General features: G+C 47.5%; 5 protein-coding genes and 2 pseudogenes across 11 annotated transcripts; 4 read left to right on the top strand and 3 right to left on the bottom strand.

Moving 5' to 3' along the window:
* Nucleotides 1-2,935: 2,935 nt before the first annotated feature.
* Nucleotides 2,936-21,149, bottom strand: TMEM231 (transmembrane protein 231; the record flags this gene model as incomplete). The annotated part of the gene is given in 7 exon segments (XM_080703164.1): nt 2,936-3,103; nt 3,456-3,571; nt 5,786-5,867; nt 10,573-10,716; nt 11,569-11,697; nt 20,768-20,937; nt 21,011-21,149. Coding segments are annotated over 7 exon segments (948 nt in total).
* Nucleotides 21,150-31,534: 10,385 nt separating this feature from the next.
* Nucleotides 31,535-44,132, top strand: GABARAPL2 (GABA type A receptor associated protein like 2; the record flags this gene model as incomplete). The annotated part of the gene is made up of 4 exons (XM_080702047.1): nt 31,535-31,568; nt 31,863-31,918; nt 33,012-33,184; nt 44,019-44,132. The coding sequence occupies 4 exons, from the start codon at nt 31,535-31,537 to the stop codon at nt 44,107-44,109; spliced, it is 354 nt and encodes a 117-aa protein (XP_080558173.1). The 3' UTR covers nt 44,110-44,132.
* Nucleotides 44,133-58,537: 14,405 nt separating this feature from the next.
* ADAT1 (adenosine deaminase tRNA specific 1) lies at nt 58,538-75,127 on the bottom strand (the record flags this gene model as incomplete). 4 transcript variants are annotated; one of them, XM_080704364.1, is made up of 9 exons in its annotated part: nt 58,538-58,670; nt 60,064-60,150; nt 61,619-61,718; nt 63,092-63,237; nt 64,476-65,067; nt 70,193-70,323; nt 71,552-71,606; nt 72,740-72,808; nt 74,959-75,127. In XM_080704364.1, the coding sequence occupies 9 exons, from the start codon at nt 75,125-75,127 to the stop codon at nt 58,538-58,540; spliced, it is 1,482 nt and encodes a 493-aa protein (XP_080560490.1). The 4 variants fall into 4 exon arrangements, with proteins under 4 accessions (XP_080560490.1, XP_080560492.1, XP_080560491.1 ...); XM_080704366.1 differs by lacking the exons at nt 61,619-61,718; nt 63,092-63,237; XM_080704365.1 differs by lacking the exons at nt 71,552-71,606; nt 74,959-75,127 and having other exon boundaries at nt 72,740-72,771.
* Nucleotides 75,128-81,617: 6,490 nt separating this feature from the next.
* KARS1 (lysyl-tRNA synthetase 1) lies at nt 81,618-96,824 on the bottom strand (the record flags this gene model as incomplete). 2 transcript variants are annotated; one of them, XM_080702919.1, is made up of 14 exons in its annotated part: nt 81,618-81,716; nt 82,861-83,004; nt 83,874-84,000; nt 84,666-84,751; nt 85,582-85,667; nt 85,820-85,993; nt 86,097-86,259; nt 87,025-87,144; nt 88,368-88,493; nt 88,576-88,762; nt 89,106-89,199; nt 90,408-90,573; nt 91,298-91,454; nt 96,766-96,824. In XM_080702919.1, 14 exons carry the CDS (start codon nt 96,822-96,824, stop codon nt 81,618-81,620), a joined length of 1,788 nt encoding a protein of 595 aa, XP_080559045.1. The 2 variants fall into 2 exon arrangements, with proteins under 2 accessions (XP_080559045.1, XP_080559044.1); XM_080702918.1 differs by lacking the exon at nt 96,766-96,824 and adding an exon at nt 93,938-94,083.
* A 208-nt stretch (nt 96,825-97,032) lies between these two features.
* TERF2IP (TERF2 interacting protein) lies at nt 97,033-109,963 on the top strand (the record flags this gene model as incomplete). The annotated part of the gene is made up of 3 exons (XM_080702711.1): nt 97,033-97,687; nt 105,526-105,647; nt 109,571-109,963. 3 exons carry the CDS (start codon nt 97,033-97,035, stop codon nt 109,961-109,963), a joined length of 1,170 nt encoding a protein of 389 aa, XP_080558837.1.
* Nucleotides 109,964-111,441: 1,478 nt separating this feature from the next.
* LOC308268324 (transmembrane emp24 domain-containing protein 5-like) lies at nt 111,442-112,381 on the top strand (annotated as a pseudogene). Its single transcript has 2 exons — nt 111,442-112,045; nt 112,163-112,381. The product of its transcript is annotated as a transmembrane emp24 domain-containing protein 5-like (transcript).
* A 1,984-nt stretch (nt 112,382-114,365) lies between these two features.
* LOC308268323 (protein S100-Z-like) lies at nt 114,366-116,294 on the top strand (annotated as a pseudogene). Its single transcript has 4 exons — nt 114,366-114,482; nt 114,777-114,967; nt 115,187-115,276; nt 116,199-116,294. The product of its transcript is annotated as a protein S100-Z-like (transcript).
* The last annotated feature ends 25,909 nt before the right edge of the window (nt 116,295-142,203 follow it).

Raw genomic sequence — 142,203 nt, 5'->3', positions numbered from 1 at the left:
GTCTGCTCCTCCACTCCAAACCTTTCCCTGGAAGAGCCACACACAGGCTTCGGCTTTGAATATTTTAATTAGAAAATTATAAAACAGGTTCTCCATACAAATTTTGTTAGAATAATTTAATAAAATGCAAAGGCATGTTTATCATTTTTTTTCCTTTTTCTTTTTTTGTACTGGAAATTGAACCCAGAGGCATTCCACCTCTGAGATACACCCCTACCCCTTTTTATTGATTTTTTTTTTTTTTTGTGGTACTGAGAATGGAACCCAGGGGCATTCTACCTCCAAGCTAACCCCCTGCCCTATTTTCTCTTTTTTTTTTTTTTTTGGTGGTACTGGGGCTGGAATCCAGAGGCTTTCTACTTGCAAACTATACTCCCAGACCTATTTTATACTTTATTTGGAAACAGGGTCTCACTAAGTTGCTGAGAGCCTCACTAAGTAGCTGAGGCCGGCTTCAAACCTGTGCGATCCTCCTGTCTCTGCCTCCCAAGTGCGGGGATTACAAGCGTGCGCCACCACGCTCGGCTCCCCTTTTTATTTATTTATTTAGTGGTACTGGGGGTGGAACCCAGGGGCATTCTACACCCGGGCTATACTCCCAGACCTATTTTATACTTTTATTTGGAAACAGAGTCTCACTAAGTTGCCTCACTCAGTAGCTGAGGCTGGCTTTGAACCTGTGCGATCCTCCTGTCTCAGCCTCCCAAGCGCGAGGATTACAAGCCTACGCCACCACCAAATAAAAAAGGCCCCCTTTTTATTTTTAAACGGAGTCCTACTAAGTTGCTGAGGGTCTCACTAAATTGCTGAAACTGGCCTCAAACCCTAGATCCTCCTGTCTCTGCCTCCCAAGTACTGAAATTACAGGTGTGCACCACCCTGCCCCAGGCAATGTTCATCATCAGCTATCTTTTCATATCTTGTCTTGAAATTTAAACCGGAAGTTATTTTTCATGTAAGCCTAGAAAAAGAACTTAGGTCTATAAACAGCCCTAAGTACTAAAAATCGTCAGAGGAACTAGTGTTATGGAACTTTTCTACTTGCATACTTTGAAATAGCTTTGCTTCCAAAACTCGTATTTGGCTCGGCCTGAAAGAAAAGGTGTTCTGGAAGTAAGAAATGAACCTTCAAGGTAAACCGAGGCACAGGCTGTGGGGGGTGTTTGTGGGTCACGGGGCGGGGGTGGGGGCTGTCCTTCCAGTGCTCATCACGTGCTGCGACCAAGACAGCCCCGTGGTCCTCGGCGTAGACCGCGCACTCGCTCAGGGGAGCCAAGGGCTGAACAATCGAGCCCTCTTCCCTGGACAAGAGGCCATTCTCTGGGCTCTCAGCAGCCTGTGCTTAGCCAGGGGCCAGGCCGGGTGGACCGCTTGGCCTTTTGCTAATGGCTCGCCGGGTTGATGCCTGGGATGGCACCTCTTCCTTCCCTTCCTGCTCCTTGGCTCCTCCCCTTGTCTTGCTGAGGCTGGGCACCCTCCACCGGGGAAACGCAGGCAGCTGGGCTCCCCGCTCGCCCTCCGAGCACGCACACCCCGCGGTTGTCGGGTGTGAAGCCAGGACCAACAACAACCCCTCTGTCGCTGGGGCTCTGAGGAAGGGGGCGGGCTGTCAAGGGTGAGTGGCTTGTGTCCAAGCTAGTTGGGTGAGGGCCAGAGAGAAAGAACCTGTTATTAAAACCTCGCAGAGGGGACTGAACAAAAGGATGCTCCTGACTCCGCCTGGCATCCCAGCCAGAGGGCAAGAGGCGGGCACAGCAGAGGCAGCGGGCAGGTGGGTGGCCCCAGCGTCCTTAGGTCTCTGGCCACACCCTCGGGCCCTGCCCCTTCCAGTTCTCCTGTGGGAAATCAAAGCTCTGAACACGAGTTGTAGATACCCAGGGGCAGAAAGTGCTAGACAGTATCACATTCATCTTGGGTCCAGAAAGAGCCAGTGTGGTGGCGCGTGTCTGTAATCTCAGCGCTTGGAAATCTGAGACTGGGGGATCAGAGGTTCAGGTAGTCTTACTATTTGGTGAGTAGTGAGGTTCTCAGCAACCTAGTGAGATCCTGTTTCAAATAAAAATAAAATAGGGCTGGGGGCATAGCTTGGAGGTAGAATGCCCTTGGGTCCAATCCTTAAAAACACAAAACAAAATTTAAAAAGTGTTTTACAGCCGGGCATGGTGGTGCACACTTGTAATTCCAGCATCTGGGAGGCTGAGACAGGAGGACCGTGGTTTGCTGGTTTGCGGACAGCCTCAGCTACTTACTGAGGACCTTTACAACTCGGTGAGACTCTGTTTCAAAATAAAAAGAATAAAAATCGGGCTGGGGTAGAATGCCCCTGGTTTCCATCCCCAATACTGCAAAAAAAAAAAAAAAAAAAAAAAAAAGTGGTTTACAATAGGGGGAAGAAATGTATAATACTTTTCAGTTCAAAAGAGGAAAAGTTTCTGCTTGACCAGAGCTGGGACTCTTTCTAAAGTGTCCAAAGTGGCTGTAATTTTCTCCTGGAATTCAAGGGTCAGGCAAAAAACAAATGATAACCTTCCGGACCCTCTGACCTCCCACAAGCTAGTCCCTAATGATTTCGTCAGTGCTTAAAAGATACAGTTTGTATAGAGAAAAATGGAAGAGAACTGGGTTTTGTCTCAGAGGAGAAATGCACACAAGTGTCCACTGTGGTGTTTTACAAAATGTGTAAGATGGTCAGGAGCGATGGTGCACACCTGTAATCCCAGTACTTGGGAGGCGGAGACCGGAGGATGGCAAGTTCAAAGCCAGCCTCAGCAACTTAGTGAGGTCCTCAGCAACTTAGACTCCATTTCTAAAAATAAAATAAAATGGGGTTGGAGGTGTAGCTTGTAGGCAGAATGTCCCTGAGTTCATACAAAAAAAAAAAAAAATAGCCAACACTGAGGTAGCGCAGGTGTGCGGGGTCTCAGAAGGCGTCACCTCAGGAGAAGTGCTCCTTATACCCCTCTCTCGGCGACATCCCTGTTGCAGGGATGGTGGTCACCACTTGGTTCTGAAACACGAATATCTTGATTCTTTCGAACACCCAGAGGAAGATGAGCAGGATGCTGACATACTGGACCCAGGCAAACTTGATCACCTCCCAGAATCCTGGCCGATAGGTGGGGACGGTTAAGGAGCTACAGACGGCACGGAGGAGAGAGAGGCGGCTTGGAGGAGAGAGAGGCAGGAAGCCTGGGGCAGACAGGAAATGGCCAGAATGCTCCAGATGCTTTCAAGATAAAAAGGAATAGTCAAAGTTATGAAGGCATAAATATGGATGGCCCTGACCTAGGAGAACGGCTTGGGAAGAAATATGAACAGGAAATGAACTGTCTTCCCACACAGCAGATGGGCTCAGCCTTTTCTGCGGAGCCCGGAGCTGTGGCGCTCCCCACCCTAGGGCGCCCGCAGCTGCTCCCCGGCGGGCAAGCCCAGGAGCCCCTCTTTGGGGGCGAACAGGAAGGATATGAAATGACTTCCACCGGGTACCGGATGACAGCGTTGATCACGAAGGGTGCTTCGGCGGCCCTGCCCACCAGCCAGATGGGGTTGGGGTCGCTCAGGACTGTGGTAACTGCAACACAATCGGTCATCATTCGCTTAGCACGACCCTCCGGCGAGAACCGATGGGGGCCACATGTGGGCTTGAGTTTCTACGGGGCATTCTGCACCACAGAGCTCAGAGGTGGAAGGAAAGCAAAACTGCATATACAAAGTTGCTCAGCAATCACTGGTTAAAATGTTTGTCAAAAACATGGTAACTAAACCAGGCATGGTGGCGCACCCTTGTAATCCCAGCATTCGGGAGACTGAGACGGGAGGATCGTAGTTGTAGTTCCCGGACAGCCTCAGCTACTTAGTGAAGCCCTTTGCAACTCAGTGAGACTCTGTTTCAAATAAAATAATAAAAAAATAAAATAAGGCTGGGTGTTTGACTCAGAGGTAGAATGCCCCTGAGTTCAGTCCCCAGTACTGCAAAAATAAATAAATATGAATAATTTATTATTATTATTATTATTATTATTATTATTAGTGGTACTGGGGGTGGAACCCAGGGGCTTTCTACCTCCGGGCTATACTCCCAGACCTTTTTTTTATATTTTATTTGGAAACAGGGTCTCACTAAGTTGCTGCGCGTGCTGGCTTAGGAGACTCTGTTTCCAAATAAAAATGTAAAAATAGGTCTGGGAGTATAGCCCGGAGGTAGAAGGGCTTCCAGGAACCCCATTACCACCAAAAAAATAAATAAATAAAAAATAAAAAAAAATAAATAAATAAAATAAATAAATAAATAAATAAAAGTAAAAAGGACTGGGGGTGCAGCTCAGCGGTAGAATGTCCCTAGGTTTAATCATCAGTACCCGACAACAACAAAGATCAATTACTAGAATAACGCTGCGGCTGTAGGATATCAAATTAGGAGGAGCGGGTCTTGGTGGCGCAGCTTGTAACCCCAGTACTTAGGAGGCTGAGACAGGAGGATCACAGGTTCACAGCCAGCCTCAGCTACTCAGTGAGACCCTGTTTCAAAAGAAAGAATAAAAAATAGGGCCGGGGAGGGGGTATAGCTCAGAGGTAGAATGCTCCTGAGTTCAATCCCTAATACTGCAAAAAAAAAAAAAAAAAAATTAGGAAGAAATATTTGAAATGTCTGTGTGTAGTGTCTATGAGTCTGGCTGCCAAGTACAACTTTCTTTTTTCTTTCTTTTTGCAGGTCTGGGGATGGAACCCAGGGGCATTATATCTCCGAGCTACACCCCCAGCCCTATTTTTATTCTTTATTTTGAAACAGGGTCTCACTGAGTTGCGGAGGGCCTCACTAAGTAGCTGAGGCTGTCCGCGAACCGCCAGTCTAGCCTCCCGAATGCTGGGATTACAAGCATGCGCCACCTCGCCCGGCGCCCAGCACCACTTTCAATGCCAAGCATCCGGCCCCAGAACTGAGCGCCTCTCCTCTGTCCTCTGTAGCACTGAACCCACTCTGCCTGGGGCTGCTGACAGGGCTCGTTCCCTCACACACTCCATTTCTATCTCAAAAGTATGGATATAAAATGGTCTCTGGCTTCTTTTCTAGGTGAAGTTGGGGAACAAATCAGTTAAGCTTATATACAAACTAAAGAGAGGAGGTCCACGCCGGGCGTGGGGGCACGCTTGTCATCCCAGCATTTGGGAGGCTGAGACAGGAGGAGCGCGGTTCATGAACAGCCTCAGCTACTCAGTGAGGCCTTCTGCAACTTAGAGAGACCCTGCTTCAAATAAAAGATGAAATAGGGCTAGGGATGTAATTCAGAGGTCAAATGCCCATGGGTCCAATCCCTAGCACCGTTAAAAAAAAAAAGTCAGCTATTGTGGCACACGCTTTTAATCCCAGCATTTGGGAGGCTGAGACAGGAGGATCTAGGTTCCAGGACAACCTCAGCTACTACTTAGTGAGGCTATATGCAACTCAATGAGACCCTGTTTAAAAATAACGAATAAAAAATAGGGCTGGGGGTGTAGCTCGCAGGTAGAATGCCCCTGGATTCCATCCCCAGTACCGCAAAAAAAAAAAAAAAAGAAGCCCATGAAGCCAGTGCAGGGTGACGGGCCAGCGTCAGCCTTGCTGGTCCACAGAGGGGGCGCGAGGTGGGCGCGGGCTGGGTCTGAAGACATGACCAGAAGGGTGGGTCCTGGCGAGCCCGTCCCCCATCGCGGAGCCTTCCTGGTTTGGAGATTTCAGGTTCCACCGCCCGCACCCCATCTGGGCCGTCCTGCGACTCAGACTCACCATCCTGGGACTCTGACTCACCGTTCCTTTCCTGGTAGGCAGCCATGATGCGGGTGAGGTCGTAGTCACAGGCGAAAGGGCTGGTCCCGTTGATCACAGACACCTGGACCAGCGGAGGCAGGGAGGCCGGTGAGGCCGCGGTGGCCCTCTTCTCTGCCTCCGGCCTGGCCCCAGCCACTGCCCTCCCCCAGGTGGTGATACTTCCTTTAAGGGTGAATAAACTCCCTGGGAGCAACTTAGGTCCAGGGATGCTCAGTCCTTCACAGGTTTTATGTCCTTGTTCAATCTTTTTGCGGTGCTGGGGACTGAACGCAGAACCGCTGTCCCTCCGCGCTACACCCCCAGCCTTATTCCATTTTTATTTTGAAACAGGATCGCCCTGGGGTGATAAGAATATCACTACTTGCTGAGGCTGTCCTCAAACCTGCAATCCTCCTGTTTCAGCCTCCTGTGTACTGGGATTACAGGGGTGTGCCACCCTGCCCAGCTCCATTCGCTTTCTATTTTTTGTGGTACTGAGGGTTGAACCCAGGGGCTCTCTATCTCTGAGCTACACCCCCAGGCTTATTTTATTTTGAACCAGGGTCTCACTAAATGGCAGAGGGCTTTGCTAAATTGCTGTGGCTGGCCTCACACTTGCAATCCTCCAGTGCGCTACCACGCCCAGCTCCACAGGCTTTGAAGCTATTTAGGAGAGGCCCCTCTGTTCCAAGGGGGGAATGGATTCGGGGTGTGGTGACCTACACCTGTAATCCCAGTACTTGGGAGGAGGCTGAGATAGGAGATCACTAATAGTAAGACTTTCATCAACCTAGTGGAAGCCTCTTTCAAAATAAAAGTAGAAAGTTGGGAGTGGTGGCGCTGTTTGTAATCCCAGCATTAGGGAGGCTGAGACTGGAGGATTGCAGTTCACAGAGAGCCTCAGCTACTTAGTGAGGCCCTGTTTCCAAATAAAATATAAAATAGGTCTGGGAGTGTAGCCCGGAGGTAGAAGGCCCCTGGATTTCATCCCCAACACCACAAAAATTAAAAAAAAAAAAAATATATATATATGTATAATAAAAATAGAGCTAGGGATGTTTATTTAAAAAAAAAAAAAACCCAGAGGTAGAATGCCCTTGGTTTCAATCCACAGTATCGCACACACAAAAAAACTCCTCTAATTTTGTAAATAAGCTGAGCGCAGTGGCACATGCCTATAATCCCAGTACTTGGGAGGCTGAGGCAGGAGGATCGCGGGTTCACAGCAACGTCACACCTTAGTGAGGTCCACCACAACTTAGGCCCTCTTTCAAAATAAAGAATAAAAAAATAGAGCTGGGGGTATAGCTCAGAAGTAGAATTCATCTGGGTTCAATCTCTACTACCACAAAATAAATAAATAAATAAATAAATAAATAAATAAATAAATAAATAAATGACAAAAGGAGCTGGGATATACCCCAGAGGTATGGCCCTGGGTTCAATCCCCACTACCAAAATAAATAAAATAAAAATAGGTGGGGGTGTAACCTGGAGGTAGAATGGTCCTGGGTCCAGCCCCAGCACCTGCCCCAACTATTAACAGACCATATGTCCCACACCTTTGTGCGTGTCCTGCTCTTCTCTGGTTGCCAAATTTTTTCTTTTTTCTTTTTTGGCGGGTCTGGGGCTGGAACCCAGAGGCATCTGACCTCTGAGCTACACCCCTTGCCCAATTTTTTATTCTTTATTTTGAGACAGGATCTCCCTGGGTTGCAGAGGGCCTCACTAAGTAGCCGAGGCTGTCCGCGAACCGCGATCCTCCGGTCTCAGCCTCCCAAATGCTGGGATTATGAGCGTGCGTCACCACGCCCGGCTACTGATTGCTAATTTAAAAATATATATATCTTAAATGAAGGAAATAGAAACAGAAGCTGGGTGCAAGGCACAAGGCTGTAACACCAGGACCTGGGAGGATCACAGGTTCAAGGACAGCTTCCGCAGTGTAGTGAGACTCTCAGCCATCTAGCAAGACCCTTTTCAAGACAATAAAAAGGAGCTGGTGGCCGGGCGCGGTGGCGCAGGCTTGGAATCCCAGCATCCGGGAGGCTGAGACAGGAGGACCGCGGTTCGCCGACAGCCTCAGCTACTTAGTGAGGCCCTCCGCAACTCAGTGAGACCCGGTTTCAAAATAAAGAATAAAAAACAGGGCTGGGTGTAGCTCGGAGGTAGAACGCTCCTGGGTTCCATCACCAGCATCACAAAAAATATTAAAATGAAATGAAATTAAATAAAAGGAGGTAGGGTGTAGCTTGGAGGTAGATAGAACAGCCCTGGATTCAATCCCCAGTCTGTCTGTCTGTCTATCTGTCTCTCTCTCTCTCTCTCACACACACACACACACACACCCCATATAAAATGGTAAGCATATACTCCTTTGAAGCAGGAAATGACTTCTTGTTCTGACAGTCCTGTTGATATAACTGGATAGATAAACTTTCAAAGTGCACAATACACTTATGTGATACAGATCTCTCATTTACACTGATTATACTGTGAGTAACCATAAATCCCAGTTTATCTGGAATGGTTCCTGTATATGACTATAATAATGAATAACATCCTTTTTTCCTTCCTTCCTTCCTTCCTTCCTTCCTTCCTTTTTTTTTTTTTTTTTGGTGGTACTGGGGATGAAACCCAGGGGCTTTCTACCTCTGAGCTACCCCAGCCCTATGTTTTAATTTTCTTTTTTTGTAGTACTGGGGGTGAAACCGAGGGGCTTTCTACCTCCAGGCTATACTCCCAGACCTATTTTATACTTTATTTGGAAACAGGGTCTCACTAAGATGCTGAGAGCCTCACTCAGTAGCTGGGGCTGGGTTCGAACCTTTGTGATCCTCCTGTCTCAGCCTCCCAAGCGCGGGGATTACAACCCTGCGCCGCCACGCCCAACTTCTATTTTTTATTCTTTATTTTGAGACGGTCTCACTGAGTTGCAAAGGACCTAAGTAGTTGAGAATGGTCAGCTGGCTGCAAACTGTGATCCTCCTGTCTCAGCCTTCCAAATGCTGGGATTGTAAGTGTGCACCACCATACCCGACTTCTTCTTTTTTTTTTTTTTTAAGTCAAACTCCCCTTTCTCCTCCAGCTTTATTGAAATTGTTTAAAATTACAGTTTTCTATTTTCTAAGACTTTAGTCGCTTTTTGTTTTTCCCATTGTAGGCTTAAAAACTGATTACAAGCCAAGCATGGTGACACATGCTTATAATCTCAGTACTTGGGAGGTTGAGACAAGAGGCTCCATGGTTCGCGGACATCCTCAGCTACTTAGTGAGGCCCTTCACAACTTAGTGAGACCCTGTTTCAAAATAAAAAGTAAAGAGCCAGGCATGGTGGTGCACACTTGTAATCCCAGTACTGAGACAGGTGGATTGCGCAGGTTCGAGGCCAGCCTCAGCTACTTAGTGAGGCTCTCAATAACTTAGTGAGATCCTGTTTCCAAATAAAAGATGAAATAGGTCTGGGAGTGTAGCCTGGAGGTAAATAAGCCCCTGGGATCCATCCCCAGTACCGTAAAATCAGAATAAATAATAGGGATGGGGGAGTAGCTCAGAGGTACAATACCCTGGATTCAACCCCCAGTTTGATAAAACACACACACACACACACACACACACACACACACACACACACACCAAAAACCTCAGGAAGCCTACTATGTCCCAGGCAGTTTGGGGGATGCCTGGTGGCAGAAGTAATTCTGTTTGAGCAATGATGGAGGAAGGAGGAAAGGCTGTTCTAGAAAGGAGGGTTGGGGTGATGGGGCTCAGGGACCTAAGTGGAATAGTTTGATCAACCATGTGGCCCAGGTCCAGGCAACAACAGGTACAAAGGTCCTGAGGCAGGGGCTATTTCATAGGTTTAAAGGACAACAAAAAGACTAGTGGAGCCGGGCGTGGTGGCGCACGCTTGTAATCCCAGCATTCGGTAGGCTGAGACAGGAGGATCGCGGTATGCGGACAGCCTCAGCTACTTAGTGAGGCCCTCTGCAACTCATTGAGACCCTGTTTCAAAATAAAGAATAAAAAATAGGGCTGGGGGTGTAGCTGGGAAGTAGGATGCCCCTGGGTTTCATCCTCAGTAAAAATTAAAAAATATTAAAAAATAAATAAAGTAAACCAATCGTGTCTGCTCACAGACGAGGGTCCTGCTGGGCTGCCCAGGCTGGGCTTCCATCCCTCAGGCGGCCCTTCTGCTGTGGCCTCCTGAGTGCAGGGACCAGGGGCGTGTGCCACCTGGCCCGTCTATAAACCTCTTAAGCCAGGGCTGACATATGTTACGGGTTCAACAAACGGGGCCTGGTATTGTTTCGAAATGTTTTACGAGAACATTTTACGCGGTCATTTGTAATATACCAAGCGAGTGCGTGTGTATCTGAAAGCAATAAGCAGTTTAGTTCTGCCATAAAGACCTGGCTTTTTTCCTCTCTTTCTGGGTGTGAACACGGGCAACGCCTTCCCCGTATTTTGAAAGAACGTGGCCAGAATGGCGTGGGAAGTCCTGGCCTGCGCCCCGCACGGGGGGCGCGCTCTTTCCGCCTGTTACTTCTCTTCAAAGAAGGTGATAAGCTGGGTGCGGCGGCCGCATCTGTAACCCGGGTACCTGGGAGGCTGAGACAGGAGGATGGAAGGTTCCCGGGCAGCCTCAAGCTAGCAGTGAAACTCTCATCAACCTAGCGAGGCCCTGTTTCAAAAGAAAAAGAAAACTGGGCTGGGTTGTGGCTGGAGGCGGCATGCCCCTGGGTTCCATCCTAGGGTCCAAGTGCAGGGAGGGCAGGGCGGCTCACGTTGTAGCGCGTGTCCAGGCCGGCGGGGCGCAGCGGCTGCCGCTGCCGCAGCCTCAGGTCGCCGTTCACGTGCAGCTGGGCGCCGGGCACCGCGGAGGAGGCCTGCAGGAAGGCCATGCTCTGCATCGCGAAGGTCGACATCCTCTGAAATCGGGAGAGAAAACACCTGCCAGCGGCCGCGGCGCCTGCCACAGGCCTGGCTCGCCGCGAGGGACCCTCCGCCCAGCCCCTCTGTGCCGTTTAGAATGTGTGCAATTAGTATGACCCCGATGGAAATCACCCCGTCTGCCTGTGGTGCTGGGGACTGAACGCCAGGTCCTTCTACCTCCGAGCTAACCCCCAGCCCTCTTTAATTAAATTGTTTACTTGCTGCACTGGGGATGGAACCCAGGGGCATGCTACCTGCAAGCTACACCTCCGGCCCTATTTTATTTTATTTCAATTTGGAAACAGGGTCTCGCTAAATTGTTGAGAGCCTCACTACTTGCTGAGGTTGCCCTCAAACCTGCGATCCTCCTGCCTCAGCCTCTCAAGTCCTAGATCGCAGGTGTGCCCCACCATGACGGGCTTCAATTTGCCTATGTTAAATTCCCTACGAAATTGCGGAGCTTTCTACAGTGCGAGTCTTCCTGGAAATCAGACAGAGGACTCAGTTCCATTGTTTGGGGGTGGGGGGTGGTGTTGCAGATTGGACCCAGGGGTACTTAACCTCTGACCACCGCCCCTCCCATTTTATTTTATTTCTGTGGTACTGGGGATGGAACCCAGGGGCTTTCTACCTCTGAGCTACACCCTCAGCCCTATTTTTTATTCTTTATTTTCCAACAGGGTCCCACTGAGTTGCAGAGGGCCTCACTAAGTAGCTGAGGCTGTCCTTGAACTGTGATCCTCCTGTCTCAGCCTCCTGAATGCTGGGATTACAAGTGTGCACCACCACAGCCGGCTGACACTGTTCTATTTAAAGAGGACAAGGAGAGCCCGGACTCCGTCACTCACGTGCAGCTGGTAGGAGAAGGTCAGGATGAGCTGCACGCCGAGGACATGCTCTGTGGCCTGCAGAGGAAGTTCCAGCTTAAAATGCAATGCGTCCATTTTCCCATCCTGGTTTCTGTCTTCTTCTCTTGTCTAGAAAACCCAAAAATACCAGTGGCTCTGGGCCTCGGGAAGGCTGTGAAGAAGTGCGACATCCCTGCTGTTCGTACACGAGGACTCACTGTCCTGCCATACACAGGTGTCACCTCCATCACAGGGAGAGAGGGAAGAAAATCACAGGGGCGCGTGTGTGCGTACTGGGCCAGAGATGCGAGCACGGGGCCCCTGGACTTGATGCCGCGCCTCTCCATGGTCACAGGGGATGGGAGGGAACAGAAGTGGCCATGGCACACCATTTTTACTTTTATTTGTTTATTTTGTGGTACTGGGGATGGAACCAGGGGCTTTCTACCTCCGGGCTATACTCCCAGACCTATTTTCTATTTTATTTGGCAACAGGGTCTCACTAAGTTGCTGAGAGCCTCACTAAGTAGCTGAGGCTGGCTTCAAACCCGTGCGGTCCTCCTGTCTCAGCCTCCTAAGCACTGGGATTACAAGTGTGCGCCACCATGCCCGGCGTTTTTACTTTTATTTATTTTTTGGTACTGAGGATTGAACTCAAGGGCATTCTGCCTCCAAGCTACAATGCCAGTCCCATCTTTAATTTTTTTTACTTGGAAACAGGGTCTCACTATGTAGCTGAGGCTGGCCTTGAACCTGTGATCTGTCTCCTCCCTCAAGTGCTGGGGGGATAGGCATGTACCACCGCCATTCCTAGCGTATATGGAAAGCTTAAATAGCACATCGTAAGGTGGCACGCCTCAGCAACTTAGTGAGACCCTGTTTTCAAATAAAAAATACAATAGGGCTGGGGGTGAGGCTCAGAGGTAGAATGCCCCTTTGTTCAATTCCCACTGACACACACACACACACACACACACACACACACACACACACACGATAAAAGAATCTCTGTCTTCTGGATCTTAGGGTTGAACATGAAAACAAGGATCAGGTTCCTTAATCTGAGAGAAGTCAGCGGCCAGGAGAGACCTGCCAGAAGAATCTATGTTCCAACAGAGTGGGGGAGGGAGAGACACAGACTTCACCTGGGCTTCATAATAAACGCGAGTCTACGAGGCAGAGCAAGAATTACCCCCAAGCTATACCGGGCAGAGCCGGCTGGTCATGGTAGAGACAGGACAGAGAGGAGCCCTCTGGTGTCAAATCCCATCCCCTTTCTAGAACTGAAATGTCCAGATACACGCCCCTGCCAAAAACTTCAAAGAGAGAAGCTGCCTTGGAAAAATCTTTTTTTTTTTTTTGGACTGGGGACTGAACTCAGAGGTGTTCTACCTCTGAACTAAACCCCCGGCCCATTTTTTTTTAAATTTTTGAGAGTTGAGCCAGTAATCCCAGCATTCGGGAGGCTGAGACCGGAGGATCACGGTTCGCAGTCAGCCTCAGCTACTTAGTGAGCCCCTTTGAAACTCAGTGAGATCCAGTTTTAAAATAAAGAATTAAAAAATAGGGCTGAGGGTATATGTAGCTCAGAGGTAGAATGCCCTTGGGTTCCATCTTCAGTACCGCAAAAAAAAAAAAAAATAATAATAATAGTAAATAAAAATTTCCTTTTATAGTCGGGTGTTGTGGTGCATGCTTGTAATCCCAGCGCTTGGGAGGCTGAGACAGGAGGATCGCTCAAGTTTGAAGCCAGCCTCAGCTACTTAGTGAGGCTCTCAGCAACTTAGTGAGACCCTGTTTCCAAATAAAATATAAAATAGGTCTGGGAGTGTAGTCTGAGGTAGAAAGCCCCTGGGTTCCACCCCCCTGTAGACAAAAAAAAAAAAAAAAATTATTTCTTTTAAAAATTTTTGTGGTACTAGGGATTGGATGCTGGGGCATTTTCCCTCCAAACTATACCCCATCCCTCTTTTATTTTTTACTTGGAATCAGGGTCTCACTAAGTTGTGCAACTCTCAGCAACCTAGCAAAACCCTGTTTCAAAAATAAAACGAAAAGATAAAATAAATAAAACAAAAAGATAAAATAAAGTTGGGATATAGCTCAGAGGTAGAATGGCCCTGGGAGCTGGGCATGGTGGCACAGGCTTGTGACCCTAGTACTTGGGAGGCTAAGACAGGAGGATCTGTAGGTTTGCGGACAACCTCAGCAACTTAGCGAGGCCCTCTGCAACTCAGTGAGATCCTATTTCCAAATACAAAAATAAAATAGGTTTGGGTGTATAACTCAGAGGTAGAATGCCCCTGGGTTCAATCCCCAGTGCCACAAAAGAAAAAATAAATAAAATTAGAAAGTGATGGGGGAAACTGGGCGAGGGGACACGATTGTCTTCTAGCATCTTGGCGGCTAAGACAGGAGGATCGTGGTTTGCGGGCAGCCTCAGCTACTTAGTGAGGCCCTGTGCAACACAGTGAGACCCTGTTTTAAGATAAGGAATAAAAAATAGGGCTGAGTGTGTAGCTTAGAGATAGAATGCCCCTGGGTTCCATCCCCAGGACTGCAAAAAAGAAAAAAACCATGAAAGAAAAGAAAAGAATGCTAGAAGAAATGAACAGAAATTGCTACCAACACAAAACAGCAAAAGCATTCAGGATGAGCAGAGTTGCTGGGGACCTGGGTGAGGAGGAGCGCGAGGCCCAGGAAGCCCTGGAGTGTCTGATGGAGGGTGCAGGCCCGGGCCCAGAGGACCCAGAGTGCAGGACGGAGCAGCTAACAATGAGCAAGGTGGCAGGCCAGAGCTGGGCAGGGCCTCACTCACTGAGGAGCTGAGGCTGTCCAAGAACCGCGATCCTCCTCTCTCAGCCTCCCGAATGCTGGGATTACAAGTGTGTGTCACCACGCACGGCTTAAGAGTTCTAAGATCACACCACCTCCTTTTTTTCTAGGAGACTATGGGTGATTCCAAGTAATTTTCACGCCCATTGCTTCTCTCTTCCGGCCCTCCCACATATCTCAGGAGGAACTGTAAATACTGTAGATAGACAGTAAAATTGAGGTCTAGAGAGGATAGAGAGGTTTGCTGGCCCCTGTTTTTGTGTGTGTTTGAGGTACTAGGGACTGAACCCGGGGAGCTGCAGGAGAGTGCTTGCGGGAGGGACCCTGGCAATTGGTCCTCAGAGCTAGAACAAAGCGCACCGCGCCTCCTACTGGCAGGAGCTGAAGGAAGCCTTGAGCCCAGGCGCCCTGAATCTCGCATGCGCGGCTAACTAGAAGGGTGGTTGTTAGTTTAAGAAGCCTCTTTGTTCCCACAGGGTCCTGATTGCAGTGCACCCCCAACCCCCACGGGGCTTCTACAGTATCTGGTGGTTTGTTGGGATTCTATTCGGTTCGTGTTTCAATTATACTTTTAAATCTTCTGAGTCATATTTCACCAAGAATCTTCATTTTATAGTTGACACCGAGGTCCATTTTGCCATATACCTGTCATCATTGTGTATTCCTTTTCTTTTTCTGTTTATGCTAAAAATACTCTTTGGCACTAATCTTTGAGTCTCCAACAAAATAGATACTGCTGCTTCATAGGTCCTAGATTTACAAATCCTTGTTACCTGTAATAATAATAATAATAATAATAATAATAATTATTATTATTATTATTATTATTATTATTATTATTTTGGTGGTACTGGGGGTGGAACCCAGGGGCTTTCTACCTCCGGGCTATACTCTCAGAGCTATTTTTATATTTTATTTGGAAACAGGGTCTCTCTAAATTGCTGAGAGCCTAAGTAGCTGAGGCTGGCTTCGAACCTGTGTGATCCTGTCACAGCCTCCCAAGCACAGAGATTACTAGGGTGTGCCACCATGCCCGGCTGTACCCCCAGCCCTATGTTTTATTCTTTATTTTGAAACAGGGTCTCACAAGTTGCAAAGGACCTCATTAAGTAGCTGAGGCTGGCTACGAACCCGGATCCTCCTGTCTCAGCCTCCCAAATACTGGGGTTACAAGCGTGCACCACCACACCCAGGTCCAAAAAACATGTTTTAAAGCAGGTTGTAGTTCAATTGGATGTATTTTCCTTTTTTACTGATGTATAATGTAATGTGCATTTTATAATTGATGATAGTTTGTTCTATTTTATTTTTTTGTAGTACCAGGGATTAAACTCAAGGGCATCCCTCCTCTAAGCTACACCCCAGCCCTATTTATTATTCTTCATTTTGAAAGAGAGTCTCACTAGGTTGTGGAGGGCCTAAGTAGCTGAGGTGGCCTCATTTAGTAGCTGAGCCTTGCCACAAACCTGCAATCCTCCTGTCTAAGCCTCCCAGATACTGAGATTTCAAATGTGCACCACTAGGCCCATCTTATTCTATTTTGTTTTATTATTTGTTTATTTATTTTTGTTTATTAATTTATTTTTTTCCAGGACAGCCTGGAGATTGATCCCAGGGGCATTTTACCTCCGAGCTACACCTCCATCCCTATGTTTTTATTCTTTATTTTGAAACAGGGTCTCACTGAGTTGCAAAGGGCCTAAGTAGTAGCTGAGGCTGTCCTCGAACCACAATCCTTCTATCTCAGCCTCCCAAATGCTGGGATTACAAGCCTGAGCCACCACACTCGGCTCTGGTACTGCAAACAAAACAAAAAAAAATCTTTTTTTGGAGCTGGGAGTGGTAGCGCACGCTTGCAATCCCAGCATTTGGGAGGCTGAGACTGGAGGATTGCAGTTTGCGGACAGCCTCAGCTATTTAGTGAGGCCCTCCCCAACTTAGTGAGACCCTGTTTCAAAATAAAAAATAAGGCCAGGCGTGGTGGCGCACGCTTGTAATCCCCGCGCTTGGGAGGCAGAAACAGGAGGATCGCGCAGGTTCAAAGCCAGCGGCGCGCTGGCTTAAGAGACCCTGTTTCCAAATAAAAAAATGTAAAAATAGGTCTGGGAGTGTAGCCCGGAGGTAGAAGGGCTTCCAGAAACCCCAGTACCACCAAAAAAAAAAAAAAAAAAAAAAAAAAGAATAAAAAATAGGGCAGGGGGTGTGGCTCAGAGGTCAAATGCCCCTGGGTTCCATCCCCAGACCCGGAAAAAAATATATATATTTTTTTTGGTAGCTGGGCATGATGGTGCATGCTTGTAGCCCCAGCATTTGGGAGGCTGAGACAGGAGGATCACAGTTTTGAAGCCAGCCTCTGCAACTTATCAAGACCCTGTTTCCAAATAAAATATAAAATAGGTCTGGGAGTATAGCCTGAAGGTAAAAGGCCCCTGGGTTCAATCTCCAGTACCAAAGAAACACCAAAAACAAAAAACCTAGTGAGACCTTGTTCTCAAATAAAGAAATAAAGAATTAAAATTCGGTTGGGGGCTTAGCTTGGAGGTAGTATCTCTTTGTTCAATCCTTATACCAAAAAAAAAAAAAAAAAAAAACCCCACAAAAAAAATCCTTTTTTCCGTGGTACTGGGAATTGAACCCAGGAGGATTCTATCTCCAAGCCACACTCCCAGCCCAATTTAATTTTTTATTTCAAAACAGGGTCTCACTAAATTGCTGAAGCTGGCGTTGAACCTATGGTCCTCCTGTCTCAGCCTCCCAAGCCCTGGGATTCCAGGTGTGTGCCGCTGGTCTGGCTCTAGACTGTTTTTAAAGGCCTCTTCAGCCTTCCCTTCCGGTCTCCGTCCAGTTCTCAGGGGCTAGAATGTTCTACTACCACCTCTGGGGGTTTCTTCCAAGTTGCTGACGCCCTTCTGCAGTGAGGCCGCTGGCCCCTTTGATGTCCGCACATGGGGAGGCAACGAGAACGGGGCCAAGTCTGCCTTCCAGTCAACAGTGAATGTCGGCGGCCAAAACAGGGACACACACTCTGATACCTGAGGGAGAAAGCAGCAGGGCTAGACACACGCACGGTCCACTCATCCTTCAGGGTCTCCACAGCCTTTCGTCCCCACATTTCTTGGGTCCACCTGCTCTGAAAGAGCCACGCCAATACCAGGCGTGGTGGTGCACACTTGTAATCCCAGTACTCAGGAGGCTGAGACGGGAGGATCACAGGTTCATGGCCAGCCTCAGCTACACAGTGAGGCCCTCCGCAATTTGGGGAGACACTGTTACAAAAATTCAAAAATGGGGCTGGGGGCGTAGTTAAGAGGTGGAATGTCTCTGGGCTCAATACTCACCCCCCAGCCCTATTATATTTTTATTTGGAAACAGGGTCTTTCTAGGTTGATGAGAGGCTCATTACTTGCTGAGGTTGTCCTCGAACCTGTGATCCCACATCTCATTCTTCTAACTACTGGATTACCAGCATATCTACCACACCTAGCAGAAAGTGGACTTTAAGAAGCCTTAGCTGGATGTGGTGGCACCCCCCCCCCCCCCGTGGTCCCAGTACTTTGGAGGCTGAGACAGGAGGATCTCAAGTTCCAAGGTAGGGTCTTACCAAGTTAAGACCTTACCAAGTTTGAGACCTTGTTTCCAAATAAGAAATAAAAATTAGCCAGGTGTGGTGGCACATGCTTGTAAATCCCAGCATTCAGGAGGCTGAGACCAGAGGATCATGGTTCGAGGACAGCCTCGCTGGCTTAAGAGACCCTGTTTCCAAATAAAAACATAAAAATAGGTCTGGGAATGTAACCCAGAGGTACAAGGGCTTCCAGCAACCCCAGTACCACAAAAACAACAACAACAAAAAACCCCAAAACCAAAAACAACAACAAAACAAAAAACCCCAAGAATATAGGGCTTTTTAAGCCGGGTGTGGTAGCTCATGCTTGTAATCCCAGCATTCGGGAGGCTGAGATGGGAGGATCGCAGTTCGCGGACAGCCTCAGCTACTTAGTGAGGCCCTTTGCAACTCAGTGAGACCCTGTTTCAAAATAATAAAAAATTGGGTAGGGGGTATAGTGTGGAAGTCAAATGCCTCTAGGTTCCGGCCCCAGACCCGCAAAAAAAAAAAAAAAAAAAAAAAAAAAGGGCTTTTCGAAGCTGGGCTTGGTGGCACACGCTTATAATTCCAGCATTCAGGAGGCTGAGAAAGGAGGATCTGCGTTTGCAGTGAGCTTCAGCTACTTAGTGAGGCCCTTTGCACCTAAGTAAAACCCTGTTTCAAAATAAAGAATAAAAAATAGGGCTGGGGGTGCAGCTCAGAGGTAGAATGCCCCTGGATTCCAGTAACACACACACACACACACACACACACACACACACACACACACGTAATACAGGGCTTTTCGAGACACTGTCCAAGGTGAGCCAGGTGAAGCGAAGCTAGCCTTATGAACTCTGAGGCATTTTCCCAAATTAGCAAGTGCAAAGCTACACACACACACACACACACACACACACACACACACGTAATACAGGGCTTTTCGAGACACTGTCCAAGGTGAGCCAGGTGAAGCGAAGCTAGCCTTATGAACTCTGAGGCATTTTCCCAAATTAGCAAGTGCAAAGCTGCCTCCTGTACCAGCTCTCAGTGGTCAAATCTACAGGCTACTGCTCCCTCGCCTTCTAGAGCAGACAGATTCCCGACAGTGGAAGCCAGTCTGCCTTAATGTTCACAGTTAAGAAATAAAATATTTTGAGGCAACAGGGTTAAGAGTATAAGCTGATCGAGCCGGGCTTGGTGGCACAGGCTTGTAATCCCAGCATTCGGGAGGCTGAGACTGGAGGATGGCGGTTCGCAGACAGCCTCAGATGCTTAGTGAGGCCCTGCAACTTAGTGAGACCCTGTTTCAAAATAAAGAATAAAAAATAGGGCAGGGGGTGTAGCTCGGAGGTAGAATGCCCTGGGTTCCATCTCCAGAACCCCCCCCCCACACACACACAAAAAGCCAGGCACGGCGGTGCACGCCTATAGTCCAGGCACTTGGGAGGCTGAGACAGGAGGATTTCAGGTATGAAACCAGCCTCAGCAACTTAGCTAGACCCTGTCCAAATAAAATAAAATAAAAATAAAATAAAATAGGGCTGGGGTTGTAGCTTAGAGGTAGAATGCCCCTGGGTTCAATCCCCAGTACTAAAAAATAATAATAATAAATAAAAGGTTAAAAGATGAATTAGAAATGTGTTCACTTGAAAGTAGGACAAATTATGTTATTTCCTCATCTATAAAATATAAAATAGAAATAGTAGAATGCCCCTGGGTTCAATCCCCAGTACTAAAAAATAATAATAATAAATAAAAGGTTAAAAGATGAATTAGAAATGTGTTCACTTGAAAGTAGGACAAATTATGTTATTTCCTCATCTATAAAATAGAAATAGGGCCTTCACCTCACAGAGTTACTGTGAGGGTAAAAGAGACAAACTATTTTAAGAGATTAATAGCTGACATTATGTGATTAGTACAGGGCAATTATTGTGTAATAGACATCTTTTAAAAACTTTTATTTCTTATGTGTGGTACTAGGGACTGAACCCAGGGGCATTCTACTTCTGAGCCACACCCCCCACTCCAGACCTATATATATATATTTTTTTTTATTTGAAACTGGGTCTAGCAGGGTTGGTGAGAGTCTCACTACTGACGCTGTCCTTGAACCTTCGATCCTCTTGTCTTAGCCTCCCAAGTACTAGGATCACAGGTGTGCACCGCCACGCTCGGCTCATTTCATACCTTTTTTTTTTTTTTTGCGGTACTGAGGATGGAACCCTGGGGCATTCTACCTCCGAGCCTCACCCCCAGCCCTATTTTTTTTTTTTTTTTTTTTGTAAAGGAAGCATTCACTCATTGTAAACCAAACACTAAACTAAATAGAAGGAAATGCTTCAATTTCAAGGCAGAGAGCAGCGGCGGCACGGATCCCTGTCTTAGAGACCAGCGTGGATAGGCGTGGCTTGGCCAGATCCCACCGGGTCTGCCTACAAGGCCTGCCCTTCACTCAGTAGCTGAGGCTGTCCTCGAACCGCGACCCTAAGCTTTCAGCCTCCCAAGTGCTGGGATCACACGCGTCCCGTGGTCCCCGGGACTGCTAAAGTGACTCCCACCGCCACCCTCCCACCAGGCCGAGGGTCTGGCCATCCTCTGACAGCCCGGCTAACTGTCTGGGCGCTGTGGCCTCTGAAGGACGCAGCACATCACTGCGGGAAGGTGAGGCCGAGCGGGCCTCCGGCCGAGGGTCCCCGCGCGCCCCGCACCCATGCCCCCGCGGCTCCCCGGCGCCCTCCCAGTCCCGGGCGTCGGGCCGGGGGGGTCACGCACCGACACGAGCGGGATGCGCAGGCGGCCCCCCTGCAGCCGGTTGAAGGCGGGGAAGGTGCTCCAGGCCAGGAAGCCGCCGTGCTCGGGCCCCAGCAGGGCCACGAGCAGCGCCTGGTGCTGGAAGCGCACGGTCGGCTGCTCCTCGTAGCTGCTCCGCTTCAGCCAGAACCCTGCGGGAAGAGGGCGGCGGGCGGTCAGCGCCGGGCGCGGCGGGCGGCGGGCGGGCGGCGGGCGGGGGCTCACCGTGGCTGCGGAAGGCCGCCAGCAGCGGCGGCACGTAGGTGAGCGCGGCGGCCAGCAGCAGGAAGAGCGCGGCCTTGGAGCAGAGCCGCGCGCGGTAGCCGCGCTGGACCGGGTGGGAGAAGAGCTCGTACAGCGCCATCCCCGCGCCGGCGCTTCGCGAGTCCCGGGGCGGGCCAAGTTTGGCTTCTCCCGGTTGCCATCGCTCTGGTCTCCACGGCAACCGGCGGCGCTGGGGAAGGGACCAATAGCGAGGACGCGCGGCTCCGGGAGGGGCGGGGCTAGGGGAGGACCGCCCACCTCGCTCTGCGCGGTGCCTGCATCTTCTTAAAGGCCCAGTGGAAGTCGAGGGTGAGCGTCCACCGCAGGCGTAGGTAGCCATCTTGCCTGTGAACGTTTGTGAAGAGAAGATGCGCAAAAAAGTCGACTTAGTCGGGCGTCGCGGCGCACGCTTGTAATCGCAGCGTTTGGGAGGCTGAGACAGGAGAATCTCGGTGTGCGTATAGCCTCAGCTCCTTAGGCCCCTTGCAACTAAAAAATAGGACTGGGGGTAGAGCTTAAGGGGTAGAATGTCCCTGGCTTCCATCCCCACTATCGCAAAAATAAATTAAAAAAAAATAAAATCGGGCTGGGGGTTAGAGCTTGGAGGTAGAATGCCTCTGAGTTCAATCCCCCAGTACCACGTGCACACACAAAAAATTGACTTAAATGCCTCCTTACCGGTCATGTATTAATGCCCAGCGTGGTTTCATACCGAAGTCAACCATGGGCATAAATGCATCTAGCCCTGTTTCTCTTTTATTTTGTTGGTGCTGGGGATGGATCCCAGGGGCATTCTACCTCTGGTCTACACTCTCAGCACTATTTCTTTTTTTTTTTTTTTTTTTTTCATTTGGAAACAGGGTCTTGCTAAGTTGTTGAGATTCTAGCTAAATTGCTCAGGCTGGCTTCGAACCAGTGAGCTGCTTAAGTACTCGGATTTAGGTGGGCGCCACCACTGCCACCTGTTTTCTTTCTTATTTTGGGTGTAGGGGATAGAACCTAGGGGCACTCTACCCCTGAACTACACTCCTGTCCTGGGGAATACGATAAGTTCTGTGGGTTCTTGGCTTCTGTGGTGAAAAAAATTTCAACATGTGCCAGTCAGAAATATAAAGGCAGAGTTTTAATTCAAGTAAAGGTTCAGGGGAGCCGGGCGTGGTGGCGCACGCTTGTAATCCCAGCATTCGGGAGGCTGAGACCTGGAGGATCGCGGTTCGCAGACAGCCCCAGCTACTTAGTGAGGCCCTGAGCAACTCAGTGAGACCCGGTTTCAAAATAAAAGAATAAAAAAAAATAGGGCAGGGGGTGTAGCTCGGAGGTGGAATGCCCCAGCCCCAGGGTTCCATCCCCAAACCTGCCAAAATAAAATAAAATAAAAAGATTCAGGGGAATCAAAGGTCATCTCCAGAGCATGAGCACGCCAGCAGGGAGAGAGAGAGCTGCAAAAGTCACCCCAGAGCTACCTCAAATTGGCCCAAAATGGAGCCGGGCATGGTGGCACACGCTTGTAATCCCAGCATTGGGAGGCTGAACAGGAGGATTGTGATTCGCAGACAGCCTTGGCTCCTTAGTGAGACCCTGTTTCAAAATAAAGAATAAAAAATGGGGCTGGGGGTGTAGCTCAGAGGTAGAATGCCCCTGGGTTTCATCCCCAGTAAATCAAACAAACAACCCCAAAGTAGTCCAGAATGGCTCGAAAAGCATGGCAAAGAGCTCTACTTAGAGACTAAGAGCCATCTAGAGAGAGGGGAGGCCAGGGGCACAGGGATAGCCTCTTTCTTTGAGGTTTTCTGGTTCACAAAAGGTGAGATTTGCTTTTGGGCTAGGACTCCTTGGGAACAGAGACAGGGAGCAGCTGTCTGGGTGAGGGGCTCTTTTAACAAAAAGTATGACTTTTGAGGGTCTTTCTGGAGGCAAAGGAACTTTTGACAAAAGGTGAATCTCTCAGGTTTTAATTGCTTCAGGAATTTCCTGAGCCAGTCAATGATGATTTAAAAATATGGGCTTAATTTTTTAAGAATAGTCAAGCTGTTAAACTGAAGATTTCAGATTTTAAAACCTTATCTTCAGTCCCTTCCCAATGTATCTCCTTTCTACCTAAAATTTTATTTATTCTATTCTACCTCATTACTCTCAGACCTTTCTATTATTTTATTTTGAATCAGGGTCTCTCTAAGTTGCTGAGGCTGGCCTTGAACCTGTGATCCTCCAGTCTCACCCTAAGTATTGGGATTATAGACATGTGCCACCACTCCTGGTTCAGGTTCCTTCCTGATCCTTTGTGAGCTTGTGTTGTATACAAGCTTGGCTACTGGTTTTATTTATTAATTAATTTCATTTTTGTGGTACTGGGGAGTGGAACCCAGGGTCTTTCTATCTCCGGGTTATACTCCCAGCTCTATTTTATAATTTATTTGGAAACAGGGTCTCACTAAGTTGCTGAGAGCCTAAGTAGCTGAGGCTGGCTTTGAACCTGTGAGATACTTGGGTCTCAGCCTCCCAAGTGCTGTGATTACAAGCGTGTGCCACCCACCATACCCAGCTTTTGGCTACTGGTTTTGGAAGTTATAACATTTGCTTATCACTGAAATGAATGCCTTCCCTTTGCAAAACTATTATTTCAGCAATGGTTCACAGCCAAGGTCTCCATCAATCGTTGTGTCAACAGTAGGGTGAGCTTTGTGCTGAGTACAGTAATTGATGCCTTTTATTTTGAAGGCAACTTAGAAGTGCTTTTAAAGGAAAAGAACATTTGAGATTCTAACAGACCAGCACAGAGATTGAGACCTGCCCATTAGGAAAACTATCCCAGGGTCTTTACCACAATCCAAAGTGACAGTTAAGGTCATCAGCCATAAAATGCTTTTTGACAAAACTACCTACCTTCTTTCCTTTCTTCCTTCCTGTTACAGATTTGGAGAATATGGTTTGAGGAAACTATTCCCCAGGAACCCCTGCGAGTGTCCTGGACACACTTTTCCCCAACCCATAACAAAATCCCAAACGACCAAAACCAGAAAATTACCGTGGGTTCTTGTCCTAAGCTAAGAATAAATATGCATAGTGTTGCAGGGGATAGGTTGGGGGGGAAAGGTACGTGGTGTGTAGTAACCCCACCACCACCACCAGACACACAGAGACAAACAGAAAAACCGTGGATTCTTGTCCTAAGCTAAGAATAAGTATTCATCGCTTGGACAGCTGCTGCAGATTTAAAGAAGTTTATTAAAAAGATAGAAATATAGAGATAGTTACAGCCCTGTGCCGGAGCAAGGCACAGGGGGGCAATTCGAACGAAAATGCCAACAAACTCCAGTTTCCTGAATTTTTATCCTGTCTAAGTCCAGCAGGTCCCTTTGATTTTTGGAGATCATGTTACACCTTATCGCCAGCCCCGGCTCTGCTTCTGTTATCTCTCCAGCCGAATTTATGGCCTACAGGGGGAGACATCTCTGTCTCCAAACACAGGCCCAGATTTATGGCCTGAGAGGGGGAGGCATCTCTATCTTCAAACACAGGCTTTCACATTTCGTCTTTTCCCCCACAATGTGTTAAATTGTTCTTAGGAATGCAAGGACATGTTAGCTTAACCCTGGCTTTCTTAGTAAAGAAGACATATTTCAAGATTGGACATCTTTCCCAGTATTGACACATTAATACATTTTAAACTCTCTTCCCAATACCAGTACACATAGCTTGGACAGTTGCTGAAGATTTAGAGAAGTTTATTAGAAAGATACAAATACAGTAAATAGAAATACAGCCCCATGCCAAAATGGCATGAGGGGGTGGCTCGAAATGAATACACCAAAGGGCTTACACATGGACTCGGCCTTTTATACCCATGACCTCCATCTTGTTCATGTAATCCTGACATAGTGAACATCCCTGTAAGGTACCTCCCCCAACAAGGTGTGGCAGGGTGTCTCCTTTCATGAAGGGCAAGGTCAAACCCTGCTCCATCCTCCCTAGATCATCATCTGTCTTTAGATAAAGGCCTAGTTCTCCTCAACTAAGATCTGTCTTTAGATAGAGACAGGCTTAGTTCTCTCCTATTGACTGGTTAATCGCTTTTAGCTAAGTTAATTTACATTGGAATAGCTGCCTGCTTTTAGGCAGAAACCAAGTCCTTGCACAGATTTGCCCCTCACCCAATTTTTGAAATATATTAATAATCATAGCTTTCTCAAATCTTCCTAGGCCATTCCCAATACTGGGACCCTTCCTTCCTTCCTTCCTTCCTTCCTTCCTTCCTTCCTTCCTTCCTCTCTTCTCCTCTACCTCCTCTTCCTCCTTCTTTTTGGTGGTACTCGGGATTAAACCCAGGGGCATTCTACCTTGGAGCTATACCCCCAGTCCGATTTTATTTCTTATTTGAAAATAAAGGTCTTGCTAGGTTGATTGAGTCTTGCTGAGGCTGTCCTGGACCTTGCGATTCTCCTGTCTCAGCCTCCCGAGTACTGTGATCACAGGCTGGCACAGCCCCAGCCCTCCTGGCTCTGCCTCCAAACTTTCAACAGAAAGAAGCACAAACTGTGGCTAAGTGACTGCTGAAACAGAGGGAGGTGACTGCTACGAATGTAGGTGTATGAAGGCTTCTGCCTCCCATGAGACTTGAGATGCTAAGAACTTTGTAGAAGGAATTAGTAATAATGGGTGCTGAAAATTCCCCTTTGTTTACAGGATTTGAGGAAGTTAGTCTTTGCGGTTTTATTTCAGTTCTTTCTTTTTTTTTTTTGGCGGTACTGGGGATGGAACCCAAGGGCATTCTACCTCCAAGCTGCACCCCCGGTCCTACTTTTTAGTCTTTTAATTTTTATTTATTTATATTTTGCGGGTCTAGGGATAGAACCCAGGGGTATTCAACCTCTGAGTGACACCCCCCTGCCCTATTTTTTTTTGTGTGTGTGTGGTGCTGGGGTTCCTGGAACCCTTCTGCCTCCGGGCTACACTCCCAGATCTATTTTGTATTTTTATTTGGAAATAGGGTCTTTTAAGCCAGCGAGGCTTGCTTCGAACCTGCGCAATCCTCCTGTCTCCACCTCCCAAGCGCGCCCGTGCACCACCACGCCTGGCACAACTCTGCCCTATTTTTAATTCTTTATTTAGAAACAGGGTCTCACTAAGTTGTGGAGGGCCTCACTAAGTAGCTGAGGCTGCCCGCGAACCACGATCCTCTGGTCTCAGGCTTCTGAATGCTGGGATTACAAATTTGCACCACGGCTCCAGGCCTCAATTCTTTTTTATTTTTTATTTTTATTTTTTTGGATGGTACTGGGGGTGGAACCCAGAGGCTTTCTACCTCCGAGCTATACTCCCAGACCTTTTTTATACTTTATTTGGAAACAGGGTCTCACTAAGGTGCTGAGAGCCTCACTAAGTAGCTGAGGCTGGCTTGGAACCTGTGTGATCCTCCTGTCTCAGCCTCCCAAGCGTGGGGATTACAAGTGCGTGCCACCACACCCGGCATCAATTCTTTTTTAAATGTTAAAGATCAGCCAGGTTACACACTTGTAATCCCAGCGCTTGAGAGGCTGAAACAGGCGAATTGCTGGTTTGTGGCCATCTTCACCAACTTAGTGAGGCCCTCTGCAATTTAGTAAAGCCCTGTTTCAAATAAAAGAATAGCTGAAGCCGGGCGTGGTGGCGCACACTTGTAATCCCAGCATTCGGGAGGCTGAGACAGGAGAATCGCAGTTCGCAGCCAGCCTCATCTACTTAGTGAGGCCCTCTGCAACTTGGTGAGGCCCTGTTTCAAAATAAAGAATAAAACACAGGGCATGGGGTGTAGCTCGGAGGTCAAATGCCTCTGGGTTCCATCCCCAGACCTGCAAAAAAAAAAAAAGAAAAGAATAGCTGGGCGTGGTGGTTCACATTAGTAGTCTCAGCTTTCGGGAGGCTGAAACAGGAGGATCAGGGTTTGCAGCCAGCCTCAGCTACTTAGTGAGGTCCTTTACAACTCAGTGAGACCCTGTTTCAAAAGAAAAGAATAAAAAATAAAGCTGGGGTAGAGCTCGGAGGTAGAATGTCCCTGGGTTCCATCCTCAGCACCGCAAAAATAAATGAATAACTTTCTACTTCCCTTTTCCATCCCAGCCACTTTTTTAGGCATTTGACCTCTGAGCTACACCCCTTGCCCTATTTTTTAATCTTTATTTTGAAACAGGGTCTCACTAAGTTATGGAGGGCCTCACTAAGTAGCTGAGGCTGTCAGCGAACCGAGATCCTCATGTCTCAGCCCCCCGAATGCTGAGATTACAAGCGTGCATCACCATGCCCGGCACCAGCCTAGGTTTTTATCAGGAAAGTTCACCTTTGAAAAACGTACTCTTGCTGGGTGCACAACTGTAATCCTGAGGCAGGATAGAAGAAATGAAATAATAGGTATAAAGGAAACAAATTGGGGAGAAAAGGAAAATAGTTTTAAAATCTGGAAAGAAGCCAGGTGTGGTGGTGCATACTTGTAATCCCAGCATTTGGGAGACTGAGTCAGGAGGATGAGGGTTTGAGACCAGCCTCAGCTACTTAATGAGGCCCTTTGCAATTCAGTGAGACTCTGTTTCAAAAATAAAGAAGAAAAAATAGGGCTGGGGTAGTCCGGAGGTAGAATGCCCCCGGGTTCCAACCCCAGTACCACACCTCCCCCCAAAAAATCTGGACACTCAATCTCTAACTCCATTCCTAGGGTGTGGTGTTTTAGGCAGAAGCCTCAATGAGCCACACCCTTAATCACAAAGGCCCCAGTCCCCACCTGAGATTCCGGAGATGCTTAGTAAACAAAGGGTCTAAGAGGAGGACCAACGTTGGACACCACCCACCCACCACCCCTCCTAGCTCAGGAACTCAGAGATTAAGAGGAAGTCCTGGAGCCAGGCTTGGCAGCGCACACTTGAAGGGAGGCTGAGACAGGAAGGAGGACTGTGGTTCACAGACAGCCTATCTACTTAGTGAGGCCCTTTGCAGCTCAGAGAGACCCTGTTCCAAAAGAAAGAATAAGCAGGGCGTGGTGGTGCATGCTTATAATCCCAGTATGAGGGAGGCTGAGACAGGAAGATCTCAGCTACTTAGGTCCTTTGCAACTCAGTGAGACCCTGTTTTAAAATAAAGAATAAAAAACAAAAAACAGGGCTGAGGGTGTAGCTCGAAGGTAGAATGCCCCTGGGTTCCATCCCCAGTACTGCTAAAGAAAATAATAATAATAATAATAATAATAATAATAATAATAATAAAGATAATTTGAGACTTATCCTCACCAACTCTATATTGTCATTTGTTTTGTCTCTTGAACATTTTAAGCTTAATATATCTACACTTGATCTTAGCCAAAAGGCCGAGAAGTGATAGCTTAATATATCTAAAACTAAGCTGGGGTATGGGAGCACACGCCTGTAACTGCAGTACTTGAGAAGCAAAGACAGGAAGATCTTACATTTGAGGACAGCACAATTAGTGTGTCTCTAGCTAGACCCTGTTTCACAATAAAAATAAAAAATAGGGCTGGGGGGGTGCCTCAGGTAGAATACCTGTGGGTTCAGTCTCTAGCACTGTACATACACACACACCCACGCACGCACGCGCACACACCACACACACACACACCACACACACACACACACACACACACACACTAAACACTCTTGCCAGTGTGCAGGTGCTATACACCTGTAATCTCAGCTACTCAGGAGGCTGAGGCAGGGGGATTGCAAATTTGAGGCCAGTCTCTGTGCTTGGCAAGACCCTGTGTCAAAATTAAAAAAAAAAAAAAAAAAAAAAAAAAAAAGGCTGGGGATGGGAGTCAGTGGTAAAAACCCCTGGGTTCTAGCCCCAGTACTGAATGAAAGAATGAAGACATAAATACCAACTGTTGATTCTCAGCCTTCACGTGTTTCATTAAATGGCAATACCATTCTTCCAAAAGCCTTGAGTTTTTGTACCTCACATTTTACATCAATTTATCAGCAAAATTTGCCAGATTTACCTTCACGATATATCCACAATACAACTGTTTTCCATTGCCTCCAAGATACCATCTGGGTCTAAGCCACAATGATCTTTCATCTGGGTAGCCTCTTAACTACCTCCCTGGTTCTGTCCTCGTGCCCCTATAGTCTGTGGTCCACACAGGAGCTGGCGTGATCTTTTTTCATGATGGGGATTTAACCCAGAGCCTGGCACATGCTAAGCATGTGTTCTACCAGTGAGCAACACTCCCACTTTGGCCTGATTTTTTTTTTTTTTTGTGGTACTAGGAATTGAACCCAGGGTCATTCTACCTTTGAGCTACAGAGCTACATCCCCAGATATATATATATATATATTTTTTTTTTTTTTTGAAACAGGGTCTCACTAAGCTGTGGAGGGCCTAAGTAGCTGAGGCTGGCTGTGAACCTGGGATCCTCCTGTCTCAGCCTCCTAAGTACTGGGAATACAAGCGTGTGCTACCATGCCTGGCCCCAACCTTATTTTTATAGGAGGGAGGGAGGGAGGGAGGGAGGGAGGGAGAGAAAGAGAGAGGGAGGGAGGGAGAGAGAGAGAGGGAGAGAAAGAGAGGGAGAGAGAGAGAGAAGAGAAAAGAGAAGAGGAGAGGAGAGAGAGGAGAGATTGTGTGTGTGTGTGTGTGTGTGTGTGTGTGTGTGTGTGTGTGTGTGTCTGGGAATTGAACTCAGAGGCTTTCTACCCTTGAGCTACATCCCCAGACCTATTTTATTTATTTGGAAACAGGACCTCCCAAGTACTAGAATTACAAGCATGCCTCACCACACCCAGCTTTGTGTTGTCTGTTTTATTCTCTGATATTCCCTAGCACCTGGGACAGTGTACTTGTTTGCAGCACCAGTATCTAAGTATAAAATTCAAAAGATTTTTCACTTCATTAAGGACAAACAAAAACCTATTTTGGTCAGACACACAAAAATTTTTATGGCACTGGGGATGGAACTCAGGGGCAGCCGATCTCTGAGCTACACCCTCTGCCCTAATTTTTATTCTTTATTTAGAAACAGGGTCTCACTATGTTGCAGAGGACCTAAGTAGCTGAGGCTGTACTTGAACCCGGATCTTCCTGTCTCTGCCTCCCAAGTACTGGCATTATAAGCTTGTACCTCCATGCCGGGCCAGACACACAATCTTTTTTTTTCTCTTCAGTACTGGGGATGGAACCCAGGGATATTCTAGGGTTTTACACCTTGAGCCCCATTTTTAACTATTTTGAAACAAGATCTCACTGAGTTGCAAAGGGCCTCACTAAGTAGTAGTTGAGGCTGTACTGGAACTGCAATCCTCCTGTTCTCAGCCTCCCAAAAGCTGGGATTACAAGCGTGCATCACCACGCCCAGCTCAGACACACAATCATCAATAACAAAAATACTTTTAGAATGAAGCCAGGTTCCACAGCATCCATGAGGAATTTCAGCTGTAGGAAATGAACGACAGTGTGTAAACACATGGGCCTGATAGGTGCATTTGAATCACGGGCACATGGCAGCAGCCACGAGCCCAAATTGTGCTTGCCAGATCATAAACAGATGGTGACCCAGACCAGACTTCCCCGATGATTCTGCTGGAAAGAAAGGAATGACATCACTGACCGGAGAGCCTCAAGGACTACACCTAAACACGTGACAAGTGGCCCAGGCTGATTCTTGAGCCACGCCCACGGCCACACAGGAGACCCGTCTTGTGATCAGCTCTCGGGGAATTCTCAGATCACAATCGTCTGCCCTTGGCAGTGAAGGATTGGGGCCTGCGACCAGGGAGGTCACAGTCCTCGAATGCATATGTGTAATACCTTTTCTTAGCTGTTTATTGAGATATTTGCTCGTGAGTAAAGGAAGGAAATGGGGAATTTGTTTAAATCAACTTCTAGGTCCCAGGTAACCTGATGGCCATCTCCTGTATTAGATCTCCGGGTTTTCATCAGTCCGGGTTATCATCGGTACCCCTCTCCGCAAAGTGCCCTGGAACATGTCACCCCGCAATATCGAGCCCCCAACCTTTCCCCACCTGGGAACAATACTCCCCAAACTGCCAATGCCCTAAACAGCCCCTTTGCCACCGCCAGGCACCAGAAGCCTCCCTTCTGCCATCCACGCCACCAGATGCCCCGTCGCTAGCGGCCCACACTCCCTCCGCAGACGCCCGAAGTCCCCTCGGAGTCGGTCGCCTTCTTCGGCCCACCGGCCCCGAGACGCCCGCTCCCGTCACGGGTCCCCAGACACCCTCCGCGGGGCCCGCCAGGTTCCCGGGACCAACCTGTCGCGACGTCACGGATTCGCTCCCGCGTCTTAGCCAATCGCCGGGCCCCCTCAGCCCCGCCCCTCCCGCCGGAAGCCCCGCCCCCGCCGGTTGCTAGGCTCTGGCAGCCGGAAGTCCCGCCTGCCGTGTAGTCGCCGCCGCCGCCGCCGCCGCCGTCGTCGTTGTTGTTGTGGTCGGTTCGCTGAACTCCGCGGCTCCGAGAGCCGGCTCCGTCCCCTCCCCGCCGCCGCCATGAAGTGGATGTTCAAGGAGGACCACTCGCTGGGTAGGCGCGGGCGCGGCGGGGCGCGGGCGGGCGGGCGGGCGGCCCCTCCCCCACTGGGCCGCCGGGCGGGGCGGGCGCCGCACTCCGGGCTCGGGTCGCCGGCTCCGCGCCCGCGCCGCCCCGGCCCCTCCGCCGGCCTTCGCGGGCCCTTCCCGGCCAGGACCGAGGCCGGCGGCCGCGGGGACGCCGATCCAGGGCCCGGGCGCGCGCAGGGCGCGGGGGAAGGGGGACGGAGGCGGCGGGCCCGGGGCAGCACCGCCGGCGGCCGGTCAGCTCCGTGTGTTTATCCCGCAGAACACAGATGCGTGGAGTCCGCGAAGATCCGAGCCAAATATCCTGACCGGGTTCCAGTGAGTGATCGCCCCCCCCCCCCGCGCCCTCACCCCGCCGTCACCTCCGTCGTCTAGCCGCGTGACAAGGCTTTGGGCCACTCAACAGTTGACAACTTGGGGTTCCAGCCCCGGCTCCAGCGCGTGCGGGCCCGCGCGGGCCGGGCCGACCCGGGCCAGGGCGGAAGGGGCCGGGGCTGGTGCTGTTCAGGTGCCTCGGTGCTGAATCTGGCGATCTAGGCCAGTGAGCTGTCTGCAGCCTCTGAGCTCCCTGGCCAGTTACGTAAGGAGCGGTGTTCTAGGACGGGGCAACAGGTCACTGCTACTTTGGGGAAGGACGGTGGCGACTGTCACTTTGGTCCTGGGAGTGGTAGTGTGGTCTCAGGACAGTCATCTTTAACTTTGAGCCTCCGTGTTTGCTTAATGTCTGCTTTCATCCTTATTCTGTCCTCTTGCCTGGCCGCACCCCTGCCCCAAATCTAAAACAATGCACAAAACCCCTTTTCCTGTAATAACAAATACTGATCCTGTGTCTCTTTCATGGTTTGGAAGATTGTTTCTGTCATCCTTATTGACTTTTAAAGGACATCAAGGCCTGTTACTGCAGCGTTTTGCTTGTAAACAAAGGGAGCTGGAGGGACAAATTTGAAACCTGTTTAGAGAGACGCAACAGGCCAAATAAGGGACTGGCTGGGATTGCCAGGCATTGCCATGAGTCCATCCATTTTTACTTCCTGTGTTCTTTGGGATCTTAATTCTCCAGTAGTGTGCAGCCTTTGTGGGGCACTGCAGTAAGAGGCTATAGATGAATCCCGCATCACATATTCTTGTATCTGCCAAGATAAAATGCTGAAAAGCTTAGTGGCCGTGTTTCTCTTACAAATGCTGAGATCAGGGATGAGAGCTATAATTGACCACAGAAAAGCACTTACGGTTTCCCTGTAACTCTTTCTATCAGTTCTTATTCAGTGTGTGGCGGATTAAGCTATGGGCATATTTCCTCATGCTGTGCAGTTTCCCACCCACCTCCCTCCCACACTGTTCATTTCCCTGACATGTGAGACTCGGGCCTCACTCTAGGAAATCCAGTTCTGACCTCTCGTTACTTCCCCAGGTGATTGTGGAAAAAGTCTCGGGTTCTCAGATTGTTGACATTGACAAACGGAAGTACTTGGTCCCATCGGACATCACTGTGGCTCAGTTCATGTGGATCATCAGGAAAAGGATCCAGCTTCCTTCTGAAAAGGCAATCTTCCTGTTTGTGGATAAGACAGTCCCACAGTCCAGGTGAGAGGTGTTTACTAGATGAGTGCTCTGGCACTAGACATCTGTGTGTGCTGAACACAGAACTTTGGAGTTCTGAGGTCTCAGGGGTCCTGATTGCAAATCTAGATTTTGTGTTCTCTGACACCAGGAGCTCCAGGAAAATAATAAAGGACTGTAATACGTGTGAGTAAATGTTGGCTTAAGACAATAGAATAAGCTTGGACTAAAAGATGCAGTTCAGCTTCAGAACCCCAAGAACCCTTTAAAATAGTTGAGGATCTACTTAGGCTTAAGCTCTAGGTAGAAGCAAGGCCTGGACGGGGTTTCTAATGGTCCATGATGCAGACCTGTTGTTCTCACCTGAGCCCGGGCCCTGGTGAGGCTCAGCTTCAGTTATTTCCTCATTGCTTGCTTTCTAAACTCAGCCAGCTCTTGGCCTGAGAACTGGTACCTGCCTGGTCCTCGAGTCTGACAAGATGGCCGCTTTCCAGTAAAGGGCTCTGAGGTCTCTTTGTAGACTTAGACCTTTCTCGATACCTCTTGCTGTGTCTGTCTAACTTGTGCTGCCTGAGAGCAGTCTTTGGGATTTCAAGCTGGGCCTGAATCTAGGCAGGGGACAACTCACTTTAGTTACATTTGGGAGGAAGGAAATGGACTTGCTCAGTGTGAGCCCCTGGTCAGTTCTTTCTCATTACTCATTGGGCACTTGGGGGCCTGAGCCAGATTCTGGCTCTCTCCTCAGTGTGAACCCCTGGCCACATGGGGGCCTGAGCCAGATCCCCATCTCTCCCCTCAGTGTGAACCCCTGGCCACATGGTAACCTAAGCTAGGTTTCATGGTGTTCCCCCAAAAGTAATACTTCTTAAAGCTAAGGCTAGCAGTGTGTGGTGGCACAGGCCTGTAATCTCAGTATTCAGTACTTAGGAGGCTGAGGAGGATTGCAGGTTCAAGGCCAGCCTCATCAATATGGCAAGACCTTCAGCAATTTAGTAAGATCCTGTTTCAAAGAAAACATTTTTTTTTTTTTTTTGGTGGTACTGGGGGTGGAACCCAGGAGTTTTTCTACCTCTGGGCTATACTCCCAGATCTATTTCATACTTTATTTGGAAACAGGGTCTCACTAAGTTGCTGAGAGCCTCTTCGAACCTGTGCAATCCTCCTGCCTCTGCCTCTGAAGTGCTGTGATTACAAACTGGGATTACAAGCGTGCTTGGTGTAAGATCCCTTTTCAAAACATAACAAAACCAAAGCTGGGTGTGGTGAAGGACACTTGTAATTCCAGTACTTGGGAAGTTGAGACAGGAGGATTGCAGTTTCAAAGTCAGCCTCAGCAACTTAGGCTCTTAGCAAGACCCTGTTTCCAAATAAAAAAGGGCTGGAGGTAGATTGCCCCTGAGTTCAATCCCCAGTACCCCTCCCTGCCACGCACAAAAGGCTTCGTTTGTCCCTGTGATCTCAGCCATTTGGGAGGCTGATGCAGGAGAATCCCAAGTTTGAGGCTAGCTGTGGCAACTGTCTCAAGTCAAAAGGAATGGAACTGTTGTTGAGCGGTAGAGTGCTTGCCCACTGTGCATGAGCCCCTGGGTTCAATACTTAGCACTGCAATACATCAGTCATACACTAAAAATAAATCAGGCATGGTGGCGCATCCTTGCAATCTCAGTACTTGAGATAGGAGGAGCCCAGGTTTTTGGCCAGCCTCGGGAACCTTGTGGGGCCCTATGCAATGTAATGAGACCTCGTTTCAAAATAATAAAATAAAATTGGGCTGGGGGTGTAGTTTGAAGTAGAATGCCCCCAAGTTTAATCCCCAGTACCACAAAAAAGAGATTATGAAAGCCAAGGCTTTCATAGGCTTTGGGAATTAGCCCAGTTTGTCAGAATATGTTCCTGTTGAAAATCCTTGAAAGTCCCAGAAGAGGCCTAAGCCAAATTCCAGACCTTATTTCTCCTGGGCTGGAAAGCTCTGGCTATTTTTGGTGCCAGTCTCCCACCTCTACCTCCGGGTGTTGGGTAGAGGCAGGTTAGGGGAGAAGTGGGGACTTCTTCCCTCAGGCCACTGTCCGTCCCGAGGAGCCGTGGTCTGCTCCCGATGGAGCTCCGGGAGCTGTGGCGGTATTCTCGACAGGGATCTTGTTGGGCTCTCCAGCCGCCTTCGCAGGCTCTGGGCCGTGTGTCGCAGGGTGCCCTCTTAACCAGGGAGGAAGCCCGGGCATCTGAGGTCACTCCCAGCTGCCCTTAATGCGGTGGGGAGGTAAACATTCTGCAGAGCCTTGGCAACTGCTTCCTCCTTCCTGGAGGTGGAGGTGGCCTAGTGGGAGGAGTCGGTGACTGGGACCTGTGGCATGGACCCCTGTACTTGAAGGATGAGGCAGGCTTCAGTGTTTTCTCTGATGGAACCACGGTAGCCCAGCAGTTAAAATGTCATAGGCCTCACCAGCTGCCCCTCCCTATCACGCCCGAGGTGAAGCGGTGAAGCGGATTAGAAACGGGAAGCGTGCCGGGCGGGCGTGGTGGCGCACGCTTGTAATCCCCGCGCTTGGGAGGCAGAGACAGGAGGATCGCGCAGGTTTGAAGCCAGCCGCGCGCGCTGGTTTAGGAGACCCTGTTTCCAAAATGAAAATGTAAAAAATAGGTCTGGGAGTGTAGCCCGGAGGTAGAAGGGCTTCCAGGAACCCCAGTACCACCAAAAAAAAAAAAAAAAAGAAATGGGAAGCAATTCTTAGGGTGCAGACGCTGCCTTAGGGCCTTCTGCCTTTTCAGCCTGCGGAGAACCCACCCTTAGTGGGATCCAAGTCAGGATTTTTGGACAAAGTGACCAGAAACTCAAATCCCGACTCTTTGGAAGGTAGAGAGTCAGGGTCCCTCTGGTCCAGGCCCTTGGCACTTTGGGTCCCAATTAATGACTTCTTGTCCTACACTAAATGTAACTACTTGTTCATTTTGGGGTTTCGTGATGATAAAATTTGTTTATAAACAAAGAGGCGTGTGGCACCACTAGGCTTTATGCAGATGTAATCACCCACAGCAGAACAAATAGGAGTGCCTGTCACGGGGTCTCCATCCTGAAGCTGACCTGTGACTCAGTCACCATCTGCTCCCCGGGCACCTCCGCACCTCTCCTTCAGCTCTCGGCAGCGTCCTTAGGGAAGCCTGCGGCCTCCAAGCCTTCCCGAGCGAGCTCGGCTGCTGGGGAAGTCAGCAGAGAAGGCTGAGCGCAGGCTACGCAGCTTCCCCTCCCCTGGTCTGTAGGCCTGCCCAGGGAGCGCTTGTGTAGGAGGCTGAGCACAGGCGGTGGCCTTGGAGAGTGGCCTGAAATGGAGACAGGGGCAAGTCCCTGAGAGTTTTATTTCCTTAATTCTTTGAGTTCCTAAAAAGTGGGGAAATTTTCGGAGTTCTCTAAAAAAATGGGGAATCTCAACTGCCATTTCTTCTTAGCATTGGAAAGTTAAATTCTGTGCTCAGGTGCCTGCATCCAGAATCAGGGCAAAGCAGAAAAGGGAACCATGTGCCGTGGTGCAGGCAGAACTGAAAAAGACTTATCAGTGTACAAGTTTCCCAGGCCTGGCCTTAGAGGGCCCCACACCTGGCAGTGGTCTTTGGTCTTTGTTTAGAACGCAGACAAGAATCTTTTAAGCCGGGCATGGTGGCACATGCCTGTAATCCCAGCATTCACAAGGCTGAGACCGGAGGAGCTACAGTTCGCAGACAGCCTCTGCAACTCAGTGAGACCCTGTTTCAAAATAATAAAAAATATGGCAGGGGGTATAGCTCGGAGGTCGAATGCCCCTGGGTTCCATCCCCAGACCTGAAAAAAAAAAAAAAAATCTTTTAAATCCACTGTTTAAAATGGAAACAGGAAAGCCAGGCATGGTGGCGCATGCTTGTAATCCCAGCACTGAGATGGGAGGATCGCAGTTAGTGGACAGCCTCAGCTACTTAGTGAGGCTGCCTTGCAACTAAGTGTGACCCTGTTTCAAATGAAAGAATAAAGAAAATACGGCTGGGGGTGTAGCTGGGAGGTTCCATTCCCAGTACCACACACACACAAAAATTGAAACAGGAATGTATTATTAAATAAATCTTCTCCAAAATGTTCTAATTTGACATGGAGAAACTAATGTTGTTTAAGAAGATAGTGTTAAATTGCTTCTCAGTCTTAAAGAGGTCTAAAGGATGTTGTGATGTGCGTTCGTTATTTATAAATGTGCTTAAATTAGCATATTTGGTCATTACTGAGTGAATATTCCTTCAAAAACAAGGAGTGGAATAAAGTTATATCAGAAAAATCCAATAGAAAGGAACAGCCAGCATTTCTTCGTTCTCTCTTAGAATCTTGCGAGTCTTTGGGGCTCTATTAGCTCTCACTGGTGAGCGCCCTTCCCGGCTCCACAGTGGTGGGCCTCTCCTCTGCTCACAGACAAGTCTGGGTCCAGTGGAAGCACGTGAGCGCCACGCAGACGGCGGCCAGGTGCGCTCCTCAGTCCTGCCGTGAGGTAGACTGGGCACAGCCCGAGCGCCCTGCCTTGGCTCCGGGAGCAGGCTCCACAGGGACTGGGGGCTCCCCTCGCTCATGGGCTCTTGATGTTTGCCCTCAGTAGAATGGTCATTCTTGGATGTGGGTCCTGCTGACAGCTGCCTTTAAAAATTGATTCTGTTCCTCCATTGGAGAGGTGGGTTTGCATTGGATCTGTGTGACCTTGAACGGAGGAGCGTGGAGCAAGGTTTTGGGGAGCAGTTAGGTTCATTTCACTCAGTACTTTAGGGTCCTGTCTCACCTTAGATTGGCTTGCGCCTGCCATCGTCTTTTCTCATCAGACTCAAGAGTTTGGAAGAACTGGGCATGGTGGCCCATGCTTGTACTCCTACTTGGGAGGCTGACAGGAGGACCACAGGTTCTAGGCTAGCCTTAGCAACTTAGTGAGGACCTCAACAACTTGGTGATACCCTGTTTCTCTTTGTGTGTGTGTGGCACTGGGTATTGAATCCAGGAGCATTCTACTTCTGAGCTACATACACATCCCCATTTTTTATTTTTTTAAAACAGGGTCTCACTAAATTATGGAGGGCCTTGCTAAATTGCTGAGGCTGTCCTTGAAGCTGTGATCCTCCTGTCTCAGTCTCCTGAGTACTAGGATTAGTGTGTGCACCAGCATGCCTGGATGACCGTTTCAATATAAAAAATAAAATAGACCTGGGAGTGTAGCAGAGGTAGAACACCTCTGGGTTCAGTCGCCATTACCAGAAAAAACAAAACATTGGGTCAGCAGCCTCAGATGAGTGTGTAGACTCTGTGCCGCATCATTAGGTGCTTAAGTATTAGGAGACTGGCTTAAGTAGTCTGCCCACTGCAGCCTTCTCCACTAACCTGGGCAGGAAGCATGGAGTTGGAGCTGCTTCCAAGTTGCCCTGCAGCTGGCTAGCCAGGCAGCGCAGCTGGACAGGTGTGTCAGCGCTGTCCTGGTGCTTCAGGATCATTCCAGTGGTGGCCTGCGCAGCCATCCGTCTCTGGCTCAGGCCTCTGAACTCTGAGAGGAAAGCTCATTCTCGCAGGTCTGGGGAATGTGTCCTGCACAGACGCTGTTATTATTTTAATTTATGTGTTCTTTTTTTGTGTGTGTGGTACTGGGGACGTAACTCAGGAGCCTTCTACCTCCAGGCTACATCCCAGATCTATTTTTTATTTGGAAACAGGGTCTCACTAAGTTGCTGAGAGCCTCACTAAGTAGCTGAGGCTGGCTTCGAACCTGTGTGATCCTCCTGTCTCAGCCTCCCAAGCGCTGGGATTACAAACGTGCGCCACCACGCCTGGCTATTCTTTTGAAATGGTCTCACTACATTGCAGAGGGCCTCCCCAAGTAGCTGAAGCTGGCTGTGAACCTGTGATCCTCCTCTCAGCCTCTCGAGTACTGGGATTACAAGCGTGTGCCACCACGCCCGGCTATTTTTTATTTTTGAAACAGTTTTGCTAAGTTGCTGAGGATCTAAGTTGCTGAGGCTGTTCTCAAGCCTGTGATCCTCCTTTCTCAGTTTTTCAAGTACTGGGATTATAGGCATGCTTTACCATGCTCAGCTTAATGGGACTTAAAAAAAAATTATATATATATATATATATATATATATATATATATATATATAATTCTATTTGTGTCCCAGCTCCTTTTGGCCTTAGGCCAAGTTATTCCAACGTGGCGCTTGCGTGGTCCGATCCCACAAGTGCTCTTTTCAAATCATTACTCAGTGCAGATGTGCCATTCTTGTCTTGTGGCACTCAGACAAGCCTCGTAATCAGGTAGGCAGGTGTTGAGTGTTAAGTACTGTCAGTTCCTTGTGCCTCTATAAGGACAGAGGGCTGCTGTCAAGTAAGCTTCCACACAGTTCTGCACAACAGAAAAGAACAGTCTTGGGTCTGCATCACGGCACAGCCATTCGTTCTCACCTTACAGCATCTGAAGGAGACCTTGCTACTCAGTGTGTGGCTCAGCTTGGCCTCAGCAGACCGGGGTGTCCAGGTGAGGGGCAAATGTGTGTGTGAGAGGAGTGTTCTAGAAGATCTCTAGGGTGTAGGACACTAGGCATTAGAGCAGATCTCCCTGCGTATTTACTTTGGAGGCAGCAGAGGTTGGTGTAGATAGTGTTCCTAGTTTTGTGACCTGGGGTGAACTACTTGACTTCTCTGGGCCTTAGTTTTGTTATATTTGAACTGGCTGTGATAGTACCTACTTTATAAGACTGAGGATCATGAGTTGATACATGTACTTAGAATAGTTCTCGGCACATCGTGCTGTTCCATTAGGATTTTTATCGGCTTCTCTAGCTGCTAGGGCACTGCTTGAACATTGATAAGCCTGAGTTTTACCTCAAAGACAGTGGCCCCTACAGGCAGAAGGAACAAAAGCCACACAGTTACGGCCTCTACTGTCCAAGGAGAGTCTCAGAGCCTGCCTTACACAGGAGCGGTCCAGTGGTCATGGTTCACCGCGAGCAGCAGTGTCTGGGGCAGGCCACTGGTGTTCGCAGGCTTCTTGACTTTGTTTTAGCAGTGGGGTTTAGACGTGTTGCCCCAGAGCTTTTTACTTATTGGGAGAAGTGTGTTCTGCTACTAGCCCCATTCGGAGGAGTCTCAGAAAAGTAGACTCTCTCTGGGCAGTCCCGGCCTGAGGTGAGAGTCCCGCTCGGTGCATGTTGAAGCCCTTCCGCTCGTTGCTGGCTTTTCACCCACGTCCCGGCTTGTTACTCTGCTTCCTAGCCAGATGGGCTTGGAAAATGAGCATCTCCCACACCCCCCCGAAGGACAGGCATCTTTTCAAATGATTATTTTTCTTTTTGGAGGGGGGAGGAGAATTGAGCCTAGGGGTGCTCTACCATTTAGCTACATCCCCAGCCCCCCCCCTTTTTTTTTGTATTGGGGATTGAAACCAGGTACAGTCTACTTCTAGGATATACTCCAGGCCCTTTTTCTGTATTTATTGCACTGGAGCTTGAACCCAGGGACATTCTATTACCGAGCTACATCTCCAGCCCCATTTTTTTATTCCTTTTTTTTTTTTTTTTTTTTGGTGGTAGTAGGGGTAGAACCCAGGGGCTTTTCTACCTCTGGGCTGTACTTCCAGACCTATTTTATACTTTTATTTGGAAACAGGGTCTCACTAAGTTGTTGAGAGCCTCACTAAGTAAGTAGCTGAGGCTGGCTTTGAACATGTGCGATCCTCCCGTCTCAGCCTCCCAAGCGCGGAGATTACAAGCATGCACCACCACGCCCGGCTTATTCCTTATTTTGAAAGAGGGTCTTAATGAGGCTGGCTGTGAACCTGTAATCCTCCTGTCTCAGCCTCCCAAGTACTGACATTACAAGCATAACGCCACCACACTTGGCTGACATAGGCTTTTTTGTGTGTTTGTGTGTGAAGTGTTACTGGGGCTGGAACCCAGGGCATTCTACCTCTGAGCTATATCCACAGCCCTGTTTTTTTTTTTTTTTTTTTTTCAGTGCTGGGGATTGAATCCGGAGGCATCCTACCTCTTATTATACCCCCAGCCCCACTTTTATTCTTTATATTGAAACAGTTTCACTAAGTTGTGGAGGGCGCTAAGTTACTGAGGCTGGCTGAGAACCTGCTCTCCTCCTGTCTAAGCCTTCCAAGTACTGGATTATAAGCATTCCTGGCTTTATTCTTTATTTTGAAACAGGGTCTCAGTAAGTTGTAGAGTGCTTCACTAAGTAGCTGAGGCTTGCCTTGAGTCTGTGATCTTCCTGTCTCAGCCTCGCAAGCACTGGGATTATAAGGTGTACCACCACACCAACTCTATCTTAGGCTTTTGAAAATCCCTCTAGAACCTTGGATATACCTCCAGTGATGCTGATTTAATAGGCCTGGATGAGGCCTGGGCATTGAGATGCTTTTCAAGCCGCCAGCAAGCCCTTGTGCCGCCCAGGCTGAACCCAGGCGCTGCAGGGACCCTGTGCCCAGGGCTCCTTTCTCAACCCCGAGGCCTCCATGTTCTAGGGCAGTGCTGTTGGTGGAAATGGCATACAGCTTCACGTATCATTTTTTAAATTTTCCAATAGTACATTAAAATATTAAAAGCAAGCTGGGCATGGTGGCGCACACTTGTAATCTCAGTACTTGGGAGGCTGAGACAGCAGGATTTTAATTTATTTAACCTGTCGTCTAAGTTTTATCATTTCACCATGTAGTCAAGTTGAGATATTTTACTTCATCTTCAGACTAAGTCTTTGAAATCTTGTTTGACATGGCAAACCCCAATTCAGGCAAGCCACGTTTCAGTTGCTGATGTAGCTGTGGGCTACTGTGTCGGACAGCGGTAATATGGACGGCTTTATCGCAGCAGGAACTGAACGGCGCTGTTGCGGGGCATTCTGACTTCAAGTCCCAGGTTCAGAGATCCTCACAGGGCCCTGTTTTATTGCATGAGATGCTGGGACAGGCCATTTCATTCATAGTCGTGCTCATCCACCTCTACATTGTTACTTAATGACCTGCCCACAGGGCCATCCAGAACTTGCAAACAGGGCAGAAAGAATTGGAAAGGAAGAAACTCCCTTTTACAAATGTGGTGGTGTCCCTGTGTACGTGCTGGCTCCAGTCAGCCCAAGCAGCAAAGCGGCAGGGTGGCACCAGCACTGCCATACCGGGCTGAAGCCCTGGATAGAGCCTGGGTCCTGTATTTTTATTTTTATTTTTTTGCATTACTGGGGATGGAACCCAGGGGCATTCTACCTGAGTTATACCCCCTGCCCTATTTTTTATTTATTTTGAAACAGGGTCTAAGTTGCGGAGGGCCTAAGTAGCTGAGGCTGGCCAAGAATTGCGGTCCTCCTGTCTCAGCCTCCCAAGTAGAGATTACAAGCTTGTGCCACCACACTGGAGTGTGTGTGTGTGTCTGTAAGTAAGTGTGTAATGGGTATTGAGCTTAAGGGCATTCGACCTCTGAGATACACCCCAAGTCCCTTTTTTTTTTGTGGTACTGGGGTTCCTGGAAGCCCTTTTACCTCCAGGCTACACTCCCAGACCTATTTTATATCTTTTTATTTGGAAACAGGGTCTGACTTCAAACCTGTGCGATCCTCCTGTCTCCACCTCCCAAGTGTGGGGATTACAAACGTGCGCCACCACGCCTGGCCCCAAGTCCTTTTTATATTTTGTTTTGAAACAGTCATGCTACGTTGCTAAGGCTGTCCTCGAACCAGTGATCCTCCTGTCTCAGCCTCTCAAGTACTGGAATTACAGGCATGTGCCACCACACCTGACTGTGTCCTGTATTTAAATCTCTCATGACCTGTCCAGGCAGTGCCGTTGGCTGTCTCGAGTAAGCTCTCAGAGTAGCATCTTACTGCTGGTTCTGGCTAAGCACAGCACTCGTGGGCACACTCATGTTTACGCCTCCTGCTGTCTCCGCTAGTACAGTCACGTGGTCGGAGCTTGTATGGGTTGCAGGTGTTACTAGTCTCTCTCTGGAGCCGGGACAACGTGTTTCATGGCAGGGAACTAGATTAGGTCTCCACTGCAGTCTGTCTTGTGGCTGAGGGAAGCCAGCTTTCCCACCCACACATGTTTAGTTTAAGGAATCTATTTCTGGAGGGTTCTTTGGAAGCTTGGGCAGGCTCTTCTGGATCCCAGATACAATGGGAGCTTTTGGCATGACACGTGAGTAACTTCTCTCTGATGAAGCTGATGTAGGTGTCTAGGGTTACAGGGCTTTGAGTTTTCAAATACACTATTCCAGAGGAGAGGAGAGCACAGCTCTCATATTCATATACTCTCTTTTGAACTTAGGAGTGTTCTGCCTTTAAGATGTGCCCCCAGCCTTTTTTTCTTTTTTTCTTTTTGGTGGTACTGGGGATGGAACTCAGAGGCTTTCTACCTCTGGGCTACACTATCAGACATAATCTTTTAATATTTTATTTGGAGACTTTTTTAAAATTAGGGTCTCATTAAGTAGATGATGTTGCCTTCGAATCTGTGTGATCCTCCTGTCTCAGCCTCCCAAAGTAGATTACAAGCGTGTGCCACTATGCCTGGCGTCCCTTAGCCTTTTTTATTTTGAGACAGTAGCACTAAATTTCTGAGGCTGTCCTTGAACCTGTGATCCTCCTGTCTCAGCTTCACAAGTACTGGGATTACAGGTGTGTGCCACTGTGCCCAGCTGCCTAAATTTTTTTTTATTGCTCTGTTTCCCTTTCACAAAATAGATGGTAGGCCACAGCAAGTACTGATACCAGAATCATCTTTCCGATCTCCCACCAAAGACCAGGCCCTCATCTTTGGGCTGTCTCTTTCCTCCTGGCACCTGGACTCCATTCTCACTTATGTTTTTGTTTTTCTCTTTCAAGCCTAACCATGGGACAGCTCTACGAGAAGGAAAAAGATGAAGATGGATTCTTGTATGTGGCCTACAGCGGCGAGAACACTTTTGGCTTCTGAGGACAGTGCTGGGCTAGGCGCACCCCTCTGCTTGTGTATCTTGTAAATAGCCGGCCGTTTTCAGTTATACCAGACCTCTCTTCTCAATAGGCCCATAGTGCATTTGTAACTGGATTTATTTCTTAATATATTGGAAGGTTTTGTTTCCTTAGACTAGTAAATTATCATACAGAGTTTTATTTGAGTTTTTCTTTTTGTGCACTGTCCTGGCTCTGTCTCCAGGGACGTGTTCCTCGGGGATTATATTTAATGAAGAGATTTCCATAAATACGTGAGGTAGGTGTGGTATTGCAGTGAGGGGAAGGAGAGAATACATTTATTCTGGATTATGTTCGGAGTGTTAGATGGCTAAGTATTAAAAGCATCAAATTAAATCCTTAGCAATCAGAACACTTGCTTCATTAGATCTTTGCCAACTGCCAATCATGTTGGACTGAGCTAATCTATTCTTCTTTCTGAAACTATTAAGGTAAATAAAACTTCCTGTTGTAAAGGCATCACAATGTGATCATGGCCTTTATTTCACTTCATTTTATTTACTTTTTATTATTTGTGGTGCTGAGGATGGAACCCAGGGGCATTCTACTTCTGAGTTACACCCCCAGCCCTATTTTTTATCCTTTATATATTTATTTTTTTATTTTGGTGGTACTGGGGTTCCTGGAAGCCCTTCTACCTCTGGGCTACACTCCCAGGGCTATTTTATATCTTTTTATTTGGAAACAGGGTCTCTTAAGCCAGCGCGGCTGGCTTCGAACCTGCACGATCCTCCTGTCTCTGCCTCCCAAGCGCGGGGATTACAAGCGTGCGCCACCACACCCGGCTTTATCCTTTATATTTTTTGAAACAGGGTCTCCCTGAGTTGCAAAGAGCCTTACTAAGTAGCTGAGGCTGTTTCCGAACCGCGATCCTCCTGTCTCAGCCTCCCAAATGCTGGGATTACAGCGTGTGCCACCACGCCTGGCTCATTTCTCTTCATTTTAGTGGGTCAGAGAAGTGGCCCCTATGGTTGCCAGGCCAGGAGAAGGGCTTACGAGGACCGGCCATGGGAGCACAGCCTGGGTGAAAGTGATAGGTGGTATCATTAAGGGGAACTTTTTAGAATGGTTACTATATTCACAAGTTTCATACCGGCTTCAGGACTATATAAAGATACACACTGTAAAGTCTTGCTCCCAGCCCTCTTTTTCTGACCTGTGGCACAGTCCTGTAATCCCAGAACTTGGGAGGCTGAGACAGGAGGATCGCAGGTTCAAGGCCAGCCTCAGCAACTTATTGAGGTCCCTCAGCAGCTCATCAAGATCCTGTTTTTTAAAAAAATAGCCAGGCATGGTGCCACATGCTTGTAATCCCAGCATTCAGGAGGCTGAGACAGGAGGATTGAGTTCGCAGCCATCCTCGGTTACTTAGGCCCTTTGCAACTCAGTGAAACCCTGTTTCAAAATAAATAAAAAACAGAGGACTGGGGGTGTAGCTTGAAGGTACAATGCCTCTAGGTTTCCATTCCCAGTACTGCAAAAAATAAAAAAGCTGGGTGTGGTGGCTCATGCTTGTAGTCCCAGTATTTGAGAGGCTGAGACAGAAGGATCGTAGTTTCATGGCTAGCCTCAGCTACTTAGGCCATTTCCAAGTAAAAAATAAAATAGGGCTGGCGATGTAGCTCGGAGGTAGAATGCTCCCGGAGTCAATCATCAGTACCACACAAAAATAAATGAAGAGTACCGAGACTGTAGTTGTGCATCACCACGTCCGGAAGTCTAGTGAGACTTCATTTTAGAGATGAATCTGCATTTCTGGTACTAGAGATTGAACCCAGAAGTGTTTTACCTCCAAGCTACAACCCCAGCCTGATTTTATTTCTTGTTTGGAAACAGAATCTCACTAGGTTGCTGAAAGCCTCTTTAAATGACTAAGGCTAGCTTTGAACCTGTGATCTTCCTGTCTCAGCCTCCCAGTACTGGGATTAGACGTGCGCCATCATGCCTGGCTAGCACAAGAATGTATTTGATTAAACTATGTAACAAACTCCTGTCCTAAACTGGCAGAGATTAGGAAAAGGGAATAATCACAAATTCATTTTGAGACATTTGATTGCCAAAATCAGTATAATCAAAAAATTATAGATATCATTTATCAACAGATAGAAAATTCCTAAAAATAATGGAGAAAAGCTATGTTTTTTTTCTCTTTTTTGGTAGTGGACCTCTATCTCTGAGCTATACCCCGCCCTTTTTTTGGGCAAGGCACTCTGGATTGAACCCAGAGGCATTCTACTTCCAAGTATACCCCAGCCTGGTTTTTATTTCTTATTTGGAAACACGGTCTAAGCTGTGGAGGGCCTAAGTTGCTGGGGCTGGCTTTGCACCTGTGGTCCTCCTGTCTCAGCCTCAAGTACTAGGATTACAAGTGTGGGCCACCAAGCCTGGCTAAGAACCCTATTTCAAAATAAAAAGGGCCAGAGGTGTAACTCAGAGGTAGGATATACCCCTGGGCTCAGTCCCCAGTACTCTTCACCCCCCAAAAAATCTAGAATAAAGAACTCTGAGAATCAGTAAGAGAACCCAGTAGCCAAAAAAAAAAAAAAAAAAATCGTCACCCTCTACTCGAGGCCACCATCTACGTTGCACAGTGCTATTGATAAAGATTATGTTGTGAGCAGCGCTGCCTAGAATTATGTAGTAGAGAGCCCACGCTATGCAGCTATGGTGTATCACGTCCAAGTCCCGGGGCTGGGGCATGCCGAGCACTCGCCCAGCACGGCCAGCCCTGGAGGCCATCGCAGCACCGCTGTCACCCGCTGAAGCCTGGCCGGATGAGCCAGCCTCTCCTCTGAGCTGTCTCGCTCAGGTACTCTGTCCCAGCAGCACAAAGCAGCAACTCCCTCGCGCACTCGGGGCCAGCCTCAGTCCACGCAGCCTCCGTTCCATGCCCCTTTCCCCCAGATCCCTGAAGTGCTGGGTCTAGGATGAAACCGTTCTCCTCTGCACGATACAAAATCCTAGGGACCCCAGTGCCTTGGCAGTGCCCAACCTCTTCAGGCACCTCCAGCCTTTACACAGGGTCTCTACTTCTAATTCCTGTCTTTCACAACGGTCCCACCCGCGCCACTGTTTCCTTTTGCTCGCTGAGCCCTCAATCTGAGCTGACCACTCTCCTGCAGGGGGCCCCTCCCCCAGGGTGGCTCCGGGCCTCTGCATTGCCCCCAAGGAGCAGGAAGACGTCCCCTTACACTGGGGAGCAGAACACAAAGGGCACCATGATGGGGTCCAGGAGAGTCAGCGAGGGCTTACCTGGAACTGGGAGCCCACTTAACAAGCACTAACACATCTTAATTTTGTAGCTGTGCCTGAAACCCACTGAGGCCATACCGAGAACACAGGGCAGGCCTTATTTATTTTTTTGTGTGGTACCAGGCTTGAACCCAGGGACATTTTACTTCCAAGCTATATCTCCAACCCTATTTTTTTTTTTGCAGTACTGGGGATGGAACCCAGGGTCATTCTACCTCTGAGCTACATACACCCCAGCCCTATTTTTTATTCTTTATTTTAAAACAGAGTCTCAGGCTGGGCGTGGTGGCGTACGCTTGTAATCCCCGCGCTTGGGAGGCTGAGACAGGAGGATCACACAGGTTCGAAGCCAGCCTCAGCTACTTAGTGAGGCTCTCAGCAACTTAGTGAGACCCTGTTTCCAAATAAAATAGAAAATAGGTCTGGGAGTATAGCCTGGAGGTAGAAAGCCTCTGGGTTCCACCCCAGTACCACCAAAAAAAAAAAAAAAAAAAAAAAAAAGTCTCAGAGTCTCACTGAGTTGCAAAGGGCCTCATTAAGTAGCTGAGGCTGGCCACAAATCTGGATCTTCCTGTCTTAGCCTCCCAAATGCTGGGATTGCAAATGTGCGCCACGATGCCCGGCTCCTATTTTTATTCTTTATTTCAAAACAGGGTCTCAGTTAAGTTGTGGAGAGCCTCAGGTTGGTGTAGTCTGTAAGTACTGGGATTACAAGCATGTGTGCCACCATGCCTGCCTAGAAGCTTTTTTATTTTTTAGTTTTTTGATGGTTCTGGGGATTGGACTCAGACATTTTCATTTCTGAGTACAACCCCAGCTTCCCCTGTCCCTTTTTAAAATACTTCGAAGCCAGAGCCAGGTATGGTGGCATATGCTTGTAATCCCAGTACTTGGGAGGCTGAGATAGGAGGATTGCAGGTTCACAGCCAGCCTCAGCTACTGAGGCCCTCTGTAATTTAGTGAGACCTTGTTTCAAAATAAACAATAAAGCTGGGTGTGGTGGTGGTGCATGCTTGTAATCCCAGCATTTGGGAGGCTGAAACCAGAGGGTCACAGTTTGTGGCCAGCCTTAGCTACTTAGGCCCTTTGCAACTCAATGAGACCCTATTTCAAAATAAAGAATAAAAAATAGGGCTGGGAGTGTAGCTCAAAGGTAGAATGCCCCTGGGTTCCATCCCCAGTACTGAAGAAAAAAAAAAGGGGGGGGGTGGGGGTAGCTCAGAGGTAGAATGCCCCTGAGTTCAATCACCAGTACTGAAAAAAATTTTGAAAACAGTCCAAGTTAATGCCGGGCGTGGTGGCGCACGCTTGTAATCCCTGCACTTGGGAGGCAGAGACAGGAGGATCGTGCAGGTTCGAAGCCAGCTCCACGCGCTGGCTTAGGAGACCCTGTTTCCAAATAAAAATGTAAAAATAGGTCTGGGAGTGTAGCCCGGAGGTAGAAGGGCTTCCAGGAACCCCAGTACCACCAAAAAAAAAAAAAAAAAAAAAAAGAAAACAGGAAAACAGTCCAAGTTAATGAGGGACCTTGCTAAATTACTGTGACTAGCTTTAAATTTGTAACTCTTCTATTTCAGCCTCCCAAGTACTGGGAATGCAAGTGTGCAGCACCACACCTGGCCACAGAAAGTTGTTAAAAGTGTACCTTTGCAGGGCGTGGTGGTGCACACGCTTGTAATCCCTGCCCTTGGGAGGTGGAGACAGGAGGATCGTGCAGGTTTGAAGCCAGCCTTGCTGGTGTAAAAGACCCTGTTTCCAAATAAAATATAAAGTAGGTCTGGGAGTATAGCCCGGAGCCCAGTACCACCACACACACAAAAAAAAAACAACGTAGTCAGACGCTATTTCAAAATAAAAAATAACAAAGGGTTTGGGTCTTAGCTCACCAGTAACACACAGAGACAGTTATGCTTGCTTGGAACACACACACACACACACACACACACACACACACACACACACACACACACACACACACCTGATTCTCCTTTTCCATCTATTTCTTAGGGAGAAAAAAATCCCGGTGGCTGACACTGAAGTGGCAAAGCCACAGAGCGAGGTAGGAGGATCTATATATATTCCTGTGAGCCACAGCTCTGCTCCCAGCTCTCCTCAGCCCCTGGAGACAGGCTGTTGCTTCCAGATGTGGGATGCAGCGGTACATGCAGCTAATGTGCACAGCCTGGTGTGAGCAGGAGGCTCTGCAAACTCTAATAGGCTTCCCCACAGCAGTCTCGCATCTACTAGCAGCAGCTCTGGAAGTCGGGACTAGTAAATGGGAAAGACACTGCTAGCAGAAGAGGCGACCGAGCCGGCGTATGTGCTGGCCACAGTGGCGGGCAGCTGTTCTCATCCCAACGCTGTCATGCTCCTTTCATCGCACACTGAGAAGGTATCTGCCTACACAAGACTGCAGTACAACCCCGGACAGCCACGTTTCAAACTCAAGTCTGACACCAAAGCCTGTCCTTGTTCTGCCAGATCAAATGGGCAGAAGTGATGGCATGTGTTTATATACACAGCCCACAGAAGTAGATATAAAACTCCTATTTTCTTCTTTTTAAATTTTTTTTTGTGGTACTGGGGATGGAACCCAGGGGCCTTTTACTTCCGGGCCACATCCCCAGACTCATTTTTATTTTTTATTTGGAAACAGGGTCTAAGTTGCTGAGGATAGCTTTGAACCTGCGATCTTCCTGTCTTGGCCTCCCCAGCACTGGGTTACAAGCGTGCGCCCACACCCGGCTCCTATTTCTTCTTTTGACAGGCACGTACCACTGTACCTGTTTTTTGTGTTTACTTTGTACTGGAGATTGAACCAGGGGCTTTGTGTTCTCTGTCCTACACTACCAGGGCTTTGAAGATTTTGAAACAAGGTCTCTCTCCTGTCTCAGTCATCAAGCACTGGGATCCCACACACTGCCACTGCACCTGGCCACTTGCTTCGTTTCCTACTCCTGCAAGTATCTGGCCTTGCGGCTTTTGCACTGCAGTTTTAAACAGCATTGTTTCTTTAGAACAGCATTTCCCCAAAGATATGCAAGCAAAATACTAACCCCTGCTGACCCATCTGTCTGCGCTGATATTAAGAAACATCACAAGCCGGGGCAGCTTGTAAACCCCAGATTTATTTCTCATAGCTCCGAGGTCCAAGTGAAGGTGTCAGTGATTTGGGGTGTGGTGAGGGCCCAACTCCTGGGTCACTGATGACCATCTTCTGTGTTCTCAAAGGAGGAAAGCCCGGGGTCTTCCTGGGGTTTCTTTTGTAAGAACACTGACTCCATTCCTGAGGGCTCCGCCTTCCTAATGAAAGGACCTCCTCATACCTTTACACGGGGAGTTGGGGTTTCAACACACGAAATCTGGGAGGACACACATGCAGATCACTGCTGCTCTCACCCTGTGTGACCGGGCAACGCTGGGCAAGGCGAGGGAGCAGTGAGGGAGCTGGCCTAGCTCCTGCTGCCGTCCCTGCCCCAGCGCCTCCTTCCAGCTACGAGTCTTCAGCCCAGCAGGTGCTGACATGCTACCAGGACATTCAGTGACACTGGATAAGCCGAGAAGCAGAAGCACAGCATGAGAATTCCAGCTGGAAAGGCGTCCACAAGTCAAAACAGTCTGTCCACAAGAAGCAAAAATAAAAATGGAAAGTTGACATCATGGGTAACAGGGATATATATTTTTGTGGGGACAGGGTCCTAGAACTTATGCTAACAAGAGCTCTTTTCTCACCTAACAAAATCTACTTCAGAGCAAACGGGCAGGCTAGACTGCGCATGCTCCTATTGTTGGGTAAGCTGGGCTGCCCACAGTATCTTGCAGGAGACTTCCTGCAAGGTTCCACAAAGGTCTTTTGTTGGACTGAAGACAGATGCTGGGGTCAGCCTGGTTTCACCAAGGGGCCACTGTCGCCTCCCGTGGAGACACAGCGGGTTTCAATGCGCTCTTCTTTCTCTTGGCTGCCTGAGCAAATGGCCATCACTGTTTCCATTGTGAGCTCGTCCCTTTGGGAAGGGAGCCCAAGTCCAGGATACGAGTGCTTGAGACAACATTTGGCAGCTGAGTTTCCACTTGGAGCAATTTCCTGCCTCTGCCTTTTTCCCACAGAGACGCTGCTACATTTGGACTCTAAAAAGCAGGGCCAACAGGATCAGGGCCTCCCATGAGGCAAGGCCGGTGCTGGAGCCAGCGAGGTCGGGATCAGAGTCCTCCGGGTGGTCAGGCCACTACTGGGGCCGTCAAGAGTGGGATCGGAACTTGCAATGCGTCATGCACAGAGAAATATCACAGAAAATAAAAACCAGATGTTTCCCCTAATTACCAAAAACTAGGAAGAAAGGGGTAATAGGAGGAGGTCGAGTTGTAGAAAGGGCCCTATAGAGAAGCAATTAAGGTGACCAATCAGAGGGGAAGGGATGACGGAGGATGGAACCTTTTAAAAACTCATGAGGTATGTAAACAAATGTACCAAAGATAATCACCAGTCAAGCATGGGATTGAGGGAGAGGGAGGGAATGGGATGGGGAGTGGATGAGGTTTAACTGGATAATGTGTGCTTGTATATCCTCTCAAGTCATGTATTCCAATGTGATGTATGATTACAATGCACCAGTAAAAATAAATAACATAATGGATATGGGCCAAACTGGCTTAGTTTTAGAAGTGACTCCTAAACCTTCTGGCAAAACGTCCTTATCCAAATCAGAGCCCAGGTTACCGGATGAAGACAAAAGTGTTTCCATCTGTCCCTTGTCACCAGTATGACTGAGCCCATGCAAATGTAACAGTGTCAAGGGGCAGTTTCCTGGACATTTCTCTTTGCATTGTATATCCAATTAAGAGATTTTATGAGCAGCTGGGGGACACCTTTAATTCCAACTCCTAGAGAGGTGGAGGCAGGAGGATGGCAAGTTCAAGGCCAGCCTGGGCAACTTAGTGAGACTGTCTTAAAGTAAAAAAGGCAACCAAGAATCCTAATGCTGGTATTCCTTTGTTGTGTGTGTGTGGTACTTGGTCTTGAATCCAGGGCCGTTCTACCTCTTGAGCCACACCTCCAACCGCTAGCCCTATTTGATTTTTTAGTTTGAAACAGGCTCTTGATATGTTGCTGAGAGTTTTGCTATGTTGTCAAGGCTGTCCTTGAACCTGCAATCCTCCTGTCTCAGCCTCTAAGTACTGGGATTACAGGTGTGCGCCACCATGCCTAGCTTTTTTTTTTTAACAGAGGAGCAGTCAGAAGTTAGAGATTAAATATTATCCTCCCCATATCCACAATAAAGGTTGGTGGTAGAGTCGATACTAGAACACACTTATTTCAATATCCAGATCAACATTTATTTTACTGGACCAAGTAATAAGAACTTTTTCAAAAACATTTTAAATTAAGGTATAGTTATATATACAAAAAGTGTAGACCTGCCGGGCGCGGTGGCGCATGCTTGTAATTACAGTACTTGGGAGGCTTAGACAAGAGAGTCAAAGGTTCATGGCCAGCCTCAGCTACTTAGTGAGGTCCTCTGCAACTTAGTGAGACCTTGTTTCAAAGTAAAGAATAAAAAATAAATAGGGTTGGGGGTGTAGCTCAGAGGTAGCATGCCTAGGAGTTCAATCCCCAGCACCACACACACACACACACACACACACACACACACACACACACACACACACCTCTTCTTTTTTTTTCGGTGGTACTGAGGTTTCTGGAAACCCTACTACCTCTGGGCTACACTCCCAGACCTATATTTATTTATTTAATTTGGAAACAGGGTCTCTTAAGCCAGCAAGGCTGGCTTCGAACCTGCACGATCCTCCTGTCTCTGCCTCCCAAGCGTGGGGATTCCAAGCATGCGCCACCACACCCGGCCAAAAAGTGTAGCTCTTAATGAAAAATATTTATGCCAGGTGTGGTGGTGCACACTTGTAATCCCAGCATTTGGGAGCCTGAGATAGGAAGATTGTAGTTCGTGGACAGCCTCAGCTACTTAGGCCCTTTGCAACTCAGTGAGACCATGTTTCAAAATAAAGAATACGAAATAGGGCTGGGGGTGTAGCCTGAAGGCAGAATGTCCCTGGGTTCCATCCCCAGTACCGCAAAAACAAAAACATTCACACTCAGTACCCAGCACTGCAATTGAACACAGAATGTTTCAGTCCATCCAGCCTCTTTCCACTGTCCCTTGCCGCCTCCCACACCAGGCAATGGCTGCCCATTCCTCTGTCCGTCCGTTTGTGTTGCCCCTTCCCGCTGGGGGCAGGCCCAGGCTGCACATGTGCCAGGCAAGCTGCCCACCACTCAGCTGCATGCCAGCCTCTGGGCGCCCAGTTTGAAGGAATAAAAGCTGAATTTAAAGCACTGTCCGCAGCCCTAAAGTGTCTCTTTGTGGAATTTTCCTTACTTTTGGACCACAGGCACTCCTTAAGATTGGTTTGGCATCTATGTGGACAGCCTCATAGGAAATGAGTCTTAGCCTTGTAGAGGTGCTTTCATATTTAAAAGGATCCACATATACAGAATGTGAAGGTCAACTCTTGATTTCTCAATATGAGATAGAAATAAAGAACTCAACTTCTGCAAAATGCACATGTGTTCTCCAGGATATCTGCCTCCTGGCTCTTTCTGTAGGCAGCTGTTCCTTCAGGGAGCTGGCTTGGTTTCTACGGCAGGAGCGGCAGAACACCAGTGTGAGCTGAGCACCGCGGAGCCACTTCCAGGTTTCGGGGACCTCCCATGGGAGCAGCTCGGGCCCATGCCACCTAAGGAGGGCAGGCACTTGAACAGACGACACTACCCTGAGCCACTCAGCTAGCCAGGAAAAGAACTAGATTTTAGAAACTGGAAAACCTTGGCTGAGGCTTGCTCGGAACATTTGCCTTCGAAGCCAAAAGTGTGGTCAGGGTCAGCGGAGGCAGCTCTGCAGCAGCCACAGCCGCTTGAGCCGACGGGGCCAAGTGTGTCCTGTCTGAGGCGCTGGCTGCCAGGGCGGGCCGTTTCTCCACAGCAGCCTTGTTTCCCCAGACAGTGAGCTCATGCTTGGTGCTGATGAACTCCATAAAATAAGCCACTGCACCCAGGCCTTGAGGCAGAAATGACTACATGAAATATATGCACAAAATTATTTAAATCAAATTTAAAAATTATAAGGGAAAGAAAAACTACAGACACAGTCATAACATTAAAGTGTACCTGTGTGAGCCGGGTGTGGTGGCACATGCTTGTAACCCCAGTACTTGGGAGGCTGAGACAGGAGGATCACAAAGGTTCAAAGCCAGCCTTAGCTACTTAGTGAGGCTCTCAGCAATGTAGTGAGATCCTGTTTCCAAATCAAGTATAAAATAGTCTGGGAGTCTGGGAATGTAGGTTGGAGGCTGGAGGCCCCTGGGTTCCATCCCTAGTACCAATAAATAAATAAATAATTTAAAAATGTACCTATGAGCTGGGCATGGTGGTGCATGCCTAGTACTTGGGAGGCTGAGATAGAATCACAGGTTCAAGGACAGCCTCAGCAAGTAGAGAGACTTTTAGCAACCTAGTGAGACCCTGTTTCAAAATACAAAAGGAAGCCAGATGCGGTGGCATACACTTATAATCCTAGTACTTGGGAGGCTAAGACAGGAGCATCACAGGTTCACAGCTAGCCTCAGCTACTTAGCCCTCTGCAACTTAGTGAGACCCTGTTTATAATAAAGAATAAAAAATAAAAAATAAGGATGGAGATGTAGTTCAGAGGTAGACTACCCCTGGGTTCCATTCCTAGTAACAACAAAACAAAACGTGCGTATGAACTCAGGACAAGCAGCAGCTATGTTCTGAGTGTCATCTTCCCAGAAGACGGTCTGTTAGTAGAGACAACTCTGGAACTGAGAAGGGCATGTTGTGAGCACCCCTTCCCCTACACAAATCACTCCTGAGGGGTTTCTGGCATTGCTCAGTTTAAAATACAGGAATCTTTTCCATTTGTTAAAAAAGTTTATTGGTCTGAGGTAGAGCATTTGCCTAGTAATTTGATCTCAATACTGCCCATATATATATATATATATATATATATATATATATATATATATATATATATATATATATTGTGTGTGTGTGTGTATGTGTGTGTGTGTTTAAGAGGGACATTCATCCTGTGTATTTAGCAAATTGCCCAGATGGTATTTACTTTGAATTTTATTACTTATTTGGCAAGTGGGCACATAGCCCACCTGCTGCTGTGAGGTAAAGCACACCCCAATGTGTGGTTAGTGTCTGGCTGTGAGCACGCTTTGGACCTGCCAAGTTTCTGAACTTACCAGAGTTCTTCTCTGCCAACTCATCACACTAACTTCCTGAAAGGAAAAGGACTTTCGTCAGGAAGGATGCTTACTGAACCTAATGCACAGAGCCGACGTGGTCTGGGTCCAAGAGCTGAGCGATCCACCAGGAGCCGGGGTCAGCATGTCTCTACCATTATGACCAGCTTTTCCCCAGAATGGCAGCCGTTCTGGCTGTGGGCCGACTGAAGGAATGCTGTGTTCCACGCTAAAATGCAAAACGGTCCAGAGGACGGAGAAGGCTGTCTCTTTCTTGTTCTCTAAAACTTATTTATTTTTGGTATTAGAATTGAACACAGAAGTATTCTACCTTTGAGCTACATCCCCATCCCTTTTAAGTTTTTTGTTTTGTTTTGAAACACTCTTGTGAGGTTACTGATAGTTTTGCTAAGTTGCTGAGGCTGGCCTTGAATCTGTGAGCCTCCTGTCTCAGCTTCCCAAGTACTGGGATTACAGGCAAGCATCTGGCACGAAACTTTTTTTTTTTTTTAACAGATTATTATTTTTTTGTGGTGCTGGGGATCAAACTCAGGGCTTCATGAATTTTCTATGACCAAGCTATATCTCTAACCCTAAAATTAATTAATCAATTATTTATTTTTATGGTACTGGGGATTAAATCCAAGGGCATTCTCTGAGCTATATCCCAAAACCCTTTTGTTTGCTTTGAAACAGGTCTCACTAGGTTGCTGAGTCTGTCTTTGGACCTGCAATCCTCCTGTCTCAGCCTCCCAAGTACTGGTATTGGGCACTATTCTTGCTCAACACCCTGGCCAGTGCGAGGCCTCAGCAGTAGGTGGCCTGTTGTAGGTACCGTTGCCATCGGCCTAAAGCTGGTGTTTGTTAAGTCTGAGTGATGAGCTCCTATGTGTCCAATGTGCTGCTCTACATTGTCTCTGTTTAAAAATCTGGCATATTTCTTTCCCTTCTTTCTTTCTTTCTTTCTTTCTTTCTTTCTTTCTTTCTTTCTTTCTTTCTTTCTTTCTTTCTTTCTGTACTGGGAATGTAACCCAGAGGCATCCTACCTCCCAGCTATACTCCCAGGCCTTTTTTTTCCCCTTTATTTTGAAATAGGATCTCAGTTGCCAAGGGCCTCACTAGTAGCTGGAATTGTCCTTGAACCAGAACCCTCCTGTCTCAGCCTCCCAAAAGCTGGGAACACATGCATGTGCCACCATGCCCAGCTTCAAATATAGGTTTAGACACGTTAGTGCTGGGCATGGTAACGCACACTTATAATCCCAGCATTTGGGAGACTGAGACAGGAGGATCACAGGTTCATGGCCAGCCTCAGCTACTTAGGGAGGCCCTCTGCAACTTAGTGAGACCCTGTTTCAAAATAAAGAATAAAAAATAGGCCTGGGGGTATAGCTCAGAGGTAGGATGCCCCTGGGTTCAATCCCTAGTATTGCAAAACAAACAAACAAACAAACAAACCAAAAAACACATGAACATGATGAGCTAGACGTGGTGGTGCATACCTGTATCTCTAGTACTTGGGAGACTAAGCCAGGAGTATCACAGGTTGGAGACCAGCCTCAGCCAATCTAGCAAGACCCTCAGCAGTTCAGCTAGACTCTGTTTCAAAATAAAAAGAATAAATAAATAAAAAGTGCTGGGGGTATGGTATAGCTTGGAGGTTGAATGTTTCTGGATTCAATTCCCAGGACAAAAATGGAAACTAACAAAGGCACAGTGTCATTTCTGGGTTGATGAAAATGTTCTAAAATTGATGGCTGCACAATTCTGTGGATATTCTAAAAACCACTAAATTGCATACTTTAAGTGGCTGGATTTTATGGTATATGAATTATAGCTCAATAAAGCTGTTATTACAAGTATTCAATGCTATAAAAACTGCTGACCTCGAGTAATCCCAACGCAGAAAGCTTCTATTTTCAGTCCGGTAGTCAAGGTGTGAAGAGGCTGAGAGCAGAGTACGAGATGTCAGTTAAACAGGCGCGGCTGGGCGTGGTGTTGGCTTGTACAGGGACTTGAGGTCTTTCAGACAGTACTCTCAGCGGTCAGAAAAGCAACTCCAAGGGGCTTAGCTGAAACCACAGGACTCTGCTCCACCTAATGGAGGTCCAGGGTGGGCCTGGCTTTTGAAACGCTATCACCAGAGTGTTAGTCCTCCTGGATGTTTCCTTCTTTGCTGCTGTCCTTCTCAGCTGGTTGTTTTTATATGGTAGGAAAAGATGGCCACTGGCAGTTCCAAGACAATGTGTCCCTCACAGCTGTGATCGGGAGGGAATCTTTCTTGACAGTTCTGAGAGCAGGGCCATCCGGAGCTGGCTCACAGGCTCGTTCCTGAGCCAGCGAGTCCAGTTAGCCTTTACCCTCTCTGCTTGCTGAAGGACAGGAGGAGGATGGCTCCCCAGAGGAAGAAAGGATGGGAGCACAGAATTCACGTCCGCTGTGCCAGGTGGGATGTGAAGATTCAGACATTCAAGCATCATTTCAGCCCAAAAGAAATTTGCCAAATCAATGTAGGAGCACATAAAACTGAGCTCTGCTCTGCCACAAAGTAACAGCATCATGTTCCAAACTCCAGTTTTGTATTTTAGAGAATAAAGCACAACTGAAGTGAGATGCCGCAAAGGCATTAGTGAGATGCCATTTTAAGTGGAGAGCAACTTCAATCAAGTATAGATTACTCTGAGTTCTGGAGTCCATCTATATTATGCAAGAGATAAAGCATTCTGGAAGAGGGTTTGTTTCTTTATCTTTTTCTTGATTTAGCCACTAGAAAATAAAGACCTGTCCAGCAGGAAGGGTCAATTCAATATGAAGAGTCCTGCTACCCACAAGTCTCTGAGCACTCCTCCTCATTTAAACTGCTGATAGTCCGGTGGGCTTCTGATCCAGGATCCAAATGCCTGCTTCCGAAGTGCGCTCCAGGCTTCCTGGTACGCAGACGCGGCCTCCTTGTACTCCTGATAGGTGTCCAGCCTCTGTACCCTAGTGCACACACCAGCAAGCACAAGCTCTCACTAAACTGCTCAGCCCCAGGCCTGCAAGACAACGGAGCAAGGGACTGAACAGTTTAGAGTGAAAGATCAGAAACTGGGTGTGGTGGCGCACCCTTGTTATCCCAGTACTTGAGAGGCGAGAAAGGAGGACTGCAGGTTCTCAGCCAGCCTTAGTAGCACTATGCCCTTTGCAACTTTGTAAGACCCTGTTTCAATTAAAAACATAAGCCAAGTGTGGTGGCACCCTTGTAATCCCAGTACTTGGGAGGCCAAGACAGGATTGCAGGTTGCAGCCAGGCTCAGCTAGTTAATGAGGCCCAACACAACATGTAAGACCCTATTTCAAAATAAAATATAGTCAGGAGTGGTGGCGCACGCTTGTAATCCCCGCGCTCGGGAGGCTGAGACAGGAGGATCCCACAGGTTTGAAGCCAGCCTCAGCTACTTAGTGAGGCCCTCAGCAACTTAGTGAGACCCTGTTTCCAAATAAAATATAAAGTAGGTCTGGGAGTATAGCCCGGAGGTAGAAAGCCTCTGGGTTTCACCCCCAGTACCACCAAAAAAATAAAAATAAAAAAATAAAAAAATAAAAACAGAATAGGGAAGCTGGGTGAGGTCTCTTCTCTCACCAACATACGATCCCCGACTCCTGCTAGAGCTGGACCCCGGTAAGTAGCTGAGGCTGGATTTGAACCTCCATGACCCTCCTATCTCAGCCTCCCAAGTACTGGGATTACAAGTGTGTACCTCCACACCCGGCTCATGGTGCATGCTTGTAACCTCAGCATTTTGTTTGTTTGCTTTTGTGGTACTGGGGATTGAACTCGAGAGATGTTTTATTTCTGAGCTACACCACACGCCCTTTTTATGTTTTGTTTTAAAACACGGTCTCGCTAGGTTGCTGAAGTTGTCCTCAATCCTCAAGTCTCAGGTATAATCCTCAGATTCCAGGTATGCGCCACCACCCCCAGGTTCCTATAGCTTTTTTAAGTTAAAGCGTGGGATTTATACATATGACAACTTAAACTTTGCCTGAGTCTGTACTCCTGGAATACAATTATAGTTAGGAAATCTTCCCTTGGGATTGGGGGCATATCTCAGAAGTGGGGCACTCAGCATGTGCAAGGCTTCTGGGGCTGATCCCCAGAACTGCAAAGGACTGTCCTTCCCTCTGGGACTGGGGTAAGACTCATGGACGTCCCCTTGTTCACCTCCACAAGGCCGGACACAGACCGGCCCAGTACCCATTCTCTGCCACTGCCGTGGGGGCAAACAGCACGTGGTCAGGACTGTGTGCCCACAGCTTCTTGCCATTCACAAGCCAGAACCCAAACAAAAGTCTTCCTAACCAGGAAAACATATGGGCCTCAGCCCAGCGTCACCTGAGGGAATCTGGCCACTTGTCCTCTGCAATGCTGCTCAGAAGCTTCTGGAATGATCTGAAGAGTTCCACTTTGCTGATTCGGGATCTGTTCAGAAAAAAAGGGCAAAGATGACTGATTGTTTATATACAACTAGATACCAGCTTTTACATGGTGTTTATGTTTGACTGTGCCAGAGACCCCCCTTTCCATCTGTACTTGGCAAGAAGAAAATCTAGACCTGAAGATGTCTGATTAGGCTGAAGGGCAAAAAAAAAAAAAAAAAAAAAAAAAAGAATTCTTAAGCTGGGCGTGGTGGCGCACGCTTGTAATCCCAGCATTCGGGAGGCTGAGACCAGAGGATTGCAGTTCGCAGACAGCCTCAGCTACTTCGTGAAGCCCTCAGCAACTTAGTGAGACCATGCTTCAAAATAAAGAATACAAAAACAGGGCAGGGATGTAGTTCGGAGGTCAAATGCCCCTGGGTTCCATCCCCAGACCCGCAAAGAAAAAAAAGAAAATTCTTTTTTTGTGGGGATCAAACTCAGGGCAACCTACCTCAGAGTTATACCCCCAGTCCAATTTTATTTTATTTATTTTTGTTTATTTTATTGCAGTGCTGGGGATTGAACCCAGGGGCATTCTACTTCTGAGCTACACCCTCAGCCCAATTTTATTTTTAATTTGAAAAAGAGTCAGTAGGTTGGTGAGAGTCTCACCACTTGCTGAGACTGTCCTTGAGTCTGTGATCTGCCTGTCTAAGCCTCCCAAGTACTGGGATTATAAACATGTGCCATGATGCGAAGCACATGTACATGTATATGTATACTCTTTCGAGGTGTGGGTGTGTACACGTTTGAGCATAAATACATACATTCTTTTGTACTGGGGATTGAGCCTATAGGCATTTCACCTCCGAGCTACACACCCAGCCCGATTTTATTTCTTATTTGGAAACAGGGTCTCGCTAGGTTAATGAGCATCTCACGACTTGCTGAGGTCGTCCTCGAACCTGTGATCCTCCTGTCTCGGCCTCCCAAGACAGGGATTAAAGGCATGCCCCCAGCACACTTGGCCTTTTTTATTTTTATTTTTTTTTAGTGCCGGGGGTTGAATCCAGGTAGAATGCCCCTCTGGGTCCCAATACCTAGTACTCTCCCAAATCTGTATACAATCGTTCATAGCAGCATTATTCACAATAGCCAAAAAGAAAAACAACCCCAATGCCCACTGACTGATGAACAGATACACTGAATGTGGGATATTCACACACTGGAGTATTATTTAGCCACGGAAGGAACAAGTCCTGATACACGCTACAACGCAAGCAGCCACGACAATATGCTAAATGAACAAAGCCAGACACCAGAGGCCATATCCTGCATGATTCTGTTTATACAAAGTGTCCAGAAGAGACACATCCATGAAGACAGAAAGTAACTTCAGTTAGTGTATTCAGGGACAGGGAGAGGGGAGAGGAGGGAGCAACTGCTGACGGGCAGGGTTTGCTTCGGGGACTGTATCTCGTGGAGGTGTGGGCTCAGTCATCGCATCCCCCCGCCCCAGTGTGCGGTACCTGGCCTGATGGCTTCCGATTCCTTTCTTTGTTGTTCCCTGTGGAAAGCCGTTGGCAGTAACATCCAATGGATGCTCAGGAACTGCACTCCAGCTGATAGCTACAAAGAGATAAAATTCTGGGGTTAAAACTGGTCTGTTTTCTGTGAATGGCAGAGTATTACGAGAATTGGCCTGTAATCCCAACACTTGGGAGGCTGAGATAGGAGGACTGCAGGTTAGTGAAACTCCTGGCAACCTGGTAAGACTCTGTTTCAAAATAAAAATAAAATAGGGCTGGGCAAGTAGTGCATGTAGTTCAGAGGTATAATGTCCCTGAGTTCAATCTGTACTACCACTAAAAGTAATAAAAAAAAAAATCTCTGACTCTACAAAGATATGACATTAAAGAGAATGATTTTTCAGGGTAAAGGGATGCATGCCTGGAATCCCAGTACTTGGGAAGCTGATAAAGTAACATTGAAGGTTCCAGACCAGCCTCAGCAATGTAGTGAGACTCTGTTTCAAAAACAAAAAACAGGCTGGGCGTGGTGGTGCACACTTGTAATCCCAGCATTTGGGAGGCTGAGACAGGAGGATTGCGGTTCGAGGCTAGCCTCAGCTACTTAGTGAGGCCCTTTGCAATTCAGTGAGACCCTGTGTCAAAATACAGAATCAAAAATAGGGCTGGGGTGTAGCTTGGTGGTAGAATGCCCCTAGGTTTCATCCCCAGTACCACAAGAAACAGAAAAGTAGCTGGGCGTGGTGGTGCATGCTTGTAATCCCAGTACTTGGGAGGCTAAGACAGGAGGATCTCAGGTTCACAGCCAGCCTCAGCGACTTAGTGAGGCCTCTGCAACTTAGTGAGACCCTGTTTCAAAATAAAAAATAAAAAAATGGGCTGGGGGTGTAGCTTGGGGGTAGAATGCCCCTGGGTTTAATCCCCAGTTCTGCAAAAACAAAAATCAAATAAAAACAACAGAAAAGGGCTGAGGATATAGCTTGGAGGTAGAATGCCCCTGGGTTCAATCTCCAGTAAAACACACACACACACACACACACACACACACACACACACACGGGGAGGGAAGGAGGGAACGATTCCATGTTGATGCCTGGTCTCCAGTGGTGTGTAAGTACAAAGTGGTTTGTTCATGACTATAATCATTACAACAGCTTATAATTAATTAAACATTTATTATAGGCTAAACAGAAAGTAAACGCACTGCATGGAATTTCTCACCAAATCCTCCCAATAACCACAGTAAATGATATTCTTCTAATCTGAAGGTGTAGAAACTGAGGCCAGGAAAAGGTAAGTGACTTGCCCAGGGTGACACAGAGCACACTTAACCCAGAGTGGGTGTCTCCAAAGCCCACACCACTGATCACCGGGGTGATAAACTGCCTTCCGAGTCTGGGAGGATGCAGACCCTCCGGGGCCACTCTGTCAGGGGAGGAATTACCCCAGCAAAGTCCAACCTGGACCCCTTACCTGCCCCGCAAGGAACAAGTCGGCCGGAACCATCAGCCTGTTTAGCCTGCACTGCGCAGCGGCTCTGCTCGAATAGTAAACATGACTGCTGTATTTTCAGTTCCTGAACTCCAAAGCCTTTGGGTAAAGCTGAGACATTCTGACACCTAAACGCGAGGAAAACTGCATTCAATGTAGGTGTACTACAGAGAATCTCAACTGTAGACCACATCTTCACCCCTGAGCCTAGTGGGAGGCAAAAGCCTCAGGCTGTGTGTGAGGCCACCTGTTTGTATATGGGGCAGGGTAAAGAAAGTGTGCTAGAACAGGAGCTTACAGCTGCGGGAAGAGCCTCCCCACCACTGCAGGGAGACTCGGAATGGAGTTGGCACCTGTCAGTGAAGTCCCAATGCAGGGTTTGAGAAACTCGGAAACAGCAAGCAGAAACTTGAATCAGCGGGCACCTGCTTCCTAGGAGATCCTTCAAGCCCACCAGAAAGTAACATTATTCTCTAATAGAAAAGCTTCATTTTTTTACTTGTATATTTTGCACAAATTAGATGATAGCATGTTGACATAGATCTGTGTAGATAATAACTTTAAGCTCCAGAAAACTTGCACCCATTAGCAGTCAGCCTCCATCCCCCAGAGACCCCCGTCTACCGTCCCTGTGGCTCTGCCTCCTCTGGGCATTGCACCCAGAGGAAATCGTAGTATGTGGCTCACTCCACTTAGCAGGATGCTTTTGAGGTTCATTCATGCTGTAGCAGTCATCAGTACTCAAGTTTTTTGGGTTTTTTTGTGGTGCTGGGGATGGAACCCAGGGGCATTCTACCTCTGAGCTGGACCCTCAGCCCTATTTTTTATTCTTTTTATTTTGAAACAGGGTCTCACTAAGTTGCAAAGAGCCTCACTAAGTAGTAGCTGAGGCTGTCCGTGAACCGTGATCTCCTGTTTCAGCCTCCCAAATGCTGGGATTACAAGCATGTGCCACTACGTCCGGCTCGTTTTTTATTTTTAATCTCTTTGTGGTCCTGGGTATGGAACCCAGGGACATTCTACCAGAGAGCTATGTCCCATCCCCGTTTTTATATTTTAAACAGGGTCTCACTAAATTTCAAGGCTGGCCTCAAACTTGTGATCTTCCTGTCTCAGCCTCTCAGTACTGGGATTAGAGGCGTGCACCACCAGGTCCAACCCCAATATTATTATTATGTTTCTGGTATTGGGGATTGAGCCCAAGGCATTCTACCTCAAAGCCTGAAATATGGTCTTACTACTAAGTTGCTGGGGTTGGCTTCGACCCTGTAATGCCAAGTACTCCCAAGTACTGGGATTATGGGTATGCACCACAGTCTTATTGCTTTAGGACACACTCAGGCCTCCTCCCCTCCTGGTCACTCACCGCCCAGTCAGTGCTCTCTCCATGGCTTCCTGGCTGTACGGGCACTTCCCAATGACCACGGCCGACAGGTAGATGGGCTCTTCTAGGAAATGCATCAACAGGGCGCCCTGGCACCCGAGGACGTTCCATCGGGCCACTTTGTCACTGCATGACATGGAGCAAGTCCTGTCTCCCCGGCCTGGCTTCACACGGAGCAGCCCCACCTGGTGATAGGAAGCACCCGGCTTCCTCGGGTCCCCAGCTTCTCCTGGCACACATTTGGCTCCGGTTCTATAAATGTCCACCACTCTGGCACCCATGACAGCAGCCAGTCTCTCTTCAGTGGGATTTGAGCTGCTGACATCTGGTGTGCCTGCGCCGCTTTCCTGCTGGCCATGGTGTGCCGCACCGTTGGTAACCAACCTGGCAGTCGCTCCCGGCGCAAGCCTGATCTTTTTGGTTACAGGACTATCAGGGTCTTCACATGTCCTTTCATTTTCAGGAGTTTTGTGATTACCACTAGCTTTTACAGATGAGTCCTCGGTCTGCTCTCTGATGACAGGACAAGGCTGTTCTTCAAACGCGAGCATTGGAATGATGGAGGCATCCCCACCTATGGGAGAAGGAGCCCTTACACCAGTGCTTCTCAGAGTGAGCTGTCTGGACCAGCCACATCAGCGTCTCTTGGGAACTTGTCAGAAAGGCACACTGTGGAGCCGGGCATGGGGGAGCACGCTTGTAATCCCAGTACTTGGGAGGCTGAGACAGACGGATCACAGGTTCCAGATCAGCCTCACCAAGTAGTGAGACTCTCATCAACCGAGCAAATCCCTGTTTCAAAAATAAAAATAGAGCCGGGTGTGGTGGTGCATGCTTGTAATCCCCATGCTTGGGAGGCTGAGACAGGAGGATCATGCAGGTTCGAAGCCAGACTCAGCTACTTAGTGAGGCTCTCAGCAACTCAGTGAGACCTTATTTCTAATAAAAGATAAATGGGTCTGGGAGTATAGCCCGGAGGTAGAAAGCCCCTGGGTTCCACCCCCAGTACCACCAAAAAAATAAAATAAAAATAAAATAAAAATAAAAATAGCCGGGCGTGGTGGTGAACGCTTGTAATCCCCGCGCTTGAGAGGTTGAGACAGGAGGATCGCACAGGTTCGAAGCCAGCCTCAGCTACTAGTGAGGCTCTTAGCAACTTAGTGAGATCCTGTTTCCAATTAAAGTATAAAAACTTTATACTTTATAAAGGTCTGGTAGTACAGCCTGGAGGAAGGTCTGGTAGTATAGCCTGAAGGAAAAAAGCCTCTGGGTTTCACCTCCAGTACCACCAAAAATAAATAAATAAATAAATAAATAAATACATAAATAAATAAAAAGGCAGGGCATGGTGGCACACGCTTGTAATCCCAGCATTTGGGAGGCTGAGACAGGAGGATCCAGGTTCATGAATGGCCTCAGCTACTTAGCAAGGCCCTATGCAACTCAGTGAGACCCTGTTTCAAAATAAAGAATAAAAAATAGGGCTGGGGGGTATAGCTCAGAGGTAGAATGCCCCTGGGTCCCATCCCCAGTACTATAAAAAATATAAATAAAAAATAAAAAATTTAAATAAGTAAATAAATAAATAAAAATAGGGCTTGGGTGTAACTCAGAGATACAATGCCTCTCTGGGTTCAATCCTCAGAACCCCCCCCCCAAAAAAAAAAAATCCAGGCATGGTGGTGCACACTTGTAATCCCTGCACTTAGAGGTGGAGACAGGAGGATTGCACAGGTTCAAAGCCAGCCATGCTGGCTTAAGAGACCCTGTTTCCAAATAAAAAGTATAAAATAGGTCTGGGAGTGTAGCCTTGATGTAGAAGGGTTTCCAGGAACATCAGTACCACCAAAAAAAGAAAAAAGAAGAAGAAGAAAAAAAAAAAAGAAAATGCAAATTGTATGGACCCACGATGGACCTGCAATCAGAATCTCTGAAAGTGGGGCCCAGCAGTCAGTTTTGGTATGTTGTCTAGGTCATTCTGATGTAAGCTTAAGAATCACCACCTTAAACCAAGATCACCATTCTCTAGCTCCTCTCAGATGACTTAGAGGAGTGTGCGTGTAAAAATATCCTTAAGAAAGTCGGGCATGGTGGTGCATGCCTGTAATCCCAGCATTCCGGAGGCTGAGACCAGAGGATCGTGGTTTGCGGACAGCCTCAGTTACTTAGAGAGGGCCTCTGCAATTTAGTGAGACCCTGTTTTAAAATAAAGAATAAGAAAAAATAGGGCAGAGGTATAGCTCAGAGGATGAATGCCCCTGAGTTCCATCCCAAGACCGACACACTCACACACAAAAAAAAAGTAAAAAAAAAAAAATTTAAAAATGTTCTTAAGAAATGTTCTTACAAAAGGCTCTCTCCTAGGCTCAGTGAGCTGAAGTTTTTGGAGAAGACAGATATGAAAAAAAATCAGTATTTAAAAAAGATTGCAAGCCGGGTGTGGTGGCGTACACTTGTAATCCCTGCAACTTGGGAGGCTGAGACAGGAGGATCGTGGTTTGCAGACAGCCTCAGCTGTGAGGCCCTCTGCAACTCAGTGAGACCTTGCTTCAAAATAAAGAATAAAAAATAGGGCTGGGGGTATAGCTCGGAGGTAGAATGCCCCTGGGTTCCATCCCCAGACCCTCAATAAATAAATACATAAATAAATAAATAAATATAAATAAAAAAGATTTCAGGTAATCCCTAATACAAGGAAGTTTTGGAAACACTGGTTGGTTTGTTTTGGTGCTTGGAATGGAATCCAGGAGCATTCTACCTCTGAACTACACTCCCAGCACTTTTATTTTGAAACAGGTTCTCACTAAGTAGCTGAGGCTGACCATGAACCTATGACCCTCCTATCTCAGGCTCCCAGTTACTGGGATTACAAGTGTGTCTTCACGCCCAGCTGGGCACTGATTTAGATCAGGGTTCCTCAACCTCCACACTAAGGACATTTTGGGTCAGGTAAGTCTCTTCCGTGGGGACTGTCCTGTGTTTTAGAGGATATTTAGCACATGCCTAGCCTCTATCCATGGGATGCCGATGGCTCTGCAGTCTGACAGTCAAAAGTATGTCCAGAGGTCGCCAGATGTCCCAGGAGAGCAAAATTCTCCTAAGTTGAGAACCACTGGTTTAGAGTGTGCAAGGTTTCTCAAGTGTACTTTGTGGACTGCTACCCCATAGGATGTCTTTGGAAACCAAAAGTGCGTGGTTTATTTCATAGTTAAATAAATTTGGCAAACGCTGCTCAAAATACCCCTCTTGGAGATTTTACGATGCACATTCCCACAGTAAATAATCTGCAGTAAATTATACAACCTGATTCCTGATTCAAGCCAGTGTTTCTAAACTTCTAGTGTTTCTTCAAGCTTGTTTAGAGATTTTTTTTTTTTTTTTTTTTATGATACTGGGGATTGAACCCGGGTCATTCTACCTCCGAGTTACACTCCCAGCCCTATTTTTTATTCTTTATTTTGAAACAGAGTCTGAGTTGCAAATGGCCTAAGTAGCTGAGGCTGGCCATGAACCTGCGATCCTCCTGTCTCAGCCTCCCAAATGCTGGAATTATAAGCGTGCACTACCACGCTCAGCTTGTTTAGAGATTTCTCATCTACTCTGTGCTTATCGCAAACCAGAGAAATCCAGAAGCACAGCCTTCCCTTAAGATGGGAGCTATTTCTTCAAACATTGACCCCGTGTATGTTGCTTTTTCAGTGTGTAAGTAATACATCTGTAGACTTTATAATGTCAGAGTGGGGAAGGCAAGAGGTGTGGCAGGGGCGAGTGCTGCAGGAGAGACCTCACAGGTGACGGCGACTCTGGAGGACTCGATGCGTCCACCTTCCACTCTGTAAGCTCGACAGAATGCCTCAACAGGAGAGGCTGACTCATGCTAATAAACTCATGAGTAAGAGGTGGAAGCAGCTAACCCAGGTTACAAATTTTAATTAGTAATGACAAGTAAATGCCAAGAGAGCTAGAGTCACATTCTCTAGCTGCTTTCTTCCTGCAGTAAACTATTGGGGGCGTTACATTTTATTTTTTTGGCAGTACTGGGCATCAAACCCAGGGGCATTCTACCTTTGAGTTATACTCCCAGCCCTACTTTTTTTTTTTTTTTTTTTGTGGTACTGGGGTTCCTGGAAACCCTTCTACCTCCGGGCTATACTCCCAGACCTATTTTTATCTTTTTTATTTGGAAACAGGGTCTCTTAAGCCAGTGCAGCTGGCTTCGAACCTGCGCGATCCTCCTGTCTCAGCCTCCCAAGCGCAGGGATTACAAGTGTGCGCCACCACGCCTGGCCCTTCCAGCCCCATTTTTAATTCTTTATTTTGAAGTAGGGTCTTGCTAAAGTTGCAGAGAGCCTCAGAGAGTAGGTGAGGCTGGCCACAAACCTGTGATCCTCTTGTTTCAGCCTCCCAATTACTGGGATTATAAGTGTGATGCCCGCCTTGGGGAACATCACATTTTTATTTATTTTTTGTACGAGAGATGAAACCCAGGGGCATTCTACCTCTGAGCTATACCCTCAGCCCTATTTATTTACTTATTTTTATAAATAGGCTAGAGAGCTCCCAATTTCTTACTCCAATTAAACTTTACAAATCTCACTTAGCCAGTGTGGTGGCTCACGCCTGCAATCCCAGTAACTGGGAGGCTGAGATAAGAGGATAAGAGGACTGCAGCCTCAGAAAGTGGTGAGATTCTCATCAACCTAGTGAGACTCTGTTCAAAATAAAAATAAGGCTTGGCAGTGTACACCTGTAATCTTAGCGTTTAGGATGCTGAGACAGGGGATCTAAGGCCAGTGAAGACCTTCAAAATAAAAATAAAAATAAGGCTGGGGTGTGGCTTGGAGGTAGAATGCCTGAGTTCAATCCCCAGTTTAAAACAAAAACAAAAACACTTAGCAGGCTGGGGATGTAGCTCTGTGGTAAAGCACCTGGGCCTAGCAAGCTAAAGGCCCTGGGTCCAATACCTCCTTTACCTCAAGTCTCATAAGTTGTAAGTTTTTAGAAGATCCACTACATGGTCTTGATTTTTCTTGTTTGCCATAGATTCTCAGAGGGGATATCCGTAGACTGATGGTTTGTGCTGTTTGATTAAGTCATAAGGCGGTGTGACCCAGGATGCATATGTCTCCACAGTAAAGATATGCCTAGAGCCGGGCGTGGTGGCGCACGCTTGTAAACCCAGCATTCAGAGGCTGAGACTGGAGGATCGTGATTCGCAGACAGCCTCAGCTACTTAGTGAAACCATTTCAAAATAAAGAATACAAAAAAAAAGAAAAGGGTATGCCTACTACTGCGATGACCCAGCCCTGGCTACCTAAAGTGTGCTCTGTAGGCACCCTCTGGGAGTTGGTCAGAAATGTGAAACTCAAGCTACATCTTCAGCCCTATTTTATTTTTTTTATTTTGAAACAGGACCTTGCAAGCCAGGTGTGGTGATGCATGCCTCTAATCCCAGTACTCGGGAGGCTGAGACAGGAGAATCATAGGTTCAAAACCAGCCTCAACTTAGCTAGACTCTCAGTGACCTAGCAAGATCCTGTTTCAAAGTAAAAAATAAAACAGTGCTGGAGGTTTAACTTGGAGGTAGAATGCTTCTGGGTTCAATTCCCAGTACCAAAAACCAACCAAATCAAAACAAAACACGAGGAAGTAGACAATGCATCACTAGTCCAAAGGTTTGATTATACTTACTACTTACATGGTGTATGGCTGGAGAAAAACACAAAAGAGAGGTCTGGTCTGAGTTTCCAAAGTCCTCTTTGAGCTCCTGGGACAAAGATACTCTCCTCATTCAGGGTAGCTGCCAGTTGGAGCTGATGGAGAAGGTACCTAAGGGCCACGAAATATTATTAGAATAAACAATGGGACTAGTGGTAGAGCACTTGCCTAGCATGTGCAACCCTGGGTTCGCTAGCTAGTAATACAAAAAGAAATAATTTTTCTTTAGAAAAATTATTATAATTTAGAAATTATTATAATTTAGAAAAATTTCTATAGAAAAAAGAGGAGAGGTGAGGAGAGGGAGAGGGAAAGAGAGAGAGAGCGAGAGAGAGAGGGGGTGGGTGTGTGGGGGGAGAGAGAGCGTGTATGTGTGTGTGTGTGTGTGTGTGTGGTGGTACAGGCTTTTGTAATCCCAGCTACTTGGGAGGCTCAGGTAGGAGGATCAAAAATTCAAAGCTAACTTGGGCAACTTAGTAGACCCTGTCTCAAAAAGAGCTGGGTATAGCTGGGTCCAGTGGTGCACTCCTACAATCCAGAAGCCAAAAAGGCTGGGGATGTACCTCAGCTGTGGAATGCTGGCCTAGCGTGTGCAAGGACGTGGGTCCATACCCAGCACCATGCAAAAACAAAACAAAAGAGAATGACCAATCTTTATGGTAAAGAGAAGTCTCTGGTTGAGAGGTTACAAAGATTTACTGCAGGTCGGTGGGACTAGCAGTGACCTGAAATCCTGAGAATGATCTAGAACAGAGATTTTCAGAGTCTGCTCCCTGCAGGAACAGCATGAGCACCACCTGGGAACGTTACAGATGCAGCGTCTCGGGTCCACCCTGGGTTTGCTTAGTCAGAATCTCCGGGTAGACCCAGCCCTGGGGCTCTTGGCCGCATATGCACTAGGCAAGTGAACTACTGCTGATCTACACAGCTAGTCTTCCTTAAAATTTATTTTGAGACAGGGTCTGATTAAGTTTCCCAGGCTGGACCTGAACTTGCAATCCTCCGGCCTCAGCCTCTGAGTACCTGGGAGGCACAGGTCGCCACACCCAGCTTGCTCTTTTTCAGTGTGGAAGGAACTTGGAGGCATCCTACCTCCAGTCAGGCCTGGGACTGGACCAGGCCTTGCACTGAGGAGGGAAGTGCTCTACCACTGAGCTCCACCCCCAGCCCCAGCAAGCTCTCCAGGCGATTCTGATCACATTCAAGTTTGAGAACCACTAGACCACAGTAGTATGCAGACCAACTGACAAAATACGTTTTATCTGTGTGCTTATTAGAAACCCAGACTCTGGGCCCCACCCCACACCTGCTGAATCGCTCTCTGGACACGTGCCTTTACCTCTGGAAACTCCTTCTGGCCACGACCTCAGCATGGCTATCATTGAGGACGTCCCCTGTGGTACAGAGAGGACATGAGGTGAAGACAACTGAAACCCGGAGAAGCCCTCATTCCTAGACACGAACACAGTACTGCTCCCAGCACTCAGGACTGCCAAGTAGCTCCTGGAGGCTTTGTCAGCGAGTATCATGAGTATCAAGATCATTACTGGCAACAGTTACAGTCTGGCTTCAGCACTGCAGACATTTGGGGCCAGAAAACTCTTTACTGTGTGGGGCTAACCTGTAAAACACTGGGTGCTTAGGCACTCCTGGCCTCTATTCACAAGCTGTAAGGAGCCTTCCTGCCCTAGTTGTGACAACCAAAAATAAATGCCAACTGTCTCCTAGGGTACAAAATGGTGCCAGTTAAGAACCACTGATTTATAGGAAAATCTTTATCTGGACACCAGGGGTGCTTATCTTTTGTACCTTGGCATCATACTTGTGCCCAGCCATTTAATTCATCCTACAGTGGTCCTGAGAAGCTTTCTCATATACAGGAGACAAGGCTAGGAGGATGGGGAAGCAAACTCAGAGACCTAACTGGAAGCAGAAGGTAAAAACCCCGAACTCTAGAGGACTTCCATATTATTGGTGCCAAAAAGCTCTTTTTTTTTTTTGTGGTAGAAAAATCCAGGGGCTTTTCTACCACCAAGCTATACTCCCAGACCTATTTTTATACTTTATTTGGAAACAGGGTCTCACTAAGTTGCTCTGAGCCTCACTAAGTAGCTGAGGCTGGCTTGGAACCCGTGCGATCCTCCTGCCTCAGCCTCCTAAGTGCTGGGATTACAAGCGTGCGCCACCTCGCCCGGCTCCAAAAGCTCCATTTAATTCAAGACTGTTTTCTGGGGCTCCAAAGCCACTCAAGCTGCAGCCTTCACCAGCTCCTGAGCCCTACAGCCTTCCAGACACAATGTGATAGAGCTAAATCCAGGGAGCTGTGGAGAGAGCATGAAAATCCCGGCTAGCTTGCATTCACTCAGAAAGCATGCCCCTGGTGGCTGTTGCTCTGACACTGGAATTCCGTTCTCTAAATGAACACTGTCTTCCGACTGGAGGACAGTCCAAGGAAACGAAGAGTCAGGCGCCTCAACGGATTTACAAAGCTGAGAAACAATTCTCTGCTTGCACCCACTGTGCTTACCGCTCTTCCTCATTTTGGACTGGCCTATGCATTTCGTGCCTGTTCCCATTGAGACAACTTCCTTTGTCACTGAGAGGAAAAAACAAATCATTAAGTGAGTTCTCACAGGCTGAACGGTCCCCGATGAAAAAGGTTTAATAAGAGCCACGTGTGGTGGCGCACGCCTATAATCCCAGTACTTGGGAGGCTGAGACAGGAGGACTGCAGGTTCAAGGCCAGCCTCAGCTACTTCGTGAGGCCCTTTGCAACTCAGTGAGACCCTGTTTCAGAGTAAAGAATAAAAAATAGAGCTGGGGGTGTAGCTCGGAAGTAGGATGCCCCTGGGTTCCATCTGCAGTACCACACACACAAAAAAGGTTTGCGTCTACAGAGGGTTCTCACAGGCGGGTCTGTCACCAGTGCTGCGCCACCTGGTGGAGATCAGGGAAATGCGCCCAACATTGTAGTTTACAACCTGCCCGATTGTCTCTGAATAGCGAAGTATAGTTTTGTCATCTCTGTTTTGTTTTGTTTTTGTGTTACTGGGGACTGAACCCGGAGCTTTCTACCTCTGAGCTATACTCACAGCCCTTATTGATTGATTGATTGATTGATTGCAGTACTGGGGATAAAACCCAGGGGCATTCTATCTCCAAGCTACACCTCCACCTCTCTCTCTATATATATTTTTGGTGGTACTAGGGATGGAACCCAGAGGCTTTCTACCTCCGGGCTATACTCCCAGACCTATTTTATATTTTATTTGGAAACAAGGTCTCACTAAGTAGCTGGAAGCCTCACTAAGTAGCTGAGGCTGGCTTCGAACCCGTGCGATCCTCCTGTGTCCGCCTCCCAAGCGCGGGGATTACAAGCGTGCGCCACCACGCCAGGCCCACCTCCACCTCTATTTTTGACTCCTTATTTTGAAACAAGGTTTACTGAGTTTCAGAGGGCCTCACTAAGTAGAAGCTGAGGCTGTCCAAGAGCCAAGCTGTGATCTTCCTGTCTCAGCCTCCCAAATGCTGGGATTATAAGATTAGGCCACCACGCCCAGCTTCCTAATTTATTTTTAATTTTGAAACAGAGTCTAAGTTGTTAGCTTAGGCTGGCGACAAAGCTGCAATTCTTTTGTCTCAGCCTCCCACGTACTGGTTTACAGGTGTGCGCCACCATGCCCCCCCCCCACGTACTGGTTTACAGGTGTGCGCCACCATGCCCCCCCCCTCCCACGTACTGGTTTACAGTGTGCGCCACCATGCCCCCCCCTCCCACGTACTGGTTTACAGGTGTGCGCCACCATGCCCGCCCCCTCCCACGTACTGGTTTACAGGTGTGTGCCGCCATGCCCCCCCCTCCCACGTACTGGTTTACAGGTGTGCGCCGCCATGCCCCCCCCTCCCACGTACTGGTTTACAGGTGTGTGCCGCCATGCCCCCCCCTCCCACATACTGGTTTACAGGTGTGCGCCGCCATGCCTCCCCACTCCCACGTACTGGTTTACAGGTGTGCGCCGCCATGCCCCCCCCTCCCACGTACTGGTTTACAGGTGTGCGCCACCATGCCCCCCCCTCCCACGTACTGGTTTACAGGTGTGCGCCACCATGCCCCCCCCTCCCACGTACTGGTTTACAGGTGTGCGCCACCATGCCCGCCCCCTCCCACGTACTGGTTTACAGGTGTGCGCCGCCATGCCCCCCCACTCCCACGTACTGGTTTACAGGTGTGCGCCACCATGCCTCCCCCCTCCCACGTACTGGTTTACAGGTGTGCGCCACCATGCCCCCCCCCTCCCACGTACTGGTTTACAGGTGTGCGCCACCATGCCCCCCCCCTCCCACGTACTGGTTTACAGGTGTGCGCCACCATGCCCCCCCCCCCCGTCATTTAAATTTTTTTTTTTTTTTTTTTTTTTGCGGTACTGGGGACGGAACCCAGGGGCATTCTAACTCCAAGCTATACATCCAGCCCTATTTTTTATTCTTTATTTTGAAACAGGGTCTCACTGGGTTGCAAAGGGCCTCACTAAGTAGCTAAGTAGCTAAGACTGGCTGCGAACCGCGATCCTCCTGTCTCAGCCTCCCTGCTGCATGTGCTAGGTTGCTGTGTCTCGCCATGTTGCTGAAGGTGTCCTCGAACCTGTGATACTCTGTCTCAGCCTCTCAAGTACTGGGATTACAGGCGTGTACTACCATACCCAGCTCATTTTATCATGTCTGGCAGAATGAGAGAGAAGGTCTCACCTTGCACCGGCTTGTCAGGAGTGTCACTGGCCTGGTGAGCTGGAGACTGTATCTTCACCACAGCTGCCAATAATGTCCACTCGCGGCTGGGCGCAGGCTTGCCCTGCCTGGGCAGCCTGATGGCATAGTGCTCATAGCACAGCTGAGCAATCTCATCTGCGGTCCACATGGTCGGAGCTGGTGCTAAGGCCCCAATGTAAAGCACAACATCAGAAGGGCGAGGAGGAGAACCTGTGCGAGATGCCGCCGTCTGACCTGTGCTTTAAGCGTTGTTCCAAAGCAGCCCAGCTGCGTTCAGACAGGCGCCTCTATCTGCAACTCTAGTTCATGTTTTCTACTACCTCTGCCCCCTCTTCATCGTTAATGATTAAAACCTCAGCAGGGAGTGCTGGCACACACTTGTAATCCCAGTATTTAGGAGGCTGAGACAGGAGGATTGTAGGTTCGAGGACAGCCTCAGAAAATACTGAGAATTTCAGCAACCTAGTGAGACCCTATTTATTTTATTGGTACTGAGGATTGAACCCAGAGGCACCTTACCTCCAAGCTACACCCCCGGATCCATTTTTATTTATTTGGAAACAGGATGTCACTAAGTTGCTGAGCCTGGCTCTGAGCCTGTGATCCTCCTGTCTCAGCCTCCCAAGTATCAGGATTACAAGCATGTACCAACATGCCTGGCTTTAAATACTACTTATAGCCAGGGATGGTAGCACATCCTTGCAATCCTCGCATTAGGGAGGCTGAGACAGGAGAATCATGGTTCAAAGACAGTCTCAGCTACTTAATGAAGCCCTTTGAAACTCAGTGAGACCCTGTTTCATTTTATGTTATTTTAAATAATTTTTTGGTGGTGCCAGGCGTGGTGGCGCACGCTTCTAATCCCAGCATTTGGGAGGCTGAGACCGGAGGATCGCAGTTCGCGGACAGCCTCAGCTACTTAGTGAGGCCGTCTGCAACTCAGTGAGACCCGGTTTCAAAAAAAAGAATAAAAAATAGGGCAAGGGGTGTAGCTCGGAGGTCGAATGCCCCTGGGTTCCATCCCCAGACCTGCAAAAAAAAAAAAAAAAATTTTTTTTTTTGGTGGTACTGGGGGTGGAACCCAGAGGCTTTCTAAACCTCTGGGCTATAATCCCAGACCTAATTGTGTGTGTGTGTGTGTGTGTGTGTGTGTGGAGGGGTACTGGGGATGGAACCCAGGGGCATAACTCCGGGCTGTACTCCCAGACCTATTTTATATTTTATTTGGAAACAGGGTCTCTTAAGCCAGCTGAGGCTGGCTTCGAATCCTCCTGTCTCAGCCTCCCAAGCGCAGGGATTACAAGCATGTGCCACTACGCCCAGCTCGACCTATTTTATATTTTATTTGGAAACAGGGTCAAAGTTGCTGAGAGCCTCGCTAAGTAGCTGAGGCTGGCTTTGAACCTGTGTAATCCTCATGTCTCAGCTTCCCAAGTGTGGGGATTACAAGCGTGCACCACCACACCCGGCTTGAGACCCTGTTTCAAAATAAAGAATTAAAAAAAAAAAAAATAGAACTGGGGGTGTAGCTCGGAGGTAGAATGCCCTTAAGTTCCATCTCCAGTACCACAAATAATTAACTAATTAATTAAAAATAAATACTACTTATAAAAGCAACTGCACACCTATAACTCAGTACTTGGGAGGTTGAGACAGGAAGATTGCTGGTTCAAGGCTAGCCTTAGCAACTTAATGAAAGAGCCTGTTTCAAATTAAAAAAATAAAAAAGGCTGGGGTTGTTGTTTGGAGGTAGATTGCCACTGGGCTCAATCCCCAGTACTAGGAAGGGGAGAGTGGCAAGCAATTGCTACAATGATCAAATAATATTGTCAACTGTGGTCAATATTACCAACAGCCCCCGCCCCCCGCACTCATTTGATGATTGGACTGGGCACATAAAACCATGACTAAAAAACCATTAAGCAGATAAGACCTGAGAGGGGCCTGGCTATTTTACAGGAAACTCTACCACTCTGGCTTCCGTCACTGCTTACTAGATACATCCTTATCTCATTTGGACTCAATTATAGAAAAAGCTTCTTACTAGAAGATGTGATCATAGTGATGGCTACAGATAAACACGATAAAACAAACAAACAAAAAAAGGTTTTCCTGAACCCCAATGCATAGAATTTCTGAACGATTCTATAATAAGGGTCCCTGCATAGCAATATGCAGGCCTGTTAGTGCATTAAATGGTAGTAGTTAATCAGGCCATAGTCACTTATTTATTTAGTGGTACTGGGGATTGAACCCAGGGGCATTCTACCACTGAACTACACCCCAGCCCTACTGTATTTTTCTTTTGAAACATGGTCTCACTAGGTTGACAAGAGTCTCACTATGTGCTGAGGTAGTCCCTGCACTTGTGATTAAAACAAAACTCTAGAGCCAAGCCTGATGGTGTGCACTTGTAATCCCAGTACTTGGGAGGCTGAGACAGGAGGATTGCAGTTCACAGAGAGTCTTAGATACTTAGTGAGTCCCTCAGCAACTCAGTGAGACTTTGTTTCAAAATAAAAAGTAAAAAATAGGTAGAAAATAAAGCCTGGGGAGTGTGGCTCAGAGGTAGAATGCCAGTGGATTCAATCCCCAGAGTGTAAAATAAATAAATAAATACATACATAAATCTCTAGTCCAGGTGTGATGGCCCATGCTTGTAATCCCTGTACCTTGGAGGCTGAGATAGGAGCACAGGTTCCCTGCCAGCCTGAGCAATTTAGTAAGGCCCTCCGCAACTCAGTGAGACTTTTTAAAAAATATATAAACAACAGTGCCAGGGAGCGGGCATGGTGGTGCATGCTTCTAATCCCAGCATTTGGGAGGCTGAGACAGGAGGATCGTGGTTCGTGGAAAGCCTCAGCTACTTAGTGAGGCCTTCCGCAAATTAGTGAGACCCTGTTTCAACATAAAGAATAAAAAATAGGGCAGGGGGTGTAGTCCCTGGGTTCTATCGCCAGACCCGCAAAAAAAAAAAAAAAAAAAAAAAAAAAAAAAAAAAAAAAGAGAATAGTGCCAGGAAGCTGTGCATGGTGGTGCACTTGTAATCCCAGCATTTGTGAGGCTGAGACAGGAGGACCCGCGTTCTCGGACAGCTGTAGTTACTTCTTAGTGAGACCCTCTTTCAAAATAAAGAATAAAAAATAGTGCTGGGGGTGTAGCCCGGAGGTAGAATGCCCCTGAGTTCCATCCCCAATACCGCAATAAATAAATAAATAAATTAATTAATTAAAAAACATAGTCCCGAGGATGTAGCATAACCCTGGATTCAATTCCCAGTACCACGGAAACTGTGGCGAACTGACAGAAACTTTCGTTAAGGTCAGACAGCCAGCAGAAGTGTCAAACCTCCAGGAGCAAGGAAAAGCATGGGAAATCCTAGAATCTTTTTGTTTGGAAGGGACCGACACAGTCATTTTCAGGGAGGCGTCACAAAGCAGTATACTTTATGAAAGCGGATACCCTGCCATCAAAGTGAAATTACAAAGCAGAGGTGAACATTACAAAGTTTAACAGCTTGAGGCTGAATTTTGCAGAGGAAACGATGATTCCCTAAGATGAAGCAGCCCAGAATACATCTCATTTAGGGAACTGACTCTGAATGAGCATGCAGTTACTGAAATGTTTTATGTAATTAATTAATTTGCGGAACTGAAGATGGAATCCAGGGGCATTCTACCTCCGAGCTACACCCTCAGCCTTTTTTCTTTTGTGGCCCTGGGGTGGAACCCAGAGGCTTTTCTACCTTGGAGCTATACTCCCAGACCTATTTTATACTTTATTTGAAAACAGGGTCTAAGTAGCTGAGGCTGGCTTGGAACCTGTGTGATCCTCCTGTCCTAGCATTCCAAGCGCGGGGATTACAAGCGTGTGCCACCACGCCCGGCTCCCGGCCCGTTTTTTATATTTGGAAACAGCACTCGAGTTTCATAGGGCCTAAGTAGCTGAGGCTGCCTGGGAACCGCGATCCTGTCTCAGCCTCCCAAAGGCTGGGATTACAAGCGTGCGCCACCACGCCCGGCTGAATGAATGTGTTATGAGTCCATTATAATTCAAGCAAGCCTGCACTCCGTTCCAGGGCTTTTAGAACTCCCTATGAAACAAAAGGTCAGCTAACAGGCATTTCTTTGCCCTCAAGGCGGCCTCTTGTAAGGGAACAAGCTACCGAACACTTCCTTTTCAAAGCCAAGTCAGCTGCCAGGGGAGAAAAGGCTTCTTGGCGGCGTCTGGAGGAGGGGCGCCTCCTGTCCTTGGCCCCTTCCTAAATACCTGGGCTCGGGGCTCCGCAGGGACGGCGAGCGTCGGACTCGCGGGTCCGCGGCCCGCTGCGGGGGCCGCCCGCCCCGCTCGCCCGCCCGCCGCGGAAGCGCTTCACAAGGCGGCCGTGGACACGTCCGGGGGGGACAGGCACTTTCCAGGCTACAGGCGTCCGCAGACCTCCACGTTCCTCATAGTCCCTTCCCCCACAAAGCCAGTTCAAAAGGCCGAAGAGGCCCAGAGACCCTCAACCTCGCGCCCCGAAACCGGGCAGACGCACTCTCAGCTCCACCGCGCGCCGCCCCACACTGAGCGGCGGAACCCGCCACGCGCGGAAGTGACGCAAAAGCGCGACCGCTCCTTCCGGCCCCGCCCTCAGAGCCGCGCAGTGCACGCCGGCCCTTGTAGTCCTCCGGCAGGCGGTGCTAGAGCCCTGGTACTAGCGCTGGGAGTTGGGCTTTGGGTTGCAGGAAAGTGACTGAAGGGAACCTCGGGCTAGAGATGAGGCTGTAGGGTGCATGGTGGCCCAGGCCTGGTAACCCCAGTGCTCGGGAAGCTCAGAGAGGACTATAGGTTCGAAGGCAGCCTCAGCAACCTAGCGAGATTCCCAGCAATTTAACGAGGTCTTTTTTTTTTTTTTTTTTTTTGATATGGTGCAGGGGATGGAACCCAGGGGCATTTTACCTCCGAGCTACTCCCCCAAGCCTGATTTTTTATTCTTTATTTTGAAACAGGGTGTCACTAAGTTGCAGAGGGACTCACCAAGTTCCTGAGGCTGGCATGAGCCTGCGACCCTCCAGTCTCAGCCTCCCAAGTGCTGGGATTACAAGCATGTGCCACTGCACCCAGCTTAGTAGCCACATTTTAATAAGTCAAGACATAGGTGAGAGCCAGGTGTGGTGGCACACGCATGTAATTTCAGCATTTGTGAGGCTGAGACAGAAAGATCGCAGTTTATGAACAGCCTCAGCTACCTAGTGAGGTCCTTTGCAACTCAGTGAGACTGTTTCAAAATAAAGAACAAAAAAAAAGGGCTGGGGGTGTAGCTTGGAGGTAGAATGCCCCTGGGTTCCATCCCCAGTACCAAAATAAATAAATAAATAAATAAAAGACAAGTGAAGTTAATTTTAATCATGTAGTTTTTCATACTAAGTTTAAGAAACCTGGTATTTTGCACATATCCGCATTTGGAACAGCCACATCTCAAAGTCGAAGTGTCAAACCACATGAAGCTCCCCAGTAGCAACATAGACAAAACCCCACAGTAGGGCACGTGGCTTTGAGTGAGCAGCCCTCCTGCCTCACCCAGTGCCGGGATTCTTTGGGCTCCTACTGTCTAGTGCCTTTGGCTTCCCCCACGTCCCTCCCTACTGCAGGAGGAGCCTTCACACTTGTTTCCCACCCCAGGAATCCCTTCCCATGGTGCCAGTCATCCAGATGCTGTGTCCTCAGGGGAATCTTTCCTAAGTGGTCTGCCTGGTTTCTCAGTACCCCATGGACTCTCCTTCAAAGCACTTTCTAGTGCTGCCTTCCTATACACAATCTGGGATGACTTATTCGCTATTTTCTTTACAAGTCTAGAAGTTTGAAGCTTGGGGCCATGTCTGTTTCTGCTCACTGTAGTACAGAAGTTAGCGGCTCGCGAGCCTCCAACTGTTTGATGAATGAGGCCTCTGATCCTTCTCTTCGGCTTCTTCTCACCCAGTTATTTTCCTGCCAAACCTCACATTCGAGTTGTCAACGGCTGCCTCTGCCTCTCCCAGTCTCCGTAAGGCCAAACAGCTGGCTTCTGCCTTCAGCTTTCTACTGAACAAACCTTTAGGCCCCCCCTAACGTCACCAAGCCTAGAAGCTTTTTCCAGTGGTTCACACTGACAGTGCTGCCTGAAGGCCAGGGCAGCCCCTCATCTGGCCTTGACCCTCTTGCCTCTCCATCCGACTTACCAGCGCCTGCTGAGGATGCCCCGTGTGCCTGGCACGCACTGGCTGGAAGAACAGCTGGTGAATCCTAATCATTCATTAGGCCAGCAGTCTGGGAAAATATTTAACAGTCCAAAGGTTAAGACACAGATGCTTTATTTGGTAACAAGGAGTAAAAAGAAACTTGTGATTCCTCTTCTCTCTTCTGGTGGCTGAACAGAACTGTGGTGGTCACACAGATGGCAACACACAGGGGCTCCTTCACAGGGCGGCGGCTTCTTTCTCACGTTGAGATGAGACAAGGCCTCACTAAGTTGTCCAGGGTGGCTTTGACTTGTGATCCTCCTGCCTCAGCCTCGCTCCGGGCTGCTGGTATTATAGGCGTGTGCCACCGTGCCTGGCCAGACCTGACCTTCCGCAGAAATGCCAAGATGCCTAACTCAAGTGTGCTAGAATTGTGTTTTAGACCGAAGTGCCGACGGCCACGCTTTCGGGTGCATCAGTGGCTGCTGTGGTCTCCTTCTTATCTTCTGGTTTCATGGCAGGAAACAGGAGCACTTCCTACAGAAGGTAAGCATGCATTTTGGTGAAGCAGAAGGGGCACAGGTTCAAGGTCAGCCTCAGCAACTTAGGAAGACACTGTTTCAAAATTTAAAAAAATGGGGCTGGGAGTATAGCTTAGAGGCAGCATGAGCCTGGGTTCAGCCCAGTACCACCACCACAACAAAAGCAGTAAAGCATTTTGAAGCTAAGAAGCATTCTGGGCTTTTAAAAATTTTTTAAAAGTTATCTACCTATTCCTTTTGACTCTTTTAATGTTACCATTCCAAGCCGGGTGTGGTGGCGCACGCTTGTAATCCCAGCATTCGGGAGGTTAAGACCGGAGGATCGTGGTTCGCGGACAGCCTCAGCTACTTAGTGAGGCCCTCTGCAATTTAGTGAGACCCTGTTTCAAAAATAAAGAATAAAAAATAGGGCAGAGGGTGTAGCTTGGAGGTCGAATGCCCCTGGGTTCCATCCCCAAACCCAAAAAAAAAAAAAAAAAAAAAAAAAAGTTACCATTCCAATTCAGAGATTTGTATACCCCAAGACATGTGTGTCCTTGTTTTTTTTTTTTTTTTTTGCAGGTCTGGGGATAGTACCCAGGGGCATTCGACCTTCAAGCTACACCCCCTGCCCTATTTTTTATTCTTCATTTTGAAATAGGGCCTCACTAGGTAGCTGAGGCTGTCCGAGAACCGTGATCCTCCGGTCTCAGCCTCCCGAATGCTGGGATTACAGGCGGTGCCACCACACCCGGCTCCATGTATGTTCTTTTACGTTAACACAGCCCCTCTGAGCCACAGACATGGAGGAAAAGCAAATGTGTAGCTAACTACCTAGGGCACTACACCAAAAGAATGAAAACAACAGGTTTGATGAAAACTGGGTTTCCTTGTCTATAAATAGGGTAACAGCTTCTACACCTCACAGTGCTGACTTAAACGAGTCAACGCATGCAGAAGATTTAGCACTGCCTTGGGTCCTCAAAAATGCAAGCAATTAGTATCTCCCCGTCGAAGGCACTAAAAACTAAAAGCCTGTAAGGGCAGTGTCCGAGCCTCCTCCTGCTGTGGCCCCGAGGCCTCCCGTTACTCTCCCGGCCGCCCGGCTTTGCCTCCAACACAAAGGAGCTTCGGAGCAGCGCGCATCGCGGGCTGTGTACCTTGATGTTGTTGGAATCTGTGAGGAACATGGTGATGCGGTCGATGCCCATGCCCCAGCCAGCCGTGGGGGGCAGCCCGTATTCCAGGGCGGTGCAGAAGTTGTCATCTATGAACATGGCCTCGTCGTCACCAGCGGCCTTGGCCTAGAAGAAAAAAAGAGCCAAAAGGTGACATTCTTGAGGACATCTCGGACACACCAAAACACCAAAGGGACACTCAGGACTGGTGAGAACTGGGTTTCCTAGTAACGTCAAGACTGAGCTATTTCCTTCAAACACCTCGAGGCCAGGAGTGATGACATTTACCTCAGAATACACAAAACTTTCTCTAAAACAAAATTCCCCAGCTGCTTGAGGTCTGGGACTCCAGTGAAACGAATTCCCAAGAGACTTGATTTTTTTTTTTTGCAGGTCTGGGGATGGAACTCAGGGGGATTTGACCTCCAAGCTACACCCCCTGCCCTATTTTTTACTATTTATTTTGAAGCCGGTCTCACTGAGTTGCAAAGGGCCTCACTAAGTAGCTGAGGCTGTCTGCAAACCGCGATCCTCCGGTCTCAGCCTCCCAAACGCTGGATTACAAGCGCGCGCCACCACACCCGGCTAAGAGACTATGATTCTAAAGAGCTTTCCCATTTCCTGAGACCACCCATTAATAGCAATGACAGTACAGGCAGCCTATGGGGCTTTGTCTTTTTTTATATGTTTATCTACTTTCCAACCCCAAACTACGTCAATAAATGTACAATCCAAGAAAAATATCCTTGTGGGCAAGTACATTTTGAAGACACGTACCATACTCCCCATACCTATGCTCTAAGTTTCTTCCGTATTATACGGTCAAAACCAAACTCTCCATCTTGAAATGTGATTGACTTCCTCCAGGGAGCCTGAGCCTGACCCTCCTGTTAAGTTACCAAGAACGCTGCAGCTGTGCACTGAGTGGACCAGGGCACTTCCTGGTGACTCGGTTCAGTGGTGAAGTTTGTGCTTCCTCAGAACCTCTTCCTTACCTTGGCCTGTTCTTCAAACAGCTGCCGCTGCCGCACAGGGTCGTTCAACTCAGTGTAGGCATTGCATATTTCCTTCTTCATGACGAAGAGCTCAAAGCGCTCCGTCAGACCCTCTTTAGACCGGTGCCTGGGGACAGGAGATCACAGAGGGGACTGAATATACTGGCCCCTAATACTTTCATATCATACGCAGCCATTTCATAGAAGCCTGAGTTACAGTGGACCCAAGTCTGCATTCTTAGCGCAAGCCACTTGGTGCAAAGTGCGGAGGGTGAGCGGGACCAGGAAGGCTTAGAGACCTTCCTGGCAAGCAGTCTTCCTAATAAGACTGTGATCTTCCCCGTAATCACTGCGGCGGACTGCTAGGCCGAGCCACACCTCCTGTGCTCCTGACCTTCTGCATCCCTCTCACCTGGACTGTGGGCTGGCCACAGACTTCTCTGGCCAATGGGAATGAGCAGAAGTTTGATACGTGTCTGCACGATGAAGCTTATTCTCTTGGAACGCTTCCCCTTGGATCCCAAATGCCACACTCAAAGGCAGCCCAGGCTATACAGCCAGAGACCAGAGGAGAGCCCTGGAGGACAAGAGCCATGTGGACAGGCCACGTGGAGGAGAACCAACACGCCCCAAGAACTCCCAGGAGACGAAGCCGCCTGAGTCACCCTAACCGGCTGCACGGAGCAGAGACCAGCGTCAAGCCGGGGAATCTTGGAAACAAACTCTTTACACCAGTAACTCGTGGGGTGGTTATGCAGTTACAGGTAACTGAAGCACCCTGCTTTATCTTACCATTTGGCCAAAGGGCTCATTATCTGGGGGTGATCACAGATGAATGTAGGATTGATGCACGTCACTTCCAGGAACTCCCCGACGAGCTTAAGAAAAAGCAGAGCAGAACTTGAAGTTACTTCTCAAGAGAACTGTTTTCTTGAAATAGGGTCTAAGTTGTGGAGGGCTGGCTGCAAACCTGTGATCCTCCTCTCTCAGCCTCCCAAGTACTAGGATTACAGGTGTGTGCCTCCACACCCAGTGCTGAGTATTATTTTCAGAGTTCTAGCCCTGAACTGCAATCCTCCTGTCTCAGTCTCCCAGTAGCTGAGGCTGGCTATGAACCCGCGATCCTTTTGTCTCAGCCTCCCGAGTACTGGGATTACAAGCGTGTGCCACCATGCCTGGCTCCTTTTATTCTTCATTTGGGAACAGGGTCTCACGAAGTTGCAGAGGACCTCACTAAGTAGCTGAGGCTGGCCATGAACCCGCGATTCTCCTGTCTCTGCCTCCTGAGTACTGGGATTACAAGCGTGTGCCACCACGCCTGGCTCCTTTTATTCTTCATTTGGGAACAGGGTCTCAGGAAGTTGCAGGGGACCTCACTAAGTAGCTGAGGCTGGCCATGGACCCGCGATCCTCCTGTCTCTGCCTCCCGAGTACTGGGGTTACAAGCGTGAACTGCCCCGCTCTGTCCCACCCCGATGGCTTTATCCCATAGCTTTTTCAAAGCCTGGAAGGGACATCTGAGATAATACGCATGAACTGTGTGGCATAGAGCTTAGTACGACAGTTCAGTTCTGTAATTCTCTTATTTCTTCTCCTTAGGTTTTCCTGTGAAGCTGCAGGAAGTGAATTCTCCCCAGCACGGTCTATTCCTAGGGAGCGGGGGACTGGTCAGCTTGATGGGAGCACATGAGAGGGCACAGCCTCCAACCTTGTCAAGGAGCCTGGCTGTGGTGCGAGGTGGAGGGCATTCAACAGCTTTTGCCACGCAGATATCATCAAGAATTTTGCGAGTTTCTGCAATATAAATGTACAAGTTAGGAGAAGACACATCACACTAGTCCAATAAAAACATACAAGAACAGTGTGGAAAGTCTAGCTCTGACCTAATCAAATCCAGAGCCAAACAGGAGGGAGGGCCATAAAACGAGGAGTGCACTATATTTCACCTTCAGTTTCAAAGAGGTTCGTTTCCGGCAGCTTCACCCCCAGGGCCTTCTCCAGCTCTTCTACCATGCTGATTCTCCGGAAGGGAGGGGTGAAGTCAACCTCGAAGGCCTGGCCCTCGGGGCCCTCCGGGTGGTAGGTGATCTTGTAACTGCCGGTGATGCTTTTCACCATCCCTGGGAGAGAGCAAGCACTTCTAGCGAACCAGGCTTAGTAGGCTGTCCTTTGACAGCAGCACTCCAGCCTCCCAGATTATGAAAAATGAGTGAAGAGGCTCACCTGAGACCATCTTCTCTGTGATTTCCATGAGGTCGTGATAGTCTGCATAGGCCATGTAGAACTCACAGGTGGTGAACTCAGGATTGTGAGTCAAATCAATGCCTTCATTCCGGAACTGGCGTCCGATCTCATAGACCCGGTCAATGCCACCGACCACCAGCATCTAAGACACACGGCAGTCCTCATGGGGACGGAACCCAGGGGCATCCTACCTCCGAGCTGCACACCCAGCAGATCTTTTATTCCTCTTCTTTTTTTCCCCCCAGTACTGGGGATGGAACCCAGAGGGCATTCTACTTCTGAGCTACACCCCCAGCCCTATTTTTTATTCTTTATTTTGAAACTGGGTCTCACTGAGATGCAGAGGGCCTCACTAAGAAGCTGAGGCTGTCTGTAAACTGTGATTGTAGCCTACCAAATGCTGGGATTTACAAGCGTGCACCACCACACCCGGCTTATTCTTCTACTTTGAAACAGGGTCTCCTTAAGTTGTGAAGGGCATCACTAAGTGGTGAGACTGGCCACAAACCCGGATCCTCCTGCTTACAAGTGTGTGCCACCATGCCCAGCTGTCATGGCAGTTAATCTTAACATTCCTCCTGGAGAACATCTATTAATTGGTTTTCATAGCTTATACAGGCTGTGTGTGTGTGTGTGTGTGTGTGTGTGTGTGTGTGTGTGTGTTACTGAGGTTTGAATGTAGAAGCATTCTACCTCTGAGCTATACCCCCAGCCCTATTTTATTTTTTATTTGGAAACAGGGTCTCACTAAATTGTGGATGGCCTTGCTAAGTTGGCAAGGCTGGTTGCAGACCTGCAAACCTCCTGTCTCAGCCTCCCAAGTACTGGGATTATAGGCATAGGCCAGCACACCCGGCTCCCAACCCTCTGATTCTCTAAAGAAATAAGATGTCTTATTATTGACCACCTTATGGTAGAGTTCTGGAGCAATTCTCATGTATAAATTCATGTCCAGCTCGTTGTGATATGTGATAAAAGGCTTGGCCACAGCTCCCCCTGGGATGACGTTCATCATAGGAGTTTCAATCTAAAAAGACAAGGAGAAACATTTAGTCCTCATACAACCAGAGGCTTTGAGGGTTGGCTCATGCTTTGAATGTGATACAGTTTGGGGCTGTTATACCCTAAAGTAAAAATAAGTTCAGTGGTAATGTGCCAGTGCTCAACCATGAACAGACTGGTTGATTTTCTAGAACAGTGCCTCCATTCCTATTAATACCAAACAGCACTATTGACTTCACAAACTAGAAATGGGAACCTAAATAAATATAGCACTTCTAGAGTTCAGTTTGCAGCATTATAAATCTAACTACTTATATCCTTGGGCTTAGTTATTGTTCTTTTTTTTTTTTTTTTTGTGGTACTGGAAATGGAACCCAGGGGCATTCTACCTCCAAGCTACACCTCCAGCCCTATTTTTTATTCTTTACTTTGAAAGAGGGTCTCACTGAATTGCAGAGGGCCTCACTAAGTAGTAGCTGAGGCTGACCATGAACTGGGATGCTCCTGTCTCAGCCTCCCAAATGCTGGTATTACATGTGTACGTCACCACGCCCAGCTAGTTAATATATTTCTAAAATTTTGTCCTATGGAGACATTTACATATGTACACAAAGATATAATGAAACATTACAGAAGAAAATCAGAAATTGTCTAAATTATCAATAGGGGAAACAAATTATGCAGGCATAGGCTGCAGAAGACAGGTGAAAAAGAACAGGTCTGTTATAAGCCATATAGTTCATTTCACTTCTTTTCAAAGCAAAAACCAAAATGACTGCTCTAAAATATTTATACATGCACACTCCATCCGGAACATGTGTATGTGTGCATATATGCATAAACGCAAGCATGCACAGCAAACAGTAAGGAAAAGCTTAGCAAACTCCAGCTGGGGAAGGAAGTGCACCTAAAGAAGCCAGGGGGCGTTTTTGCTTTTCTATTTATTGTTTGAATCTGCTTCACGGTGTGCTAACTTGCTTTCTTCAAACAATTATAAACATTTTCTAATACCACAAAACCCAGGATGACTTAGCAGCACATCCAACAGGACACCACTAGCATGTGGACGGCCCCACACCTCGCTCACTATTGGGAAGTCAGGCCCTGCCCTCCCGATCAGAATACTAAATAACGGGGGAGAAGGGAGCCAGGACAGGGGCCGCTGCCTCCAACATGAAGGACACGGGCGTGAACTGCGCCCTGGGGAGGAAGGCAAGCGTGGGGGGTGAGAAGCCCTTCACCCCGTACCTCTAGGAATCCCAGTTCATCCAAGAAACTTCTTATGTACGTGATGATCTTAGAGCGGATGATGAATTTCTGCCTCACAAAGTCATTCAGGATCAAGTCCAAGTACCTCTGACGATACCTTGTTTCCTAAAGCAAAAGCAGCAGTTAAGAGTCTGGTTCGATGAACCAAATGGAACGCGCCTTGTGGCGCGGGCAGCGAGGAGCTTACTTTATCTTTGAGGCCAAAGTGAAGATGAGGTAACATGTGCAGGCACGGAGACAGCAGGGTGATCTCGTGGGGAATGATGCTCAGCTCGCCCTTCTTGGTTTTCCCAGGGTTCCCCTGAACACCAATTATGTCTCCCCGGCGCAGTTTGTTATTGATACGAATAAATTCTTCCTCTGACTTATAATTCCTGAGTGAAAGAAAACGTAATTCATTATACATTACTTTTAAGCTAATTTTGACAGGTTTACTCTAGAACCCTAACTCAAACTGTTATTACTAAAGTAATATGAGCCCCCAAAGAATTTTCAGATTCAGGGGCAACTACTAAATGGCTTATCTTGTGACTGCCACAGGACCTGGGAGTAGTGATTATTTTCCAGGTGAGCAGGGGGTCTTTTATCTTCCCAGCCTTACCCTTGTCCTTCTAACTGCAAATACTAATGAGAAAATAAGGCCACACCAGCTCCTGTCCCCAGGTGTTTTTCTCTAGGCCAGCACAGGAGGGCCTGTAACTGGGTATTTCTGTGTACCTGGAATTGGCCATGACTTGCAACTTGACGCCCTCTCCTCGAAGGTCATAGAAGATGAGCTTTCCCCCAGAAGCTCTTTTGGCGTGGATCCTTCCTGAAAAAGAATAGCGAAATCATGGCTCATCCAAAGCCACTTCATGGTATCTGACAGCGGCACACCCAAAGGCTCCCTATGGAGCCAGCCATGGTGGCTCACACTTGCAATCCCAGTACTTCGGAGGCTGAGACAGGAGGATCTGGGCTCAAGGCTGTCTTCAGCTACTGAGTGAGGCCCTCCACAACTTAGTGAGACCCTGTTTCAAAAATAAAGAATAGAAAATAGGGCAGGGAGTGTAGCTTGGAGGTTGAATGCCCCTGGGTTCAATCTCCAGTACTGAAAAAAAAAAAAAAAAAATCTGGGAGGGAGCTTAGTAGTGGAGTGTCTGGGTTCAATCTCAGCCCCTCCCTCCAAGAAAATAGTTTACCACACCTACTGACAAATTCAGAGTATTCAAGAAAGACATGCTCAGGAAACAAAAAATTCTATTTGAAAATGAGTCAAAAGACATTAAGAAAATGACAAAAATGAAAGAAAAACTAAGAAGATGGTAACATTAGAGAATTGGAAATAAAAAATCATTTAGAAAATGAAATTAAACTAGAACGAAATAAGAGTGACAAAGTGCAGCAAACAAGACCTTATGAGAAACAGAAAGCACAGAGGAGGGTGATGTATCAAAGTGTCAAGATTATTAATGTATCTGGCGAGTTGTAGCTGGCAGCCTAGCCAGACCTTTTCAAAATAAAATATAAGCTCCAGTACTTGTGAGGCTGAAACAGGAGAATCACAGGTTGGAGACCAGTCTCCACAACTACTGACTCCCAGTAGCCACCTAGTGAAACCCTGTTTCAAAACAAAAAATGGATAAAAAACTAAGGGTGCAGCTCAGAGGTCGAATGCCCCGGGTTCAACCCCAAGTATCACCACCAAAAATAAATAAATAAGGGCTGGGAGTATAGCTCAGGAGTACAGTGCCTCTAAGCTTCTTAGTACAAAAATAAAATAAGATAAAATAAAATAAGATAAAATAAAAAATAAAAATTCCTGAGCCGGCAGCAGTGCCAGGCCGGGAGCCCTCAGAGAACGCCCCTCCGGGTAGCATCGCCTCAGCTACAGCGCAGGCGTGCCTCGGCAGCTCGAGTCTCTGTGGACACATGCGTCGGTGCTCTCCCTAGTCCGCAGCCTCAGGCACGGCCCCTGATACTGAGACCAGCCCAGACCCTCCTCCGCCGTGGGAGGTCCAGGCTGGGGTGTGTGCCTACCTGCCACCTTCAAGGTGACGTCAGTGAGGTGGTCCCCAGGCTGCAGGTGGCTGTATTCCTGGATGAAGTGAGTGAGCGAGACGTCCACGTGGAACTTGTGTGGATATGGGTCCTCCCCGCTGAGCTTCAGTTGTTGGATGGCCTGACTTCGGATCTTGTAGTATTGCTGTTAAAGAAAAAACCAAACCAGGGTGTATTCATTCGAGTCACCCCACCATGCCAGTCTGGTATGGAGCTGTATTTCTATTTTCTGTATTTCTATCTTTCTAATAAAATAATTTAAATCTTAAAAAAAAAAAAGAAAGAAAAACCAACCCAACCCCCCAGAGCCCATGAGAAGCCAAACCTGGTCAGAACGGTGGCCTGCAAGCAGAGTATCGTACTCTGCCTCAGAGGCCCCAACATTGAGGTTTTCTCTGCCCTCAATGAGGTCTGGGGGATGTAAATACGTAATGTGGTAAGGCAGGGGCCGGCAAACTTTTTCTGATGCAACTTCTCCACTCTGCAGCAATGGAGAGCAGCCTTAGCTGTGAGGCTTAGCAAATCGGTATGGCTGTCTCCAATACAGCTTCATGTCCACAGCCAGGGAGGAAAGGATGAAGGGGGGAGTGGAGAGGGGCTCTGGCCTTGAGGAATGCTAAAGCCTGGTCCGTTTTTGAGGAGACACTTTCTCTAGGGCTCTTATAAGGCCCAGCAAGTTCTAAGGAGTCCTGGACTCTGCCTGTTGGGAGTTGATTTGTAAAACCCAGGGCTTGTGCTTTTAGCTTGATAGAACAGCAGACCCCCTGACCCGTGGGCCACTGTCCGTTTCCTGTCATCTTGTCACTGGCCTTCCTACCATGAGCCTCACGAGCGTCCCCATGTCCAGACACCCAGGGCCCAGGACTCACGTTTGGGTCCAGGCTCTCCTCCTCGGCGCCCACGCCATTGTCGGCGGCGTGGTTGGCGGCAGGGACGGCCTGGCTCAGCTGCTTCTCACTGAGCTCCTTCTGCCGGGCTTCCTTCTCGGCCACTTTCTTCTCGGCTTTCAGGCGCCTCTTCAGCTCACTGTTGGGAGATGAAAACGTTCAACATGAAAGCTGCTGGAAGTCTTCTAGCTTTTGCCTTGTAGCCCCTTTCCAAACACATCAAGAGCTTGGGAAAAGTGCTCCTGCTCAGCTCCACACCCCAACTCTGGCCTCTAAGTCGCTAAACTCCAGACGTGAAAGAGGCAAAGGAAAATGTAAGCTTAGAACAAAGATGCAGAAGGGAACTTTCAGTCTTTGCTTTCCAGTCTCAGCTTGGTATTAGGTCTTAACTAAAACCATATGTACCAGGACAAAAAAAAAATCCATACATATCAATATTTACTTATATTTGGTGCTGGGAATCGAACCCAGGGGTATTCTAACTCTGAGCTACACCCTCAGCCTGATTTTTTAATTCTCTATTTTTAAAATTTTTTATGGTACTGGGGATGGAACCCAGGGACTTCTACTTCTGGGCTACACCTCCAGACCTATTTTATATTTTATTTGGAAACAGGGTCTCACTAAGTTGCTGAGAGCCTCACTAAGCTGCTGAGGCTGGCTTCGAACCTGTGCGATCCTCCTGTCTCAGCTCCCAAGTACTGGGATTACAGGCATGTGCCACCACGCCTGCCTACATATCAATTTACATTGAGAATGGGAAAAAAGATGTTCTAGAAAACCACCAGGATAGGCTTTTCTTGAGCTACCAAGGCTATGGCGCTCCATGATGCCAAGGACTGAATCTGTTGCCGGGTACCCGACAGAAGACAATGTTTCTATGGCATCAGACCTAACTGTAGTCAGACAGTGGTTCTAGCTCTCTGCCATCCCCTCACCGCCCCTCTCCAGGACCAGGCAGGTGGGCAGGGAGAGCAGGCTTTTAGGAGTGCAAGAAGACACCTCACAGGCAACCCAAGAAAGGGCCCAGCGCTGGCTCCACCCACTGGGCCTGATTTTGGCAAGAGAGAACAGTGTACAAAGCAGTGCAGTGCAGGTTAACGCAAGGAACCGCCATCTTTGTAGTCAGGCTGTCTGGGCTAAAATCTGACACACCCACCAATTATATAACCCTGGACAAGTCACTTAATCCCCCCAACTGAAATAAGACACCCTCCTCCAGTTGCTGAGAGGGCTGAGAAGTCCAAAAAGAAAGGCGTGATCCTGCCCCTGATATTTAATTAGCTCTCAAACCTGAGCTCTCAGTGGCCCTCACTTTCTTAACCCTTCACTCTCTGCACCACAGAAACTGAATTTGGATACACTGTTGACCAAATCAATTGATTTTGAAACACTTTATGCTTGTCACCTGAGACTCAAAACCAAAGCAATGTGGGCAACTCAGTATCCCTTATGATCTTAACTTATTATCTGAACCCAGAAACAAAACACACTTGAGTAGAGGAGGATATCCTCATTATTTTATGTGTGTTACTAGAAATCGAACCCAGGGGTGTCCTACCTCTGAGTGATACCTCCATCCTTATTTGATTTTTTAAATTTTTTACTTTGAAACAGGGCCTCACTAAGTGGCTGAGGCTGGCCTGCATGCAATCCTGTCTCAGCCTCCCAAATACTGGGATTACAAGCATACACTACCATGCCTGGCTTATATACATAATTCTTAAAAAGAAATTTTTTTTTTGTGGTATTAGGGCTTGAACCTAGGGCATTCTACCTTTGAGCTATACCCCCAGCCTATTTTATTTTTATTTTGAAACAGGGTCAAGCCGGGCGTGGTGGCACATGCTTGTAATTCCAGCGCTTAGGAGGCTGAGATAAAAGGATCGCACAGGTTCAAAGCCAGCTTCAGCTTCTTAGTGAGGCTCTCAGCAACTTAGTGAGACCCTGTTTCCAAATAAAATATAAAAATGGGCCTGGAGCCGGGCATGGTGGCACACGCTTGTAATCCCAGCATTTGGGAGGCTGAGACCAGAGGATCGCAGTTCGCGGACAGCCTCAGCTACTTAGTGAGGCCCTCCACAACTTAGTGAGACCCTGTTTCCAAATAAAGAATAAAAAATAGGGCAGGGGGTATAGCTCGGAGGTCAAATGCCTCTGGGTTCCATCTCTAGACCCCCCCCACACACACACACACAAAAAAAAAAAGCCTGGGAGTATAGCCCAGAGTTAGAAAAGCCCTTGGGTTCCATCTCCAGTACCACCAGAAGAAAAAAGAAAAAAAAGTTTATGAGAATCTCAATACTAGGTGAACCTGTACGATCCTCCTGTCTCAGCCTCTCAAGTACTGGCTGGGATTATAAGCTTGCACCACCACGCCCGGCAGAAAATAACTCTTTTTATTCAAAATTCAAAGCAAAGAGTTTTGTTCTCAGCATTTTCCTAGAATAAGACTCATGAGTTGTCTAAAGAGAGAAGATGTAAATTTATAGAGAAAGCTAGGAAGGACTTGAGCATTTGTTCCCTTAGCAACAATTCTAAAGACTTAGGCAGGGGTTTAAAGAGATCCTGAGGGAAAGGATTTTTGCCCCTGGAGCAACACAGAAGGTAATGGGCACCAACCTTCTTTTATCAGAAAGTGGCTTGTCCTTGTGAAGCGTTGTGAAAGGAGCAAGTTGGCCCAGTCGAAGTTCCCTCTGACCCCACTCTGCCCGGGAGGCTTGGCGCAGGGCCCCCCTAACAAGCCTTACAGCGGCTTGCATCAACATGGCAGAACACCCTGGAGCTAATGATCACCACCACCTAGCAGGAAACAGAGATGTGGTGTCAGAGGGGACAGACAGCATACACCCAAAGTGCACTCTTCCAAGAAGCCAGGCATGGTGGCTTTGCGCCTGTAATCTCCGTATCTCAGAAACAAGAGGATCCCAGGTTTGCAGCCAGCCTCAGCAATTTAGCAAGACCATGTTTTTGTGTATCTGTGTGGTACACAGGCATTCTACGTCCAAGTTATACCCCAGCCTGATTTTACTTCTTATTTGGAAACAGGGCCTCGCTAAGTTGCCGAGGCTGGCTTCGAATCTTCGCTGCTCCCATTTCAGCCTCCTAAATACTGGGATTACAAGCATGCACTACCACATCTACCTTGCTTTGCAAGACCAAGTTTTGAAATAAGAAATAAAAAGATCTTCGAGTTGAGCTTGGAGGTAGACTGCCTCCTAGGTCCAATCCCTAGTACCAAAATAAAGAAAATGGAAAGAGAAAAAAGAAAAAAAAAAATCACTGTCAAGTGCAAGCTCCAGATGATGTTAAAAGCAAGTCACATAGCTGGGCATGGTGGTGTGCCTGCAGTCTCAACTACTCAAGAGGCTGAGGCAGGAGGATCGCTGGAGTCCAGGGGAATAATTGGGCAACATGGTAAAATTCAACCTTCTTTTTTTGGGTGGTACTGGAGGTGGAACCCAGGGGGTTTTCTACCTCCGGGCTATACTCCCAGACCGATTTTTATACTTTATTTGGGAACAGGGTCTCATTAAATTGCTGAGAGCCTCACTAAGTAGCTGAGGCTGGCTTTGAACCCGTGCGATGCTCCTGTCTCAGCCTCCCAAGTGCTGGGATTACAAGCATGAGACACCACGCGCGGCTAAAATTCAATCTTAAAAAAAATAAAAAAAGCTGGGTGTGGTGGTGAAAACTTGTAATCTCAGTACTTGGGAGGCTGAGATAGGAGATTGCAGGTTTGAGGCCAGCCTCAGAAACTTAGTGAGACCCTGTTTCAAAATAAAAAATAAAACAGGGCTGAGGGTAGAGCTCAGAGGTAGAACGCCCCTGGGTTCAAGTCTCAGTAACACACACACACACACACACACACACACACACACACACACACACTTCTAAGTACAAGACTTGCTTGGAATTCTAGGAATAAGGAGGGAAGGAGACGTTCAGAAAGGGTATTACATTATACCTTGACACTGGGAGGCAACGCAATCACAAGGGTCACACACTGTGTCGAGATAGATTTGAGGGGGAAACTTTCAACAGAGAATGCATCTTTTAGGAGGTAGCCAATCTGATTTTAAGTTTGGGGAGAATATCTTGCATAAAATGGTGCTCACTAAAACTTTCATTATTTATTTATTTTTGCAGTACTGGGGGTGGAACCCAGGGGCTTTTCTACCTCCGGGCTATACTCCCAGACGTGTTTTATATTTTTATTTGGAAAAAGGGTCTCACTAAGTTGCTGGGGGCCTCACTGAGGCCCCCAGCAACTTAGTGAGACCCTTTTAAAGCAGCTGAGGCTGGCTTTAAACATTTTCTCTATAGGTTTTTTTCTTTTTCTTTTTCCTGTGGTACTGGGGATTGAACCCAGGGACATTCTACCTCTGAGCTACACCCCAGCCCTATTTTATTTATTTTGAAACAGGGTTTCAGTGTGTTGCAGAAGCTGGCTGCAAACCTGTCTTGTCCTAAATACTGGGATTTATAGTGTGGGGCTACCCTTCCCAGCTCTCCTATAGGTTATCTGAAATACAAGAAATAGAAAATAAAATAAAAAATCAGTTGTTTAATGAGTGCCTACAACAATTTCAGGAGGAGGATTAAGCCCTAGCGCATGCACTAAAGAAGCCACAGTATGCAATAATTTAATCTCTCGCCCGTGTCTCTAGAATGGTACTGACTATTCATGTGTGCCTTCAGAACATTGAGAAAACCTCTTCCACAGTAGTGTTCTGTGGTTCAAATAAGAAGCCTTGGTAGAGAGAGAGAGAGAGAGAGAGAGATGGAGAGGGCGGTATCTAGAAAATATACATCATGGCAGTCAAAGGGTGGCTAATTTTGATCTCTGTTCCCGTACACACACCCTTGAAGGATATGAGGTGGTTAGTAAAGATACAACCAGCAAGACCACGGGCAGCTCGTATCCAGCTAAATAAGCCGGCATCCACTGATCACTCATTTCTCGTTTCTCCCTTACGGGTAGGTGCACAGCAGTTTTAGGACTACTCTCTTTTCCTACATAAGGTGTAGAATGACCTTGGCGAGGCCATCAATATAATATGTCGAAGGTCTTTCTGAAAAGGCATTCAGCTTTTCTCCAACGCCGCCTTTGGGGAGTGTCTCAGAACGCAGCAGTCCAAGGGATGAGAGTTAAGGAAGAAGTTGGTTTCACTTTTCCTTTCCATCACCTCTCGGTTCTGGAGCTGGTTTTCCCTTCGCACTCTCCCATTTCAGCACTAACCGGGGAGATCCCAGCGCCAGCCCCAGGTCCCGGGGCATCCGGGGGAGATATAGTTTCTAGGGAGCAGCGGCCACGTCCCAGCATGTGCGCACCCACGAGAGCAGGCAGCAAGGTCCCCGGCACAGCCGCCTTGGCGGGAGCCTCGAGCTAGTTTGCAGCCTGGACCCTGCGACCCGACAGGCTTCCTGTGACCCGCAGCGACACTTACTTTTTGCTCAATTTCGGCTCGCCATCCACGTTCACCTCGGCCCCTTGTACCGTGGCCATCTTCCCGCAGGACCAAACCTAAAAGTGACGAGGGTAGGGAGACGGTTTCCGGGTCAGGGCCCGAAGACCCGCCCCTTCCGGGTTAGGGGCGGGCGCTTCCGGCGCGCCCCGCTGCGCAGGCGCAGCGCGGCGGCCACGCCTCCCTCCGTTGCGCTTCGGGTCCCCAGCTCCAGTTTGCGGGCATCTTTGCTGGTGCGGGCTGTCAGACATGGCGGAGGCGATGGATCTGGGCAAGGACCCCAACGGGCCCACCCACTCCTCCACTCTGTTCGTGAGGGAGGACGGCAGCTCCATGTCGTTCTACGTGCGGCCCAGCCCGGCCAAGCGCCGGCTCTCGACGCTGATCCTGCACGGAGGCGGCACGGTGTGCCGGGTGCAGGAGCCCGGCGCCGTGCTGCTGGCCCAGCCCGGGGAGGCGCTGGCCGAAGCCTCGGGCGACTTCATCTCCACGCAGTACATCCTGGACTCCGTGGAGCGCAACGAGAGGCTCGACGTGGAGTCCTATCGGCTGGGTACGGGCGCGGCGGCCGACCAGGCCCCCGAGGGCGCCGCAGCCGAGCCCGAGCCCGAGCCGCAGCCGCTCACCGGGCGGATCGCCTTCACCGATGCGGACGACGTGGCCATCTTGACCTACGTGAAGGAAAACGCGCGCTCGGCCAGCTCGGTCACCGGCAACGCTTTGTGGAAGGCGATGGAGAAGACCTCGCTCACGCAGCACTCGTGGCAGTCCCTGAAGGACCGCTACCTCAAGCACCTGCGGGGCCAGGAGCACAAGTACCTGTTGGGGGACGACCCCGTGAGCCCCTCCTCGCAGAATCTCAAGCGCAAGGCGGAGCAGCACCCCGAGGCTGCAGACGGCGGGGGTGAGGCCTGCGGTGGCGGGTGGGCTGCCTTCTGCTCTCGGTTCCCTCCTCTTGGGCATCTTTGATTGCACCGCCCGGCCCTGCTCCCTTTCGTTGACATCGGGTAAAACTGCACCGTTTTCTTTTCTACTTCTCTCCCTCGTTTTAATCTATCATCCCAATAACTAGGTTTTGTCTTTGTTTTTGAGATGGAGGTCTTGCTTTGCTGCCCAGCCTGGCCTTGAACTCCTGGGCTCTATGGATCTTCTTGCCTCAGCCTCCCCGGTAGTTCAGATTGCAAGGCGTGCGCCCCTGCCCTCAGCCAATAGCTAGATGATTGATACGCTCTATGTTTTACAACAAGGGTATAGTATATAGAAAAATGTACCAGGTACTCAGTTTTCCTCCTCAGAGGCAACTAAGAAACTTGTTTCTTGTATATCTTTATATTTTATATTTTGTGGTGCTGAGGAGTGAGCCCGGGGGCATTTTACCCTCTGAGCTATACCCCCAGCCTATATAGATTTTTAATATTTTTAATATTTTTACTAGCCCTACATATATATTTTTATATTTATATTATTTCACATATATGTGTATATATGTGTGTATGTATGTGTGTATGTATGTGTGTGTGTATATATATATATATATATATATATATATATATAGCGGTATTGGGGATGGAACCCAGGGGCATTCTACCTCCGAACTACACCCCTAGTCCTATTTTTTATTCTTTAATTTGAAACAGGGTCTCACTGTGTTGCAAAGGCCTCGCTGAGTATATGAGGCTGGCTTTGAACCTACAAGATCCTCCTGTCTCAGCCTCCCTAAGGCTGGGATTACAAGCGTGGACCACCACGTCTGGCCATTTTTATTTTTTATTTTGAAATAGTCTTGCGAGTTTGTTGAGGCTGGCTTTGAACCTGCCATCCTCTTGTCTCACAAGGCTGAGACAAGATTTTAGATGTGCGCCACCATGCCTGGCTATTGTGTATCTTTGAAGACTCGTTTTCAAAGATTTCACCATATATGAGAGTGAGATTATACTGCACCAGTAAAAGCATATATATATATATTCACTTATGTTCTGTAGATTCAGTATAAGCCATGTTTAAGGCATGCCAGAACAGTTTATTTTCATGCTTTAGTTCAGTCTAATGCACAAGAGAAGGTCTTCTCTTGACCTGAGAAGAGCCTCAGTTGAAAGGGCTGCTCCTGTTCTCATTTATGTGAAGTGAATTTCTAGTGCAGTTTAATTGAAAATTGAGATTCAGCGGGGCGTGGTGGCCCATACTTGCAATCCCAGGACTTAGGATGACACAGGAAAATCACAGGTACAAAGCCAGTCTCAGCAACTTAGCAAGACCCTGTTTCAAATAAGGAATAAAATTGGGCTGGAGGTATAACTTGGAGGTAGAATACCTCTGGGTTCAGTCCCTAGTAACACACACACACACACACACACACACACACACACACACACACACATTGGGATTCAGATATGGTTAGGACACAGCACAAAGCTATTAAGATGTTTTTCTTTTGACATTGCTGGTATTGACAGCTTCAGTGACAGACCCTTCTGTTTAAAGAGCCATACTTACCTCCAGCCCCCATTTCTTTGCTTATGTGGCTGTTCCACTTAATCATTGAAGTATGGAGAGGTACATTTTCTTCCCCCTGATCAGCATGCTTAGTAGGAATTTTGTTTTTGGTAAAAGTGACATTTCAGATTCATTCATTCAACAGATACTTGAGTTCCAGACACTGTTGTCCTGCTGGGATATAACAGTAAGTAAAAGTCCCTGTGGTCATGGAGCTTAACATGCTAGCTGGGCAGTGGTAAGTGCTATAGAGGAAAAATAAAGCAGGGTTAGGGTTGGGGAGGAATTCTTTTTCTATAGGATGTTAAGAGAAGGTATAACTGATAAACTGATGGTTGAACTCAGACCAAAGGAAATTAGAGTGCCACACAGGAAGGAATCTGGGGCCTGGTCTAGACGATGCTAGACGATGGGAATAGCAAAGGGAAGGGCTCTGCCTTAGGAGGATGTCTGGTGTGTTCTTAATACCATAAAGAGTAGCCGGGCGTGGTGGCGCATGCTTGTAATCCCAGCATTCGGGAGGCTGAGACCAGAGGATCACAGTTCGCGGACAACCACAGCTACTTAGTGAGGCCCTCCGCAACTCAGTGAGACTCTGTTTCAAAATAAAGGATAAAAAAATGGGCAGGGGGTATAGCTTGGAGGTTAAATGCCTCTGGGTTCCATCCTCAGACGCGCAAACAAAACAAAATAAAACAAAACAAAAAACCCATAAAGAGTGACAGTATGACTGGAATAAGTAAGAGGGGATTTAGTAGATGAGGTCAGGGCTGTGTGTAGGGATGAGGTAGGTCATCATTTAGGGCCTTGCTGTTATGTCTTAGGATGTTGGGAGTATTGACAAGCCATTTGAAACTTGGAGAAAATTAAACTGGGTTAACCCTATCTGGGATTACACATGCCAGTACTTGGGAGCTGAGACAGGAGGGTCCAACAGGTTCAAAGTCAGCCTCAGCTACTTAGTGAGGTTCTCAGCAACTTAGTGAGACCCCGTTTCCAAATAAAGTATAAACTAGGTCTGGGAGTATAGCCCAGAGGTAGAAAAGCCCCTGGGTTCCACCCCCAGTACTACATACACACACAAAATAATGTTTTGATGATTATGGGGCAGGGGATATAGTTCAGTGTTAAAGCACTTGCCTAGCACACACAAGGCCCTAAGTTCAATCCCCAGCACCAACACAGAAAACAAAACAAAATTCTAAAATGCCTGAAAGAAAATATGGATGAATATACTTTTTAATATCAGCATAGTGATAGTCAAGAAACCAAAGACTAGGAAAGTGTGTGTGTGTGTGTGTGTGTGTGTGTGTGTGTGTGTGTGTGTACGTGTGTGTGTGTACGTGTGTGCGTGTGTACGTGTGTGCGTGTGTGTGTTATGTGTAAGTAAATGGGGATTGAACTCCGGGATGCTCTATCACTGAGCTATGATCCTGCCCATTTTAATTTTTTTAGTTTTGAGACAGAGTCTTAAGTTTCCCAGGCAGGTCTCATGTTTGCTGGGATTACAGGCATGTACCACTGTGCCTGGCAATAAAACATTTTATACATTTGAATTACTTTTTTTTTTTTTTTTTTTTTTTTGCGGATCTGGGGATGGAACCCAGAGGCATTTGACCTCCGAGCTACACCCCCTGCCCAATTTTTTATTCTATATTTTGAAACCGGGTCTCACTGAGTTGCGAAGGGCCTAAGTAGCTGAGGCTGTCCCCGAACCGCAACCCTCCTGTCTCAGCCTTCCGAATGCTGGGATTACAGTGTGCGCCCCCACGCCCGGCTAAATTTGAATTACTTTAAAATGAAGAACTTTTCATCATAAAGTCAGAAATCAAACTAAAAAAAAAATCCTCCAAACCATTACAATAGACTTAGGTTTCTAACTTAAGTTCCTAATGTCCAAAAGGCTCTCAAAAGTCAGGAAACAAAAGGAAAAGTATTAGAAAAATAGGCAACAAAAGTGGAACAAGAAGTTTCCAGAAGTTATACCACCACCACGCCCAGCTTACTTTTTTTTTTTTTTTTTAATGGTGCTAGGCTTCGAACCCAGGGCCTTGTGCATGTTAAGATCTGTCACTGAAAGCCGGGCACGGTGGCGCACGCTTATGATCCCAGCATTTGGGAGGTAGAAGGGTTTCCAGAAAACCCAGTACCACAAAAAAAAAAAAAAAAAAAAAAGAATAAAAAATAGGGCAGGGATGTAGCTCGGAGGTCAAATGCCCCTGGGTTTCATCCCCAGATCCGCAAAAAAAAAAAAAAAAAAAGAAAGAAAGAAAGAAAAAATCTATCACTGAGCTATACTTCCAACCCTGTTCACTTTTTATTGCAGAAGATTTTCAACATTTATAAAAATAGAAAGTATAGTGAACTATACCGAATGTACCCATCCTCCAACCCCACCTGAATAGTTTATGTCCAGTTTTTTCAAATGTAGCCTTCATCTCAACTTCTTGGATTATTTTGAGATAAACGCCAGGCATTTTCTCTGTTTTATTTTACATTTTATATTTATTACCATGTAACATAACTGTACAACTTAAGTATTATTTTACTTTATAATGTTATGTCAAAAGATAACACCTCTTAGGTCGGTGTGGTGGCCCATGCCTGTGATCCCAGTACTTCAAAGGCTAAGACAGGAAGATTGCAGAGGTTCGAAACCATTGTAGGAACTTAGCAAGAACCTGTTTCAAGATGAAAAATAAAATAAGGCTCTGGAGGTTTGTCTGGTTCAGAGGTAAAATGCCCCTGTACCAAATTCTTTTCTGGGTTCAATCCCCAGTACCAAATTCTTTTCTTTCTTTTTTTTTTTGGCTAATATATTTATTTATTTATTTATTTATTATTATTATTATTATTTTTGGTGGCACTGGGGGTGAAACCCAGAGGCTTTCTACCTCCGGTCTATACTCCCAGACCTTTTTTATATTTTATTTGGAAACAGGGTCTCACTAAGTTGCTGAGAGCCTCACTAAGTAGCTGAGGCTGGCTTCGAACCCATGCGATCCTCCTGTCTTAGCCTCCCAAGTGCGGTGATTACAAGCGTGCGCCACCATGCCCGGCTTTATATTTAAATTTTAATTTAGTAAAGTTGAAAATTTTTTTTCAGTACTAGGGATTGAACCCAGGCACACTGTACCTCTGAGCTACACCCCCAGCCCTATTTTTTATTCTTTATTTTGAAACAAAGTCTCCCTAAGTTGAGGAAGGTCTTACTAAGTAGCTGAGGCTGGCCAGGAACCCACTTGGATCCTCCTGTCTCAGCCTCCCAAGTACTGGGATTACAAGCGTGCACCACCATGCCCGGTGAAGCTGAATTCTTTTAGTGTAAAATTATATTCACTAAGCAGGGCGTGGTGGCACACGCTTGTAATCCCAGTACTTGGGAGGCTGAGACAGGAGGATGGCAGGTTTACAGCCGGCCTCAGCTACTTAGTGAGGCCCTCTGCAATTTAGTGAGACCCTGTTTCAAAATAAAGAATAAAAAATAGGACTTTGGGTGTAGTTTGGAGGTAGAATGCCCCTGTGTTCAATCCCCAGTACTGCATTAAAAATATATATATTTATATGCACTAAAAATTTATTCTAGTAAACCAACCGTGGTGGTGCCCGTAATCCCAGTACTTGGGAGGCTGAGACAGGAGGATTGAGGTTCACGGAGAGCCTCAGCTACTACTTAGTGAGGCCTTTTGCAACTCAGTGAGACCCTGTTTTAAAATAAAGAATAAAAAATAGGGTTGGGGTGGTAGCTCAGAGGTAGAATGCCCCTGGGTTCCATCCCCAGTACCGCAAAAAAAAAAAAAAAAAAAGAATAGGAAATAGGGCCGGGGGTGTAGCTTGGAGGTAGGATGCCTGCCGCTGGGTTGAATTCCCAGTACTGCAAATAGATGAATAGGGTGGGTGGGTGTGGCTCAGAGGTGGAAGCCAAGTTCAGTTTGGCAGCATTAAGTACGTTCACAGGTGCAGCCATCACGACCATCCATCTCCAGGGTGTCTTCATTTTCTAAAACTCACCCTCTGCACCTCCTAAACACTAACCCCCATTCTTCCCTCTCCACAGCCCCTGGCAACTGCCATCCTACTTCCTGTCTCTGAATTTCACCTCATCAATGGAATCTGTCATACTTGGCCTTTTCTATCTGATTTATGTCACTTAGTTTAGTATCTTCAAGGTTCATTCATGGTGTAGCATGTCAGAATTTCATTCTGTTTTAAGGCTCAATAATAGTCCATTGTATGTATATATCACAGTTTGCTTATCCATAAATCAGCGGACATTTGGATGGCTAGTATTTTTTGTCTAGAGTGAATAATGCTGTTATGAACATGAGTATACTGGTAACTGTTTGAGGGCCTACTTTTTTTTTTTTTGGTGGTGGTACTGGGGTTTGGACCTAGGGGCAGTCTATCCCTGAGCTACACCCCCAGCCCTATTTTATTCTTTTTTTTTTTTCTTTGGGTCTGGGGATGGAACCCAAGGGCATTCGACCTCTGAGCTACACCCCCTGCCCCTATTTTTTTTATTCTTTATTTTGAAACCAGGTCTCCCTGGGTTGCAGAGGGCCTCACTAAGTAGCTGAGGCTGTCCGTGAACTGCGATCCTCTGGTCTCAGCCTCCCGAGTGCTGGGATTACAAGCCTGCACCACCACGCCCGGCATTATTCTTTATTTTGAAATAGGGTCTCACTAAGTTGCTGCGGTTCTCGGTAAGTAGCTGACACTGGCTTTCAACCTGTGGTCCTCCTGTCTCAGCCTCTCAAGTACTGGAATTACAGGCATGTGCCACCACACCTGGCAGGGTTTTTTTTTTTTTTTTGTGGTACTGAGGGTGGAACCCAGGGGCTTTCTACTTCTGGGCTGTACTCCCAGACCTATTTTATATATATATTTTTTATTTGGAAACGGGGTCTCACTAAGCTGCTGAAAGCCTCACTAAGTAGCTGAGGCTGGCTTCGAACCTGTGCGATCCTCCTGTCTCAGCCTCCCAAGCGTGGGGATTACAAGCGTGCGCCACCACGCCTGGCTCACACCTGGCAGTTTTATGTTTAATTTTTGAGGAATTCTTTTCCAGTTATATAGGTTTTAGTGTAGGTAGGTTTGCATAATCACCACCAAAATCAGGATGAAAGGTAGTTAGTCCTTTACAAACTTGCTTTTGTGGCTCCCGTGGCAACAAATTTTGTTAAATGGAATAGGAGGAGAGTTAAATCCTTAGAACAAAATGTAAAGGGAAAACGAGGTGTTTAAATTTAGGAGGCCTTCTTTTTTACAGACGGTATATGGTGGATTATGGTGTACCATCTGGTCCTGTCGTGGTCCCTGGGGGTGCTGGCCTTGCCCAAAGCCTGTCTCAGGCATCCAGTGATTGATTTACATGAAATCCTAAAGGTTCGAAGCCAGGCGTGCGTGGTGGCGCACACTTGTAATCCTAGTACCTGGGTGACTGAGACAGGAGGATCACAGGTTCAAGGCCAGCCTCAGTTACTTGGTGAGGTCCTTCACAACTTAGTGAGACTCTTTTTCAAGATAAAGAATAAAATAAGGGCTGGGGGTATAGCTTAGAAGTAGAATGCTCCTGGATTCAATCCCCAGTACAGTTAAAAAACAAAAAAGGTCTCCAAAATTTTCTGTGGATTTGGCTCAGGCCTTCTGGAAATGCCCAGACTGGTTTTAGAGAACCCAATTTATGATGTATTTTTGTTAATTTGCATATGTAAATACAAAGCAAAGAATGAATTAAGCTCGAAGAGTATTTTTATATGTTAGAGCCTCAGACTATTATCACCATTTGTATAGTGCAGCTTTTTGGAAACGAGTAGAAATCGCTGGGACGTGTGTGTCTTATGGCTATTTTTTTTTTTTTAACCCTTTGAATAAAAACCAGATGTCTCTTAAGCTGGGCATGATGGCGCATGCTTGTAATCCCAGCATTTGGGAGGCTTGAAACAGGAGGATCACAGTTTGTGGCCAGCCTCAGCTACTAAGTGAGGCCCTTTGCAACTCAATGAGACCTCGTTTCAAAATAAAGAATAAAAAATTGTGTTGGGGGTGTAGCTCAGAGGTAGAATGCCTCTGGGTTCCATCCCCAGTGCAGCAAACAGACAAACAAAACAGATGTCTTTTAATAGAAGATAATAATAATAATAAAAAAAGAACGGGCTCACTTCTGGCCTAAACTTGCCCAGCATGCACTGTATTGTTGGTTTATGTAAAGAGGCAAATGCGGATATGCGCTGTTCTTCTCTTTCATAGAACCACAGAATAAGAGGACTCCAGACTTGCCTGAAGACCAGCCTGTGAAGCAGGAGATCAAGGACAAGGAAGAAGCAGTCAAAAAGATGCTTGTGGAGGCCACGCGGGATTTTGAGGAAGTTGTATGTTAAGGAGATTCCTCGTGGGTTTTCCCCATATCATAATTCTCCTTTGAAACAGGGTTTCCCATCTACCTTTTTCACTCCCTTGGGGCTGGGGAAGGTAAGAGAGAAGTCCAAGATAGAAGAGGAAAAGGGGAGCCGGGCGTGGTGGCGCATACTTGTAATCCCAGCATTTGGGAGGCTGAGACAGGAGGAGCGCGGTTCGCGGACAGCCTCAGCTGCTTAGTGAGGCCCTCTGCAACTCAGTGAGACCCGGTTTCAAAATAAAGAATACAAAATAGGGCAGGGGGTGTAGCTCGGAGGTCAAATGCCCCTGGGTTCCATCCTCAGACCTGCAAAAAAAAATAAAAGCTACATAAAAGGGGAGCTGGGACCGACCTGGCTGGAGGCCTGATGCCCTGAAGTTCTGCCTTATAACACTTTTGGTTCAGGGTAGGACAGCTTGAGGGAGAGAGGGAGAAAAATCACGTGTAATAGGAAGTTAAACAGCTTAAAGCATTTCAGTTTGGTCTCAGTATAAGTTTTTAAAACATTTAGTGCTTCCCGGAAGCATAAATGTAATTAAAAAAAATTTATAGTTGCCGGCTGCACGCTTGTAATCCCAGCATTCAGGAGGCTGAGACTGGAGGATCGCGGTTCGCGGACAGCCTCAGCTACTTAGTGAGGTCCTCCGCAACTCAGACCCTGTTTCAAAATAAAGAATAAAAAATAGGGCAGGGTGTGTAGCTGAGAGGTCAAATGCCCCTAGGTTCCATCCCCAGACCCACACACACACAATAATTATATGGTAAAGCCAGCCATTGTGGCGCACACTTGTAATCCAAGTACTTGGGAAGCGGAGACAGGAGGATCGCAGGTTCAAAGCCAGCCACAGCAAGGCCCTCTGCAACTCAGTGACACCCTGTTTCTAAATGAAGAATAAAAAACTAGGGCTGGATTTGTAGCTCAGAGGTAGAATGCCCCTGGGCTCAATCCCTAGTATCCCCCCCACACACACACACACATACACAAATAAGAAAGAAAATCAGGCTGGGGATATAACTTGTAGATAGAATGCCTCTGGGTTCAATCTCCAGTACCCCTTTTCTGAAAAATAATTATGGTAATTTATTTTTATTTTAACAGTACTGAGAATTGAGCTCAGGGCCTTCTACCGCTGAGCTCCAGCTCATGTGTATGCATGCAAGTCTGGGTGGAGATTGAACCCACGGCCTCCTGCATGCCAGGCAAGCACTCTAGCGCTGAGCCAATCCCCAGCCCTCCTCGCCTTCTTTACTTTCCAGACCCTTCTTGCTATATTTCTGAGGCCTTGAACTTGCTACCTTCCTGCCTTAACCTCCAAGTGCCTGGGATTCAGGCGTGCACTACCATACAGTTATGCCCAGCATATAGTTTTTTTTTTTTTTTTTTTTTTTTAATCAAGCAAATGTAGCTTTTTGTGCTTTTAGAGTTTGGGAGGAATATTTTAGCTCTTTTAGCTCTTCCATAGTCAGTCTAGCTTCTAATACTCTGTTGGAATTCCATACTTAATAATAAAACTGTTAGCTGGGTGTGGTGGCGCACGCTTGTAATCCCAGCATTGAGAGGCTGAGACAGGAGGATTGTGGTTCACTGCCAGCCTCAGCTACTTAGTGAGCCCTCTGCAACTCAGTGAAACCCTGTTTCAAAATAAAGAATAAAAAAATAGGGCTGGGGGTGTAGCTCGGAAGTAGAATGCCTTTGGGTTCCATCCCCAGTCCCGCAAAAAAAAAAAAAAAAAAAAAAAAAAACCCAAAAAACAATAACAACAAACTTTGAGAGAGGCAGGGGTCATAAAATAATGAGTAACTTTTTTTCTTTGGTACTAGGGATTGACGCTAGGGGCATTCTACCTCTAACTACACCCTTAGCTTTTTTTTTTTTTTTTTTTTTCGTACTAGGGATAGAACCCAGGGTCATTCTACCTCCAAGCTACACCTATTGTTTTCTATTTAGTCTTTTTAATTTTGAAACAGGGTCTCACTGATTTGCAAAGGGCCTTGCTAAGTAGCTAAGGCTGTCCGTGAACCACGATCCTCCCGTGATCCTCCGGTCTCAGCCTCCTGAATGCTGAATTACAAGCCTGTGCCACCATGCCCTGGCAACCCTTTGTTTGTTTATTTATTTTGCAGTACTGGGGATTGAACCCAGGGGCATTGTACCTCCCAGCTACAGCCCCAGCCCTATTTTTTATTCTTTATTTTGAAACAGTGTCTCACTAAGTTGCAAAGGGCCTCACTAAGTACCTGAGGCTGACAGCAAACCACAATCCTCCTGTCTCAGCCTCCCAAACACTGGGATTACAAGCGTGCACCACCACATCTGGGTCTATTTTTTATTTTGAAGCAGGGTCTTGCAAAATTGCTGAGGTTGGCTTCAAACCTGTAATCTTCCTGTCTTAGCTCCCAAGTACTAGGTTATCAAATGTGTGCCTGACTGATGAGTAATTTTAAAAATATCCAAATTAAGCCAGTCATGGTGGCCCATGCTTGTAATCCCCGTGCTTGGGAGGCTGAACAGGAGGATCGCACAGGTTCGAAGCCAGCCTCAGCTACTTAGTGAGGCTCTCAGCAACTTAGTGAGACCCTGTTTCCAAATAAAGTATAAAATAGGTCTGGGAGTGTAGCCTGGAGGTATAAAAAAAAAGCCCCTGGGTTCTACCCTCAGTACCACAAAAAAAAAAAAAGCTGGGTGTGGTCACGCACACTTGTAATCACAGCATTCGGGAGGCTGAGACCTGAGGATCACAGTTTGCAGACAGCCTCAGCTACTTAGTGAGGCTCTCCCCAACTTAGTGATACCCTGTTTCAAAATAAAGAATAAAAAAAGTAGGGCTTGGGGTGTAGCTTGGAGGTCAAAAGCCCCTGGGTTCCATCCCCAGACCTGCAAAAAAAAAAAAAAAAAAGAAAAGTAGCCAGGCATGGTGGCCCATGCTTGTAATCCCCGCGCTTGGGTGGCTGAGACAGGAGGATCGCACAGGTTTGAAGCCAGCCTCAGCTACTTAGTGAGGCTTTCAGCAACTTAGTGAGACCCTGTTTCCAAATTTAAAAAAAAAAAAAAAAAGGTCTGGGGGTATAGCCCGGAGGTAGAAAGCCTCTGGGTTCCACCCCCAGTACCACCAAAAAAAAAAAAAAAAGAAAGAAAAAGTAAAGAGCTGGGCGTGGTGGCGCACACTTGTAATCCCAGTACTTGGGAGGCTGAGACAGGAGGATTACACAGGTTGGAAGCCAACCTCACCTACTTAGTGAAGCTGTCAGCAACTTAGTGAGACCCTGTTTCCAAATAAGATAAGTCTGGGAGTGTAGCCTGGAGGTAGAAAGCCTCTGGGTTTCATCCCCAGTACTATTCATTTTCTATCAGCTGCCAAACACTCCCAACAGCTCTCAAACATGGCGTTCTCAAATCGCATGCTTCGTAGCGTGCCTACACGAGCGTAGCTTGGAAGCCGGGAAGCAGTCGTAGAGCAGTGTCGTGTGCTTACTGCCTGCGGTCATTGGTGGACTCCAGCGCTGCCATCATGAGCACATCCTTCAGCCCTGTCCATCTGGAGCGTTAGAGTCTGTGCTGAGGTCAGGCATTTACCAAGTGATCTCAGGAGCACAGGTACATAACTGTGTGTACATATATATATATTTCCCACTAAGTGTAGCTTCTAACCTGTGGAAATGCCAGTTTTACATGCATGCACATGCATACATTCACATCCCAGCCTCTCGCGTTCATAAACACACACACCCATACATGTAACCTGAGTAGATGTGAGAAGCAACATGGCACTTTAGAGGACGTGCAGGGAGTCCTGTATGAGTGCGATCCAGAGAACAAGGGCGGCGCTTGGGAGAGACCAGGGACCGCGAGGCTTGGAGATGTGCTAACGGGCCGGTCTTCCTCACCATGCTGCACAGGTGGACGAGAGCCCTGACTTTGAAATCCACATAACGATGTGCGATGATGATCCCTCCACACCAGAGGAGGACTCCGAGACACAGCCGGAGGAGCCGGAAGAGGAAAAAGTCTCCACGCCCGAGGTGGGAGCCGCCATCAAGATCATCCGGCAGTTAATGGAGAAGTTTAACTTGGATCTATCGACTGTTACACAGGCCTTCCTAAAAAACAGCGGCGAGTTGGAGGCGACTTCCTCCTTTTTAGAGTCTGGTCAGAGGGCTGATGGATACCCCATTTGGTCCCGACAAGACGACTTAGATTTGCAAAAGGGAGATGAAGGTACCAGAGATGCACTGGTCAAAAAATTTGGTGCTCAGAATGTGGCTCGGAGGATCGAATTCCGCAAGAAGTAACTGGCAAGATAACGAGACACGAAAAGAGGCTGTAACAAAGTTATGACCACTGAGCTTTAGAAAGTTCTCCCGTTGAAACTGACCCTCATCTTCTGACCAGCGCTGCTGCTCTTTCTGTGAGTCTCAGATTTTGTAGCCAAGCAGAGTTGCGAAGGAGGATAAAAGTTAGAGAAATTGGAGCTATTCAGAGCTGTCTCTGGCAAGTATCAGTGTGTTTATGAGAGAAAAACCATAACCGGGAAGGTTTCCTTACTGAGGACAGTAGTGAGCCTCTGCTGCGCGGGTGACAGGAACCCAGTGACAAGGTCTAAGGAGGAAACTGAGGAGGAGCATCTCTTCCGGCAGTAAAGTGAATACCCTTCTTTGGCAGAAGTTCCTTGAGACTGTGGTGGATTCCAAATCAAGAATCGCGAAAAATGGATTTATAAGATCCAGAACATGAACTGTCCCCAACCATTTTGCTCCCCATACCCCCGTCCCCCCCACACTGAGCTCCGATTTGCAGACTGCTTTGAGAATCCTGTATTTGCTTTGCTAGCTGAATACCGGGCCTCCCTTCCCGGCTGTTCCGTTCACCTTTCTCAGTCGAATCTGCAGTGTATGTTTCTTCACCTACCGCTCAGTCTGTATCTCAAAAATTACCTTGATGTGCTCATGCGGGGTTTTGTATTTATTGAGTGTCGTTTCATGCTAAAGGTGGTGTCAAGACTATGAATTGGTTTCAATTTCTTGTGTTACTGAAAATAAATGTCACGGTATATTTGAATCTCATCAGTAAGTTTTGCCTTTAATTATATACAAAACCCTTTGGGTGGCCAGGTGTGTTGGTGCATGCCTGCATCCCAGTATTTGCAGGCTGAGATGGGAGGATCAGTTTGGAAGCCAGCCTCAACAACTTGGTGAGACCCAAAATAAAAAGTGAAGCCGGGCGTAGTGGTGCACGCTTGTAATCCCTGCGCTTGGGAGAAGGAGACAGGAAGATCACACAGGTTCAAAGCCAGACTCAGCTACTTAGGCTCTCAGCAACTTAGACCCTGTTTCCAAATAAAATATAAAATAGGTCTGGGAGTATAGCCAGGAGGTAGAAAGCCTCTGGGTTCCACCCCCAGTACCACCAAAAAATAAAAAAAGTGAAAAAGTGGTGAGGTGTAATCCAGAGGTAGAATGTCCCTGGGGGTTCAATTCCCAATAACACACACACACAGTCTCTCTCTTATGTATAAAAACATAAAGGAGCGAATATTTTTGGCTATTGGTAGTTAGAATCAATAAAGTTCTGTTTAAGAGCTAGTGGGCCATTAGAAATGTGCCAGCTCAGCCTGGCTTGGTGACGTATGCGTGTAATCCCAGGTGGAGGGTACAGATCCTCCACACTCCCTCAGTACCTGATTTACCAACCCCTCAGTTCCCAAACAGGAGGGGGGGGGGGCTTTCAGGAAGTGTGGTCCCGCAGCCCGTGACAAATCGCCCAGGGGTGCATGGAGAAAGCCTTGGAAACCGGCTGCCTGGGCATCGAGGCTGAGCAGCGGGGAGGCCAAGGCTGGCCCCGCCCTCAGTCCCTGCCGGGCAGAGGACAGCTTCCCCTTCCTGGGAGCCTTCAGCGCCTCCGGCAGCTGATCTTGCTGCCAACTGGGTTTCCAGCCACCAGGAGGCCAGGGAGGAAACGCGGAACCCAGGTGCCAGGAGCCCACACCTCCCACGCCACGATCAGCCCGAGATCGCCCGGGGAAGGGGTGGGAGACCGGACCTGGCTGCCTTTCCCGGTGCTCCTCCTGGCAGCTCTGTCCCAGGGGCTGCTGCGGGGGGCGTCGGCTTCGCGCCCTCCCTAGACAGCGACTTCACCTTTACTCTCAGGCAGACCAGGAATGTTTCTGCCAGCCCGTGCCCCTGAAGGCCTCGCTGGAGATCCAGTACCAGGTTTTAGATGGAGCTGGATTAGATACTGATTTCCATCTAGCCTCTCCAGAAGGCAAAACCTTAGTGTTTGAACAAAGAAAATCAGATGGAGTTCACACTGTAGAGACTGAAATCGGTGACTACACGTTCTGCTTTGACAACACATTCAGCACCAGTTCTGAGAAAGTAATTTTCTTTGAGTTAATCCTGGGTAATATGGGAGAACAGGCACAGGAATGAGAGGATCGGAAGAAATATATTACTGGAACAAATGTGTTGGAGATGAAACTGGAAGACATCCTGGAATCCATTAACAGCATCAAGTCCAGAGTAGGCAAAACTGGTCACATACAAATTCTGCTTAGCGCATTTGAGGCTCGGGATGGAAGCATACAAGAAAGCAACTTTGATAGAGTCAATTTCTGGTCCATCGTTACTTTAGCAGTCATGGTGGTGGTGTCAGCCATTCAGGTTTATATGCTGAAGAGTCTATTTGAAGATAAAAGGAAAAGTAAGACTTAAAGCTCCACTGGATTATTTAACGTTGAAAAGAGAGGCAGAATGCAATAAATTATTATTAATAACCTTTTCCAAAATGTTTTTAGGCATTATCTTTAAGCGTAAACCAAGTATAAGTTTAATGTCAAGAGAAAGTCTTCACTTTCTCTGCAACAGAAATATTTTCTAAAATATAGGTTAACTGAATGAAGCCATATTAATAACGGCATTTTCCTGTTTGAAAAAGACTTTACAAGCGGGCGTAGTGGTGCACGCTTGTAATCCCAGCACTCGGGAGGCTGAGATGGGAGGATTGTGGTTCACGGATAGCCTCAGCTACTTAGTGAGGCCCTCTGCAACTCAGTGAGACCCTGTTTCAAAATAAAGAATAAAAAATAGGGCAGGGGGTGTAGCCCCTGGGTTCCACCCCCAGACCTGCAAAAAAAAAAAAAAAAAAAAAAAAAAGACTGCGAGTCAGTGAATAAATGAACACTCGGCCAAAATGCAACATCTATCTTTCTTTGTAAATATGTCAGTTACCAATTAATCTTAAAAGTTTTTTTTATATATTAAATGATAAACCATCTGATTTTGTCTTTGGTTGCTATTAAATACTAAGTCCTGTACTTCATTCTGACTCGCACTTGGAGCATTAAGGATTTTCTTTCACGAATGTCAACATATAGAAAGTAAATATTTGAAAACAGCACTGAAATAAATTGCAAATTGAAGTGTAATTCTATGTCAAGTATATTTATCCTTATACATTCTGTCAAAATTGCCCCAAATCAAGTACCTATAATTGTCCGCCTCCTTACAGGAAAGTTCTTATGTGAAGTTCTAAGAGAAATAATTCTGCGTGTAATGGTCTTTTATCTGGTGTAATCCACAGCGTTGACCAAGTTGCCTTATCCTTGTGAACAGCCACCTTAAATGAGCAGTGCACTATGGGTACTGAGCTGAGCATATTTAATAAAAATCGTTATAAAAGGAGAAAAAAAATGACAGGAGGCCAGACGACAGGCGGCTTTGTTTTCAAGCTTTCCCTCCTCTCCACTCTTGCTCTTCATTCTGTAAAAATCACTTTCTCTCCCAAGTAATCCAACTGCTCTGCCCCCTGCGGTGGGCCTCCCAGCCAAGGTTCTCCTGGTCCCCTCCCTTGAGGCTGAGCCTCCCTGAGCCCTGAGGTGCCCACTCTCCTTGCTAACAGTTAAGGTGGTCTGGTGGGGAAGGCTCTGAGCTCTCGCTGCTGGCCTGGGGTCAGCCCCACTAGAGAATAAATTGTTACTTCATACTCATTCCAAGAGGCCTGACCCTCCAGCCTCACTAGAGAGTGATTGCCACCTCTGGAGCTAACTCAGGATAAAAACGACCCTTCCTGACCTTGCTCAAAATAAAGTTTGGAGCTGAGCATGGTGGCGCACACTTGTAATCCCAGCATTTGGGAGGCTAAGATTGGAGGATCATGGTTCGCAGACAGCCTCAGCTACTCAGCTACCCTCTGCAACTCAGACCCTGTTTCAAAATAAAGAATAATAATAAAAAAAAAAGAACTGGGCGTGGTGGCGCACGCTTGTAATCCCCGCGCTTGAGAGGCTGAGACAGGAGGATTGCATGGGTTTGAAGCCAGCCTCAGCTACTTAGTGAGACCCTGTTTCCAAATAAAATATATTTTAAAAAAGGGGTCTGGGAATATAGCCTGGAGGTAGAAAGCCTCTGGGTTCCACCCCTATTACCACCAAAAAATAAAAATAAAAATAAAAAATAGGGCTGTGGGTGTAGCTCAGAGGTAGAATGCCCCTGGGTTCCATCCCAGTACCACAAAAAATAAAATAAAATTGGGCTGCAGGTGTAGCTCAGAGGCAGAATGCCTCTGGGTTCAATCCCCAGTGTCACACACACACACACACACACACACACACACACACACACACAAAACAAGCAAACAAACAAAAAGGCTCTTTGTCTCTAGTACTTGCTCTCTGGCATGTGCGAAATTCCTTTCAACATGGGAGTCGAGGACCCCATGTTGGACCTGGAGGACCTGAGTGGATGGCTTACTCCACCATGTGTTCCCCGCTACGTTTCGCTGCCTGACATGACCCCAAAGCAATGCAGCCAGTTGGTCATAGACTGAAACCTCCCTCCTTTTCTCTGTTCTGTCTAATCCTCCACCAGCAAGGATTTCTGTGTACTTGGCACACCCGATTCTGTGCTGGACGCTGCGGTAAGAGAAGATAAACCAGACTCCAACTCGGACATCACAGAGTTCATCTGAAGTTTGGAGAGTGAAAAGTGTAGGGGAGACTAAAAAGAAAAAGTGACTACTGGACAGTGGGACGGGTGCCCCAGTGTCTTCTCCCTGGCCCGGCTCAACTGCTTCTGGAGTGGTCATTTCTGCTGCCGACATGCCCACCAGCTGGAGACGGCCATGGACACCATGATCAGAATCTCCCACGCGTACTCTTGCAACGAATGGGACAGATTCAAGCTGAGCAAAGGGGGAGCTGACGCTGTTTCTGTCGCAAGAGCTTATGGAGCTCCTCTTGTGCCCAAAGGATCCTTGGCTGATGAGGTCAGCAAGACCTGGATGCCAATAAGGACAACGAAGTGGATTTTTGTGTGTGTGGTACTGGGGGTGGAACCCAGAGGCTTTTCTACCTCCGGCCTATCTCCCAGACCTATTTTATATTTATTTGGAAACAGGGTCTCACTAAGTTTCTGAGAGCCTCACTAAGTGGCTAAGGCAGGCTTTGAACCTGCGCGATCCTCTGTCTCGCCTCCCAAGCGCGGGGGTGACAAGCGTGCGCCACCACGCCCGGCTACAACGTGGATTTTAATGCATTTGTGGTCATGGTGGCGGCACTGGTACTTGTTTGTAATTAATACTTTGTAGAATGATTGAAGAAGGAAAACAAAGTAGTAAACTAAAGGCAAAAAATCTCTAGAGTTAATTTACTTAATGCTTTATACCCTTCAGACCTATAGATGCAGTCATGTCACTATACGTACAAATAATTGCTAGTATTATTAAATTACATGCACTTAACATAAACATTCCAATTCTTATATGCCCTACTGGAAATCTATCTTAAAGAGGTTATGTGCAGCCAGGCACGGTGACACATGCTTATAATCCCAGTACCTGGGAGAGTGAGACAGGAGCATCAAAGGCGCAAAACCAACCTCAGCAACTTAATGAGACTGTTTCAAAATAAAATATTAATTGTATTAATAAGAATCTCAATAAGTTGCTGAAGCTGCTGTGGAACCTGCAATCCTCCTATCTTAGCTGACCAAGTGCTGGGGTTACAAGTGTGCACCACCATGCCCAGCTGTACTTCTCCCTTCAAACCCATAAGAACAAGATATGACACCTATACCCAACACCTCCCTCCAGGTAGGTCCTTAAAGATGCTGCAAAGCTAAACCTGTTCTTGAAGTTTTACAGGTCCGGAACCATAAGACTTCTACCAAAAAGTGGATATTTGGAAACAGGGTCTTACTAAGTTTCAGAGGGCCTCACTAAGTAGTTGAGGCTGTCCTTGAACTACAATCCTCCTGTCTCAGTCTCCCAAATACTGGGATCACAAGTGTGCACCACCACACCCGGCTACCTCTGTATTTTTTAATAGCTTATTTATTTTTTGAAATGGCCTCACTATGTTGTTGGGACTGGCCTCAAACCTGAGATCCTATCTCAGCCTTCCAAGTACTAGGAGTACAGGCATGCACCATCATACCTGGCTAAGACATTATTATTCGTTTACTGGGAAGGCTTGGGGAGGAGGCTTCACCTTGAGCTGCTGTGGTGTGGACGACTTTGGACTGACCTATACAGCACTGCTTCCTGGGGCTGTGTTCCCCGGTCCGGGAAGTGGATGCTTACAGGATTTTCATCGTACAGCTGCTGAATCTGAGCCATGGGTTGTGCTAAAGTCCCTTGCTGTGTATATTGTCCCAGCGGCAGTGATGCTGAGCCGTCAGCCATTTGGAGAGGCTCTGGCTGTAGCTGAGAGGACCATGACATTCTGGAAGTTTCAGGAAACCGACTCTGGAGCTGAAAGAGCGGCAACTGCTGTCCCAGATCCCTTTGACTCTGGTCCATTGTCAGCTGCTGGCAGAATACTATCTGCTCTCCATCATTGTAAGACTGCTGCCAGGGATGTTGCTGATTCTGCGGTTGGTCTTGTGATGCTGGGCGATGGTCTTCCTCCTGTTCTTCCTGCTGTCTTGCTTGGTACCCAAGGAAGGGACTCCCGTGCTGGGGTTTTCTGGCCTTAGGCCTGTCACTGTCAAAGTGCTGCCCAGATGTTGAAGGAAAAATGCATCCCGCTGAGCTATAGGAGAGATAATAGGCAGGAAAATGCCCACTTCCTGTGTCGTCTGGATACTCCAATTCCCTGCCCGCTTGCTTTCCAGAGCCTGCCACTGGGGAGCACACTTCTTGACCAGGAACCTCTTGTTTTTCTAGAGGGGGCAGACTGGCGTACACGTTTGGACTGTGAAGCCCTTGTTTTTGAACAGAATAGAAACCGAAGTACATCTGTTGATTGGGAACTTGTTGTTCCTTTACAGAGGGGTATCCATAGCATGCCTGTGGCCTGGGAAGTCCTTCATTCCAAACGGAGTACCCATTGGAGCCCATTTGTTGACTGGTAGTCCCTTGTTGATCCAGTGCTGTCCAACCAGCTGTTTTTATTGGCACTTTCTGGGTATTAAAAAACCCATGCTCAGTGGCATTGTTGGAAGCCACAACCTGGGTGCCCAGGGTGCTTAAACGTTGATGGGCTTGTGTTAGGCAATTCTGTTTTTTCCAGCAGACAGATATTCTGTGTTTTTCTTCAGGTAAGAGCCTGGCTCTATAATTCTGGAACCAGTTCTAAAGGGAAAAGATAATATAGTTTTATTAAATCTACTTATGTGATCATATTGGTCAATGCCTTGCCTCAAGTTAGGGAGTTTCTATGTAAGCCTCTTCTAGCAGAGTTCTTCACTTACCTTCTCACACTGAGCAGTGTGCGTGAAAAATACACATAACCAAGCTGGGCACCATGGCCCACGCCTGTAATCCCAGTACCTGGGAGGCTGAGACAGGAGGAGCACAGGTTCAAGATGAGCCTCAGGGCCGGCTGTGGTGGCGCACGCTTGTCATCCAGCATTCGGGAGGCTGAGACAGGAGGATCTCCTTCCTGCATAGCCTCAGCTACTTAGTAGGCCCTTTGCAACTCAGTGAGACTACGTTTCAAAATAAAGAATAAAAAATAGGACTGGGGCCTGAGTGGTGGCGCATGCTTGTAATCCCCTTGTTTGGGAGGCAGAGACAGGAGGAGACCCTGTTTCCAAATAAAAAGTATAAAATAGGTCTGGGAGTGTAGCCCGGAGGTAGAAGGGCTTCCAGGAACCCCAGTACCACCAAAAAAAAAAAAAACAAAAAAAAAAAAAAAAAAAAAGAGAGAGAGAGAGAAAGAAAAGAAAAAAGAAACAGGGCTGGGGGTGTAGCTTGGAGGTAGAATGCCCCTGGGTTCCATTCCCAGTACCACAAAATAAAAAAATAAATAAAGATGAGCCTCAGCAATGTAGTGCAACTCTCAGCAACTTAGTGATCTTTGTTTCAGCCTCCCAAGTACCGGGATTACAAAATTGTACAGACTAGTATGTTTGAAAAGTTCTGTTGGCTTAAAAAATGATATTTGATTTGAGCATTATTACTTAATGAGCTTGAAGTTGTAGCTTTGAGAGCAGAACTGAGCAGTATAGCAGTAGCTTTTGCTCTCTCTCTCTCATATACTGGAGATTGAAAACAGGGATGTTAGCCGGGCGTGGTGGCGCACACTTGTAATCCCAGCATTCGGGAGGCTGAGACCTGGAGGATCGCGGTTCGAGGACAGCCTCAGCTACTTAGGCCCTCTGCAAGTCAGTGAGACCCGGTTTCAAAAAAAGAATCAAAAATAGGGTAGAGGGTGTAGCTCAAAGGTAGAATGCCCCTGGGTTCCATCCCCAGACCCGCAAAAAAAAAAAAAAAAAAAAAAAAAAAAAAGAAACCAGGGATGTTCTACCTCTGTACTATACCCCCAGCCATTTATTTTATTTTATTTTTTGTGGGTCTGGGGATGGAACTCAGAGGCATTTGACCTCCGAGCTACACCCCCTGCCCTATTTTTTTTTTTTTTTTTTTGCGGGTCTGTGGATGGAACCCAGGGACATTTGACCTCTGAGCTACACTCCCTGCCCTTATTTTTGTATTATTATTATTATTATTATTTTGGTGGTACTGGGGTTCCTGAAAGCCCTTCTACCTCTAGGCTACACTCCCAGACCTATTTTTATATTTTTATTTGGAAACAGGGTCTCTTAAGCCAGCGCAGCTGGCTTCGAACCAGTGTGATCCTCCTGTCTCTGCCTCCCAAGCGCGGGGATTACAAGCATGTGCCACCATGCCTGGTGTCTATTTTTTATTCTTTATTTTGAAACCGGGTCTCACTGAGTTGCGGAGGGCCTCACTAAGTAGCTGAGGCTGTCCACGAACCACGATCCTCTGGTCTCAGCCTCCCGAATGCTGGGATTATAAGCGTGCACCACCATGCCCGGCTCCGATTTTATTTATTTGGAAACGGTCTCACTAGGTTGCCAAGAGCCTCTCTAAGTTGCTGAGGCTGGCTTTTTTTTTTTTTTTTTTTTTTTTTTTTTAATGTGGTGCTGGGGATGGATCCCAGGGCATTCTGCCACTGAGCCATACCCCCAGTCCTATTTTTTATTCTTTATCTTTATTTTATTTTTATTTTTATTTTTTTGTGGTACTGAGGGTGAAGCCCAGGGGCTTTTCTATCTCCAGGCTATACTCCCAGACCTATTTTTATACTTTATTTGGAAACAGGGTCTCGCTAAGTTGCTGAGAGCCTCACTAAGTAGCCGAGGCTGGCTTCCAACCTGTGCGATCCTCCTGTCTCAGCCTCCGAAGTGCTGGGATTACAAGCGTGCGCCACCATGCTCTGCTTTATTATTTATTTTTGAAACAGGGTCTCACTAAGTTACGGAGGGCCTCACTAAGTAGCCGAGGCTGTCCCCAAAACAAGATCCTCCAGTCTCAGCCTCCCGAATGCTGGGATTACAAGCGTGCGCCACCACGTGCGGCTGTCCTTTAGTCTCCTAGGAAACAGTCATATGAGGCCACAAACTTACCTTTATCACATGCACTTCACAGTGGAATTTTGTGGCCAGTTCTTCTCTCATAGTATAATCCGGGTAAGGCTTCTGTTTAACTATCATATGCAATTCTTGCAATTCTTCCTTAGCAAATTTATGTCGCTGTTTTATTCTTTTCCTTTTTGTTCCGCCATTGTTATGACTATCTTCTTCCTTTTCTCTTCCTTCTCTTCCTCCTCCTCCTTTTTCTTCTTCAGATGAGGAATCTGCGAAAAAGCATAAGCATAAAGAACAGTATTGAAGAATACTTAGAAGCGGGGCATGATGGCGCACGCTTGTAATGCCAGCATTTGGGAGGCTGAGACAGGAGGATCGCGGTTCTCAGACAGCCTCAGCTAACACTTAGTGAGGCCCTTTGACCCTTTTGAAATAATACTTAGCTTAAAATACAAACACATTACAAAGCTATGAGAGATAGTCTCTCTTTTTTTGTGGTACTGAAGGTTGAGCTCAGAGTCATTCTACCCCCAAGCTATACCCCCAGACCTTTTATTTTTATTTATTTATTTTTTTGCGGTTACTGGGGATGGAGCCCAGGGGCATTCTTCCTTGAGCCACACCCCCAGCCCTTCTTTTTATTCTCTATTTTGAAACTAGGTCCCACTGAGTTGCAAAGGGCCTCACTAAGTAGCTGAGGCTGGCCGTGAACTGGGATCCTCCTGTATCAGCCGCCCAGATGCTGGGATTACAAGCGTGCGCCACCACCCCGGGGTTTTTTTCTGTCTTGAAGTAGGGTCTCACTAGGTTGCTGAGTTTCCCTATATCGCTGAGGCCCTGGGCTTTCACATCTACTTACTCTTCACTAACTGACTCGCCAGAGCAAGCTCCTTTCATGCTAAATGCCCTGAGCCACACAGTTGGCAGGAGCAGGAGCAGGAGTGAAGCGCCTGCTGGCAGGCTCGCAGGGAGCCGGCTGAGCCGGGCAGAGGGAAGGAGCTTGAAGGAGAAAGCTTACTGCAACACAGGGGGCAGGAAAGCGGCCGGTCTGGGTGCCTGGGGAAGGGCGGGGCAGTGCGCAGATGATGGAGTGGAAAAGTTAGCACGAAGCCCCAAAGGGAAGCCGCGCGTGGTGGCGCACGTTTGTAATCCCGCAATCCCAGCATTCGGGAGGCGGAGACAGGAGGATTGCACAGGTTCGAAGCCAGCCTCAGCCACTTAGGCCCTTCGCATCTCAGGGAAACCCTGTTTCAAAATAAAGAATAAAAAATAGGGCTGGGGAGCCGGGCGTGGTGGCGCGCGCTTGTCATCCCAGCATTCGGGGGGCTGAGACCTGAGGATCGCGGTTCGCGGACAGCCTCAGCTACTTAGCGAGGCCCTCCGCAACTCAGTGAGACCCGGTTTCAAAATAAAGAATGAAAAATAGGGCAAGAATGAAAAATAGGGCAGGGGGTGTAGCTCAGAGGTCAAATGCCCCTGGGTTCCATCCCCAGACCCGGAAAAACAAAACAAAAACAAAAACAAAAAAACCCCGAAACGGAGTGAGCCTGGGAGCCCGCAGCGCTCGGGCAGAGCCGGCTGTAGGCCTGCTGCTGTTGTTTGGGAGCGGATATGGGGATGGGAGAGGATTCTCTTTTCCCTGGGAAATTCTGTTTCAAGGAAGGCAGAAAAAGCGATTTTGTGTGTGTGTGTGTGTGTGTGTGGGTCTGAGGATGGAACCCAGGGGCATTTGGCCTCCAAGCTACAACCCCTGCCCAATTTTTTTTTTATTCTTTATTTTTTTGGGTGGTATTTGGGGTGGAACCCAGAGGCTTTCTGCCTCCGGGCTATATTTCCAGACCTTTTTTTTTTTTTAAATATATATTTTATTTGGAAACAGGGTCTCACTAAGTTGCTTGAAAGCTTCACTAAGTAGCTGAGGCTGACTTCGAACCTGCGCGATCCTCCTGTCTCAGCCTCCCAAGCGCGGGGATTACAAGCGTGCGCCACCACGCCTGGCTTTTATTCTTTATTTTGAGACAGGGTCTCACTGAGTTGCAGAGGGCCTCACTAAGTAGCTGAGGCTGTCCGCGAACTGCGATCCTCCGGTCTCAGCCTTCCAAATGCTGGGATTACAAGCGTGTGCCACCACGCCAGGCTGATTTTTTTTTTTTTTTTTTTTTTAAGAACAGAAGGAGGGACAAGAGTGGAGAGGGAAGAAAGCTTGAAAATAGAGGGGTTTTCCTCCTGCCTCTGGCCATTCCGGGCAATGTAATTATCTATTTCTGCATGATTTTGGGGTCCAATGTCCCAAGTTTTTAGGCCTTGGTCTAAAAAGCTTCCCCCTCGAGTCCCAAGGTAGAAAGGTATAAAAGACATGCCAGAGGCGCATGCTTACTGAGACCCTGTTTCCAAATAAAATATAAAATAGGTCTGGGAGTATAACCTGGAGGTAGAAAGCCCCTGCCCCTGGGTTGCACCCTTAGTACCACAAAAAAAAAAAAAAAAAAAGAAAGAAAGAAAGAAAAGAAAAGAAAAGAAATAAAAACAAAGGAGCCGGGCACGGTGATGCACTCTTGTAATCCCAGCACTTGGGAGGCTGAGACTGGAGGATCTTAGTTAGCGGACAGCCTCAGTTACTTAGTGAGGCCCTTTACAACTCTTGAGACTCTATTTTAAAATAAAGAATAAAAAATAGGGCTGGGGGTATAGCTCGGAAGTAGAATGACCCTGGGTTCCATCCCCAGTACTGCAAAAACAAAAACAAAAACAGAAACCCAAAAACAACAACAACGCCCTCCCCACTCTCTAAAACTTTCCTGTTTATAGAAATCAAATAGTCTTTTCTCAAAACAACGCACTAAGTTCTCTACCAAAGGTACTTACTGTTGGAAGCCATGGTGAATCTCTAGTCCCATAGGACACGCAGCGACCGGTGTAGCCCTGGAACCTCAGCCACTCAGGGGAGGCTGAGGCCAGAGGATGGCAAGTTGGAGGCCAAATTCCACAATTTAGTGAGATGACACGTCAAAAAGTGAAGACGTGCCACGCGCAGTGGCACACGCCCGTTAATCCCAGCATTCCAGAGGCTGAGACAGGAAGATCAGAGTTCACGGCCAGCCTCAGCTACTTAGCGAGGCCCTCTGCAACTCAGTGAGACCCAGTTTCAAAATAAAGAATAAAAAATAGGGCTGGGGGTGTAGCTCAGAGGCAGAATGCCCCTGGGTTCCATCCCCAGTACCATAAAAAAAAAAAAAAAGAAAAAAGTGAGGAGGCCTTTGGTTATACTCAGGGTCCCAAGGCCTTTATTAGTGGCCCTTAAATATAATATGGTCCCACCTTAATCAGTTCAGGTGCTTAACTGCTATTACGGAGCTCGGAGCTCGACTTTTAAAATCCTCCTTTCAAACTGGGTGTGGTGGTGTTCACCTCTAATCCCAGTACTTGGGAGGCTGACACAGGAGGATTGAAGGGTTAAAGCTTCAGCAACTCAATGAGGTTCTCAGCAAATCAGTGAGACCCGGTTTCAAAATAAAAAATAAAATTGGTCTGGGGGTATAGCTCAGATGTGGGATAATCCTGGGTTCAAGCCCTAACATCATAAAAGAGTAAATCCTATTTTACATTCATTAAGCATCCACAAACCTTAGTCGTCTTGTTTTTTCTTATTATTTATCTGTGCAGTGCTGGGTGCTATCCATGCCAGGCCAGTGTTCTACCACTGAGCTACACTCCCACACCCCGACACCCAGTTTTCTTAATTCTCCAGTACAGATTAAGCACCCTTATCCAAAGTCTTTGGGACCAAAAGTGTTTTTTTGTGTGTGTGTGTGTTACTGGGGATGGAACCCAGGGGCCTTCTACCTCTAGGCTACACCCCCATCCCTATTTTATATTTTATTTGGAAACAAGGTCTCACTAAGTAGCTGAGAGCCTCACCAAACTACTGAGGCTGGCTTTGAACCTGTGATCCTCCTGTCTCAGCCTCCCAAGTACTGGGATTACAAGCGTGCACCACCACGCCCGGCACCAAAAGTGTTTTGGATGGACTTTTTTTTTCTGGGTTGGAAGATTTACCTATATGAAATGAGGTACCTTTGAAGCCGGGCGTGGTGGCGCACGCTTGTAATCCCAGCATTTGGGAGGCTGAGACCGGAGGATCGCGGTTCGCGGATAGCCTCAGCTACGTAGTGAGGCCCTCTGCAACTCAGTGAGACCTGGTTTCAAAATAAAGAATAAAAAATAGGGCAGGGGGTGTAGCTCGGAGGTTGAATGCCCCCGGGTTCCATCCCCAGACCCGCAAAAAAAAAAGAAAAAAAAAAAAAGAAATGTATCTTTGAATTGGATCCAAGTTTCAACATGAAATTCATTTATGCTTTATATATACCTTATACACATGACCTAAAGGCAGTTTTAGACAATATTTTTAGTGTGCCAGGCATGGTGATGCATACTTGGAATCCCAGTACTTGGGAGACTGAGACAGGAAGATTACAGGTTCGAGGACAGTCTCAGCAACTACCTAGCAAGACCCTGTTTCAGAATAAAAGTAAAATGGAGCTGGGGGTATAGCTCAGAGAGAGAATGCCCCTGAGTTCAGCCGGGCGTGGTGGCGCACGCTTGTAATCTCAGCATTTGGGAGGCTGAGACTTGGGAGATCGTGGTTCGTGGACAGCCTCAGCTACTTAGTGAGGCCCTCCACAACTTAGTGAGACCCTGTTTCAAATTAAAAAGAATAAAAAATAGGGCAGGGGTGTAGCTCGGAGGCCAAATGCCCCTGGGTTCCATCCCCAGACCTGCCCCCCACAAAAGAAGAATGCCCGAGTTCAATCCACAGTAGTGCATGTGCGCACACGTGCGTGCACGCGCGCGCGCACACACACACACACACACACACACACACTATTTTTAGTGTCTCTTAAGTTTCTTCTCTTTCTCTTTTTCTTTTGTTTTTTTTGGGGGGGGGTGTCTGGGGATGGAACCCAGGGGCATTTGACCTCCGAGCTACACCCCCTGCCTTATTTTTTGTTCTTTATTTTGAAACAGGGTCTCACTGAGTTGCAGAGGGCCTCACTAAGTAGCTGAGGCTGTCCGCGAACAGCGTACCGTGATCCTCTAGTCTCAGCCTCCTGTATGCTGGGATTACAAGCAGCGTGCGCCACCACACCCGGCTCCTTTCTCTTTTTCTTTGTGGTATGGAGGATTAAACCCAAGGGCATTCTACCTCCAGGTTATACCCCTAGCCTGATTTTTTATTTACTTGGAAACAGGTTTCACCAAGTTGCTGAGGCCGGCTTCAAACCTGAGATTCTCCGGTTTCAGCCTCCAAGTCCTAGGGTTAGAAGTGTGGGTCACCACTCCTGGCTGAGTCTTGCTGAGTTTCTAAGGGCCTAATTTGCGGAGGCTGCTCTCCACCTACTGCCTTCCTATCTCAGCCTCCTAAGAGCCGAGGTTACAGGTGTGGGCCCCTGTGCCTGTCTAGTCCTTGTGTTTTTTTTTTTTTTTTTTTGGTGGTACTGGGGTTCCTGGAAGCCCTTCTACCTCCGGGCTACACTCCCAGACCTATTTTTACATTTTTATTTGGAAACAGGGTCTCCTAAGCCAGCGCGCGCGGCTGGCTTCGAACCTGCGCGATCCTCCTGTCTCTGCCTCCCAAGCGCGGGGATTACAAGCGTGCGCCACCACGCCCGGCTTAGTCCTTGTGTTTTGACAGTGACTCCATCACATGGGGTCCGAGTGAAGTTTCCATTCATGGTGTTGGACAGCTGCACTAACTTAGTGAGGCCCTCGGCAACTTAATGAGACCCCCTTTCAAAATAACAAAAGCCGTGGTGGAGCACGCTTGTAATCCCAGCATCTGGGAGGCTGAGACAGGAGGATCATGGTTTGTGTCCAGCCTCAGCTCCTTAGTGAGGCCTCTGCAACTCAGTGAGACCCTGTTTCAAAGTAAAGAATAAAAAAGTAGGGCTGGGTATAGCTGGGAGGTAGAATGTCCCTGGGTTCCATGCCAAGTACCACAAAAAAGAAAAAAAAAATAGGGCTGCAGGTTTAGCTTAAAGGCAGAATGCCCCTAGCTTTATTTATTTGTTTGTTTGTTTGTTTACTTTGTGGTACTGGGGGTGGAACCCAGAGGCTTTCTACCTCCGGGCTATACTCCCAGACCTATTTTTATATTTTATTAGAAACAGGGTCTCACTAAGTTGCTGAGAGCCTCACTAAGTAGCTGAGGCTGGCTTTGAAGCTGTGCGATCCTCCTGTCTCAGCCTCCCAAGCTCTGGGATTACAAGAATGCCCCAGATTTTAATCTCTAATAACAACAACAAAAGATTCAGAGACTAGAGGCAGTCTTCTGACCCTGCAATCTGATAGCAGACTCCAAGCTATCACCTGTACATATCTATATAAAAGTGATTCTGCACCCCTGCAGGGGACGGGGACTGTGGGATTTTTGTGGCTGGTTCACTGTATCTATGTATCAGTGACTGAGTAAAACCTGTATTTAGGAAGGAATAAAAATAAAAACCCAATTTGGGCCTGGTGGTGCATGCTTGTAATCCCAGCAGGATCGAAGTTTGCGACAGCCTCAGCTACTTAGTGAGGCTCTTTGCAACTCAGTGAGACCCAGTTTCAAGATAAGGTGGTGGCGCACGCTTGTAATCCCCCGCGCTTGGGAGGCTGAGACAGGAGGATCACACAGGTTCGAAGCCAGCCTCAGCTACTTAGTGAGGCTCTCAGCAACTTAATGAGAACTTGTGTCCAAATAAAATATAAAATAGGTCTGAGAGTATAGCCCAGAGGTAGAAGAAAGCCTCTGGGTTCCACCCCCAGTACTACCCTAAATAAATAAAAAGAAAAAAGAAAAAAGCCCTGATTTTCATCATTAAAAAAATAATAAAGAATAAAAATAGGGCTGGGAGTGCAGCTCGGAGGTAGAAAGTCCTGGGTTCCATCCCCAGTATCAAAAAAACAAGTCAAGCCGGGCGTGGTGGCGCACGCTTGTAATCCCCGCGCTTGGGAGGCAGAGACAGGAGAATCGCGCAGGTTCGAAGCCAGCCGCGCGCTCTGGCTTAGGAGACCCTGTTTCCAAATAAAAATGTAAAAAGAGGTCTGGGAGTGTAGCCCAGAGGTAGAAGGGCTTCCAGGAACCCCAGTACCACCAAAAGAAAAAAGAAAAAAAAAAAAGTCAAAACAAAACCCATGAAGTTAGCCGGGCGTTGTGGCACATGTTTGTAGTTCCAGCATTTGGGAGGCTGAGACAGGAGGATAGCACAGGTTCGAAGCCAGTCTCAGTTACTTAGTGAGGTCCTTTGAAACTCAGTGAGACCCTGTTTCAATAAAAATAGTAAAAACTAGGGCTGGGGTAGTCGCTGGGAGGTAGAATGCCCCTGGGTTCCATCCCGCTACTGAAACAAAAACAAACAAAAACCTCAAGAAGTTGGGTGTGGTGTCACATGCTGGTAATCTCAGCTACTCCTCAGGCAGAGGCAGGATTAGAATTTCAAGGGCATCCTTGATTCACTTAATGAGAAGGTTTCACTAAAGTAAAAACCAGAAAGTACTGAGCTACAACTCAGTGGTTTAATGCCACTGGCTTCAGGCCCTAGTACTACACAAAACCACACCTGTAATCTCAAAATTTGGGAGGCGGGGGCAGGAAGAGTACAAATTTGAGGCCAGCCTAGGCCCTGTCTTTAAATTTAAAAAAAGAAGTGAGGGAGTTGGGGATGTAACTCCGTGGTAGAGCCCTCCAAACCCAATACTGCTAAAGGAAAAAAAGAGAAAAAAGAGAAACCCAACACAATGTCACAAATGCCTACATTAAAAAAGAAAGAAAGAAAGAAAAAGAAAAAACTCACGAGCTGGTTGTGGTGGCGCACACTTGTGATCCCAGTACTTGGGAGGCTGAGTCGGGAGGATCACAGGTTGGAGGACACCCTCAGCAAGTAGTGAGACTCTGATCAACCTGTTTCCAAATAAAAATTAAAATTGGCCGGGCGTGGTGGCGCACACTTGTAATCCCCGCGCTTGGGAGGCTGGGACGGGAGGATCGCGCAGGTTCGAAGCCAGCCTCAGCTACTTAGTGAGGCTCTCAGCAACTTAGCGAGACCTTGCTTCTAAAATAAAGTATAAAATAGGTCTGGGAGTATAGCCTGGAGGTAGAAAAGCCCCTGAGTTCCACCTCCAGTACTCCCCCCCCCACACACACACACCAACAGCAACAACAGAAAGGGCTGGGGAGATAGTTGGAGGTAGATTTCCCCTGGGTTCCATCCCCAGTACCACAACACAAGCAAACAAACGGCCGGGAAAGCAGCTCAGTGGTAGAGGGCCTGCCTAGCGTGTAGGAGGCCAGAGGCTCCGTCCCCAACACCACAAAAGAACAACAAAACCAAAGGAAAAATGGATGGGAATTTACCACTTGGAGTGGGGTTCAAACCCATCTTGGGAAGAGAATCCGAGAACCCCGACCAGAGAGACGAGTGAGCGGCCGATTCCCCCGAGCGCAGGAAGACCCACCCCTTCCGCAAGTACCTTTCTCTCCAATTCCCTCACTTAATATTTGACACCTTTGGAAAGAAACGTGAAGCCATCACATTAACTGGAAGTACAGAGCCTATTAGACGACTTTCCCATCTTTCCCATCTTTTCAGATAGGACTGACTTGGTGCCAGGACAGGGACAGACGGTTCGCTCTCTGTTTTGTTCGAGTATTCTTGCTTTTGCTTGTTTATTTGGTCCTGGAGATTGAACTCTTCAGCATCCTGCCTCAGAGCTAGATCCCCAGCCGTGTGTGTGTGTGTGTGTGTGTGTGTGTGTGGTACTGGGGGTGGAACCCAGGGGCATTCTACTTCCTAGCGACACCCCGAGCCCTAATTTTTATTCTTTATTTTGAAACAGGGTCTCACTGAGTTGCAGAGGGCCTCACTAAGTAGCTGAGGCTGTCCGCAAACCAGATCCTCCTGTCTCAGCCTCCTGAAAGCTGGGTTTACAAGCGTGCGCCACCACGCCCGGCTTCCCAGCCATTTTTATCTTTATTTTGGAACAGGGTTTTGCTAAATTGATGAGAGTGGCCTGGAACCTTTGATCCTGCCGTTGTGGCCTCCCAAGTACTAAGATTACAAGTGTGCACCACCATGCCCAGCTTTTTTTTTTTTTTTTTTTTGTACTGAGAATGAAACCCAGGAGCATTTTAACTCTGAGTTACAACCCCAGATCTATATTATTCTTTTATTTTGAAACAGAGTCTAAATAAATTGCAGACCTAACTAAATTGCTGAGTCTGGCCATGAACCTGTGCTCCTCCTGGCTCAACCTTCCAAGTACTGAGATTATATGGCTATTTGTGTGTGTGTGTGTGTGTGTGTGTGTGTGTGTGTGTGTGTGTGTGGTTACTGGGGATTGAACCATTCTACATTCAAACTATATCCCGCTTGTAATCCCAGCATTTGAGAGGCTGAGACAGGAAGTTTGTGTACGTTCATAGACAGGCTCAGCTACTCAATGAGGCCTTTGCAACTCAGTGAGACCCTGTTTCAAAATTAAGAATAGAAAATAGGGCTGGGGGTGTCGCTCAGAGGTAGAATGCCCCTGGGTTCCATCCCCAGTACTGCAAAAAAAAAAAAAAAAAAAAAAAAAAACCAACAATCTACATCCCCAGTCCAATTTTATTTCTTATTTAGAAACAGGGTCTCGTTAGGTTGATGAGAATCTCCCTACTTGCTGAGGCTGTCCTCAAACCTCCGATCGTCCTGCCTCAGCCTCCCAAGTCCTGGGATTACGGGTGTGCACCACCACGCCTGGCTTTCTACGACCGTTTATGTGACAACTCGGCTAGTCTCTACTTTCCAGTTATTCAAGAAAACACTCATAGAGTGGTGCGGAAGGTGGGTTGAGGGCGTGATTTGATCAGCTCTTCGTTTGGCTCTCAGGAAATGAGATCACCCTGGGTAACCCGTGTGGGCTTTAAGGGCCAATGGAGAGTTCCCTGAAGGAAAAGGAATCCCACCTGTGGCCGCAGCTTGTCTCCCGGCTTTCCCCTTCCCTTTCCAAAGGGCCTGCCTGCAGGTGTCATTCTGGTCTGGCGGCCCCAAGTCCCCAGAGGTGGCTCCTACCGTATTCTACCGTCTGAATCACGCTTGTAATCCCCGCGCTTGGGAGGCGGAGACAGGAAGATCGCGCAGGTTCGAAGCCAGCCGCGCTGGCTTATGTATGAGACCCTGTTTCCAAAAAATAAAAATAGGTCTGGGAGTGTAGCCCAGAGGTAGAAGGGTTTCCAGGAACCCCAGTACCACCAAAAAAAAAAAAAAAAAAAAAAAAAAAATCCTAACCCTCACTCTCTCTGGTAGTGCTGGCCTATAATCCCAGGATTTGAGAGGCTGAGGCAGGGACACTGCAGTTTGGAGGCCAGCCTCAGCAATTTAGTGAGGCCCTCAGCAACTTAGAAAGACACTGTTTCAAAATAAAGAATAAAATAGGGCTGCCAGGCGTGGTGGCGCACGCTTGTAAGCCCAGTACTTGGGAGGCTGAGACAGGAGGATAGTGGTTCGGGGACAGCCTCAGCTACTTATGAGGCCCTCTGCAACTTAGTGAGACCCTGTTTCAAAATAAAGAATAAAAAATACGGCTGGGGTGTAGCTCAGAGGGGGAGGTGTAGCATCTGAGTTCAATCCCCAGTACCGCAATACATACAAACATACATACATACATACATAAAATAAAATAGGGCTGGGGGGTGTAGCGAGGTAGAACGCCCCTGGGTTCCATCCCCAGCACCATACCTGCACATGAACACACAAATCCTTACCCTTAACCAGCTGGCATCATAGAGAGTCTCTATTATTATTATTATTATTATTATTATTATTATTATTTTATGGTACTAGGGATGGAACCCAGGGGTGTTCTACCTCTGAGCTACACCCCTGCCCTATTTTTTATTCTTTATTTTGAAATAGGGTCTCACCGAGTTGCAGAGGGCCTCACTAAGTAGTTGAGGCTGTCTGTGAACTGTGATCCTCCGGTCTCAGCCTCTCAAATGCTGGGATTACAAGCCTGCGACACCATGCCCGGCCTTCCCAGCCCTATTTTATTTTATATTTTGCAGTACTGGGGATGGAACCCGGGGCATTCCACCTCTGAGCTACACTCCCAGCCCTATTTTATTTTTCAGCACTGGGGACTGAACTCAGAAGCATTCTACCTCTGAGCTATACTCCCAGCCCTATTTTTTGTTCTTATTTAGAAACAGGGTCTCAGTAAATTGCGGAGGGCTTCAGTAAATTGCTGAGGCTGGCCGTGAACCTGGGATCCTCCTTTCTCAGCCTCCCAAGCACTGGGATTACAAGTGTGCGCCGCCACGCCCAGTTTATTTTTAATTTTGCAACAAGGTCTCCCTCAGTTGCTGAGTCTTCCTACTGGCCGAGGTTGTCCTTGAACCCGGGATTCTCTTGTGTGAGCTTCTTAACTCTTTTTTTTTTTTTTTTTTTAGTGGTACTAGGGGTGGAACCCAGAGGCTTTTTACTTCCAGGCTATACTCCCAGACCCATTTTATATTTTATTTGGAAACAGGGTCTTACTAAGTTGCTGAGAGCCTCACTAAGTAGCTGAGGCTGGCTTCGAACCTGTGTGATCCTCCTGTCTAAGCCTCCCAAGCGCGGGGATTATAAGCGTGCGCCACCACGCCCAGCCTGAGCTTCTTAACTCTTGGGATTATAGGTGTGCATCACTATGCCTGGCTCAGAGTCATCTTTTGGTGGAAAGTAAGGAACTCAGTACAAACTGTGGGAACATGTCAAAAGAACACAGCAATCACCCTGTAGGGGCTCCCATTGGCCAAATACGGGCCAGTTACTGGACCCCTCAGGCAGGTTCTACGGTGAAGCTAGGATGTAGGTGTGATTAGCATCTGAAATCAGTTGGACTGAGGTTGTCTTTAATCACCTGGGTGGGCTGGGTCCTTGGGCTTTGAGAGCAAAACTGCTTTTCCCTAAGGAGAAGGAATGTAGCTTTAGCCCCAAGGTTCCAGATTGCCCCAAGGATGGGATCTGGGACTTGGCCAGCCAAATAAATTCCCTATTTGCACAGACCATAAAGTAGCCTATCTGTGTGTGTGTGTGTGTGTGTGTGTGTGTGTGTGTGTGTGTGTGTGTTACTGGAGATTGAATTCAGGAGTATGCTGACCTCCAAGATAAACTATCAGCCCTTTCTAGTTTTGGCCCGGCGTGGTGCCTCACACTTGTAATCCCAGTACTTGGGAGGCTGAGAAACAGGATTGCACAGGTTCAAAGCCAGCTTTAACTATTTAGTGAGGCTCTCAACAACCTCATGTGACCCTGTTTCCAAATAAAATATAAGATAGGTCTGGGAGTATAGTCTGGAGGCAGAGAGCCCCTGGGTTCCATCCCCAGTACCACACATACACACACAAAAAATTTGTTTTTAGCCAGGCATGGGGGCACATCCTTATAATCCCAGTACTTGGGAGGCTGAGACAGTAGGATCACAGGTTTGTGGCCAGCCTCAGTTACTTAGTGAGGCCCTCTTAAACTTAGTGAGACCTTGTTTCAAAATAAAGAATAAAAAAAATAGGGCTGGGGTGTGTAGCTGGAGGTAGAATGTTCCATTTCTGGCACCACAATAAATAAATAAATAAATAAATAAATAAATAAATACATTTTTGTTTTATGCTGAGTGTGGTGGTGCATTCTTTTAATCCCAGTATTTGGGAGACTGAGATAAGAGGATTGTGGGTTTGTGGCCAGCATCAGCAATTTTTTTTTACAAAATAATTCCTTTGATTTTATTGATTATTACAATTTTTTTTGTGACCATAAAAACATGCAGTAAAACGAGAACAAGCTGGTGTAAATTACAAGGTGGCATTAAGGATATTCTATAAAGATAAATGATTAGTGATGCGGTTTTTTTGTTTGTTTTCCATTTTATTTTATTTTTTAATTGGTGCATTGTACTCATATATCAATCACATTGGAGTACAAGACTTGAGAGGATATACAAGCACACATCATCCAATCAACCCTCATCCAGCCCCCCTCCCATTCCCTCTCCCTCCCTCGATCCCATGCTTGTTTGGTGATTAACTTTGATACATTTGTTTATGTACCTCCTGCTTTTAAAGAGGCTCCATCCTCCCCTATTCCATACCCTCTGATTGGTCACCTTAGTTGCTTCACTATAGGGCCCTTTCTATAGCTCGACCTCTTCCTGTTGCCCCTTTCCTCCTAGTTTTTGCTGATTAGGGGAAGCATCTGATTTTTATTTTCTGCGATATTTCTCTGTGCATGCCGCGTTGCAAGTACCGATCCCACTTTTGACGGCCCCAGTAGTGGCCTGGCTACCTAGTGGACTGATCCAGACCTCGCTGGCTCAAGCAGTGGCCTTTCCTTATGGGAGGCCCCGATTCTGGTCTCGCTGGCTCCGACACCAGCCTAACCCCTCAGCTGGCTCCGATCCCGGCCTCGGAGGCCCCAGTAGCGGCCTTGCCTCACGGAAGGCTCCAATGCCGGCCGCTGGCCCCGGCTCTGGCCTAACCCTCGGCAGACTCCGATCCTGGACTCGGAGGCCCCAGCACCAGCCTTGCCTCACGGTGAGCTCTTATCCCGGCCTTGTTGGCCCCTGCACCAGCCTAACCCCTCGGCAGTCTCCGATCCCAGCCTCGGAGGCCCCAGCACCGGCCTTGCCTCACGGCAGGCTCCGACAGCATCAGCAATTTAGTGAGGCTCTCTGCAACTTAGTGAGAACCTGTTTCAATGTAAAAAATAATAACAACAAAATAGGCTGGGTGTAGTTCAGAATGCCCCGAGCTCAATCCCCAGTACCACATAATTTTTTTTTTTTTTTAAGCTGGGCATATTCCATATACTTGGGAGGCTGAGACAAGAGGGTTGCAGGTTCAGGTCTGAAGTCAGCCTCTGCAAATGAACAAGTCCCTTGCAACTTAATGAGACCCTGTTTCTAAATAAGAAATAAAATTAGCCTGGGGTTATAGATCAGAGGTAAAATGCCCCTGGATTCAATCCCCAGCCCCCCCCCCACAATTTTTTATTTATGAAACTGGGTCTTGCTAGGTTGCTGGAAGTCTTACTACATTGCTGAGGCTGTCCTTAAACCTGTGATTCTTGTTTCAGCCTCCCAAGTTTGGGGAATACAGGCGTGTGCCACCATGCCCAAAAGAATATCTCTTTTTTAAAAAAAATTTTATATTTTTTTGGTGCTATGGGGGTGGAACCCAGAGGCTTTCTACCTCTGGGCTATACTCCCAGATCCATTTTATATTTTATTTGGAAACAGGTCTCACTAAGTTGCTGAGCGCCTCACTAAGCAGCTGAGGCTGGCTTCGAACCTGCGCGATCCTCCTGTCTCAGCCTCCCAAGCGCGGGGATTACAAGCATGTGCTACCACGCCCGGCTCAAAAATATCTCTTTATACTAATGTATTTTACTGGTTCTGGAGGGCCTCACTAAGTAGTTGAGGCTGGCCTCAAACCTGAGCAATCCTCCCGTCTTAGAGTCTTAGATCCCCAAGTACTGGGATTACCAACGTGAGCCACCACGCCCGGCTTAGTTTTTGTTTTCAAAGAGTCTCACAGTGTTGCTGAGGCTGTCCTTGAATCCTGTGATCCTCCAGTCTCAGCCTCCCAAGTACTGGGATTACAGGTGTGCTCGTCCATGCCTGGCTCTAAGACCATCTTGATAAGAGATAATTTTATATATGTATATACATAACTTTTGTCAGTTCTATATCCACAGGTTCAACTAACCTCATATAGATAGAAAATATCTGAAAACAATTGGATAGTATTGAACATGTATAGTTTCTTTTTTCAGCCAGACAGAAGATGACATCAGTGTAAAAATAACAATTCATAGCCTGGCGTAGTGGCGCACATTTGTAATCCTAGTACTTGGGAGGCTGAGACAGGAGGATCACAGGTTCGAGGACAGCCTTAGCAAATAGTGAGACTCTCATCAACCTAGTGAGACCTTGTTTCAAAATAAAAATAAAAAGCTGGATGTGGTGGCGCACGCTTGTACTCCCAGCATTTGGGAGGTTGAGACAGGAGGGTCGCAGTTTGAAGACAGCTTCAGCGACTTTGTGAGGCCCTCTGCAAGGCAGTGAGACCCTGTTTCAAGATAATGAATAAAAAATAGGGCTGAGGGTGTAGCTCGGAGGTAGAATGCCCTTGGGTCCATCCCCAGTACTGTAAAAAAAAAAAAAAAAAGAATTGAAACAAAAATTCTTGTATATATACATACTACATAAGGAAATTTAGCTTAAACAGATGGCGCTGGGCTGCAGAACCAGAAAAGGACCCATCATTCCCTGAGTCCTATTTGATGTGCAGGGCAAGGGCCCAAATACTGGCCGTTCTCTCCTTAAGCGCTTTTATTTTTGTGACTGTTCTCCAAGTGTCAGTTGTTAAAACCCAGAAGGTCAGTTTCATCAGCGCAAAGTTGGTGCCTCTGAAGCCCCTTCTGAGTCCCCTAGAGGTGTCATGGGTGAAGAGTTAATTCCTCAACCAGGAACCAACGGGGTCCTTGGCTGACATGACAGGAAAAGATGTCAGCATGCGCCAACCTGAGACACAGACAGAAATGTGTCTAGGAGAGTGAGAAATCCACGTTCAAGGGAGAATGCAGGCCAGGCCAAGTTTAATATTTTTATGAATTATTCTATCATTAAGGTGTAGTTATTAGCTGGGGCGTGGTGGCTCACGCTTGTAATCCCAGGCTTGGGAGGCTGAGACAGGAGGATCACAGGTTTGCGGCCAGCCTAAGCTACTTAGTGAGGCCCTCTGTAACTTAGTGAGTCCCCGTTTCAAGATAAAGAATACAAAATAGGCAAAATAGGGCAGGGGGTGTAGCTTGGAGGTCAAATGCCCCTGGGTTCCATCCCCAGGGGGGGAAAAAAATTCTGTCATCTCCCTGGGTCACCATGATTTTCTCTGGTTTCTCCTAGAACTTTTATAGATTTGACTCCTAAACTTGGTCTTTGGCGCTTTGCCAAGGATCTTTCTGCTACTGATTTCTAATTTAATTCCATCTTTGTTGGAGAACATTCTTTGTGTGAACTGAATCCTTCCATCTGTCGAGACTCGAGCTTTCTTTCTTTTTTGGGGGGAGGGAGAGGGAGTGCTGGGGATTGAACCCGGGAGCATTCTACCTCAAAGCGATACCTCCAGCCCTGTTTTACCTTTTATTTTGAAACAGGAGGCATGGCACATGCTTGTTTGTAATCCCAGCATTCGGGAGGCTGAGACAGGAGGATGGCGGTTCCAGGCCAGCCTCAGCTTTTTAGTGAGGCATGTGTAAGAACCTGGCTTTTGGCCGGGCATGTTGGTGCACACTTGTAATCCCAGCATTCGGGAGGCTGAGACAGGAGGATCGTGGTTTGAGGACAGCCTTGGCTACTTAGGCACTTTGCAACTCAGTGAGACCCTGTCTCAAAATAAAGAATAAAAAATAGGGCTGGGGGTGTAGCTCAGAGGTAGAATGCCCCTGGGTTCCATCCCCAGTACCACAAATAAATAAATAAATAAAATAAAAAATAAAATAAGAAAATAAAGCTAGAGGTGAACCTTGGAGTTAAAATGCCCCTGGTTTCAATCTGTAGTATGTGGGCACTTACACACACACACACACACACACACACACTCCACGTGGTCTTGGAAATAATGTATATTTTGCTGTCATTGAGTGGCATGGAATATTCTACAAATGCCAGGTAGGCCCCTGTTGAAGTCCGCTGAGTTTTTCCTGGCTTCCTGTCTATTTGTTTTCTCTGAAGACAGGGTGCTGACACCCCTGGCTCTCCTGGTGAGTTCCTGCCTTTCTCCTTGAAGTTCGCCCTCTGCATGCAGTTGGAAGCTGTGGTTTAGCTGAATAAACAATGAGAATTTTTATGTCTACTTGATAATTTTCTTTTTTTTTTTTTTTGCACTACTGGGGATAGAACCCAGGGGAGTCCTACCTCCGAGCTACACCCCTAGCCTTATTATTATTTTTATTTTTTACTTTGAAACAGGGTTTCACTGAATTGCAAGGGCCTCACTAAGTAGCTGAAGCTGTCCACAAACCTGCGATCCTCCTGTCTCCGCCTTCTGAATGCTGAGATTACAAAAGTGTGCCACCATGCCTGGAAACCTCCAAGGTCTGGGAATATAATTCTAAGATAGAAAAGCCCCTGGGTTCCACCCCCAGTAAAACACACACACACACACACACACACACACACACACACACAGAGAGAGAAGAGAAAGAATAATGGAACTATTTATTTTTTGCGGTACTGGAAATAGAACCCAGGGGCATTCTACCTTTGAGCTACACCCCAACCCTATCTATATTCTTTATTTTGAAACAGGGTCTCACTGAGGTGCCAAGAGCCTCACTAAGTAGCTGAGGCTGTCTGTGAACTATGATCCTCCTATCTCAGTCTCCCAAATGCTGGGATTACAAGCGTGCCTCACCACGCCTGGCTGTACTGGATTTTGAACCCAGGAGCATTCTATCTTCGAGCGACACCCTCAGCCCTATTTTTTTTTTTTATTTAAAAATTTTTTTTTGGTGGTACTGGGGTTCCTGGAAGTCCTTCTACCTCCGGGCTACACTCCCAGACCTATTTTTATACTTTTTTATTTGGAAACAGGGTCTCTTAAGCCAGCGCACGCGGCTGGTTTCAAACCTGTGCCGTTCTCCTGCTCCTGTCTCTGCCTCCCAAGTGCGGGGATTACAAGCGTGAGCCACCATGCCCAGCTTTATTTTTATTTTGAAACAGAGTCTCGTTAGTTTGATGAGAGTTTCACTCAGTTGCTGAGGCCGTCCTTCAACCTGGGGTCCTCCTGTCTCAGCCTCACAAGTACTGGGATTACAAGGCCTGCGCCATCATACCTGGCTCTAGATATATTTTCTTTTCTTTTCTTTTTTTTTTTTTTTTGCGGGTCTGGGGATAGAACCCAGGGGCATTTGACCTCCGAGCTACACCCCCTGCCCCTATTTTTTATTGTTTATTTTGAAACCGGGTCTCACTGAGTTGCAGGGGGCCTCACTAAGTAGCTGAGGCTGTCCGGGAACCGTGATCCTCCAGGTCTCAGCCTCCCTAATGCTGGGATTACAAGCGTGCGCCACCACGCCCGGCTAGATATATTTTCTTAAGAGGTATTTCTGTAAAGAGTTCAAGTAGGCAAGCCATCACTCCCTTTGTATCTCCTGACCCCACATTTGTAGTGTCCCCTCCATTTGGTCCCTTGTGAGGGGCCAGCAGGTGCCCAGCGGTGAATTTCCCTGCTCCAGCACTTTTCCGAGGTGAAATCACAGGGTATTAGCGCCTCCTGGTGGCCATGCATGCAGAGTGCCGCCCTCTGCTAATCACGATCCTAGTAAACGCCACATCATTCTCCCTCTCCCTCTCTCTTCTCTTTCTCTTCCTCTTCCTCTCTCCTCTCTCTCTCTCTCTCTGTATGGTACTAGGAGGTGGAACCCGGGGGCTTTCTACCTCCGGGCTATACTCCCAGATCTATTTTATATTTTATTTGGAAACAGGGTCTCACTAAGTTGCTGAGAGCCTCACTAAGTAACTGAGGCTGGCTTCGAACCTGCGCGATCCTCCTGTCTCAGCCTCCCAAGGGCTGGGATTACAAGCGTGCGCCACCACGCCTGGCGCCACACCATTTTCAATTGCTTACAGTTCCTGGCAGATATTTCATCTAGAGATTCTGTGACCATTCGTGCTGGTGTACAGGCTTGATAAATTTTAATGAACACACAGCATGTTTCGTTAAAAGTAATAAACCAAGGGGTTTTTCCCTCTTGGGACCCCCTCCCCTTTTGGGAAGCTGTTCTCTCTCTCTTGCAGGTTGTGTGAGCCCTGAGAGAAGGCAGAGTGCAATTGAGGGCACGTGGCCCGGGATGCTCTCAGGTAGTGACCTGAAGGCCTCTGGACATCAAGGCTGACCAGGGCCCCTAGGGGTGACCTGCACCTCTTTTCTGGCAGATCACATGGACTCTGGAAGAAAGTAGTTTGCAACTGATGGCACTTGGCTCGGGCGACACTTGGGTAGTGACCTAAAGGCAGCTACTGGACACCAGAGACCCGACAGTCCTAGAGGTGTTCTGCCACTTTCCCTATTCCTTTCTTGCAGATCGCGTGGACTCTGGAAGAAAGCAGCCTGCAACTGAAGGCAACTCAGCTTGGGCTACTCTCAAGTATTGTCCTGAAGGCAGCTGCTGGACCCCAAGAGTTCCGACCGCCCCTTTGTGGTGTTCAGCCATCTTTCCTCATTCCCTGCTGCTTTCAATAAACCTTTTACTTCCCTTAAAAAAAAAAAGTAATAAACCAATGTCTCCAATCTAAAGCACAGTTTCACAAGTTGTATTTTTTAGAGCTATTTCTGCGAGGGATAGTGAAAGTGGTTATGACAGTTGTACTTTATTTATACATTTTTGGTACTGGGGAATTAACCCAGGGGCATTCTACCTCTGAGCTATACCCTCGGCCTTTTTTTTAAATTTTTTATTTTGAAACAGGGTCTCACTAGGTTGCTGAGAGCCTCACTAAGTTTCTGAGGCTATACTTGAACCTGCGATCCTCCTTGTCTCAGCCTCCCAAGTACATGGATCACAGGTGTGCATATCACCATGCACAGCAACTTTTATTTTTAAATTAAATTTATTTTTAGGTGATCCATAGGAAATATAAAAATTGCACATGTCTATGGGGTATCATTTTAGTTTTGGCTTTTTTGTTTGGTAGTGGAGATGGAACCTAGGGGCTTTTTTTTTTTTTTTTTTTTGGTGGGTACTGGGGGTGGAACCCAGGGGCTTTCTATCTCCGGGCTACACTCCCAGACCTATTTTTTATTTTTTATTTTTTTGGTGGTACTGGGGGTGGAACCCAGAGGCTTTCTACCTCCGGGCTATACTCTCAGACCTTTTAAAAAATATTTTATTTGGAAACAGGGCCTCACTAAGTTGCTGAGAGCCTCACTGAGTAGCTGAGGCTGGCTTTGAACCTGTGCGATCCTCCTGTCTCAGCTTCCCAATCGTGGGGATTATAAGCATGTGCCACCACACCCAGCGTTATTCTTTATTTTGAAACAGAGTCTCTGAGTTGCGGAGGGCCTCACAAAGTTGCTGAGGCTAGTCATTAACCTGCGATCCTCCTGGCTCAGCCTCCCAAGTACTGGGATTATAAGCGTGCACCACCATCATGCCTGGCTACTATGACTTATTTCTTGCAATTATTTTATGTAAGGCCACTATATATAATCCAGAATTCGATTCTCCTATATATATATATATTTTTTTGTGTGTGGTACTGGGGTCCCTGGAAACCCTTCTGGGCTATACTCCCACACCTATTTTATATTTTTATTTGGAAACAGGGTCTCTTAAGCCAGCAAGGCTGGCTTCGAACCTGCGTGATCCTCCTGTCTCTGCCTCCCAAGTGCGGGGATTACAAGCGTGCGCCACCACGCCTGTCTCTCCTATTTTTTTTTTTTTCACTAGGGATTGAATCCAGGGTTATTCTACTTTAGAGCTATACTCCAAGCCCTATTTTATTTTATAATTTTTTTTGAAAGAGGGCCTTGCCAAGTTGCTGAGGCTGGCCTCAAACCTACAACCCTCTTGTCTCAGCCTCCCAAGTACTGGGATTACAGACATATGCCACACACTGTACTCTAGCCTGATTAAGTTAGATGTACTAAATTAAGGAGGATCACAGGTTTGAGGACAGCCACAGTAAGTAGCGAGACACTCATCAATCTAGCAAGACCCTGTTTCAAAATAAATATAATAGGGCTGGGGCTGTAGTTCGGAGGTAGACTGCCCTTGGGTTCTATCCCCAGTACTGGAAAAAAAAAATGTCAAGTTGACATCCAGCCAATTTTTTTTTTTTTTAAATAAACTGTCCCTCCCTCTGTCACCAGAAGCCTGTCATTCATTTCTGGAGATGTGAAAAAGTGGCTTCTGAGCACATAAATCATCGTTCTACGTGGCTTTCACGGACGGGTGAATTTTTGAAGGCCTTTACTCTGCTAGTTTTGCTCCTACCATTAAGATCTTGAGCAGGAGCCAGCGCACTTCCCCTGGAAAGAAGCCAGCAGCCAGCCTTGTAGGTTTTGTGTCGCAGGCTGTGACTAGTCCACTCTGCTCCTGCTGTGAGAGGGTCCTAGGAGCTAGGGACCTAAATGGCCTGGCTGTGTGTTCCAAGGAAAATTATTTGTAGGGGCCGGGACGTACTTGGTGATGAAGGGCTTGCCTAGCATGAACGAGGCCCTGGGTTTGACCCCAGTAACACACACACACACACACACACACACACACACACACACACACACAGAGACACACACACACACACACACTCTCACACACACACACACTCATTATTTACAAAAAAGTCACACACCAGATTTGGCCTCAGGGCTCTATTTGTCGTCTCTTGTTCTTGAGGATGAAAAATAACCACGGAGCTCCCGACCACCTGCTCCTCAGTCTTCTGCTCCTCACCCACATCGAAGTTATTCTGCCTCCAACTGAGAGATAAATCACAATGTTTAAACATCTAAGAAAGATGCAATGCTGCACTATTTCTCTCTCATCAGGAACGTCTATTTTCTATCGCTTCCCATTTACATTTACCTCGTCCCCTCCCCCCGAATTCACATTATTACTTTAACCCGAGAATCAGAGAAGAATCAATCGACTCCTTATGATGCAGGATATAAAAGATGCATTAGGTTCCGGAGGAAGCGAAACAGCTAAAACCTCGGGATCTCGGCTCCAATGAATCTTCTTATTTCAGCGTGTAGAACCTCGTCTTATTTATATAATCTATCTAGTAGTTAAAAAGCCCAAACAAACAAAGATATAGTAAGGGCTCAGCCAGAAAATGGAGAGAGGAAAGAAACATTGGTGTGCACTGCTGAGAGAAAGCTTATAGAAATAAAACGTGGGCAGGAAGCTGTGGCCGGAGACCCCTATCGCATACCTTTAGAATAAGAGGAAACCAGCGGGGCCAAGAAGAATAGGTAGGGTATAGCCGGGCGAGTTGGTGCACACCTGAAATCCCAGTACTCAGGAGGACGAGGCAGGAGAATCGTGGGCTCCAGGACAGTCTCAGAAATGTAGCGAGACTCTCAGAAACCTAGGAGGCCCTGTTTCAAACCAAAAACATAAAAAGGGCTGAGAATAGCTTGGAGGTAGAACGCCTGTGGGCTCAGTCAATCCCCAGGACACACACACACACACACACACACACACACACACACACACACACACGCCGGGCGTGGTGGCGCACGCTTGTAATCCTGGCGCTTGGGAGGCTGAGACAGGAGGATCGCACAGGTTCGAAGCCAGCCTCAGCTACTTAGTGAGGCTCTCAGCAACTTAGTGAGACCCTGTTTCCAAATAAAATATAAAAAAGGTCTGGGAGTATAGCCCAGAGTTAGAAAGCCCCTGGGTTCCACCTCCTAGGTTCAAGGCAAACTAGGCAAGTTGGTAAGGCCCTCCACAATTTAGTGAGACCCTGTTTCAAAATAAAAAATAAAAAAATAGCGCTGGGGGTATACCTTAGAGGAAGAATGCCCCTGGATTCAATCCCCAGTGCCTGCCCATACACACACGCAACAAATATGCTTAAGAAATTAAACAAATAAATGGAAGATTTAAAACCAAACTAGAATTTTATTCTAGTCCCTGATATTT

The sequence above is a fragment of the Muscardinus avellanarius genome, assembly GCF_963383645.1.
Source record: "Muscardinus avellanarius genome assembly, chromosome: 10".
NCBI lineage: Eukaryota > Metazoa > Chordata > Mammalia > Rodentia > Gliridae > Muscardinus > Muscardinus avellanarius.
This window is presented reverse-complemented; position numbering and strand designations above follow the sequence as displayed.